This window comes from Cupressus sempervirens, chromosome 11, assembly GCF_028749045.1.
Source record: "Cupressus sempervirens isolate cs-2001-9-10 chromosome 11, ASM2874904v1, whole genome shotgun sequence".
Taxonomy (NCBI): Eukaryota; Viridiplantae; Streptophyta; class Pinopsida; order Cupressales; family Cupressaceae; genus Cupressus; species Cupressus sempervirens.
Window position 1 is genome coordinate 711,598,912 of NC_143128.1, and position 144,179 is coordinate 711,743,090.

A 144,179-nucleotide genomic window follows, 5' to 3' on the forward strand; every position below is an offset into this window, starting at 1 on the left:
TGAGGCCTTCTATAGGATGGAAGAAAAGGTGCTATAATTAGACAACAAGGTTAATGACATTGAGAATGCTTTTGAAATAATTTCTAATCAAAGTTATAAGATTCTCAAGGCTTTGAATGAGCCCATTAAGATTTTGATAAACAAAGTAGAAATATATGCTAGTGGGAAGGCTATTATAGCTGAACTTGAGGATCATGATGTTTCTACTAAGAAAAAAGAGGGGACTAGGAGATCTAGAGCTAATCTATTTTTTGTTCTATTTTGTCTTATGGGTATAATGTATAATCCTTAGAATCTCTTATACATGGCTTCAAGGGCCCTTCAAAACTTTTTTTATTAATGAAAAACATTCATCACCTTTTTAACTTTCTAAAATTAAATTCCTACTCCAACCTTGAAATGTTATCTGTAACTTGATCTTAATTCTTCCCTTTCCAACATTCTAACAAGGTTCATTATCTCCCAAATAAGCTAGCTCAAAATAGTCTTTTACATAATTAAGAAAATAAATTCTATTGGATGTACTATGAAATAAGGCCCTTGAATATAAAACCCATGAATCATCAAAATTATCATGATAAAAAAGCAAAACATTATGTTCAAATTTATTTCTTTCCAAAATTGTCTCTTTATTTCCTTCTTGTATGTTTACATCTTTATTCTTCCAAGATAGTAAATCTTTCTTTAGATGATCTATTTTTATTATAGTACCAATAATCTCTCTATCATCTAGATTGAGATCTCTTGCTCTTTAATTTTCCTCGTGATTTCCCATATATTTTAGATTTTTTTTGATGTAATCAATCACATGTTTCTAAAATGGATGTGATCCAAACCATGCAACATGAGTAAAAAAAATGGATATTATAACCTTAAATACAAGAATAGATAATCAAACAATATAATAGATCCTTGCATTTTGACATAGTCAAAGATTTAAACCAAGTTGACATGTAACATCCATATTACATTTAAGACATACATGTCTGATCACAATAGAAATTCAAATCCTAATCCTTGACCTAACCTTAGAGACATTATTATTTTTCTTCACTCCTTTGTGCCCCTAAACAAAGATGAAATGCTTAAATATATAAAGACTTCACAATATCTAGGTCTACCTAGATCAATTACATTGCCAATAATACGAAAATGTATTACCAATAAAGGTTAGGACCCAAATCATATGGATCTTTCATAATTTAATGAAATAAGAATAAAAATCTAAGAGAGATTTCAACCAAGCACCAAGTGATCTTGAGATGTTGAAATTGAGCTTAATTGGTGGAGAAATACTCAAAAAGATTTTTAAAAACATGAATTAGGCACAAAATATGTAGAATAGATAGGTCATGCCAAGAATCCTTTGAATATGTTCAAAAAAATATTAATTTCATGGTTTATCATGAAGCCATCAATTTTTAATAAAGTTCACAAAAAACAATTATCCAACTCAAAGGATTACTACCAAAAACACAAAAACTAGAAAATGTAGACACAATTAAAATGGAATATTCTTAGGTGATGCACGATTGCCAATAACCCAAGGATTCTATTGCATGCACTATCCATTGTAAGAATAATTTTTTACATTGGAGAAAACTATAATTATCTTATAGGAGTCAAGACATAAATCTTATATTTTTTTTCAATCCAAATATTCTCCTTATCCTCAATTGTCACTATCTACAATTGTACTTTATCGTCTATTAGATCTATTAACTTCCTCTTCTTTACACTTTCTTTGTCAAGCCTCACATCAAAATTTGATAGTAAATGACCTTTTTTTTCATCTACCCTATTTTTCTTATATGATTTTCCTCTTCTACAAGATCTTATCCAATCTAAAGGACTTTTCTACTCAATGTTACTTATGTCAACTTTCATCACCTTTGTGTATTTAGACCTAAGATCCTCCTTTAGATCCAAGTAATCCCTTATCTTAACCTCTTCATTTTGATTCTTAGAAGAGTAACTCTTCAAAAATCTCAAATTCCTAGTATTTCTCCCTTTATCCTCCTACAAAGGGGTAGAAGTAAACTTTCTGTAATCCTATTCTAATATGACCAAGTTTCTTGTATAAGCATAGATAACTTATCATTATTGCAATAATTCCTTCATATTATCTCCCTTTTTAGCTTTGCATTTTGTTAGATAATTGGGCGGTTGGGGAGGGAGGGTGGGGGGGGGAAGGGCTTGAATCATTTATGTCTAGTTGTACTACAAGCCTTCCAAAACTTTAGTACCAATTCAACTTCATAAACATCAATAGAAATAACTTTTTGATTTCATTAAACTTAAAAATTAAATTTTATAATCAATTTGCTTCAAACTATTATGTTACTATTTCTATTATTACTGAGTATTAGAAATATAATTTAATGTTTACCTAATTTTTATCTAGATTTTGCTAAGTTGCAATATTAGTTTAATACCATGAAAATAAACTTGCAACATGAAAACATTCACACAATTGACTCCATGATTTAATGTGGAAACCGTATAAAGCAAAAAACCACCTGGGACTAACAACCCAAATGATTTCACTCTTCTAAAGTGATCTCTAATAAGAGCCAACCTTGTTAAAGGTTACATGCACATTTTTAGTGTGACCTAGTTAGAGGGTTTGAACATAAAGATCATCTAGAACTTATCACTCCTTGATCCTATCTAAAGAGTGACCTTCTCTAAAGGACTTACAAACATCACTAATCAATATTACCATATAGGATTGTATAGACTTGTAAAGTCCACTTGGTTAAGATATTTTTTTGCTACAATAATAAGAAAGTAATATTTAAATGATTTATATTATTTAGCTTTACTTGTTTAGATATTTTTTCTACTTTATCTTCTTCTTTCTCTAATCTCTACTTAATCTTTGTTTGGATGATTTAATTCTTCACACTTTCACTTTTCTATTGTTATGTTTGATCTTCCTTTTTATCTATTTAGTTCATCTTGTTTCTTTCTTTCTTTTAACTTCTAGCAGTAATTAGTATTGATTCGGGGGATACTTTCATCAAAATTGAAGTATCTCCAAAACTCCAACAATCAACATCAGATTAAACTCCTTGAAATTCTAGACCCAATGCAATTTGAACAGACAAAAACGGAGTCCATATGCAAAAGTTATGGTCAGTCAAAAGGATGGTCAAACCGAGAATGAAGGTCATCAAAAAGGTGAAAAAATAATCATCTCCAAAGTGGTCAACAATGGATTTCAAAATAAAGAGCTCATCGAGAGCTTTTTGACGGTGTTTGTTTCATCAAAAACAGAGCCCGTACGTGAAAGTTATGACATTTTAAAGTTCGGCATAAGGGATGAATATTGATGACATCATCATGATGTTAGTAAAGTGGGAAATAAAAAAGTTTATTGTCAGATTTGAACCCATTTCCATTTATTCCCAAAACTCATACTTCCTCCACTATGCCACGCATGGATTTCAAAAGATATTGGCGGCAATATATTTTTAAACATTGGCTAGTGCCAATTTTAAACAAAGGAGGTCGTCGGTGGGGTTGGAACCCCCGACTGGCGGCTGCCCCAAAACAATTTTTGCGGTTGCGCTATTTTAGCGCTTTAAGATATATATGGCGTAGTTTAAATTTATCCTTTAAACCGACGGCCTAACCTTAGTAAAATAAGGTTATTATCTATTTTGACCCCAAAATTAACATAAGCCAAATCTTTCAAATATGGCTAAAGGTTAATTCGAAGGGAGGAATTTATTGAAGGGTCTAATCTTATATCATTTTTTTATAGTCTTATTTTGGCTAATTTTTTGTATATAAAGGGGGTTAGGAGGCTCTTATAGGCATTCACAAAAAGGAGAGAACGTCCAAGTGCTAAGTATAAGGGAGATTTTTGTAGTGCTCATTCTTGTACTTTGAAACAACATGATGTTGTTGTACTTCAAAGGAATGACTTTGTAAACATTTGTACATGATTTTTTGGAGATAATCGGATCGGTCCCCCTATTGGAGCTGGACCCGGAGACATAGTCCATACGGATGAACTCTAAGATCAAATTGTTTGTGTCTTCTTTCTCTCATTGTCTCTTTTATCAGCTTAATCTTGTTGTTCTCTTATTTCATTTACGTTAATTTGATTTGTTAAAAGTTTTAAATTAATTCTATGTAATAAATTAGCATTCTTCTATAATAGTCCTAGATCCTAATCAGATCAAATTTGGTATCAGAGCTTTTGTTGGACTAGTATTGCAGATTTGAATGCTAACAAGATCCAGGATTGAGAAAGGTGAAGGAAAGCTTGAGGAATACAATCCTGAGATTGGAAAACAAAGGACTAAGACATCATCACAAATGGTAGATGAAGGTGGACAAGCTTTTCAAGATAAGAGTATTCAGAAGACTCTTCAAAATTTGCAGACAATGGTAGAAGTTTTGGTAGGAGAAAGAGAAGAGAAGATGCAAAGACGTGTAGCTTGAAAGGACAAAGGGAAAAAGAAAGGTGCTAATCATGATCCACCAAAGACACCTCCTTCTTCTCCTTCTTCTCCCTCTTCTCCTTCTTCCCCCTCTTCTCCTTCTTCTACCCATTCCGAGTCTTCTAATATTTTCAAAGGAGGACATAAGCCTCGAATTAAGTTGGATGTAAAGTTTGACTTACCAAAATATTGTGGGGAGTTAAATGTCGAGAAACTAGATGACTGGATTCAGCAAGTAGAAGTCTACTGTAGAGTTCAAAACCTTGTAGATGATGTTGACAGAATTCAGTTAGCCACTTTTCATTTAGGTGGTGTAGCCCTAACTTGGTGGGAGAGTAGGTCTCGGGATGAAACTTCACAACATGGTAAGTTTACTTTGTCTTGGTCAGAATTTGTTACTGCTTTAAAAAAGAAATTCTACCCCCTAGGCCATATGCAACAGTAAATGATGAACTAGCAACATTTTAGGCAAGGGAAAGGTCAGTCTGTCCAAGATTACACCCATGAATTTTGCAAAAAAGGCTATTTCATTAAATGTCCCATTGTATACCCAGGATACCTTACTCAAGTATATAGGTGGTCTTCATTCTTACCTAAGGCATTCTATTCTTGTCCTGAATCCTTGTAATTTGGATGAAGTATGTGTCCAGGCAACACATTTAGAATCAAGGGGTAAGGGTACTTTCATTGATAAGTCTGATAAAAAGCCATCTAAGTCCAAGGAAAAGTCCAAAGGAAAAGGAAAGGGTAAAAAGACAGCAATAGTAAAGAAAGAGGGTGAGAAACCCACATGCTCACATTGCAAGAAAGAAGGGCATGATGATTCTAACTGCTGGAAGCTACATCCTAAAAAGAGGCCAAAGCGATATGGTGGAAACAAAGGTAAACAGAAAATTGCTGCTGTAATTCAACAAGATCTTGGATTTGACTCCAGAGATGAGACAAAGATTGTTGCTACTGGGATCCAAGGTAAAGGAAAAGTTATATCTCTTTCATCAGCTATAAATTCTTCTAGCATAAGTGCAAGTACAAGTAAAGAATCTTCTCCTAAGGATGATAAACTAAGGAATGAATTATTTCACATCCGAATTGTTGTCAAGCATACTAAGGTTGATACATTATTTGATACGGGTTCTCAAGTTAATTTGATATCTGAAGAAGTTGTTAAAAAGCTTAATTTGACTACAACGCCTCATCCGAAACCATACCCTCTTGGATGGGTTTGCGATGATGCACAGTTACAAGTAACTAAACAATGCAAGTTAAGATTTGCTATCACTACAAACTTTGTGGATGAGGTAGAAGCTGATGTAGTCCCTTTAGATATTTGTGGTCTTGTACTTGGGAGTCCCTATTTGTATGATTGATAGGCTATCTTCTATAGGGGGGAAAATAAGTATCATCTGTTTAAAGATAAAATTGAATACATTGTACGGGCACATAAGGTTAAGACTAATTTGGCATTAGTCAATGCTGGTCAAATGAAAAGGTTAGTCAACTCTAGTAAGAATTTTGTATTGATAATTGTAAAAGCCAAAGAGGACGAAACATCTGAGGCATTTAAGGGATGTGATCCAAAACATAAATTTGAAATGGTCAAAGTTGTTTATGCTTACAATGACTTGTTTCAGGAACCGAAAGGATTGCCTTCTAAGAGAGAGATACAACATGAGATTCAGTTGCAGCAAGATGCATCACTTCCTAATATCGGCATGTACCGTTTATCAGTGTTGCAGAATGAAGAAATCAAAAAGCAAGTTCAAGAGTTGGTCGAGAAAGGAGTTATCTGTCCTAGTACTTCTCCTTGTGGTTCTCCTATTGTATTGGTTCCAAAGAAAGATGGGACTTGGAGAATGTGTATTGACTACAGGGCTCTGAACAAGATAACGGTAAAGAACAGGTACCCTCTTCCTAGAATTGATGATTTACTTGATCAGTTGAAACATGCAATTTATTTCGCTAAGCTAGACTTATGTAGTGGATATCATCAAATAAGAATTGCAAAAAGTGATATTTGGAAAACAGCTTTTAAGACAAAACAGGGACTTTTTGAGTGGTTGGTCATGCCATTTGGGCTTTGTAATGCACCAGCTACATTCATGAGAGTCATGAATGATGTCTTCCGTCCCTTTATTGATAATTTTTTCATAGTCTATTTAGATGATATTCTTGTATTTAGTAAGTCTTGGGATGATCATGTAATTCATGTAAAGAAAGTATTTGAAATACTGAGAAAAGAAATTTTTTTTGTAAAGATGTCTAAATGTGAATTTGCAAAGACATCCTTAGTGTACTTAGGCTATGTCGTAGGGAATGGTCAATTGAAAGTAGACCCTGCAAAGGTTGAATGTATTGTAAAATGGCCTAAGCCAAGTACAGTTACAGAAATTAGGATTTGTTTAGGTGCAGTTCAGTACTGGAGGAAGTTCATTGCAAATTTCTCTTTCATTGCATCACCGTTGCATGCATTAACCAGTACCAAGGCAACTTTTCAGTGGGGAGGTCCACAACAAAAGGTTTTCAACACTTTGAAGGAAAATTTGAGCACCGCACCAGTTCTAGCTCTACCTAATTTACATCAACCATTTGAGATTGAGACAGATGCGAGCGGGTTTTCCATGGGAGTTGTACTCATGCAAGTAGGTAAACCAGTTTGCTACCACTCTGAAACATTTTCAGGAGCAGTAAGTAACTATCCTACATATGATAAAGAACTTTATGCTTTAGTTCAGAGCGTTAAAAAATGGAAACATTACTTAATGGGAAAGGAAACTGTAATCCATACTAATCACCAGCCACTACAATATTTGCACTCACAATCTAAGTTGCAATAAAGTAGGCACTTTAGGTGGATGGGTTTTCTACAACAGTTTCATTTGGTAATTAAGTATAAGAAGGGTTCCCATAACAAAGTAGCAAATATGCTATCTAGACCTCCTATTCAGAATGCTTTGATAATCCTTCAAAATAGTTCTATGGCTAATGAAAGTTTTCAAGAACAATATGCTAATGATGCGAACTTTAAGGATATCTATGCAGCTTTAATCCAGGGTAAACATGTAGAAGAGAAAGATTACTATGTGCAGGATAATTTGTTGTACCACTTGGGAAAACTATGCATTCCTAAAGATGAACATGCACATGTAATCCGTGAAGCACACACCTCTTTGATTGCAAGACATTTCAGGGTAAGTAAGACATTAGCTCAATTGCAGAAATATTATTACTAGCCTCGTATGCAGGAAACTGTCACTAAGTATATAAAAGGATGTGTAATGTGTGCAACTAGCAAACCAAGTAATAGGAAACTGGGTTTGTACATGCCATTACCGGTACCATCTTGTCCATGAGAAAGTGTGTCTATGGACTTTGTGGGAGGTTTACCTATGTCTAGGAAGGGTCATGATTATTTGTATGTAGTAGTTGATCGGTTCAGCAAAATGTGTATTTTAATGCCTTGTAAAAAGAAAGTTACTACTGAACTGACTGCTCATTTGTACTTTTAAAATGTATGGGTTCATTTTGAGTTACCCACTTCTATTGTATTGGATCGAGATTCTCAATTCTTAGGGGAATTTTGGTCATCTTTGTGGGGACTCATGGATACCAAGTTGAAGAAGAGTACAACCTTCCATCCATAGACTGACGGACAGACAGAGGTAGTGAATAGGAAAATTGTGCACCTACTTAGAGGCTACTGCAGAAAACATCCTAAGTTGTGGGATGAAAGTCTTCATTATGTGCAACATGCTTACAACCCTGCGGCACACTCTTCTACAAAGAGTTCTCCTTTTGAGACTTGCTTCGGTTACTTGCCTAAGACACCAATGGATTTTTCTTTTGGGAAGAACAATGTTGTAGATGGATGCCATGATGCAAAAAAGGCTTTAAAGTTCATCCAAAAGGTCCAAGCAATCCATCAGGCAGTAGAAGCACAATTAGAGCAGAGCCAAGAAAAATACAAGGCTCGCCATGATAAGCATCGCAGTGTTCACCAATTCCAAGTTGGTGATAGAGTTTGGTTACATATTAGCAAGGAAAGAATGCAAGGTGAAGGAAAGAAGCTCAAGCCTATCAGGTATGGTCCTTTTGATATCTTGGAAAAGATTGGTACCAATGCTTTTCGCCTTAATCTTCCTCCATACATGCAAATTTACTCAGTTGTCAATGTTCAGAATTTGAAGTTGTATGAGCCTCCAATGATTTTGGATGAAGACATTAGTGTGCAAGTTCCATCAGTTGATGATCTGTCACCAGAGTATATGTCAGAATTGCCAGAAGATGTTATCCTAGACAAGAATGTCAGAACTTCAAGAAGAGGACCAGTTGAATAACTCTGAGTGGGATTGAAGGGGATGCATCCAAGCAAGGCAAGATGGATGGAGATTGGTAAAGTGAGGGAACTATACCCTCACCTTCTTTCTGAGTAATCCAAACTTTCGGTGGTCTGAAAGCTTCTTAGTGGGGAGGCTTGATCCGGGGGATACTTTCATCAAAATTGAAGTATCTCCAAAACTCCAACAATCAACATCAGATTAAACTCCTTGAGATTCTAGACCCAATGTAGTTTGAATGGACAAAAATGGAGTCCATATGCAAAAGTTATGGTTAGTCAAAGGTTGGTCAAACTAAGAACAAAGGTCATCAAAAAGGTGAAAAAATAATCATCTCCAAAGTGGTCAACAATGGATTTCAAAATAAAGAGCTCGTTGAGAGCTTTCCGATGGTGTTTGTTTCATCAAAAATGGAGCTCGTACGTGAAAGTTATGACATTTTAAAGTTTGGCATAAGAGATGAATATTGATGACATCATCATGATGTCAACAAAGTGGGAAATAAAAAATTTTATGGTCGGATTTGAACCCATTTCCATTTATTCCCAAAACTCATACTGCCTCCACTATGCCACGCATGGATTTCAAAAGATATTGGCGGCAATATATTTTTAAACATTTGCTAGCACCAATTTTAAACAAAGGAGGCCATCGGTGGGGTTGGAACCCCTGATCGGCAGCTGCCCCAAAATGATTTTTGTCGTTGCGCTATTTTAGCGCTTTAAGATATATATGGCGCAGTTTAAATTTATCCTTTAAACCGACGACCTAACCTTAGTAAAATAAGGTTATTATCTATTTTGACCCCAAAATTAACATAAGCCAAATCTTTCAAATATGGCTAAAGGTTAATTCGAAGGGAGGAATTTATTGAAGGGTCTAATCTTATATCATTTTGTTACAGCCTTATTTTGGCTAATTTTTTGTATATAAAGGGGGTTAGGAGGCTCTTATAGGTATTCAGAAAAAGGAGAGAATGTCCAAGTGCTGAGTATAAGGGAGATTTTTGAAGTGCTCATTCCTGTACTTTGAAACAGCGTGATGTTGTTGTACTTCAAAGGAATGACTTTGTAAACATTTGTACATGATCTTTTAGAGATAATCGGATCGACCCCCCTATTGGAGCTGGACCCGGAGACATAGTCCATACGGATGAACTCCGAGATCAAATTGTTTGCATCTTCTTTCTCTCATTGTCTCTTTTATCAGCTTAATCTTGTTGTTCTCTTATTTCATTTACGTTAATTTGATTCGTTAAAAGTTTTAAATTAATTCTATGTAATAAATTAGCATTCCTCTGTAATAGTCCTAGATCCTAATCAGATCAAGTATCCATTCAACATTCAACCAACATATCATCAATAATCAATAGTCAAAATTTTTGTTCCAACTTGATCTTAAATAGTGATCTCTATACTTCTAAATTCTTCTAGGTTTTTTTTCTTAACCACATCCATATATCTCAAACTTAATGTATTTAGTCACTTAGAAATATAACTTTCCTTTAACATTGTGCTCATCCTTATCTTTTTAAAATATCTGTCATCATATATTCATTGTATTTTTCAAACTATAAATCTTATAACAAAATTTTAGTTTATCTTTTAAACTTATCAAACATTCTTTATTTTCACCATAAGTCGGTCTCAGATTCCACATTTCTTAAATTTTTCTTCCATCTCATACTTGGTGAATATTACATTTCACTTTCCTAATACATTACTTAGTTAAAATATGAATTTCTTGGTTAATACTATAGTAGCTCAATAAATATTGTACTCATTCTTTCACCTTGCTACTTGGTTTAGCTTGTATAGTTTGATGAATACATAGACTTCATCATTACATTAAAAAATTACATGACTGTAAAATAATCAGTTCATCCCTATATTATCACTTTCAAACTCATTCAAGTGCCCATTGAATACCATACTTATCAACTCTATCATCAACATACTTTCTTTAAATCCTCTTCATCACTCAAATCCTCTTCATAAATCAAATGATATGGAACTCTACTGAATTAGCATAATATCTATCCAACTAAGAATTTGACATCAATGATAACATAAAAACTAATATGACTCTTTCATATACATTCATATCACTCTTAGTTACATCCTTAGTTGGGGCTAATAATCTCCCCCTTTGGAATTAGTAGAAATGTTAACATGAATATTTATGATATTCCTATTGGGGAGTATACTAGAGCATTGCTGGAGAATTGTGGAGATTGACATCATGGATGTATGTTGCATTTATGACTAATTTTTTCATTGATGTCAACATACTGAGAAGATTGACATAGTAGTAGATAGCGATTAAGGAAATATGACTGAGTATTGAGTATGAGGTCAAGTGTAGTTTAGGTCATGTTCTAAAGTATGTCCTGATGACATGGCTAAGAGCACATATAGAAAGTAGAAGACTTGTAAGAGTTATTTATGACTTATAGAAGACAATTTGTAGATAGAGTTCTTGAGAAGTAGTTTCTAGTGTTCAAATTATATCTCCTAATAGTTGTATATGAGAAAATGTTAGTATGCTAATAGAAACCAAATTTAAATAAAGCTTCTACAAACTAAACAAAATTCATAAACTTCAAGATAGACTAAGATGAGCTCTTAATTGAGAATATGAGCCATTAATGGGCTCTCTCAATAAGAAGCTCTCTTGTTGAGTGGCTTTGCCTAAATAGATAGGATGTATGCTCAATATGCTTCCAAAGGCTTCAATGGATGATTGTGGATTTTTAGTGTGGATAGATGGCTTTAGTATGGATTTGGCTCTCAAAATAGCATTATAACTTTACTTCATGGATTGTGTTATTTTGCAAAGGGGAAGGATCCAATTTATAGGCAAGAGGCTTGAGGGATTGAGGGCTAATATGCAAGGATGAGAAAAAGCTCATGGAGGGCTCAGATTGCATGAGAAGAGAGCACATGCATTGTGCTTCCTTATAGCCAATCAAGGAGTGACACATGTCACTGTTGGCATAAAGTTATTTGCCATTAGTGACAACACTTTTCTCACAGTATTAACCGAGTAAAGAAGAACTCAGTGTTAATCGAGTTCAGTCGGTTAACATAGAACTCAGTATTAACCGAGTTCAGTCGGTTAACATAGAACTCAGTATTAACCGAGTTCAGTCGGTTAACTAAGAACTTAGCATTAACCGAGTTCGGTCGGTTAATTAAGAACTCAATATTAACCGAGACGGATGCAGTGTTAACCAAGTTCGGTCGGTTAACATAGGACTCAGTGTTAACCGAGCTCAGTCGGTAAACAAAGAAGTTTGTTCTACCGAGTTTGTTTTGCTATTCGGCCGACTCAGTTAAATTTTGTCTACTTTTATTCAGCCGACCATTGCATGTAATTTTAACCAGGATGGTATATATATGTAATGTATTATATCATTCTAGTGGAATGGAAATATATGAAGTATGTGTGTATATGGGAAATATATGAAGTATATGAAGAATGTGTGCGAAAGCATGTAAGCTGAATTTTGAAGGTTTTCAGCAAAGTCAGCATTGGAGCAGAATTGTTTTATCAGTCATATCAAGGACAATCAGAGCATAGCGGATCTTATCAGCAATCAGTTGTATTCAGATCCACTGTTTCATTCTAACAGGTGAATCAATTTTTATAAATCCTTTAACAGGGTAGACTTAACAGTCTTCGTACTAAATCTCCTAACAGAGTGCATACTTATGAAGTATGTTTCAAATCCTTTAACAAGGTGGATATAACAATCCTTTATGCTCCTAACAGGGCAGATCACCAGAAGTGATCATTGTATGCCTTAACCGGCTAACTTCCTACTACAGTAAAGAAGATTTGTGGGTTTCATCCCCACCCCAGTTTTACTTTCTATTTTGGAAGGTTTCTGGGACACCAAAATCTCTGTGCTTATGTGTTATGAATATTTACATACTGCAGATTAGATGATTAAATATTTTACTGGTTAATATGAATTGATTTAAGATTTTATGTTTACTGATTCACCCCTCCCCTCTCAGTAAACTGTTATATCTTGAATATTTCCAACAATTGGTATCAGAGCTAACTTGGTTCTCAGGACATAGCTTGATAGCTTGAGCAAAGATCAAAGTCAATGGAGATATTCAGATTGGAGAAAGTTATAGAAAATGAAAAGTTAGATCTTGAAATGGCCATGGTTCAACTTAAAGAAGCAAAGGAACATCTTTCTCAATCCCTAAAAAGAAGAAAGGATCTTGCAAAACAAATGAATGATCATCAGTATGTTGAAGTGAAGATTGAAGACCTGTTACCGTCAAGCAATTCAGAAGAAGCTGACCAAGCAATCAAAGAACTTCTAGAAAAGAATGGATCTCTGCAAGAAGAGGTAAGAAAGCTTAAGAGAGAACAAGAAATACAGTCAATTAGGCTATGTGAAGCTTTGGATCAAAGAAACAAAGCACAAGAAGAACTGGAAAATAGAAGTCATGAAATCCACAATCAAACTCATCAGTATGAAGATCTCATAGACCAACTCACCAATGCAAATGAAGAGATCAGGATTCTCAGAGCACAAAATGAAAGAATAAGGAATGATTTGAATATTGAAAAGCAAATCAATGAAAGTCTACAGAATGACTTGAGATCAGAAAGACAAATCAATGAAAGCTTGGAAAATAACCTAATCTCTGAAAGACAAGTCAATGAAAGGATGATGAAATCTCAGGTAGACGTAAATCAATTGAATGAGAAGAATCTTCAAAGACAAACAAGCAAAGCTGGTCTTGGATACAAAGAAGCTGGTGAATCCTCCAAGCAAGGTGAACAAAGGAATAAAAGATCCACTTGTAATCATTGTGGCAAGATAGGTCATACATCAAACAAATGCTGGAGCAATGGGAAAGCAAAATTCAATGGTAAGTGCTTCAACTGCAATCAGCATGGTCACAAGGCAAATGAGTGTAAAGAAAAACCAAAATTTGAAGGCAATTGTTACAAATGCAAAAAGCATGGTCACAAGGCATTCCAGTGCAAATCCAAATCATTCAATCCAGTTGAACAACTTGTCAAAGCCATATTCGGATGGGACTACAACACCTGGTGCAGATGTCACTATTGTGGAGAGTATGGACATACTGGCATGAATTGTGCCAGACATCATCTAAGAAAAAAGGACACAACTGTAAGGTGCTATACATGTACAGAACTCGGTCATATAGCCAAAAATTGCATGAATATCAAAAGAATTGAAGATGAAAAGAAAATCAAAGCAGATAACATTCGAAAGCAAATGAAGCAGCAATGGATTCCAAAATCTACCGAACAAGATAAGTCAGATAGGAGTGTCACTCAAGAGATGGGTGACTCTACCATTTCCAATTAGTATTCATATAAGAAACATTGGAACTGCATCTTCCAAGATTTATCCTATGCAGCTCCAAAGGAAGAAGATGGATCAAATTAGTATTATAGATACACTCTGACTCTAGGACGGTTCAATACTTTACCAAGTTTGGTTGGATGTAACAAAACTTCATTAACCGAGTAGCAGTTACCGAGTTGAGTCGGTAAAAGACCTTGCCAAGTTCGATCGGTCACAACTAAGTTTCATTAACCATGTTGTATCAACCGAGCAAGGTCAGTTTGTGACCTAACCGAGTAAGGTTGGTACTTCAATATTTTCTTTCGATCGCCGAGTCGATAATATCTACCGAGCTAGTGGATGACAACCTGTCATTTCTTCTGCCATCGTACCAAAACATTTATGGCAAATTTGTTATCAAAAGGGGCAAAATTTGATCTAAATTTTTACTTCGAACAAAGAGCTAAGGTATTTTCTGCAATTTCAGAGCGAGCTTAAGACATTTCCGAGCAAATTTTTCAAAAGAGCGATAGAATCAATTCAGAATTTTTTTCTACACCTACCAAGTAACAATGGCATCCGGAAGTGGAAGCTCTAAGACTAAGAAAGGCTCAGAAATGCTGGTTAGAGGAGAGGAATGGAAGGCGCCGAACTTCAAATTAGCACTAGCTGTTGCAGAATCACTGGACCCTAATGGTGCCCAATCCCAAATTCCTTCAAAGGTACTTCTTGTCAATGATATAAGATCTCATTTTAAATGCTCTATTCAAGAACTTGGAAACCTAGAAATTGATAATTCCCTAGGTAAGATGAGCATAGATGGAAACCTAAAACCCGAACATAAGCATCTTGAAACAAAAGGGTTAACCCACATTTCACACTTGCCAAGGAAATTTCAAGTTAAATGGGTTAGGTATGTACTCAGTTGAGTTCACAATGGCCAATTGTGGTTAGAGCAACCAGTGCTCATCACAAAGAAAATGATTAACAAAATTACTGGACTCCCCATGCTGAGCAAAGCCAAGGCTACCAAAACCCTAGGTCGGGAGGAATTCCAGAAACTGACCCAAGCAGAATGGGATGGTAGGGGACTTAAGCTGAATACTGTAGCTGACGTCGAATTGAGATTTGGCATTCACGTCATTGCTCACAAAATCTATAGTTCAAGCCGTCCAAACAGTGTACCCTGTGAAGCTGTGGATCTGGCGTACAAAATAGTGAAAAAGAATTTAGAATTTGATTTATCAGAATTACTTTTATCCCAATTCAATAAGAATATGGAAAGCATTAGAACCTCCAAGAACAATCCCTGAAAATTCGGTTCGCTTTTGATTTGTTTATTCTTCTATATTGAAAAATCTTTTCCATCAAAGGGATCAGTAGTATGGAGAAAAGATATACCAATTCTTTATCAGATAAACGAGTTCATTGCAGAACTAGGTGAAAATTTTGATATTATTTTGGATAACTATTTTGAAGAATTTAAGGAAAAGATGAATCATAGGTTCTGAATTCCACCCAAACTGGTTGAAGAATAGAAGGAAGACATATGCTTCATGGTAGATTGCGACAAGGTATACATTCAAGCAGCTAGGCCTCGAGTAGCATGGGTGAAACCTCTTCCCTATGAGGTAAAAATTGACGAAGCCAGGGATATCATAGAAGCACTGGTGAATGAACCAGTAGACCCAAGGCAACCAATTTTTGGAACATATGATCAAGCTAAGGCCAAAATTGAGCTCCAAATTAAAATCCCTCAGGCCATTAGCAAAGGAAAGAGAAGAATAACCCAACTGATAACAGAAGGCAAAGGAGAAGACAAAGAAGAAGAAGAGGAAACCAAGTCAGACAAGGAAAAGGAGCCTCAACAAAAGAAAGGCAAGGTGATCATCACCAAACCTAAAAGGCAAGCCTCTGCAGTCTTCTCCAGGAGAACAAGACAAGGAAAGAAAGAACTTGTGCTTGTTAAGCCTCCACCTACATTTGAGGATAGATTGAAGCAATTAGAAGCAGGTGCTAGCTTCACAAACTTCAAAGCATTGAAGTTTGAAACCAGAACAGAACAAGAAAAGATGCAGATTGAGGAACTGGTACTGAACAAGATGGGTAAATGGAAATACTCACCGGACCAGATAGCCTCCCAGATCTCCAAAGAACTATTGGAGAGGTTGCAAATCAGATGGGAAGCTGCAACCAAGACTATAAAAGACATCTATGAGCAGACACTGATGAATCTCCTGCCGAGTTTCACTAATGCTGAAGTGAAAGCATCACTGAAAGATCACGAAGGCAATATGATGATTAGATTCCACACCTGTTTGATACTTGTCAAAGACATTGAGCATGTGGTAAATGATGCAACAAACATGTGGAAAAACATCTATCATCTACACAAATCCAGTGATGATACTGTTGAAATCAAGGACACTGACAACAGTGATGATGATGAAGATGATAATGATATTGAAGATATTCCAGAAGATCTTCATTCAATCATGTTAGAAGTGGAAGAAGAGGCTAAGAAAGAATTAGAGGAAGAAGAAGCTGAAAGAGAAATGGAGGAGAAAGAACAAGCAATGGAAGAAGATCCAGTACAAATTGCAGCTGAACTCATTGCATCTCTTCCACACTCTCCATCCAAAACAATTACATCAAGTATGGAAATAGCTTCTATTGGTAAGTCCTCTCAGCTCCATGTACCATCTATGCAAGTGCCAATCACTTCATTAACCGAGCTGCAGCCACCTTCATTAACCGAGTCTCCATTAGTCTCTGCAGTAAGTTCATCATGCACATCAACCTCTACTGCAGAATGTATAATAAGTGTACCTACAGATACTAAAATTTTGACTTCTCTTAATCAAATTTTGGCAACTATTAGCTCTTCCACTCCATCCTGTACAGCAACATCAATTTTTGATACCATTTGCACATCTCTTAGTCTTCCTATACATAGTCCTATTCCAGTCTTATCAGCCAGCCCTGCCTCATCAACTATAGTCTCAGTTCACAAGGGTCAAGATAAAGTCTTTGCTGGAAAAGCAAAAGGATACATGTTTTCCAGCAAGACACTGGATGAGGAAATTGATTTGGATAAGGACATTATTCTTCCTAAAATAGATCTTGATATAGCATCAGTTGATGAAATGAGAATGCTCAGTCAGCTATTAGAGCAGAAGGCTAGGCAGAAACAGCTACGGCATGAAAGAGATCTGGAATATAGCATCATTGAGAGTGCTAAAAATATTATAACAGAGGCTATAGGTGTTGAAGTAGATTCTACTCAACACATTTTGATTCAGTTGGAAGAGGCTGTAAACAAATTCAATGAGGATACCTCCAGCCAAGAAAAGTTGATTGAAAAGGCAGAGAAGAAATTTGACAATAAGTTGCTTGAGCACATTGCTCAGCATATTGCATTAAATCAGGTAGAATTGTCTACAATTTTGAATAATTTTGAGAATTCTTTTAATAATGTAACTTCACTTTTTGGAAAACTCTGTGATGTTACTAAGTATATCAAGGATATAAAAGAGAAGTTGAATAAAATTGATGAGGATATGAGGGTCAGTGCCCAAGTGCTGCAATCTGACCTCAGTACAAGTTCATCCCATCATCATAAAATAAGATTTTTGTCAGAGAAACAGGCAGAATTGCTGAGAGAGGAAGCAAGAATCAGGTCTACTCTCATAGATATCCAGAATATGATTCTTCCTGTCATGACTTCAATGCAAAAGCATATTGCTCACTCCAGAACATTGATTCATGACAACAATTTCTCAGTTGCAGATCATATGATTGAACTTTCTACAAAAATTCAAATTGCACTCTCCTCCAGCAAAATTTTGCAAGAAAATTGGGATAAGACTTTGGCTCTTATTCTCAAGGTACATTCAGAATTTCTTTCTCATTTTGAAATCTCAGTGTAAATATATGTTATTTGGCATTATTGTCAAAAAGGGGGAGACAGAACTTCAGAACTTCAGAGCTATCCGTGCAAAGATATATGTATTGATCTGTAAATACTGTGCATATTGTATGGGGGAGACAAATAAGATCTACAATTTTGGAAACTTTTGAAATGTATGTCAATTTGTATGTCAATTTCTGTACATAAACTTTGATACATAATTGTTTTTGTCACTAATGCCAAAGGGGGAGATTGTTGGCATAAAGTTATTTGCCATTAGTGACAACACTTTTCTCACAGTATTAACCGAGTAAAGAAGAACTCAGTGTTAACCGAGTTCAGTCAGTTAACATAGAACTCAGTATTAATCGAGTTCAGTCGATTAACATAGAACTCAGTATTAACCAAGTTCAGTCGGTTAACTAAGAACTCAGCATTAACCAAGTTTGGTCGGTTAATTAAGAACTCAATATTAACCGAGACGGATGCAGTGTTAACCAAGTTCGGTCGGTTAACATAGGACTCAGTGTTAATCGAGCTCAGTCGGTAAACAAAGAAGTTTGTTCTACCGAGTTTGTTTTGCTATTCGGTCGACTCAGTTAAATTTTGTCTACTTTTATTCAGCCGACCATTGCATGTAATTTTAACCAGGATGGTATATATATGTAATGTATTATATCATTCTAGTGGAATGGAAATATATGAAGTATGTGTGTATATGGGAAATATATGAAGTATATGAAGAATGTGTGCGAAAGCATGTAAGCTGAATTTTGAAGGTTTTCAGCAAAGTCAACATTGGAGCAGAATTGTTTTATCAGTCATATCAAGGACAATCAGAGCATAGAGGATCTTATCAGCAATCAGTTGTATTCAGATCCACTGTTTCATTCTAACAGGTGAATTAGTTTTTATAAATCCTTTAACAGGGTAGACTTAACAGTCTTTGTACTAAATCTCCTAACAGAGTGCATACTTATGAAGTATGTTTCAAATCCTTTAACAAGGTGGATATAACAATCCTTTATGCTCCTAACAGGGCAAATCACCAGAAGTGATCATTGTATGCCTTAACCGGCTAACTTCCTACTGCAGTAAAGAAGATTTGTGGGTTTCATCCCCACCCCAGTTTTACTTTCTATTTTGGAAGGTTTCTGGGTCACCAAAATCTCTGTGCTTATGTGTTATGAATATTTACATACTGCAGATTAGATGATTAAATATTTTACTGGTTAATATGAATTGATATAAGATTTTATGTTTACTGATTCACCCATCCCCTCTCAGTAAACTGTTATATCTTGAATATTTCCAACAACATGAGAAGAGAGCACATGGATTGTGCTTCCTTATAGCCAATCAAGGAGTGACACATGTCACATGGTGAGAGGATGGAGGAAAGGGGAAGGAAGAGTCAACAAAGGAGGCTCAAGGGATAAAATCTTCATAAAGACCCTCATAATGACTTGTAAGAGCAATAAAAGAGCTTGTAAGAGTCATTTATGACCTAGTGGACTTCATAAAGTTTTATGGTTGAGATATTTTGAGAGTGATGAGAGCAATTTCGACTTGGACTTGATTAGGAAGGTTTTAAGCTTGTTTAGGCTTGTGCAAATGATTAGAGGATGGATTAGGATGGTTTAGGATTAGCTTAGGGATAGGCAAGTGGATGGCATTTAATGAGGGTGGGTGAAGGAGGAGATATTTGTTAACTTTGGCTTGAGTTAGTAAGTTTTAACCCATGTTTAGGAAATGTGACAAGGTTAGGAGGGGATTAGGATTAGGTTTAAAGACATCTTCTAGAAGAGTCTAGATTTTGGATGAGGATAAAGACTTTCTAGAATAGTCTAGAATTTCCTAGGATGAGGATGAAGACTTTCTAGAAGAGTCTAGAACTTCTTAGGATGAGGATAAATTAGATTTTTAGGAAATAAATAAAGTTTTATTTATTTCAAGGGTTTGGGTTGAGGAGATATTTATTAAAACTTTTTTAATAAACATGAGGATTAATATTTAATCTTAATTAAATATTTTGAGTGGCGATTAGGGGTAGGAAATGATGAGATTAGCCTTTAATCGAAATTAAAGAAGGATTAGAAGATTTTGGAAGAGGTTATTGGTCATAAGAAAATTGGCCAAGTTTTGGGCAAAAAATAAATTTTTTATTTATTTTAGGATTTTTGGTCAATTTATTAATTAAATAATTAATAAATAAGGAAATAATGTTTAAATAAGATTTAAACATTTTTGGGAGGGATTCCTTAATTAAATATTTTTAATTAAGATAAAGGGATTTAATGGCATAAAATTAATTAATTAATTAATTAAATAATTAATTAATTAATAAATGATGATGTCATCAGGAATTTTTCAGAAAATAAAAATACTTTATTTTCTAAAGGATTTTTAGGTGTCTACATTTTGCCCCTCTTTGATATGATGCCGCAAGTGGCATGACATCAAAGATAAGAAAATAAGATGCCCAAGGCTAGAGCAGAAGAGGAGAGAGTGGACTGTGAGATGCCCCCTCAAGAAGGTAGCAGGGAGAGAAACTGAGGCTTGGTGGCTTCTTGAAAAATACAAGAATCTGGGATGAGCAAGGAAACTCAGATTGGCAAAGAGAAGGGGCTGAATTAGCTCAAACTCTCACTATGGGAGAATGATAAAGGAGAATCAGATGCACAAGAGGAAGCAAGCTTAAGACTTTAGGGAAGGTGGAGGATGAAGGAGTAGAGCGCTACAAAAAGGAATCAGGATGGGGAGATGGATGAGGGGATTATAAAGCTAATGCAACAGGATTTCAAAGAGTCAGATTAGTGGAAGATGGGTTTCGGAGATCCCTAGGACTAGGATTGTGGATCTCGAAAGATGAGGCTTGGTGGATTGATTTGGATTGGTGGATCCCTAAGACTAGGATTGTGGATCCCTAAAGCTAAGAGTGATGAGTGATTCAAAGAGATACTGATGCATCAGCTGCGGTAGGAGAGACAAATGCTGGATATGGATGGGGGATAATGGAGATGAAGCAAAACCATTGAAGCTTTTTGAGCGGAGGGATACTTCAAAGAGAAGTACCACCATGTAGTTGAGCACTAGATTTGCTATAGGACTATTGGTTAATTGCCAAGGTTACCAAGACCATCAAGGCCTTTTCACCAACTGTCCAAAGGACTGACAAACTAACTCAAAACAAACACACAAGGATTGCCCCAGCATCACACATGAATCCTAGAGGAAGTAGCATGGAAACGACACTGGAGAACCCACAAGAAAAAAAGAAAAACAAACGAAAGACCTGATCAAGACCTTACGCTCTAATTGCCCCATTCGCAGCATACCATGATATGGAAGATCGTGGCAACCTTGAGGAGGGAACAAGGAGATTTCTTGGAAAAGATACTTCAAGACCCAAAAGGGAAGATCCCAAATCAAAAGAAAGTGAAAATCCAAAAGAGAGTCGTTTGCCAACGAGATGGGTAGGACAAGGTACTAACGGACCAAGATCAGACATGAGGAAAGCTATATCCTGCAAGGACCTATCAGAGAGCACCGAAGCTAGTGGATTTGGATGAGTGATGCGTTTGGAAAGCTGAACTAAGAAAGATAACACTTTGGTGACAGTAAATCTAGCTAAAGGATGCATTGGAATAGCTAACCAAGATGTGTGATGGGTGCAAGATGCTGATCAAGGACGAACTGACACGAACGCTGGATAGATACAATGGTACTAAGCTAAAGAGGATGTACATGCTGATAGACCAAGATATTTACAAGTGAGCTAATCAAGATACAGTACAAGCTAACGGACCAGGATAGTTACAAGCAGGCAAAAGCTCAGGATGATAGGATAGCGGAATGGTTCGATGTTGTGCAAGATGCGAAAGCTAAGGGTGGGGTGATAGTGAAAGATATGGATTTGGCAGGATGCATCCAATGATGATGAGAGATTTTGTGACCAAGGATAGCTAGAGGAGCAGGATGAGATGGCTGGATAGGATGGTAGATAGCTAGGATTATGATGGATATAAAAAGATGACATTGGGTTTGCATGAGGATAGCCTAGAGCTAGATACCAATGACAAGGGAGGATGGACAAGACAAGATCTCCAAGGAATATAGTGCCCCCAATCAAAAGATAACATGCAGAAGGAGGTCTTATGATGGATGTGATAGGATTGAAGCTAGGATGGAAAAAGCTAAAGGGGCTAGGGAGATGGATGATAGCTGAGATGATTGGCTGAAGCGCATAAGATTAGTGGATGGTGTGAGATGGAAGCTGGAGGATGGAGGATAGGTGGATAGATTGGAAGATGGAGGTGGATGTCAAGAGATGACCAAAAGCATGAGGGTGATAGGCTAAGCTGGGGATGGCAGGATTACGCATGACGCTTGTTTGCCAAGTTTTCATCATGGTACTTGTCCAAGGTGCTTGAATTGCCAAGTTTTCACCAGTGGACGCTTTATTTTTCTTTTCTTTTTTGACTTTTTGACTTTGGACTTAGCTGGAATGATTTTGGCTTTCTTCAGCTATTTTGGCTTTTTTGGGATTTTTCACTGGCTATTGGAATGTTCAATTTTGTTGCTAGCTGTTGGTACACCGAATGTGTGATTTATGCAATAGATCGGATTAGATGGGATTGATGGTAGGAGATGGAGGGATGAAAATGTTGGAAAGGAGCATGAGATGGGGATGCTTGCAAGAACAACATTGGCACATGTTGGAACGGGTGTGAAAAGAGCATATGGGGGATAGATGGTAGATGCAAGCGTGATGGAGGATTTGTGGAAGCATGCTTGGGGATATAGGCACCCAAGATGGAGTTAGGAGATGGGGGACATGAGTCACTAGATGGGGGATTAGAATTGGTGGATTCCATTATGCATTGGGTTTCAACTTTTTTCTTGGGGATCCACATGGTTTTGGATTTTCTTTTCATAGGCTTTTGCATTGTTTTGCATTCTTTGATTGGATTTTGCCTTTTTGGAGTATGTCTTTTAGAATAGACATATGATTTCCTAGGATGTGGATTTTTAGCTTTATGCATTTTGAAGTTGGCATTCACATTGCTGTGGTAAGCTTTGGGAAGATGGTTAGGAGAAGCTTTGTGAGATGGAGAGGATATGAAAGAGCATGTAGGGGGATGATGATGGATGATGTGCCCTGATATGTGCCTTTGTTGATCTTGCATAGAAATGGATGGAATAGGATTTTTATGATGGCTGATAGGAGGATGGAGGATGGTAGATTTTGGGACATAGGGACCCAACATGGATTTAGCGGATGAAGGGGGGATATGGTAGGTTGTTTTGGGTTGCAAAGATGGTGGAGGGGGGATGACATAAGATTTCTTGAAGGAGTGATGGGAGGCTGACATGGTGGGCTTGGAGATAGGCTTTGTTTGGGGGTGTGGTGTACCAACACCTTTAGATGGTGAGCCTTTGGATACATATCCAAGACCATGAAATCCTAGATTTTTTTGTGCAATAATAGGCTCTCTGATTCCTTGCTCTTGTGGTCCTAAACCTTGACCTTGATAATTCCATCGATTGAGCATTTGAACAAGCTGAGGAAACTTTTTGCTAGCAAAAAATGGTAGAAGTGATTTATTAGGTGTATTGCAATGGGGAGATACTGTTCTTAATTCTTCTGCTGAGAGAGGGCCATCGTGGATGAATGTAAGTGAACCAAGAGGGTAGATTATAGATGGTGGAATAGCTTGGATAGGTGGTAAGATGGAAGCATGGAGCGGGGGAGATGGAAGGATAGGATAGTGATGTAGCTGGTGGGATGACAAGATATCTTGTAGTGGAGGAGATATGGCTTGAGGTTTTGGAGATGGAGGAGATGGTGATTGCACTATGGATGGAAGACATGGTACGATGATATCTTCATTTATGCTTTGGGGGATGTCAACATGCTTTTGGGCAGGATCTTGATAGGATTGGTTTGGAGTGGATGGTGCAATAGGAGGTGAAGGGATGGATTCTTCAAAGGCAGCAGATGGATAGATGGGAGATTCAGTAGTGGAGATGGGTGAGTAGAAGATGGATGCATAAGGGTTATTATGAGAGATTTGGGAAACGCTTGGAGGCGATGTGGATAGGATTTGGAGGGATTTGATAGGTGGTGGGATTTTGATGCTTGCGGGAAGTGGAAGGATTTTAAGCAATTTGATGGATGGTATGGGGATGATAGCTATGGGAGATGGAGGTGATATTATAGATGGGGAAGCTTCATCACTGACTACTTCACATGGTTGGATTAGATGACATGGCGTATCGACTGTTGGAGGTGACTTTTCTTGTATTTCCTCTAGGAGATTCCTTAGAGACTCGTGTGTCGAAGGTGGAGGTGGATTGACAGGAGTAGCTAGTGTGATGGGGGTGGAAGATTGGAAGCTTGGTTGATGGGGTGATGGAGGGGAAGCTGGGATATCAGATGGCATGACTAGATAGTTTGGAATAACTCTTGGATTTTAGGGGATGCTTGGGGGAATGTTTCTAAGGCTTTCAATATACCCGTCATAGTCAACAAGATTTTCATCATCATTGGAATAGGAGGTGGTAGGAGCAAGGACAATGCGACAAAACACATCATGATAGGATTGGTACTTCATGCTTTGATGATGAGTTTGATGGGGATGGGGTCTTGCGTATGGATGAACACGAAAGCTCATGGTTGGATTTGGGTTAAGCACAGATTTTGGATTGGCTGATAAAAGATTTCCTAGGGAGAGTCAAAGCTGCATGACAGACCTAAGGAGGATTGGCTGGAGATTTTTGGATTTCCTGTGGATGGAAGACTTCAAGAGCATGTTATCAAAAAGTGAGAGTTTTGCTTTCCTATGCGCTGGATTGGTGGAGATTGTGTCAACCTAAGAATAGACTAATGATCCTATGGGCATGACACGAGATTGACCTCTTGTGGATCCCAACCTTTAGCTCAAGGTGATGAGGGATAACAAGTGACAAAGCTAGATTACCCTAGACAAAGCTCTATCAAAGGGATAAGCTTGGTGAGGTTGGTGGATTGGTTAGATTGATTGGATAGCAAATTCTAGCAGAATGAAAACAACTCTTTAAAGGCTTGGGTGATTTTGGATTGGGTTGCTAGCTGGCTAGGGGGATGATTTGGATGGACTTTGGATTTGGGATTGTTCTAAGGCAAAGAACTAGATAGATTTGGTTGCAACGGGGGAGCTTGGATGATTTTCTGATGAGGCAGTGACTACGCTAAGTATGCCTTGAGCTGGGAGATTTTTGCTTTTCTGGGATTTTGACCAAAATTGGCAAACATTCATTCAAAAGCTATGAAAAACAAGCAGACAAAATTTTGGAGCAAGCACGTCAAACACATCAACATCCTAGGAAGCTTTCTACAAGGATGAAATTTGTTATAGCTAGGGAGTCCTCGATATACGCAAGGTACGTGAGGCCCAAATCCGTAGATGAAACCAAAAAGATGTCACACAGCCGAGAGGAGCGGTAACCCACTTCTCCTCTTTCACTTCTCAAGGGTATAAAGTTCCTTGAGGCTTAGCCCGAGTGAAAAAATTTTGATTCCAAGAGAGGTGTCTTTGGATTCACCTCCCAATTTTTATACTCCGTCGGAATGCTGGAGTTGAGGTCGTCCCAAGGGGTGATGAAATCCCCAAGCAGGCCTCCTAAAAAGTGTAAAACAAGACCACATACATGATCTTGGGCTTTAAAAGACACGCGTTCATTCCAATTGATGATTTAAATTTTGTAAGCTATGATTGAAGACACTTGTGATTATCGCATACAATGTTCATTCCAATTTGACAACGTCATTAGCATAATGAAAGTCAAGAGATCGTCAACATAAGAAATGTGAGCGCCATTGAAAATGCGTCAAAACCATGCGATGTTCATTGATTTTTAGACATTCAAGATTGAGTGTGAGTTTATTTTAAGCCCAAAACAAAGATGTGTGAAACTCGATTGCCAAGCGTGCGCCCGGAGGCCCTCCACGTCAAGATTTGTCCAATTTTTATGCCCAAATGAAGTGTGAGCGAGATTAATGTGCATTCAAGGAATTTTCTAACTTAGAAAAACCACTAAGGACCCAAGTGAGTGGAGTTTGATCTTTGTGGAGCACTTAACACCCTCTTAGGTAGACCCATCCCCATAGATGGCGCTGAGATTGCAACCAATGGTTAAATTGATGGGTGATTAAAGAGGGTGAGTCCAACTACAAACTTACTCAAAGCGTCTTTATTAGCTTTTATAACTTAGAAGATTTCAAAAATGTGGATTCTTTTTATGCCCCAAAAGATGATTATTTAATCTATGGAATTCAAGATTGGATTTGTTGTTTTAATCATGCATTCAAGGAAAATTTGATTTTAATCCATGGCATTCAAGAGTGATTTTAGCAACATGCATTCAAAGACAAGTGGTTAAATATTCAAGTGTTTTCTTTTGAGCATTCAAGATTGAGATTTTGTGTGTTGTTTTAAGAACTTTGAAGTGCTTTGTTTTAACCTTAGATCATTCAAGATTGTTTTGGACTCAAAAGTGAAAATGACTCTTTGGACTTTGGATTTCATTCAAGATTTTGTGTTCTAGTTTGCATATTTTAAGCCCAAAAATGATATTCCTAGATTGTTTTGATGCATGAAAAACTTAAGAAACATTCAAGATTTTGCAATAAGACATTTGTTTGGAACAAATAACAAAGCTTTTAGGACAATTTTTGGCAACCATTTAGGACTCTTAGTTTTCATGAGATTTTTTAAAAGAACTTTAGTGTGCACTTAGTGTTGATTTTGAACCTTTTGAAATGGAAACTTGAAGTTCTTTTTAAATTCCCAAAAATGAAGCGTTCCTAATTTTGCATGAATGCATCTAAAACCTTGATGTTGCAAGGATGCAAATGATTAGATTGGTTTAGTTTCACTTGTTAAAAGATTTTTTCTTTTTTGCAAATTTTTAATTTTTCAATGGATTTAAGTATGATTTGGGGGTTCATTTTAAGCACTAAAAAGAAGTGTGTATGATTTTGCTTCCTTAAAAAAAAAATGGCCAAGATCTCCCACAAGAAGAAGAAGAAGAAGTAGATGGAATAAGAAGAATATAGACAAGAAGAGGAAGAAGAATTCCAAGTTCTTTGTCCACCTATAAGCTTGAAAAATCTGCAAACACTATGAGATATACTATGAGTTCCTTTGTCTTCTTCATGCTCATGTGGACCTACAAAACCAATTTATACAATCTTACCAATCACAAAAACAAGAAAAATTAGCCAAAACTAGCAAATGACATATAAAACTTGACTAAGAAAGCTAATGAAGATGACCCATGCGGGGTCCCACCGGGCGTGCCAAAATGTATACGAGAAAATGTTAGTATGCTAATAGAAACCAAATTTAAATAAAGCTTCTACAAACTAAAAAAAATTCATAAACTTCAAGATAGACTAAGATGAGCTCTTAATTGAGAATATGAGCCATTAATGGGCTCTCTCAATAAGAAGCTCTCTTGTTGAGTGGCTTTGTCTAAATAGATAGGATGTATGCTCAATATGCTTCCAAAGGCTTCAATGGATGATTGTGGATTTTTAGTGTGGATAGATGGCTTTAGTATGGATTTGGCTCTCAAAATAGCATTATAACTTTAATTCATGGATTGTTTTATTTTGCAAAGGGGAAGGATCCAATTTATAGGCAAGAGGCTTGAGGGATTGAGGACTAAGATGCAAGGATGAGAAAAAGCTCATGGAGGGCTCAGATTGCATGAGAAGAGAGCACATGGATTGTGCTTCCTTATAGCCAATCAAGGAGTGACACATGTCACATGGTGAGAGGATGGAGGAAAGGGGAAGGAAGAGTCAACAAAGGAGGCTCAAGGGATAAAATCTTCATAAAGACCCTCATAATGACTTGTAAGAGCAATAAAAGAGCTTGTAAGAGTCATTTATGACCTAGTGGACTTCATAAAGTTTTATGGTTGAGATATTTTGAGAGTGATGAGAGAAATTTCGACTTGGACTTGATTAGGAAGGTTTTAAGCTTGTTTAGGCTTGTGCAAATGATTAGAGGATGGATTAGGATGGTTTAGGATTAGCTTAGGGATAGGCATGTGGATGGCATTTAATGAGGGTGGGTGAAGGAGGAGATATTTGTTAACTTTGGCTTGAGTTAGTAAGTTTTAACCCATGTTTAGGAAATGTGACAAGGTTAGGAGGGGATTAGGATTAGGTTTAAAGACATCTTCTAGAAGAGTCTAGATTTTGGATGAGGATAAAGACTTTCTAGAATAGTCTAGAATTTCCTAGGATGAGGATGAAGACTTTCTAGAAGAGTCTAGAACTTCTTAGGATGAGGATAAATTAGATTTTTAGGAAATAAATAAAGTTTTATTTATTTCAAGGGTTTGGGTTAAGGAGATATTTATTAAAACTTTTTTAATAAACATGAGGATTAATATTTAATCTTAATTAAATATTTTGAGTGGGGATTAGGGGTAGGAAATGATGAGATTAGCCTTTAATCGAAATTAAAGAAGGATTAGAAAATTTTGAAAGAGGTTATTGGTCATAAGGAAATTGGCCAAGTTTTGGGCAAAAAATAAATTTTTTCTGTATTTTAGGATTTTTGGTCAATTTATTAATTAAATATTTAATAAATAAGGAAATAATGTTTAAATAAGATTTAAACATTTTTGGGAGGGATTCCTTAATTAAATATTTTTAATTAAGATAAAGGGATTTAATGGCATAAAAATTAATTAATTAATAAATGATGATGTCATCAGGAATTTTTCAGAAAATAAAAATACTTTATTTTCTAAAGGATTTTTAGGTGTCTACAATAGTGATAGAATCTTGATAAGTGAAGTTAAATAGAGATAGAATTAGACAATTTGATGATGTTCTCAATGAGTGCACCAAATATGAGGTTACATGTGTGAAAAGTTGTGAAGACTGTGAGCCGACAGGTTATGATGTAATTGTAAAAAGATGTAATGTATTCGATTATCTTATTAAGGTCCTATATTGATTAATTTGGAAAGCCTCAAGGTAGACTCAATAAATTATTTTGAGGACATGGTATAAAGGAAATTTATTTTCCTTGTAATGAAAAGAGTATTTTATTCAATGTGTAAGTGAATGTGATAAGTGAAGAAGATTGGTAAATGCAAGTAAGTGATCATTATGATGTGAAGTTGGAGATCTAGTATTGAGGTCTAAGAAGCATTTTGGTGTGGTAGTGGCATGGTAAGAGGACAAAGAAATTATTGAGATATTGATATCAGTTGCATTTCTATTATTATGAAAGGAATTATACAGAGGCTAGTTGGACAATGAACTCTACTATCTTTACCTTGAAGGTGTTTGGATAGTGGGTCCTACTACCTTCTACAAATCCTAATAGGGTTGGTGATGAGTATTAGTTAATACATCTTTTTTTTTAATGATCCAAAAGACATCTTTTGAGTGATAATATATGTAGTTGATAGACTTGTATGCACATATACATAGATCATTGAAATTTTAAGTTGATTTTGAAGGATTTGAGTAATACACAATACAAAACCACAAAGCTCAAAGAATACTTGCATGTAAAAACCTATCATAGAGAAGAAAAATATAAGAAGAGGCAAGGGTTTTCTCCAAAAATATGGAAATTTTATTCTCAAAAATGAAAAAGATGAGAGATAATTACAAAAGATCTATCCTTATAGAAGGAGATCAAAACCTGAAAAAGGGTAACCTAAAAGGGAAAAGCCATTTAATAATTACTAATTAATTATTAAATGTGAATGCATAAGTGTATAAAGTGAAATCTTGAGAAGGAAGAATATGTAATTTAATAAATAAAATTAAATGAACCTTTTTGTCTAACAACCCCCCTTAAGATGATCAACAATGTAGAAAGAGCAAGGAAACTACAATACAATGTGGAAAGCAAACTTGGGTCCTAGCAGTAAGGCATGATAAGGTACACAATCACAACCAAATATATATGAAATGACGAAATAGAGTAAACCCAAAGAGAAAAAATCTACTCCAAAAAGAGATAGAAAAAGGATGCACAAATGAAACATCTCAAGAGAGTCTCTCAAGACAATAATTACAATGAAAGCCTCCATGATAGAAGGTTGAGACTCCATAGCTCCCCCAAAATAGTAGAATTCTTGTGTTAATGAATATACCAATGTGGCTCCAATCTAAAGGAAATAAAGGTAGTGGATAAGGATGACAAAATCCATGTATGTAATGTACAGTTGGAAGTCCTAGTTGATGCTCAAAGGAGAAATCATGAGAATCTTGAAATGGAATTTCCAATGAAGGTGAGATAATAGGTGTGATGAATTTTTCATATGAGAGGAGATGTGTGTCTTCTAATATATCCTCAAAAATTGTAGTAGATGGCTCGATGACAGGAGCTACAATAGTAGGCAATGCTAAAGAGTAATCTTATGCAAGAGATAGAATTTGAATAGGAAGTGGAGGTGTAGATGTCATTGTTGGAAAAATAAAAGAGTAACAGAGAGGGGAGGGGTAAGTCGACTACCACCAAAATAAATTCTAGATCCCTTAGATGTCAATACATAACATAAACTTCACTAAAAATAATGATGCTTGGTTAGTACATAGGCACTCGATTTACACTAGAAAATGTTGTAACTCGACAAACACTAATATAGAAATAGTAACTTGACAAATGAAAATTTTAAGATATTTTATGTGATTAGCCTTATTCAACTTAGTTTCATACACATAAAAGAAATAGCATGAACACAAGTGACACCAAGATTTAACATGGAAACCTAATTTGGGAAAAACCACCAAGTGCAACTAGTTACTAATTTTCACTCTTCTAAAGTGAGCCCTACTAGGAACCAACCCTATTAAAGGTTACAATACACACTGTTAGGTGTGACCCTATTAGAGGATTTAATCACCCTATTAGGAGAGGCCTTTTTAGAGGTCTTAGACACTTTAATCTAGAAATGCCACCTTGTTAGAGGATTTACAAATATATGTTAAGACAACTCTATTAAGATATTTAGATCACTGCTACAATGGTTAGAGAGTATTAATGAGATGACCTAATTTCTAATGAAACTGAATCGTTGATTACATATCTCAATTTTGGCTTGTATACTTGAATGTTTCTAATCAGCTCAACAAGGATATTCTACTGATTTTTCTAATTTTCTTCCTTTAAGAATTTTCAAATCTTCTATTACTTGTACACATTAAATCCTTAACTTGACCTTATATTTATATTTTACACATTTTCAATTCAGCTTGAATACAAATTATAATACTTAAAATTCATCTCCTTAGTTGGTTAGAACCAACAAACAAATCAATTGAACTCAATATGCCAAAAAAGAAAATCCTTTGTTAGTCACCCTTGCTTGATAGGCACTAACTCATAAATGATTTTCCTATGTTAATCAAGTGAAATCGGTTAACACTACATATTTACAAAGTTTCTTTGGTAACTGAGTGACCTCAATTAACACTAGTTCCATTCAAATTTTCCTTGATTAACTGTGTGAGCTTAGTTAACACTCAACGTCAACGATCTTCCCTTTGTTGCCCAAGTAAACTCAATAGACATTATCTTCTGAACTTGGAAAACTTTAGAATGCTCAGAAGACATAGGAAATTATCTTCATCACTAGAGTGAGCTTGGTATACACTAACTGGAAACGATATGACATTTTGTGTAACATCAAAGATAATACACAATTAACCAATTATTTTCAATAGTCATAATAGTAGTCTCAAGAACAACATATAAGTTCAAGTGACCTAAATTCACCTCAGTAGACTCTCATGAAAAAAGAGCATGTCTCCAATAGTGGAGATGGTGGCATAAAATGTGAGAAGGAATATAGGCAAGAAGCATGATAAATAGTCCCTATAGAAATAATATTCCCTATCTCACTATCTTGAATGCACACTAAATCTTGTGCAAACTCAACTGTCTTCCTTGTCTCACTATTTGTAATATGATAAATAGAGATAATGTTAGAGGGAAAAGATGGAACACAAAAGGCATCATGAAATGTACCATCATCAATGTTAATAGAACCTTTCCGACATATAGTCATAATAATGTTGATCCCCATCAAAATGTGTGGAGTAGGAGAAGCCTCAAAAGAAGAGAACAAATTCTAAGAAGATGCCATATGGTGTGAAGCACCTGAATCTAGTAACCATATAGAAGAATGAGGAATAGTAGTTACACATAGTGCATGACCCTTTCCTATATCTTTACCATCTAATTGAAATGATGATGATGAAGAAGATCCATGAGAAGTAGAAGGAATATAAATGTTGCTATTCTGAAGGAGAGTTGTCAAATCTGAAACTTGTTTAGCATAGCCAACTTCTCATACAAATGTGACTCATCATGATTAGGTTTATTATAATAAGTAGACTTTGATCTTTTTGGCTTTGGTTTACCCCCTTTAGGAGGAGGTGGACCTAATGAACTATGAGTGCTAGAATTAATCTAAGACTCTATAGAATGAGATTTATGTGTCTTTTCCTTTGTCCTTGAAGATGGTCAATCTACCAATGCATAAGTTTGTGAGCCTATGAAATAATCCAACTAAGAGAACTTAGCTTGCTCTCTAGTCAAATGATCACAAAAAACCTTAAAGGATGGCATGGTAAATCTATTACCCAAAGAATCTTTGGTGGAATAGAAGGTAGAAGTAAAAATATAAAAGTTTCCATTAAACTTAGAAAGAATCAAGTAGATGCACTCAATATCAATCTTGGTCTTTCCACGACCCTGTAATAAAAATCTCTATTGATTGAGCTTCATCAAGAAGTTCTTAGTGGAAGGAAAAGAATTTGGTGCAAAAGCGATAAGCTTTGCCTCAATTTGAAGTGCCTTGATTCACTATACCAAACAAGCCTTCAAGCTTGGTACACATAGCTAGAGGGGTGTTGCACCCATCAAGATGAAACTATAGGCTATCAGAGACCTATAAAGAAATCAATCCTATTCCCTCATCCATCTTGTTCCTGTGCTGCATGACCTCAAAAGACCTCTATAAAAATGGCTTCACTAAATCTAAACAAGATCACAACCCTTTTGACCGGACAAATCATGTCATAAAGGTCTTCCATGTGTAAAAGTTATGACCAAAAATGGATATTACTCCAAACTGATACTAGATCTTGAAAGTAGAAAAAATAAATTATGCACTTAAAAAAAAATAGCACTTGAATATGTGTCCATATGAGCCCAAACAAAGCAATGAAGTTGAAAAAAATAGAATTTGCAATTTTTTAAGAAAACTTAGGAAAATAGATTACAAACAACTTGCAGCAATGTGTAGATCAAAAAATTCTACCCCAAAACAAAAATAATTGCTCGAAAAAAGGAGTCTGTATGAGTGAGATATTTTTGTTTGAAAGTCACCTATGTAATTATTATTTTTGAATCACCACCATCACACCTCCAAAAATTGAAGATAATGCTCAAAAAATGTTAAATATGTTTTGTCAAACCCTCGTTCTCCTTTCTCTCAAAATACCAAACAAGCTATAGCAGATCTAGCTTTGATACCATGAAGGATTTGAGAAATATTCAATACAAATCTATAAAGCCTAAAGAATACCCACATATAAAAACCTATCACAGAGAAGAAAAAGACAAGAAAAGGCAAGGGTTTGCTCTAAAAATATACAAATTGTATTCTCAAAAATGGAAAAGATGAGAGATAATTACAAAATATCTATCTTTATAGAAGGAGATCAAAATCCAAAAAAAGGGTAACCTAAAATGGAAAAACCATTTAATAATTACTAATTAATTATTAAATGTCAATTCATAAGTACATAAAGTGAAATCTTAAGAAGGGAGAAAAGGTAATTTAATAAATGAAATGAAATTAACCTTTTTCTCTAATAGATTTTGAACGAATGAACTAATGTTGATATTCAAATAGTAATGCATGTTTTCCCTTATCTATTATTGAATAAATATTATGAATCTATGTCATTATTATGCATATTTCATGTTTCATCATTTATGAGGTGATTCCAAATTTGAAGAAAATTATTTTTGAAAATGCCAACCTTTGTGGATATGAAGTTCAATTTAGTGCAACACAAATTTTAATATTGAAGGGCACAAATCAATCGATTGAATGAAAATATTTAATCCACCTATTTCTTTAACTTTACTATTGTAATGAAAAAACTTCTAGTTCTATCCTACTTTCTAGTCATCAATCCTAAACATTCTTATCATTAGTTTTTGAATTTCAAATAAGGAATATTCACTATAAATATTCCAGTGCTACTCTATTTTAGACAGTGACTATTGTAGTTTTTTTTAGCAGTAGGAAGATGGTTAATAATTTAATTTTAGGAAGTTATTTTGCAAATCTTTGTCATCTATTTTTTAGTTAGGAAATTGTTGTTTTAACTTCAAGATTGAAGCCTGGATAATTGAAGGAATCATTTGGATCTTATTCATGTTCTACATTCATTTGCAATTGGAAATATTGCGCACACATTTGGATCTAGATACTAAGGTAGTTTCTATGCCTATATTCCTTGAAGTTTATTATTCCCAATTTAATATCATAGGAATTATTATAATTATTGTTAATTATAAATGGATTAAGGTAGGAATAGTTTTTTTTCCTAGAATTTATAGAGTTTGAATTGTAGTTAAGAATTGAATTTCAGATGTTAGCTTATTTAGATTAAATTACCATTCTGAATTTGTTAAGAATTAGAAGCACTTATCTTTTTTGACATGTCAAATTAGAAAGTTTTAAGTAACTGTTGTTTCATGTAGGATAATTTAGACATAGTCTGAAGAAACCTTACTATTTTTCTTAAATTATTGAAACTAAAGGGGATGTATGTACAATACCATTCTAGGTTCAGAGTTGAGAATAAGCAAAAACATTTAGAAATTTTGTTACAATTAGGCTAGGTCAGGAAAACATCATATTGCTCTAGATAACTTCAAAGTACCAAGCCAATCACTAATTTAAGTGCATAACCCCCCAATCATTGGGTCTTGTCAAATGATACTTATAGAAGATAGCCTTGTACACACCCTTGTTGACATTGCAATTAAAACTAAGTAATGCAATTTAACAAAGCAATGACATTGCACATAATTTTTGGTGCTATTTTTAGAGACACATATAATTTAAGGAACTTGTTTCATAAAAAGTGTTTGTGTTTATAAGGATCTTATGTTTAAATTTTTTGATGAGGCAAAATAAATGGCCTAGAGACTAATTTGGATGATATTTTCCCCTTAGACATAATCCTAAGGAAGAAAATAACCAAACTTTGAACACAAAACATCAGGAAGATAATATCTTCAATAATAATATTAAAGAGGAGTTTACAAAGAAAAGAAATAACAACTTGAAATTAAGTACGAAGGAAATATGAGTGTTCATAATGGAAATTATCAAATACTTGACATATAATTTCAATATCCTATAGACATAAATAGGGGGGATGATGATCCCCCTATGAAAAATATTTGACCAGCCAAATTTCTATATTTTAATGGGAAAAATTCAAAGGATCCTGATCAATTCCTCTTTGAATTTAAAGTTCTCTACGAAACTTATGATTACACTAATGATAATAAGAAGTTGAAATTTTTTCCTTCAACTTTGAAGGAATATTCTCTAAGATGGTTTATGGGATTCGTCCTAAATCTATCACAACTTGGGATGAAATGGAAAGTGTATTTCAGGAGATATATCAAGACTACTATCCACTTAGAGGTATAAAAGAGGAAATTTTTAGAAAGTGTCAGATATAGGATGAAATTTTGGAAGATTATGCTTATTGGTACTAGTTTGTTCATAAGAGATGTGGAAATAGGTTAACAAAGGATATCACAAAGACCATCTTTTTGAAAGATATAGATGAGGATTCAAGAGATCCCTTATATCTTATGGGAAAAGGGGATATCACAAAAGTTGAATTTAGAAGAGGTTATTGATATTTGTCAAAATTGTTCTCATACTAGGCATTGCACAAGAGATTCCAGAAGAAATGGAGCCCAACTTGATGTAACCAAGGTAATGGAGGAGATTTCAAATATTAAAATAGATATTCTTATACATTTGAATAGTTAGAAAAACAAGAAAAATTCTAAAACATTGGCCATTTATTGTTCAAAAACTAGAGGGAAACATCCATTGAGAGAATGTCCATTTAATACCATTGAAATTTATGTTATATGTGATAGTTCACATAATATGAATGCCTAGAAAATTTTATCTGACATAAAAGGACAATTAAACAAAATGATGGAAACAAGGCAATATTTGAACTAAGTTGGACAAAGGGGCTAGAACGAAGGATAGTATGGAGGGAGAAATAATTGGAGTAACCCAAATCTAATGGATAACTTGAATCCATGGAATAGTAATAAAAATACACCTCCTAATATGCCTTGGTAGAACCAAAACAATCAATGACATCCTAGTCAAAATCAAAATCCATAATAGAAATATAATTAAAATTTCAACAAGCAATGGGCACTAAGTCCAAATACTATGATTAAAAAAATCAAATGAATAGGTGGATCAACCCCAATGTTTGCCCAACCAATACCTAATCAAAAGAATAAAAAAACAAATACTATTGATAATAATCCTCTTGTTCTTAAATTCATTAAGGTTATTTACATTCATTTAAGGAAAATGAATATCTTGAATCAACTCATGTCAAACCTTAGGAAGGGGAGAGACCTAAGGTAGTGAACAAGCCTATAATGATTAAACCTAAAATAGATCAAACTAAGTAAAAAAAGGTGTCATACCTTGAGATATTTATGAAAGATCAAGAGGAGCTAGATAGTTCTAAGGACAATCATTATGATATATTGGATTCTCATCATTCGAAGGAGTTGAAAAAGATCAATATTGAAATTCCACATTTACAAGCTATCAAGAATATTCCCAAAATAAACAATTTGACCAAAACACTACATATTAAAACCCCTAGGAGGAAGAATAAAATGCCTCTTGTTATTCAATTGGGAGTTAAGAGTAGGGATGTGTTGGCTAGAAGCTTGTTACCAAAAAAGTATAGTGATCGAGAAACCCTTGTTATCACTTTAAAGATTGGGTAGGTGGAAATTCCTAGTATTATGATTGATCTTGGAGCTACTATCAATGTTATTACAATAGGTATTATAGAATCCTTAGGTATTTTAACGATGCAACCAACATCAACTATGTTAATGTTGGTTGATAATTATATTATGAAAGCAAAAGGAATCCTAGAAGATGTAACTGTGACCATAGAGACTTGTGATTACCATGTTGAATTTTTAGGTCTGAAGGCTAGAAAGAGATATTTGGGATATCCCATAATCTTGATATGGCCTTGGATTACAACCACAATATCCTTGATTAATTTTTGATCAGGTATCATGAAAATATCAAATAGGTTTAAACAAAAGAAATTGTCACTATTTCTAGCAGCAAAACCTATGTTAACAAAAAATTCACCTTTCCAGGTGGATAATGAAATAGAAAATATGGGAGATGGAGTAGTTCATTTAGCAATAATAACATGAAGGAAAATTTCAAAAAACTTGAATTTTTTTATTTAGAATGATTTAAGGACAAGCAAGAGAAAAGGATAATAACCAATAATGTAAAGGGACTAAACAAAAAAATATGTTTTTACATCACTCTCATGGTGACATATGTGTTGGTATCTCTAACCATTATTGTCTATTAGTTTCAATCTCTTATTCATTTACAAGTTAGAGTCAGTCATCATTGTGACTGAGCTACTCTATATAGGTCATGCCATGTATGTAAGTAAGTATGTACCTAGTTCTATAGGAGTTGAGTACATTTTTGGGTCATAGAGTATTTTTGTATATGAGATGAGCTCATTAGAAACTAAGAAATTTTTTGAGAATATATGTGCCAAGTTACTTAGTATGTACTGGGTAATAATGAATGCCAAGTAGTAGTAATGTCAAGCATCAAGAAATAGTAAATGCCAAGCTACATAGAGTTTACATGAAAGTCAAGAATGGAACAAAGTTTTAGGCAAAATAATTATCAGGCCAACTTGGAAGGGATATTTAATTTTTGAAGATGTTGGTGTACAACATTTAATACTTTTAGAGGTTGTTAAAAAACATTTACACATTCTAGATCACAAATGCCTATGTTTTGTGTTCAACAACCAGTATGAAGAGGCAAAACATAGAATCATCTAGAAAACTCTTTACAGAAATATTTATATAGTGATGATCTTATCTTGAATCATATACATACCAATAGAGAAGGAGATGAAAGAGTTTATGTGCAAAAAGGATTGAGATTAGATAAGATGTCATTGAATGGTTTTGCTATCATCTAACAAACTAGGTCACCTAGTCATTGTAGTTAAGTGAAAGGGAAAGAAAAACATATTAGATCAAAGGAGAGGATCAATTAGTAAGGAGAAGACTCAAAATCAGCTTACAGAGAAAACTGAGAGTGAGGTACTGAATCAATTTTAATAGACTTGAATCAAGGTAAATCTATTAACTGAGTGGTCTTAGCAAATCTTTGTAAATATCCTAACAGAGTCCTTACTTTTTTGTAAGTGTTAAAACCTCAAAAAAGGTGAGACCTAGCAGTCTATTAAGCTTTTAATAGGGAAGACCCCTTACAGGGTAGATCATATTTTATGGTAAAAAATTGTAACCTTGACTGGTTAACTTTATTACTACAGTAGTGAAGATTTGTGGGTGTCATCCCCACCCCAATTTTACCTTCACCTTAGAGGGTTTCTATGTAACAAATACTATGTTATGTGTTTTACTTTAATGCATGCGATTTATTGGACTTATATGTTATAGTAGATTTACATTAGAAGTTCTATATGGACAAGTTATTGATAAATTTTGATGAATTTTTGAAAATTGAAAAGTGTTTTAGATTTTGATTCACCCCCCTCTCAGTATTAGTCTATCCTATTTATTCCTCCATCAATCAAAAATTTGTATCAGAGCATTGGTTTTTTGGAAGAAGCCTAAAGGCTTGGAGATTAGATATTCAAGATGGATGCTTTCAAACTAGACAAGACTATTGACAATCATGTGATTGAATTTCAACTCACACTACATAAACTTGAGAAGGAAAGACAAGATTTGAAGGACTCTCTAAAAAGGAGAAAGGAAATTGCCATCTAGATAAAGCAATAATGTTATGAAGAAGTTGAAACTAATGGACTATTTGAATCAATCAATCCAAATGATAAAGCATATGCTTATCTACTTGATACAAAAAAATCTTGAATGAAGAAATAAGAGAACTGAAAAAAGAACATGAAATCAAATCAATAAGTATAAGACTATGTGAAGTGATTGAACATAAGAAGAAAGCTGAAGAAGACATGACTATGGCTAGAGAAGAAAAAAGGGTAATGGCTACCACACTTGAAGAAAGGATATCATATGTATTAAAGCTCACAAATACTCAACTGGACATGATGAATCATCTCATGCTTGCAAATTGGGAATTGACTCACAAGGATGTGGAAATTGTAACTGTGAAACTAGAGAATGACATATTGAAGAATGAATTTAGAAATGAGAAAGAATCCATGGAGAGATTAAATGAAAAAAAGAAGAAATGAAGTACCTTAAAGAACTAATGAATTCATCAAGCTATTATGATGGGTCAGGACATTCTTGCACCGAGAAAGGAGAATCATCCAAGAATGTAGAAATGAGAAATGCAAAGAAAAAGGTCAAGACAACATGCTTTCACTATGGAAAAATTAATCATACTGCAAATATTTGTAGAAGGAAACATGGTATGAAAATTTTTAAACCTAATTTTATTGGTTACTTCTTTTAGTGCAAGAAAAAAGGACATTAGGTACAAGAATGTAGGTCAAGATTAAGGAATATACCTACTACACCTAGATTTGAAGGTTACTGCTACAACTGTTAGAAATATGGGCATAGATCATATGAATGAAGATCATAAAAAAAACCCTACTGGTCAAATCAAAGGGAGAATAATACATGTTACAAGTGTCACAAGTTTTCATATCAAAGAAATAATTGTAGGACTCAAGTACATTCAAAAAATTAGAAAAAGAATAAAGGCAAAGGCAAAGTGGACATTGAGAAAGTGAGGAATGAAATGAATTAGAAATGGAAAATGAAAAAGAAAGATGGAAATACTGGAGCTAATGGAGTTGAGATTACCCAATATAATGGAGAAGGTGATCATTCCATCTCAAACTAAGCAAGAAAGGTATGTATGGAATTGCATACTTAATTGATATATCATACATAAGTTCCTTACATAAAGTATGCCAAAAGTTCATATCTGCAAGATGCATAAGAAAAAATTTGTGAAAGGTTGCTAAGTGTAATGAAATTGTCTATTTTGATGAAGAATTGAAACATGGACCAAGAATTTCAAGAATGATGGAGATTGACTGACATGGAAGAGACCAAGCTATAGACCTAGTTGAAAGGCATCAATATTGACTAAGACAACTTGCTTCCACTCATCTAAGTATGCAACATTAATGGAGACCATAATTGATTAGGAAAAAGGTATATAATAAATTTTGAAGACATTATTTCATACCTTGCATTCAAATTTTTGAGAGCATAGAGGGATTATCCATCAAAATTTTGAAAATATAAAGAATGTGAATGAGTTTTGAGTATTCAAAGAAGAAAGAACTTAAAACCTTATCTACTATCATGGAAACTTCATTAACTACTGGAATAAGTCAAAAGGTTAGTAAAATCCAACTGATGAAGAATGATGCCTATCCTCCACCTAAGTTTTGTGCTATTCCAGAGATTGTTATTAGAGGAGACTCTATGCATGCGCTATCTTTGATACCACCTAAGGTCATTATGATTGATGATGTTAGAAGCTATTATATGTGCAAAATTGGAGAAGTAGGAGATTATGAAATCTAAGAAGCTTATGAGAAGCTATGTAATGAAAGAATATTGAAGGACAAATTTCAAATTATTGAGAGGAAAGGGTTAACTTGTGCCCTAGAATTCCCATAAAATCTCAATGTAGAATGGATAAAAGTTGTTTTGAGAAGAATTCATGACTTGACGTATTGTTTACAAAATGGACTAGTGGAAATAATGAAGAAAATGATACATAGGGTTATAGGTTATCCAACCCTAGACAAGATGAAAACCTTGCGATGTTTGTGTTGTGAAGAAGTTGAGGTTAACACTAGAGCTAAGTAGAATGGACATGGTCTATAAATTAAAAAATAATTTGATCCACTAATTGAATTTTCAATGAGAACCATTGCTCACAAATTCTATCAATAGAGTAGGTTGAATAGTGTACCTTGTATGGCTATGGACCAAGTGTGAAGATTGTGATGAAATATCATGAGTATGATCTTGCCAAACTACAAAAGTTACAACTTGTAGAGAATCTATTATCAATAAGAAAAGTGAAGAATTCAATGTGAAAGTTTAGATCCCTAATTGTTTGTATTTTATTTTATTTCCAAAAGTATTTTCTAGGTATTGGAAATGTTTTATGGGAGCAAGACAAACCAGTGACAAGGAAAATCAATGAGTATATTACTCAATTGAGAGAAAACTTTGAAAATGCAATGAATGCTTATTTTGATGAATTTAAGAAAAGAATGAAAAGGAGAATGAGAGTTCTAGAAGAATTGGTCACAACGTATTATAGTGACATATGTTTTCTTGTTGAAACATACAAAAGTTTTGTACATGTAGTTAAACTAAGGAAGAATTGGTTACAAAAGTTTTGAATATGAGATAGAAAGTGATGTTCTAAGTGCAAACATTAATGCACTACTCAAGGAAGAGATAGATGTCGAGGCTAAACCTTTTGAAATATATGAGGAAGCCAAAGAAAGGATACCTATGAACATCAAGGTAGCTTCCAAGGAAAATAAAAGGAAGAAAATGATTGAATACCTAGAAGCTAAGATGGGTACATTAGGCAAGGAAAAAGAAACACTAGAATTAACACAAGGTCTTGGTGAAGATAAAGAATAATGATAGGGAGAGGGGATGAACTAATCACTAGTTCATGATTCTATTCTACCAATAAGACCTAAGGTGACTTCCAAGTCCATCAAATGGATCAATAGGATCCCTCTTATGTAGAGATCCCCTAATCCCAAACCCCACTCTTCTGTCTTGAATAAAATCCTTCTCTTGCCCCTTCCTAGGTTCTCATGCTAGATGTAGAACACTCAAGGTTTCTAAATTTTTCTAGGTCTTTCTATACTAATATTTAGACACATCTTTTAGGGTCATGGAGATGCTTTAAGACCTCTCAACACACTTCTTTCATTGCCTAAGGAAACTCTAGCTAATTATCATCCTTACTGATTCTGTTGGCATTTTGAGACAGCACAATTTCAAATTACCTCGATGAGATCAAGATACATCTAGGGGAAGCTACTTCCCATCTTCAACATGCCATTTTAGACACTGGGCCAACTATAAGGCTTGACCCTTCTTCTACTTCAAGCTCTACAAAACCTAGGTAGGTGGACCTATAGATTCTTTATATGGTACTAGTTGTCAAAGCATACACTGAATCTAAACAAAGCAGATAAAACCCTTATTTCTCCTATACTCATGCAATGCCAAAGATATGTAGTAGAAAATTTCAACTCTATGAAATCCACAAGCTGATTGAGGGAATCCTTTTCAGTTCATTCAACATTTATATTTGATTAATGATGTTGATTTCAGCACAAACCCCAAATATATAACAATAAGAACAAGTCGATCCTATAGTTGATCAGTGCATTATCTGTTGGGAAACTCATTGAATCAAAGATATACATCTTTAATACTAGTGACATATTCCATACATCAAGATAGTAGATCTATCTTATCACTTTGTGAATCTGACATCGGTGTTCATAAAGACTATTGGAATAATCAAATGGGAAGAATACTTTTGAGAAGGGGGGTAAATCAAAAGTATCACGCTTTAACCTTAAAAACTTTTAACTAAAAATAAACTTCATGCATGTGAACATATCAAATAAGCATAAAGTAAAAATATGCATCAAAAACACATAACTCTAGAATTTGGTAACCCAGAAACCCTCCAAAATGAGAAGGTTAAACTGGGGTGGGGATGATACCCACAAAATCAATGTAGCAATAATGTTTGACCACTTCTAATGGTCTACCCTATTAAAGGCCTACCTTGTTAAAGACTTTACACTGTATCAATAGTGACCTATTTAAAGGATTTACAAACACTTTACATGAAGTTTCACCCTATTAAAAGATTTTATCACCTTTTCAAAAGATCTACAACCTAGCTGTTAAGACCTATCAACATAGGATTTTTCCTTCTAATATAATTGCTAGAGAGTATTAGATTAATAAACCTAATAGCTTACAATATTTGATTACTGAATTTAGGCACTTGATCTACTCTCTCTAATCTTGATCCTCTGAGATCTTATATCTATTTGATGACCTTGCTCTGTTATGATTAATTGGATACTGCAATGCTGCTTTGTTCCTCTAAGTCTTTTCACTCTTCCTACTAAATTTCACTATTGTTTACCCATACACTTCATTCATCCACAAATACAATTGGGTTTCATCCTTCTTTTAAAGATTTCAAAGACTTAGGGTTAGGTATGGATCTATGATCCATATTGAAACATTATTTCTTGCTCATTCCTTGCTCTTTTCTTATTGGTTACATGCCTTCCCCATTTTTCTTATCGACTGCATGTTGATTGCATAGGAAATATAAAAGATTCATTCTTATCCTTAATATCCCTCAAGATCCTTCTATGTTAGCTCAAAAAATGGTTTACATCTGAGTTTGTGAAGGCACAAACTCATATGTTGATTCTGTGTTACTCGACACATACTAGATTACTGGTGCTCAACACATGTATGATTCTAGTTTTTTTGGCACCTATTTCATTCTAGCTTGCTTGGCACATAAAGTATACTTAGCTTCTATATGAAAATTGGTTTAAGTGTGTTGACACTCAATTGTCAAAACCATTCTGAGACCAACAATATCCCCCTTTGACATGATTGTCAAAAACACTTAACTAAGCATTATTTATCTTACCTTATGAGTACATCATCCAATCTATTCGGTATATATACAAAATTTCAAAAAACTTGTTCAAAATTTCGTAAGGAACAATATACCTTAAAATTCTTAGAACTCCCCCTGAGTTGATTGTGCCATTTCATTCTTGTAACCAAAATTCTCATGCTGATGTATCTGATACTCTTTGTGATGGGGACATAACCCAAGCACAAAATGGACACAACAAGAAAGGGAAAATTTTATTAACTATGAAAATATACTAGTACACTTGGTGTAGAGAAATATATTCCAAAAAATTCCCTATGGGCTTACAATAGCATAAATCTGGAGATAATTTCTTCTCCCAGCACCTTCTCTCAAACTCCACTCTGAACTGTCTTTTACAATGCCAGAAATGTCCTTAAATAGACCCCAAAGGGTTAAGGATTAGGAATACATTCTATAAAGTGCTAGTTGACATCCACCAACCAAATAGAAGGCTCCAAAAGTCACATTAGAAGTAAGTGAAAAACTAGAAGAATCCAAAAATAGTAACCAAACTTCCAGGAGGCATAACTTTTGAACCGTAGCTCCGATTGATGAACCGTTTACATTTTTGAAAAGCTCTTGAAGCGCTCTATAGCCCTATGGACAAGCCTCACTCATCCCCCATTTTTTGGCCATGTAAAAGGTTATTTAATTCCCTGAACCTGAATTTGAAGCATTCTTAGGAGGTCTCCATAAACTAAAAAACTGTGATAACCTTCAAACCGTGCAGCCTTTTGACCTGATTCTTTTTTTGGAATATTCTAAATTAAAATTTTAATCCTCCCTCCAATTTACACCTTCTAATCCACCATAATTTTGGCTCAATTACATAGTCCTATTTTTTTGGCATTTACACGTATCCCAAGGTGCTCAAATACTCTAACTTAGAACACTGATAGTGGAACTGTGAGAGTTGGAACCTTTATTTGACCCAAATGGGTATCCAAAAATGAAAACACATGAAATAGAAACTAAGTCTAAGTACATTTTTTTGGGTGACACAGGATTGCCCTTATACCTCTGGATGCTCCTGCATCACTTTGCCTTTGCCCTATTTATGTACTCTATACCTGTGTTACCTTGCATACAATTCCCAAAACATTGTATCTCCCCCACACTATGTCTTATCTCTTATCTCCCCCTTTTTCGCTATCTAAAATCTTTCCCCTTTATTCTCCAAAAGAATGAATGAAATACTTAGTATTCTTCCCCTTTATTATATCTCCCTTATTATATCTCCCCTGTTATTTTATTTCTCCCCCTTTTTGACACTTATGTCAAAGGGTGCTAAGGAGTAATACCATATTTCACCAAAAATGTATTGTTGACTTGCATTATCATCTTAAGAGCTACATCCCAATTCTCTAAAGCAATTTCTAGTGACTTATGTTGGATGGAAATCTCTGTAGCAAGATGTACAAGTCCATCTAATGTAGAAATATTAGGATCTTTCTTTAAAATAGTTTCACCATAGACTTGCTCTTTATGGAGTACTTCCAAATGTGGGGTTATGGAAGATTGAATCTGCATTAATTTTACCTTTATATTGGCCTCTTCACTTGTGAGTGCAGCTAACTCCTTTTGGGTGTGAAGTGATTGGGAAAATGTTTCTCACTCTGAGCTGGGTCTTTTGGTAGCTGCATGCTACAAAATCTTTATATTTCTCTCCAACCTTAGTTTCTTTGGCCTATCTCTTGTGTGAAATTGGAAAATTCACACAGCTTGTTGTATAATGAGAAGATATTCTCAAGTATAGTTTTGACCTTTTCAATCTTCTTGGCCAATTCAACTTGTTGAAGTGCTATGCTAATGGATATTTTCTCATTTACTTTTCCTTGAAACTTCATTTCAGACCATTCCATGAGTTTCACATTAGTCTCCTGATCTTAACTTGTCACCTAGTCAACAATATCTGAAAATTGTTCCATTATAGGCTTTGTCTCATCTAGTGACTACAAGTTGAAGACATCCATAAAGATGTCCTTAATCTCATGCAATGCTTGCTTATGTTTATACTCCTTCTTGAGTATTTCTTGTCTCTTTCTCCCATTCAATGCATCCTGCATCTCTGTGATATGCTCAATGCTAATTGTCTTGGAGTCATAGGTAGGTATGACAATTACTTCATCTAACTTAGGGTCTCCATATTGAAATACCCTGGTCACTTTAGTTGAGCTTGAGCCTTGTGTAGAGATTTGCAAAGGTATGGCATCAGTTCTTGACTTCTGAAGAGATTTTGTAGGAGTGCCTATTTTTGGTAACTCTACCAATGTTTGTAATGTCGCATGCTCCTCTTCTTTTGATTTGTCCTCCTTTTCCTCATTTGTTCTCTCATGATCAATCACAATAATCTAAGGTGTACCTATTGACTATATTGTAGGATCAGATGTAGCAATATGTCCTATTTGCTCTCTGTGTTTCACTGCCTCTACACTTAGCTTATGTACTATGGTATCAACTGTTATAGATGTATCAACTATTGCAATTGGTGGTGGAAGCATTAAAATTTGATTACTAATAGTTGTAGAGGTAGAAGGTGGTTCTTGTGGATTCACCTTGTCTCTAATTGGCTCTACTACTACCTTTTTCAACTCATCCACACTCACCAATATAGGATTTATGCATAACTATGCTTGCAACATTGATTTGTGAAGGATCTTCTTGAGATCCTCTATAGTCAGTGGATTGATGTTCTGACAAGTTTTGTTAGTAATATCCTTCATAGTTATAGTGTTTGTAGGTGTGATATTTACATGAGGAGGGCTAGGAGGTGGCAATTGTCTATCTTGCACACTCTAGTCTTATTGCTGCTCTTGCTCAGCTATTTCCATTTGATATCCTTTTTGTGTCTCCTCCTCCTGACCTTTTTCTTCCTCCTCTTCATTTTCTTCTCTTCTTCTTTCTTCTCTTCTTCTTTCTTTTCTTCTTCTCTCTTCTGTTCTTCTCCTTTTCTTGCTTCCTCTACTTCTATTTTGTATTCTTTCTCCTCCTCACTAGCCTTAGCCTTATTTGCTTCTACATTCTCCTCTTCATCCTTTTCATCTGTTATTTTGTATATTGACTTTCACAATTTTATGGACTTGTTGAAAACTTCTTCAATTTTGTTTTATAGGATGCTAAAGGTTCTATACTTTGGTGCAAATTTGTCACCATGTTTCTTGTTAGCCTTAGTTATTTGACCTCTACTCAAATTAGGCATCACTTGTGCCATTGTTGATTCTCTTAGTTCCTTCTCCATTTTCAAACAATAATGCCACTTATTTTCAATAATTTCATATAGTTCCTTGGGCATAGTATTGTCTAATTCAAGAGGTGTATTCTTAAATTTTTCCATGATGGCATACACTGACTCTTCTATCTTGTTTTGATCCTCTCTACTTAACTTATTGAAAGCAATATTTTTCAAATTAGTAAAATCTACATTCTTAATATTTTCACAAATTTTAGCTATGTGTGACTTAGGAGGATGTCTTACCACTTTGTACCAGCTGATGTCCTCTAATTCAATCTTCTCCTCATCATTAGAATCTAGTTGTGCTACATACTTTCTCCCTTTCTTTTGCACTTCACCAGTCTTCTCAATGGCCTTCTTTTTTTTTTTACTTACTCCTTGGCCTTTTGAGTAGAGGCCCTTGTGGTAGCTCTTGTTACTGGTGCTGGCTTGGGTTGAGTTGCCTCTGTGGCCTTCTTTGCTTTAGGTTGGGCTATAGGCTGAGTTTTAGCATTCAGCTTGAGATGGTGCTTCCTTGGCTTCTTCTTCCTCTACACCTTCATCCTTATCTTCACCTAAGCCTTGAGTCAATTCCATTGGGCCTTGCCCTTATTCATATTCTTCATCATCTACGTCCTCTACACCTATTGCCCCTTCAATTTTTGCACCAAATTTCTTCTTTATCTTCTTCACTAGTTTATCTTTCCTCTTAATTATAGAGGCTATCTTCAACTCTATTTCAACTTTAGACTTTACCACATCATATGTGCTGAAAGGTTTGGCAGTCTTGTCTATTTCCTCTACAAGAAATGTAGTTATTATTGTTGATGTTTCATCCACATCTAGTTCATAACCCAATGGCCTTAGCCATCTCACCCTTGGAACTATTGCTCGGATGTAGGTGTAATCAATATCAACTAATAAGTAGATGTCATTGAAATGTTTTTCTACTAAGGAAACTAGTATTCTCAATCTTTGTTTCATGGATTTCTTAAAATCCTTAAAGTAGCTTGTCATTTGTTCTTCAAAGTTGTCACCCATTTGTACAATATACTCATTGATTTGAGTAATTGTAGATTTTTTTGAATTCTAGTTCACTTTCCCAATTAAAGGAAATTCTTCCAAAACATAGAAGAATATGCAAACAAGAATTGGACCAAACTTGCACTGAGCACCTTTGGATCTTCTTATTGCTCCAAGATTCTCCATGATTTGCTGCAACATCAATTCTGATAGATCATATGTATGATCTTTCTTGACAAGTTTGTCTGCCACATCCACATCAATATATGGTACACTATTCAATCTTCTAGATTGATAGAAGTTGTGAGAAATCACTCTTACTACAAAATCCAAAAGGGGATCTATGATTGTGTCAATAGTCATGCCCTTTTTATTCCATTTAGCCCTGATGTTCTTTTGAATGGCCTCTTTTGAGTCACTTCTCAGGGTCTTATTATGATCTAGGGTTGGAAAGCTCGTAACCCTATTCACGATCCTCTTTGTTATTTTGATGGTTCCTCCTTCTGACAACCATTGTGTATTCTACTAAGAACAATTCTTATCCATTTACTTTTAAAACCTATGGGGTAAACTAGGGCATGGGTTAAACCCTTCTTCTCAACTATTTGAAATTCATCCTTCACTATTTTGTTATCACACAGTTTATCATATGCTTGAAAAATTTCCAAGTCTCCTACTACACCTATCTTACAATTGTAACACTTCTTGACATCTTGTACCATGACAAATTTGGGTGGAATAATGGAGAGTGTTCTGGTAGGGTCATTTTTATAGGCGACTTCTAGTATTGCCCTAAACTTGGGTTGTTTGAACTCATTACTAACCAATTAGACCTCATGACCTTCCTTATCCTTTTTGTTCTTAGAACTAGAAGCCATTTCACTGATCTAGGGTTTTAAAAGATTTAAACTTGAACACTGTGCAACTCGACACTTGAAGAATACCTTAGATCGATAAAATTTGTGCTTGATTGCTATTTAAATCCATGCAAATCACTTCAATGTTGTTCTTTGATCTCTTTTGTACTCTTCTCATCTTTGCTATCTATTCAAATGACTAGAAATGATAAAAAATTGACCTTATACCTTTCAAAACCTAGTATTAAATGCTTAGTGCATATAGCTTTTTACTTGGCTCCTTAAGATTTCATCATGATTCAACTTCCATTGGTTTTCCATTACTTGACACTAACTAGATTTCTACTTCACTCGGCTTCCATTGTCATTTCTCAACTCAACACTAACTATCAACTCGGTTGCTACTGCAAACTTGGCATCTAAGGACAACTTGGCAGTACTTGCAATTTTTTTTAAAAAATTAGCTTGGCATCTTTTCTCATGTTGTTTTCTCTTTTGCAATGCTTGTTTTTCTTGAGACTGATGTTTGATATAGCTTTGTATAGTAGTCTCATACACCTTTCATGCTTAGTTAGTTAAAGTGTGACCACTTGACCTATTAGGTGAAGTGATCCCTCCATTTGATGAGGTACACTCATCTTTCTTCTTCCAAGTCTTGTTAATTTTCCCTATGACGTGTTCAACATCTACCTTCTATTTTCCTTTGTTGACTTCTAACTTGGGTGCCTTTGACTTTGGTTGGAAATTCTTACTGATATGACCAGTCTTCAAGCAACTAAAACATGTAGTTTTACTTAACCATCTACTATAGTTCCCTCTAAAATGTGTCCATATTCCTGAAAATAATGATAGTTATACCTAGTGTTATAGTCCCAATTGTGATGATGACCATGGTTACCTTCTCTTGTTGATTGATTTGATGTTCACATAGGCTTTGATCTACACTCAAAACCTCTATGTCCATCCTTCTTGCAATTATAATAGGGACCTTCAAATTTTGTGTCCCTATAATCTTAGTCTTGCATTGATGTGCTTGATGTCCTTGCTTTTTGCACTTGTGACAATAGCTTGCATTCTTAGGCTTATCATGCTAATTGTTCTTCTTACTCCTACATACATTAGCAGTGTGTCCCTTTTTACCACAGAAATGACAAGTAGGTTTAATGTTCTTACCTTTGTTACCTCTTTCTTTTGTAGTCTTGGATAAGTCTCCTTGTTCAATGTTGGTGTAACCAAGTCTTGAAGTATCATTACTAGCCCTTAGTGATTTCAATAGCTACTCAAATTACTTGATAGCCTCATTGGGTTTGTTGAAAATTTCTACAACTTCCTTCTCTCTTTTCAAATCATTTTGATATTGTTCATTCTGTGTCTTTAGCACAAAGATCTCAATGTCCTTCATATTTAGCTCATGATGTGCATTCATCATCTAGCTTAGGGTGTCAAGCTGCATGTTTGAGATTCTTTCAAACTCAATTGTCTTTTCCTCCAGTCTACTGGTAAGATTTCTCTTTTCATCTTCTAGCATAACCTTTCCTTTCATGGCTCTCTTCTTCTATTTAGTTACTTCACAAAGCATTATGGCTTGTGATTCTTGTTCAAACTTGAGTATTCTAATTTCTTCTACTTGAGTTCTATTCTTTTCCATCAATTCTACTATTATTGCATCAAACTCTTTGAAATATCCATTGGAAAACACTTTTGTGGTATCAATCTCCTTGTAGTGTGTGTCATTTTTAGCTATGGCTATATCCTTACTTCTTTTAAAGGATTTTCTTAATTCTTCTCTGGCTTCCTCCAAGTTGTGTAGAGCAAGGTGCACATCAATCAGCTGATTCTCTATGATCTTCCCAAGTTTGAAGACTTCCATTTTCAGATCTTTTTTCTAAGCTATTAGGCTTCTCCTTGTGAGAACCTTGACTCTAATACCAATTGTTGGAATAATCAAATGGGAAGAATACTCCTAAGAGGGGGTTGAATTAGAAGTATCACACTTTAACCTTAAAATTTTTAACTAAAAATAAACTTCATGCATGTAAACATATCAAATAAGCATAAATTAAACAAATGCATCAACAACACATAACACTAGAATTTGGTAACCTAGAAACCCTCCAAAATGAGAAAGTAAAACTAGGGTGGGGATGATACCCACAAAATCACTGCAATAATAATGTTTGACCACTATTGATAGTCTACTCTGTTAAAGGCTTTACACTGTATCAATAGTGATCTATTTAAAGGATTTACAAACACTTTACATGAAGTGTCACCCTGTAAAAGGATTTTATCACCTTTTCAAAGGATCTACAACCTAACTATTAAGCTAACCTTCAAAATAGGATTTTTCCTTCTAGTACAATTGCTAGAGAGTATTAGACTAATAAACCTGATAGCTTACAATCCTTGATTTCTGAATTTAGGCACTTGATTTTCTCCCTCTAATCTTGACCCTCTGAGATCTAATATTTGTTTGATGACCTTATTCTTTTCTGATCAACTGGATACTGCAATGTTTCTTGATTCTTCTAAGTCTTTTCACCCTTCCCATTGAATTTTGTTATAGTTTACCCATACACTTCATTAATCCATGCATACAATGGAGTTTCATCTTTCTTTTAAAGATTTTAAAGACTTAGGGTTAGGTATAGATCTACGATCCATATTGAATCTTTATTTCCCACTCATTCCTCGCACTTTTCTTATTGGTTGCATTCCTTCTCCATTTTTCTTATTGCTTGCATGCTAATTGCATAAGAAATATAAAAGATTTGCTCTTATCTTTAATGCCCCTCGAGATCTTTCTATGTCAGCTCAAAAAATGGTTTACATCTAAGTTTGTGAAGGCACAAACTCATATGCTAATGCTATGTTACTTGACACATACTAGATTACTGGTGCTTGACACATGTATGATTCTAGTTTTCTCAACACCTATTTCATTCTGGCTTGCTCGTCATCAATTATGACTCGACATCTATCTATCACTTAGCTCATATGGTTTACTCGACACCTGAAGTCACTCAACACTTGTATCATGCTTGGCACTTGATCTTTACTCGGCACTTGAAGATTGCTCGGCACCTAATGATCACTCGACACCTATTGTAGTTCTGTCTGGCTCGGCACATAAAGTGTACTAGACTTATATATGAAAATTGGTTAAGTGTGTTGACACTCAATTGTCAAAACCATTCTGAGACCAACAAAAGACCTCATTCTTATGAAGTATCCTTCTCAAATAACCAACAACCCTGTCAAACACATCAAGCATTTACTTGGCCATTTGTTCCAACAACAAAACATATCAGACATACAACTTTAAGGGGATGCAAATGGGTCTTAGTTATTTGTCCTTAAATCACATAGGATTGCAAATTCAAGAGATATGAGATGAGAATCAGAATGAGACTAAATAGATTCTACTCATTTGTATTCATTTCCTTGAAACCATACATTCAAATGCATGAAATTAAAACATAGAAATGCCTAATAGACCAGAACTATCTATATTATCTTCACTATTACTATTCATACAAGAGAAAATATGTTGAAGAATGTGGTATCAAAGTGATGAGAACATATCAAACTTGGAACCCTAGTTTCACAAATATGAGAAAACTCAAGATTAAAAAACACATGGTATCACGACAGTGAGTCTTTTTTCTCCAAAATTGAAACCAACCCCATAATGAAAGAGAGAAAGAAAGATATAGAAGGAGAGAATTCCCAGATCTACACTATAACCACCATGTGTCCACTTGGAAAACTTTCTCAAGAAGTTAAAACCATCACACTAATCTCTCCCCTCAACTAGTAAATCAAATCTTCACTTATTTTGCCTCCTAGAATCATAAAATATCTTAGATATTTGATGGAACAACATAACTAATTTGGCAGGAAATAACAATCTCTAAAAAGTTCCATAAAAGAGCATGCAAATTGTGAAATACTAGAGGCAAAATATATCATTAGTTATCAAATTTTGAATATACTAAGCCAACCAAGCATATCAAGTGTATCACAATTGAATTCGGCAACTGAAAACATGAAACACCTGTCAAAAACTATGGATTCAAAAGAATTACAAATCCCCTTGTAGCATGCACCAGTGACCACCTGTGTAAAAAATAACTACATAAATGGATAGCTCATCTCTTACTAGTTCTGTCAGTATATTGGAGTCCATATTTTAGGCAAAAATTGTGCCTCTGGCAGCCATTTGAAGAACTAGTCTAGCATTATGTGTTGCACATAGAAATGCAAAATATTTTTAAAAATTTAAAAACTCTATAGTATGAACTATAGGTTTTAAATTTATAGCCTTGAATTTTTTTGCAGTTAACATGAACATCCTTTCCAAAAAATTTGAATAAAATATTAAAAATAATATTTTATTACCTATTAGTCCTCTCCTAAGTCCACCTGGGCACTAGATGTATGCCACATGGCACCATACTGGTTTGACCTCAACACCTCATCACCACTTGTCCTCACCTAATTCACCCATGCCACCATGTTAGCACCCAAAAACTACCACCTCACCATGCTGACTAGATTTCCACAACACCTCTAACCTACCACATGCTAGCTAGGCACATTATCACATACACACTCAATATGCTGTAGAGCCTGCCCCTAGTCTACATTTTCGAGTTACATTTTTGATATCATTGCCAAACTCTTTTAGGAAAATTTATGTTTGATGATTAGTATTATTATTTTAGAGATTATCAGATGATGTTTACACTCAGTTTATTATATGATGAGATTAGTTGGTACTCTATATTTCATGCATGTATGATAATTATTCAATGGTTTCAGTTATCGATGATGATTAGTTAGATGGCTTATTATTCCATGTGCTTCTTATGGATACTTACCCCATACTGCATGTGTATGGTGTGCATATTTTTTTATTTATGTATGGTGTTTCTGATATGGTTAAGGAAGGGAGTCGTAGTCATCTCTAGTCGGGATCTACACGATGCACCACTTCCTGCCATTGTCTGTTTAGCTTAGAATATTGTGTTTGTACATGCGTGAATTTTATGCAGGTTGCAGGTACCAGGTATCAACTTCCCTAAATTGTCAGGATGAGCGTACCCTATTGCACTATCTCAATGGTAAGAGAGGGGAGATAAACTCTTAAGTCCAATTCCTAAACCCTTTAGCCAATTGTCCTAATTGATAATTAGGACAAGAATCTGAGTTAAGTACCCTCTGAATGCATCAAATAATGTAATTTCAGGATTATAACCTTTTTGTTTTGATTTAGTATATGCTTTTCTATGTAGGGTTTTCGTATGTTGTTATATGAGTCCTTGATGTGTTTTCTATTAATTAAGTCTAATTAAAAAGATTAATTAATAATTTAATTTAATAGAAAATTATTATGATATCTTTAATATTTAATTAATTGAGAAATTAATTAAATAAAAGAACTAAATTTGGAGATTAAAGTTCAAAGATAAATTTAGAACAGGATAATATTTATTTAATTTAATAATAATATAATTGGAGTTCATTTTTAAATAAATGCTAAATATTATTGTTAATTAAATTAATTAAATATGTTATCAATTAAGTTTCTAAAATTAATTTAAAAAGTTGAAAGACATTAAATTATTAAAGGATTTTAGATCGCATGATCTAAGCATGAGTTTAAATTTGAGTAATAAATTAAAAGATTAAATTATAGAAATTAAAAATGTTATTTTAATTTCTTAAAAGTGCTCATGAGATTAAAGTAATAAATTAATTTAAAATAGAAGTCAAGTAGAATATTAAATAAAAGTTATTTAATAAATCAACTTAATGTGCATGAAAGTTGAATGCAAAATAAAAGAAAAGATAATAAATGTTAATTTGGAGTTAACTGAGTTGTGCAAAGAGTCTTCTCGGGTAAACGCACAATTAGTGCCCCGATTTGAAGAGAAATTTCTTATCACAACTTTGGGGGTTCTTTTTTTTGGGATATATGAAGTTGGACGGGACTTTTTGGGAGACTACTTTTGGAAGCGAATTTCAGAAGGCTGATATCAAGAAAGTTTTCCAGAAGAAGGTTACTGAGAGGAGCGAATTCTCTTACTATTCCTAGAGATTGCATATTAGCATCAGGACTAGGTAGGGTCTTGTGCTTTGACCACTGGTTAAATTATGCAATTTGAGATTCCTGTCTTCTTCGTGAGTGTTAAAATCAAGTCTATGGGTTTCATTGCATGAATCTCTTGTTCTTTGGTTCTGTATCTACGATAGGGTATTGTTAAATTATGTTTAGAAGAAAAATAAAATTTAATTAGGAACCCTCATCTTCTAGCTTAAAGAAGACACGATTGAATTGGGAAGGGTTCGAATTTAAAAATGAAATTCTAAATTGAAAATTTGGATAGTTGGAAATAGTTTCTCTATCAAAGTAATGTGGTGATTAAATCAATATATATATATATAGTTTAAATGAAATTATAAATTCTTAACAATTTCATAAAATAAATAAATTTATATTTAAAAAAGAAATTGTTTAAAATAAAATAAAAACAAATTTTGATATTTCTTTTTGTAAGAAAAAAATATAATGTAATTGTGTGTGGGGGGAGGGGTTTACCTCGTGCCCACCCCACTGTCTGCATACCGACAGTACCTGCGTCGTAGGTACTGCGATAGTAGGTACAACGTACCTGCTGCCGCAGGCCTTGCGTCTGCAGGACTGCGGCAGGCTATCGGCTTATATAAGCCGACGATTATGTATTAAATGATTTTTTTTTTTTTAAAAACATGTTTTGTTAATTTGTTTTTCTTTTTTTTTTTAAAGTATATTATTTACAAAAAAAATGTTATTATTATTTAGAATTTTAAATTAGTAAAATTTTAATATATTTTAATTAATAATAGTTTTATTTTTATTAATATTTAATAAATAAATATTAAATGCATTTAACATAGTTTGTAAATATTAATTTATTAATAATTTTGGTTTAATATTAATAAATTAATAATTAATGAATAGATTAAGATAGGTAATTAGAACAAGTAATTATTGATTAATTTAATTAAAATTAATTTAATTAAAGTTAATTATTAATGAATATCAAATGATTAAATGGCAGATTTGGAATATTGACTTAATGGAAGTTAATTATAGAAATGGGTTAATCGTAAGGGGTAGTTATGAAAACTGAGTTACTTGAAATTCGACATCAAACTGAAACATAAACCTTACCTTAACTCAATAATATACTTTCAAATCCAATCTCTGAGACTTTGATGTTTTATTTGTGCTTTGAGTGTTATGGGGTTGGTTTAGCGTTGACTAGTATAGGTTGTTACCAGAGGCTCGGGGTTGTGAATGTGATGTCACGATGATTTGGTCTCGATCTTTCTTAACCCGACCATGGTAATGTGATGAAGTGCTCTATGACATGATTGTGTTTACTGTTTGTTATTGGTTTCCAGTTTCCTTGTGTGAAACTGAGATGTATGTATTTGAGATACCTAACTTAACCATTTTTGAGTCTCGATTAGTTATATTTGATAACCATTTCCGAGTCTCGATCAGTTATACTTGTATTACCTTCTGGTTGCTTTGACTGAAGTGTTTTTTATGTTCTTGATGATGTCATGTGTTGACTTGACCATTTTGGAGTCTTCGATTAGTATTGTAATTTACTATTGGGATACTTTCTAGTTGCTCATTAGAGAACCATTGGATTTTGTGACTTATCATTGATGCCTTCAGTTGCTGATAGAGAACTGTCATGATCATATGATTACTAATTGATATTATCTGTTGCTCATGAAGAACTGATATAATTTTGCGGCTTATCTTTTATGATGTCTTTTCAGTTGCTTGTATAGGACTGAGGTGGTTTTATTATGATTCTTTGATTTATGATTTCATAAGCCTAGGGTAGGTTATCTATGTGTAGAGTCGGGAAGTGGCTTGCAATGGGGGTCGGAGCCCTAAGAGGCTGCCTTGAGAAACCCATTGTAAGTCATTTTTTAATAAGTGAAAACATTTACACGAAATGAGAGAAAATGAACCTAACAAGATAATTGTATGTTCTCTCCCATGCCTTGAGTGCTAGTATAGACTAGGATGGGGTAGAGAGGATGCTTGGTTATGACCTTGCATTCCATAGTAGGCCTCGTCAGTATGAGAGGATACTAGTGGCCGCAGGATCAGTAGGGACCCGAGATTCCTAAGGGATTGGTCGGGTAACTTCTACGTGAATTTTGCGATGACACTTTCTCGCTTGCATATTAGGTTTCCTACGTGTCTTGTGGTACCTCTGGGTCTAGATGTCGATCATTTTAGGAACCCTTGAGTTAGCATACTTATAGGATTTCCTGGACTTAGAGAGTATTTATGATTATAGGTTTTGTTATCCTATTTGGGACTTGAGACTATCTCCTCACCGCGGTGGGAGTGGACCATTTAGGTTCCACGCAGTCGGGTGGTAGTGCTTTTAGTCTTACCATTGAGATCCGTTCCGTGGTCACCGTCGCTGGAGTTTTTGTGATTGGCATTTACCTTCACTATGTTCTTGGATTATTATGATGGATGGCTAGATTTTATAATAGATGTTTTATCATTATGGATGTATGGATGTATCATGTATGGGGAATAGTTTCATATATTTTTACTGTACTTTGTATCATGGATTTGAGGATGTTGTATCTTTATCTTTACATATGTATATTCTTTTAAGCCTTTCATACCCTGTGACTTGTACAGTGGATGATTGAGCATTCCGAATTAATTTGCCGAGAGGCATTCGGAACAAATGTATATTATGGACATGGGACTTTCTGATTATTCTTTCATATGTATGTGATAGTTGTTAGACTTAGAATTAATTAAATTTAAACATGACTCAACGTCTTGGGATCTTTAAGAAATGTAACTTACAATGTATGTTGTCGATGATTACATGTTATTGCTTCTGCTACTATGTGTTTGATGTGTATGTTATACTTTCTTACTTTAAAAAAAAAAAATGTTTAGCAAACTTAGTGAAACTTTAGGTTAATTCTTTTGGATCCCTTGGCGGGGCGTTACATATGCTAACTGTGCAAGTGATAATGTGCACTTGCAACACATGGCACCCTATGCCACATGTCACCTAGGAATTCATGCCAGCTTTGGGTTTCTCTCAACACATGAGAATCTCTAATTCATTAGCTAGATGTCTAAGTATATGACACATCATCAATTTTGTCTATGTGTTCAAGTGTTCAAAATTTTGGTCTTCATTCGACTAGGTGGGCCCCACACAAAGAGTCTCTTCGTCTATAAGGGAGAACCTTAAGATAGTTAACATTCCAACATTTATGTATAAAAACACCACAAGATAATATTTTTCCATCAATGTGGGATTAAATGATTTGAACTATTTTTCCTTCTTCCTATGGGTTTATGCTATTGGCGGACTAGATCAAACTAAATAGGTGTGGAGCAGCAATGACAAAACACTTCTAATGCATGGCGGCTCCTCATACATGGTTTTCCTCTTACAAACTTGGTAGTTTTACCCAATTCAACTAGTCCATGGATTCTTTTTTCTAACAACTTAGACACAATTGCATTCCATTTCCACTACCATGGAATTTGTTCTAAACCAATAATGGATGCCTCCTGCTTAGACTCATGACCTTTAGTTTTTTGCACCTTTGTTTTTCAAATTTCCTTTTACCTTGTGTCTTTTACCCACTAGACCTATTGCTTTGCCTCTTATGTGTCTTCCTTTAACCACTTCCCTACTTGCATCCCCTTCCTCAATCACAAAGTTTCATCATGGTGTCATATTTTGACCAAAAGTTGAGCAACCAATAAACAACTTCAAGATTGCAATCATCCACATGCAAAAAAATGTGACCCATTTTCCCAACTTGCTAAGATTAACATCATTGTATGATAAAAAAAAAAAAAAGTCTCTTTAGGAAAGGGTTGATTTCATACACTTCAATGCAAAGTTAATGAAGTGGAGCTGCAAAGAGTTTGAAATACTTTCTTGAAAGCTTGAGCAAAACTACCTTCTAAGAACATGTGTTTGAAATGAGGGAAGGCTAGTCCTCCAACTTTGGATGGGCTGCCCCTTTTTTCTTGTAGATCATCTCCATGGATAACTTCAATCACGTGTTCTTCTCTTCATTCAAAACTATGTGCCCCTACGGTTGCCATTTCCCCTTTCAATGCATCTATATTGACCACATGCCAGAAAAGGCATGGCTTTCTAGTGGTTTCTTCAAGAAAGTGATGCCACCTTCCCCACTATGACTTTCATATATCTTATGGCTACCTTTGAGAGGAAGACACTATCGTGTAAAGAGCCACCAAGTTAGAAAATCTATTGTAGACTTTTTTTTTTATATTAATATTGAAATATTATGAGAGAGTTTGGATGAGTTTGGCAAAATATTTTAGGAAAGTTTTTGGATGAGTTTGATGAGTGAGAGATTCCCTTTCTATATCTTTTGAATTGATTTGATGAATCATATATGACATACATTAATTCCATCACAAGTCTCACCCAGACTTAGCTTGAAATAGAAGGAATACTCATCTGGAAGGACCATGATGTATATATACATGTATATAGATAAATGTATGTCTATATACATGTATGTATACATACATGTATATATACATATATATATACATGTATATATATATGTATATATACATGTATATATATGTATATATATATGTATATGTATATATACATGTATATATATGTATATATATATGTATATGTATATATACATGTATATATATATGTATATGTATACACACACACACACACATATATATATATGTGTATATATATACATATACGTATATATGTATATATGTGCATACATATATACATGTATACATGTATATATACATCTATATATATAAAGAGGAAAGCCTTTCAAGGCTCCACCATACTCATTAATTTACTTCCATTTCACTTTGATTGGTATCACTGATAAAGGTTTATAGTGAGACCTTGAGAGACATTATGAAGGAGCATCTTATCATCAGATCTTGAAACTTAAATGCTAATAAGTTTCCAGCCCATATCCTACAAAGATCTTGGACTTGCTAGGTAAATCATCATTTATTTTATTATACTCTTTGCACAACTCCTCATTTTGTCTTCTTTTATACTTTATCACATCAATTTGATAGAATTAGTCAAGCCCCAAAGTGGGTTTGGCTAAAACAAAAATCATTTTCAAAAACTTGAGATCTCAAATTGATCTATTGAATACTTGAATCTTATTTAAAACCTCTTGAATCACTGAACCATCCACTAAAATTTATTATATAATTTCTCTTGCAAACTGTCAACTTTGTGTCAAAGGGTCCTTTGGCTAGCTTTAAAAATTCAGACAAACACTTGACCAAACCTTGGGATCTAACACGCTAATTCTTTGTTCCATATAGTTTAACCTTGTTGAATCTCATCTCATGAAAAATTCTCAGTCAAAAGATATTGACTATCAAATTTTCCCTCTGAGAACTGCCTGCAAGAAAACATGTTAGAAAACAATAAATTGCATTCAGACTTGGCTTTGAATACATGTCAAGCTGACACTTGGGGGCATGAAAGCTAGGCAATTGGTTCATTGTCATGAGGACAATATAAATTTGTGATTTGGGATCATAAAAAATAACTAGAAAATTTGGTGAGTGGTCAAAGTGGGCTACTCAAAATTTGCAGACTAGAAGCGCTAGTAGAAAATCATTTTTTTTTCAAATAGAATGGATCTAGGAAAGTGTGCATACAGATTTGTCAAGGTTTAAAAAGTGACACACAAAAATTATTTTTAGAGTAGAACATAGTGGTAAAATTCATTCAATCATACCTATCACAAATTTAGAGATATGAAATCACAAACTGGGGTACTGACCAATCTGTAATTTATGACACCAGTAAAACTTTACAAATTGCTTTTGGAATCGCATTCGAAAATTGATCAAACAAATTTTTCATAAGCTCAAAATTGAAACATAGAAGGTCTCTAACCTCTAGAAAGAAATACAAAAGGAATATTCACATTTTGGTCAACTGGGTCAAAAGTATAACTGGTCAAATAAGGCCTCCCAAAATTTTGAACAATTTGCATCTGCATGACAATAATAAATGACCAACTTTGAGGGATTCAAAACCTAGTCAGAACATATCAAAATGACTCAAAATCTGAAACATAGGTTCTCTAGTATAGAAAATAAATATTCCCAAAGTGGCAAGTCATGAAGCATTATTGGCTGCAAGATATTCAGATGCAAACAAGGCCTCCTATCGCTATTTGACACGAGCAAAAATGCAGATTAGACATTGCTCAAAATGAAAGTTCATAGAATGGCTTAGAATGGCAATTTATCTTCATGGCATGAGTAGACATACTGAATGCAAGGTGTTAGAAACATTAAACACCTCTTTGGCCTCAAAAGGACAACTAGGTACATATGGATCAAAAAATGCTTAAGGGCTTGCTTTTTTTAATGGTACTCAAAATTAGGGCTTCAATTTTGAGTGCCAACAGATTCCACACTTTTCCACCAAAATATGGCTACTAGAAAAGAGCCTCAATTAGCACTCTCACTCTAAAAGGATTTACTCAAATTTCCTCCACTAAACAACACAAAATTCCTTCATATACTTCCATTCATTTCACTAGTGCTCACATTTTTCTAGGTTTTGGGTCTCAAAAAGGTCATACAACACCTCTGCACAAATTGAGGGTTTTTGAGGGTTTCTTGGCCTTTCTAGGTCTATCTACTTCATGGGCTGGTTTGGTGCCTTGCAAGATTGCCACCAATCTCTCCTTCTTCCCAAGGAGTCTTAACTCACTTACCTATCTACTCCATGCTTTTTTTGCTACTAATCTTCGCAACCCCGCTTTCTATAACCACTGTAACATTACTCTTTCTTAGTTGGGCATGCATAGGCTCACCTAGGGAAAGAGCTTAAAAATGCTTCCATGGATTTTGAGGACCCTTAATTCTTCAAGAAAGTACATGGAGAACACTCACTATCCCCAAGAGGTCATATTGTTTCTACGGTGGGATAGTGAGTTAATTGTCTATAAACTGCTTGGTTTAGGACAATGAACTAGAAAAATGGAAAGATTTACAAACTTGAAAAGAAACACATAGACACCTACTTTATTGAATTAAAAATACTCTAAAAAAACCAAAATACAATGCCAATATGTTACAACAACTAATTCAGCATAGAAAAGCTTCCATTAGCTCTCTATTTTTTTCTTTTTGCATACAAATTCCATTCTATAGCATATTGTCCATACATTGACACCCACACATGAGCAACACTAGGGTTTTTTAGGCTTATATACTACCTCTTAGGTCTTTTCCATCATAACTAGGGTTGACATTGGTCTTCACCATGTTTAGAAGGGGTTGTGCAATGTTGTCAGGAAACATTTGTAAAGTTGCAACTTTTACATCTTTTTGCCAAATTGGCTAGCTCTTAGCTTTTCAAGGCTAGAGAACTATCCTAAGACTTCATGACAAGGAGTACCAAACCCCTCCTAGGACCATTATGACTTCCTATCCCCTAAATAACATTTCCAAAACCCACAACTAGGTCATCAAACCTTTATTCTATTTACAAAGCTCTCTTAGAGTACACCACAACAAAATTTCTATTAGTGAGGGCCCTATTGGAAATATTCAAGATATGATAGGTTATTGAGAGGGGAGGGGTGAATCAATAACTTTAAAACTTTAAACAATTCAGCACTTTAACTATTCATCATTCATTCATCTAATCTATTGCATATATGAGAAATCATACATCCATAACACATGTACACAGTGATTTGGTGACCTAGAAACCTTCCAAATAGAAAGTAAAACTGGGGTGGGGATGATACCCAAAAAAATTTATTACTACAGTATGAAGTTGGCATGTTAAGGCTTACATTGACCACTTTTGGTGATCTGCCCTGTTAGGAGCATAAAGGACTACTAGGTCCACCTTGTTATAGGATTTACAAACATACACTGAAGTATGCACTCTATTAGGAGATTTGTACAAAGACTGTTAAGTCTACCCTGTTAAAGGATTTACAAAATTGATTTACCTGTTAGGATGAAATAGTGGATCTACTTACAAACTTGATTTTCTAATTAGATCCTTGATGTATAGATCACCTCTTGTGACTGATAAATCTTTACTGCTCCTTGTAGACCTTGCTGAATATTCTACTCTACTACTGATTCACATTTATACTTCTCAAAACATTACATATCTCTCTTGATACTCTAATCATCATATATCATATATCTCCTCCAAATGATATAATACATTACATATATATACCATTCCAATAATTATAATTTCAAGGTCAGCTAAAACACAAGTGAACAAAACATTATTGAGTCGGCCCAATAGTAAATAACTTGAGTTCACTAAACTGACTTGGTGACCTTCTGATACTTGGCATCCACTACATTACTCAGCATTTTCATGCACTTGGTAGAAGTGAAGGCTCAGTCCATACTAATCACCTGATGTAGTTCTGAACTCGGTAACCATTGAAGACTCAGTGGATATAGTATCACTCAGTAAAAATTGAATCATTCATTTACCTTGCTTTCACTCAATAAACATTATACTTTCATTACTCGATAAGCACTGCACTTGCATCACTCGATAGACATTGTGCTTCCATCAATCAATAGACATTGTGCTTTCATCACTCGGTAGGCATTGTACTTTCATTACTTGGTAGCTGTACTTAGCTTGATTAAAATTAGAATACTCGGTGTAAACTGTGAAGCTCGGTGTAAACTACTTAAGCGATGAATGTACAAGGTAACCATTGAATGCTCGGTATACATTGTAGACTGAGTGATGAGCTTGGTAGTTATACTAATATAGATAAGTGTTTTCACTAATGGCAATAATAACTTAATGCCAACAATCTCCCCCTTTAGCATTAGTGACAAAACACTTATAAGTCAAAACATATGTACACAGCCTGACTGAATTTGTAGAACTGTTGCATATACAAATATACTTATGTACACATGCAAACTTTATTGTGTGCTAACTCCCCCTATCACTTATAGTGATACCTCTCCTTATTTATTATACTAAATCTTTGAATCTCTCCCCCTTTTTGACAATAATACCAAAGGACTGCATATATACAATTTATATGGTTACACCAAAGTGAGATAGAAATTCTTGATGTACCTTAAGAATGGTTGCAAAAGTACTATCCCAAGACTGCTATAAAATTTGACAGATGGAGAGAGCAATTTGAACTTCTACTAATAATTAGATCAAGTGATTAGCCACTAAGAAGTTCTGATCTTGGACCAATATTTTGCAATGAGCAAGATGTTTCTGCATTGTGTCCATGATAGGAAGGATCATGTTCTGGATGTCTATGAGTTGTGACCGGATCCTAGCTTCCTCTTTCAATAATTTTGCCTGAACATTTGCCAAATATATGATCTTGGTGTGATGGGAGGTTGTGGAGGATTCCACCTTTAGGTTGGAGGTACTTGATTGCATATCAATGTCAATCTTATTTAACTTATCCTTTGTTTCTTTGGTAAAACTATAAACATCACAAAGTTTAGCAAAAAGTGATGCTGCATTATTAAAAGAATTTTCAAAATTTCCCAAAAATGTTGACAATTCAACTTGCTTTATTGCTATCTTTTGAGCAATGTGCTCTAGTACCTTATTATCAAATTTCTTTTCAGCTTTCTCAATAACCTTTTCTTGTCCAAAAGAATCCTAATTAAATTTTTGTATAGCCTCTTCTAACTGAATCAAAATGTGTTGAGTAGAATCTACTTCAACACCTATAGCATCAATAATTATGTTCTTGGCATTCTCAATTATTCTATATTCCTTATCCCTTTCAGACCTTAACTACTTCTGCGTAGCTTTCATCTCTATTAGTTGACTAGGTAACCTCATCTCTTCAATGGTAGCAATTTCATAGTCAATCTTTGGAATTACTATCTTTGTGTCTAAGTCAATATCTTCTACAATTTCCTTTCCAATGATCAGAAGTCTTAATGGATGCTTTTGTTTGACTTATGTGATGACTGGTTTGACCTTAGGAATAGATACAATAGTGGAGATGCAAGGGCTAGTAGTAAAAACTAGGATAGGACTTTAGGATTGAATGCCAATAGGAGTATTAACTAGATCAAAAATTGAAACACTTCCCAAAAATGGTATCATACTCGGTAGAGTACCCATAGTAGAACTGATTGGAGTGGAAGTGGATATAGATGATGCTAATGGAAACAAAACTATAGAACTTGTTGGAATTAATGAAAACAAAATTATGGAACTTACTAGTACACTTGTTGTTGATGAAGGAGAAAAGGAGGTTGACTCAATGGTTGAAGATGTGACAGACAGCTTGGTAGATGAAGTGCTTGGCACCTCTATTTTAGATAACTGGAGTTGGGAGGTGGCTAGTGAAGATTGAGTAGTTGATGTGACTATTGTGCTCATAATCTCACTTGCAAAAGTTGTCTCCATAGTGGATGTAACAGTCTTTGGTGGAGAGTGAGGAAGAGATGCAATCACTTCTACTACAATTTTAACTGGATCTTCTTCTTCCTCATTTTCTTCTTCCTCCTTGTCTTCTTCCTCTTTTTCTTCCACGAGTGCATGTATCTCTTTTGGAGTAACTTTGATGGATGGAGTGGTATCAAAATCATCATCGTCACTACTATCATCATCCTTGATCTCAACTGGATCTTCACTGGGCTTTTACAGATGATAGATGTTCTTGCACATGTTTGTTGCATCATTTACAACATGCTCAATGTCTTTAATTAAGATCAAACATGTGTGTAATCTAATCATCATTTTACCTTCATGGTTCTTCATTGTTGCCTTTATTTCTGCTCTAGTGAGACTCAGTAGAAGATTCTTCAGAGATTACTCATATATGTCTTTAACCATTTGGGTGGCTGACTCCCATCTCGGTTGTAATCTCTCCAACAATTCTTTGGACATTTTGGAGGGAAGCTAGTCTAGGGAGTATTTCCATTTACCCATCTTATTGAGTACCAGTTCCTCAATCTACATTTTATTAGCATCAGTTCTTGTTTCAAATTTCAATGCCTTAAAATTTGTGATGTCAGCTCCTTCTTCCAATTGTTTAAGCCTTTCCTTGAATGTGGGTGGAGGCTTGACCAATTTGGGTTCCTGCTTGCCTTTTCTGGTTCTTCTAGAGAATACTGCAGTGGGTTTTTTCTTAGGTTTGATAATAGTTACCTTACCTTTCTTCTTAGGTTGTTCCTCTTTAGATTCATGTTCTTCTTTTTCTTCTTCTCCTTCTTCTTCTTTATCATCTTCTTCATCCTCACCTTTTCCCTTGGTAATCATAAGAGGACTAGTAGTAGTTTTCAATTATGCTATCTTCCTCTTGCCTTTGCTTATGGCCTGGGGTAGCTTGATTTCAAGCTCAATTTTGGCCTTTGCTTCATCATATGTTCCAAAGATTAGTTGCCTTGGGTCTACTGGATCATTCACCAGTGCTTCAATAATATCCCTAACCTCATCAATATTTACCTCATAAGGAAGAGGTTTTACCCATGCAGCTTGAGGTCTGACTGCCTGGATGTATACCTTATCATAGTCAACCATAAAGCATACATCATCTTTGTAGTCTTCAACCAATTTTGGTGGAATTTGGAACCTATTATTCATTCTCTCCTTGAAATCTTCAAAGTAATTTTCCATGATGCTATCAAAATTTTCATCCATTTCTGCTACAAACTCATTAATCTAATAAAGAATGGGAATGTCTTTTCTCCATACAACTGTTCCTTTTGATGGAAACAATTTTTGAACATATAAAAAAGAATAGATCAATAGAGAGCCGAATTTGCAAGGATTATTCATTGAAGTCCTTATACTCTCCATATTTTTGTTTAATTATTTCAACAGTAATTCAGATAGATCAAATTCAAGGTTCTTCTTTACAATTTTGAAGGCCAAATCCATAGCCTCACAAGGTGCACTGTTTAGTTCACTAGAGCTATAGATTTTTTAGGGAATGACATGAATGCAAAATCTTAGTTCGATATCTGATACAGTGTTAACCTTCAAACCTCTATTGTCCCACTCGGCTAGGGTTTTCTTTTGTAACTCCTCTCAACCTAGGGTTTTGGTGGTTTTTTCTTTACTGAGCATAGGGAGACCCGTGATTTTATTAATCATCTTTTTTGTAATTAGCATTGGTTTCTCTAACCATAGTTTCCCATTGTGCACTGACTCAAAATATACCTAATCTATTTAGTTTGGAAGCTTCTAGGCATATGTGAGATATGAGTCAAACCTTTGGTTTCAAGATGCTTGTATTCGGGTTTCAAAGAGCCATCTACACTCATTTCTCATAGGGCATTGTCCATCTCTAGGTTTCCAATTTCTTAAATAGAACATTTGAAATGAGTACAAATATCATTGATAAGAACTACCTTAGGTGGAATTTGTGATTGAGCTCCATTCGGGTCGAGTGATTCTGCAATGGCTAGAACAATTTTGAAGTTGGGCGCTTTCCATTCTATACCCTTTACCAACATTTATGAACCTCTTTTTGCCTTGGTGCCACTGCTACTCCTAGATGCCATTGCTACTTGATAAGTGTAAGAAAATTTTGAAAAAATTTTCCACTTTAAAATTTCTTGAAATCACTTGGAATTTCTTAGCTTTGAAATCACAATGAAGAATGAAATCAAATTCTGCTCTTTTGACAAAAAAATTTCCATAAATGCTTGGTACGAAGGTAGGTAAGATGACATAGTGTTTGATAGGCTATCATTCATTTTCTCAGTTAGAAGCTTGCAACTCGGTGATCGAAAAAAACTTTTAGTTGTTACTGACTTAGCTCGATAAGGTCTTCAACCGACTTTCCTCGGTAGATGCAACTCGGCAAAAGATATTCTTTCATTGATCTTTGTGTATTTGGAATACTAATTTAATCATTTTACTTTCTTGCATTCATAACTACTCTAGATATAGCATGATGATACAGTTCCAAATCCTTTATGAATCTTAATTGGAAATGATGGAGTCACCCACTTCTTGAGTGACATTGCCATCACTTGAACTATTTTTCTTGGTAGATTTTGGAATCCACTATTGCCTCATTTGTTTTCGAATGTTTTGAGCTTTAACTTTCTTTTTATCTTCAACTCTTCCTATATTCATGCAGTTTTTAGCTATATGACCGAGTTTAGTGCATGTGTAACATTTTACTATTGTGTCTCTTTTCCTCAAGTGATGCCTTGAGAAATCTTTGCCAATGTGTCCATATTCTCCACAATAATGACATCTACACCAGGTATTGTAATCCCATCCAAAGATTTCTTTAACAAGTTGTTCAGCTAGATTGAATGATTTGGATCTACATTGGAATGCCTTGTGACCATGCTTCTTGCACTTGTGACAATTACCTTCAAATTTTGGTTTTTCCTTGCATTCATTAGCTTTATGACCATGCTGACTACAATTGTAGCATTTACCATTGAATTTACCTTTTCCATTGCTCCAATACTTGTTTGATGTGTGACCTAGCTTACCACAGTGATTGCAAGTAGGTCTTTGATTCCTTTGGGCACCTTGTTTGGAAGTTTCACCTTCTCCCTTGTAACCAAGTCCAGCTTTGCCTTTTTTTCTATGAATATTCTGCTCACTTTGCTGATTTAATTGAGTCATGTCTACTTGATATTTCATCATTCTCTCATTAATTTTCTTTTCAGTGATTAGGTCATTTTCCAAACTTTCATTGATTTGTCTTTCAGATCTCAAGTCATTTTTTAAGCTTTCATTGATTTGTCTTTCAGTGATCAGATCATTCCTCAGGCTTTCATTTTCAGATCTTAGATTCATAATTTCTTCATTTGCATTAGATAGTTGATTTACAAGATTTTCATGCTGAAGGGATTCATTATTTCTTGCCTCTAAGTCTTCATTTTCCTTGTCTTTCTGTTCCAAGACTTCACATAGCCTGATTGATTGGATTTCTTGTTCTCTTTTAAGCTTTCTTACTTCTTCCTAAAGAGAACCATTCTTTGCTAGGAGTTTTTTAATAGCCTCATTAGCTTCATCTAAACTGCTTGATGGTAAAAGGTCTTCAATCTCTTCTTCAATATATTGATGATCATTCATTTGTCTTGCAAGTTCCTTCCTTCTTTTCAGGGATTGAGAAAGATGCTCCTTAGCTTCTTTCAGTTGAGCCATGGCCATTTCCAGATCTAGCTTTTCATTTTCAATAGCTTTGTCAAGTTTGAATATCTCCATTGTCCTTGATCTTTGCTCAAGTTGTCAAGCTTTGTCCTAAGAACTAGAATGCTCTTATACCAATTGTTGGAAATATTCAAGATATAATAGGTTACTGAGAGGGGAAATGTGAATCAGTAACTTCAAAACTTTAAATAATTCAACACTTTAACTATTCATCATTCATTCATCTAATCTATTTCATATATGAGAAATCATACATCCATAACACATGCACACAGTGATTTGGTGACCTAGAAACCTTCCAAATAGAAAGTAAAACTGGGGTGGGGATGATACCCACAAAACTTCATTACTGCAGTATGAAGTTGGCCTATTAAGGCTTACATTGACCACTTCTGGTGATCTACCCTATTAGGAGCATAAAGGACTACTAGGTCCACCTTGTTAGAGGATTTACAAACATACACTGAAGTATGCACTTTGTTAGGAGATTTGTACAAAGACTGTTAAGTCTACCCTGTTAAAGGATTTACAAAACTGATTCACCTGTTAGGATGAAATAGTGGATCTAATTACAAACTTTATTTGCTAATTATATCCTTGATGTATAGATAACCTCTTGTGACTGATAAATCTTTACTGCTCCTTGTAGACCTTGCTGAATATTCTACTCTACTACTGATTTGCATTTATACTTCTCAAAACATTACATATCTCTCTTGATACTCTAATCATCATATATCATATATCTCTTCCAAATGATATAATACATTACATATTTATACCATTCCAATAATTATAATTGCAAGGTCGGCTAAAACACAAGTGAACAAAACATTACTGAGTTGGCCCAATAGTAAATAACTCGGGTTCACTAAACTGACTCGGTGACCTTCTGATACTTAGCATCCACTACATTACTCGGCATCATCATGCACTCGGTAGAAGTGAAGGCTCAGTCCAAACTAATCATGTGACATAGTTTTGAACTTGGTAACCATTGAAGACTCAGTGGATATAGTATCACTCGGTAAAAAGTAAATCCTTCATTTACCTTGCTTTCACTTGGTAAACATTATACTTTCATTACTCAAAAGTACTGTGCTTGCATCACTCGGTAGACACTATGCTTCCATCACCTGGTAGGCACTATGCTTTCATCACTCAATAGGCACTGTACTTTCATCACTCGGTAGCTATACTTAGCTCAGTTAACATTAGAATGTTTGGTGTAAACTGCGAAGCTCAGTGTAAACTTCTTAAGTGATGAATGTACAAGGTAACCACTGAATGCTCGATATACATTGTAGACTAAGTGATAAGCTCGGTAGTTATACTGATATAGATAAATTTTGTCACTAATGACAATAATAACTTAATGGCAATAGGCCCTATTTCTCAAGGTTCCCTTACACCAAAAAAGATAGTGGTGATGATGAAGATTAAGTAAAAGAAGGTGACAAGGGTGGAGCCCTAGTTGTTGTCATGCCATTGAGCAAAAGGACTCTAGGAACAAAGAATAAGCAAGAATTGATACCTCCACCACCAAATAAGCTAAGGACTAGGGTAACTTCTATTATTGAGAAGGTTGAAAAGAAGAGAGTAGAAGAGTCTACTCACCTACTTTCCCCTAAATCAAAAGAATGAAATTGGTCAGAGGACCACCTCAAAGGAAAAAAAAAATTCTATTGATGAGGTATGTTTAGACATAAAGAGTTCCCCAGGATTATCTAGTTTTAAATTTGTGAAATATGATATACTAGATAATCACGACAAGAATAGAATTAATGAGGCTATGCTAGAAATGATGTCAAATTTCAAGCTAGCTCCTAATGAAATAGAGAGAAAGATACCCAAATATCTGTATGAGAAATTGAAATAAAGATGGGAATAAGCAGAGAAGGTAGAGAAAATGATAAGGACTAATGTATTAGTTAGTGTTATGCCTAACTTATCCCAAGAGAAACAACACACATTTTTGGAGCAGCATAGGGAAAAATTTATTCCAAAATACAAAACATTGTTGATATTGATAAATAAGGAGGAAGATGTATAACAACAAAGTGAGTTGCCATGGAATAGAATTTTTGGACTAACCACAAATAAGGTAGAGACTATAAACATTGATGATAAATATAGTAGTGGAGAAAGCTCAGGTGTGCCAAGTCTATAAGGCAACATGTCCCCTATACATGCCAAAACCCCTAACACTTTAGAAGTTGAGCAGTCAAGGCTTACAAATGAAGAGGAAGATGGTGAAGATAGAGAAACAAATAAAAATGATAAAATTGTTTTAGCACTTCATATTGAGGAAGACAAAGAATCAAATAAAGCTGAAAAGAGTGTAACTATTGTTGTCTCAAGCATAGATGCACAAGCAAGATTGAGTGGTGACACCCTTCACCAAATTACATGATAGTTCTGAGCAAAAACACTTCTACATGTAGGAGAAAAAGGAAAGAAATAAAAGATGTTTCACCTGATATTGAGGTTAGTTTGGATGAAATCATTGAGATTCCATGATTGGATCTAGAAAATATCACATTGGAGAAAACTATTTTTCCACAACAAGTTTTGGCAAAGAAGAAGAGACAAGAAGAGCTTAGGAGGGAAGAAAAATAGAAACATGTATTATATAATGTAAATCATATTTTTTTAATGATTTTGAGATTCCAAATTTTGAAGAAGATGCACCAATCATAAAACATAATATAAATATAATTGATCAAGTGAATGTTGGAGATATGGAATCAAATGTGAAGTTAATGGATTCGTTGACAAGAAGATTTGAAGCCAAGGTTGTGGAAAAGTTTCCATAACTATTTCCAAATAGAAAGTACAATTACAAGAGAAATCATAGATTATGATTGAGTTTATATAGAAGGTACAAAATTTGTACACAATTTTATCAAATGTGTGAAGATTTACATATGCTATTCAAGCACAAATAAATGAGACTCAAGCTAAGATGAGGGCATCCATCAACATTATTTTGGATTCATTAGGATCAAGCATTGACCATTATAATAATCTAAAAAGGAACACTCAATATGTGAAGGAACACTCAGCCAATACTGGATAACTTGACACAGATTGGATAACTCAACAACAATTGGAACTCAAGAGTAACTAGAAATTGGAACACAATAGCAACTGGAACTTGGTAGAAGTTGGTAGAGACTAAGTACTAGTAGAAATTGAAAACTTGTTGAATGTGTATAAAGAGATTTTTGCAGAGGATATACTTGATGGTTTACCTCCAGTAAGAAGTATGAGTCATTGTATGAATATGATTCTTGGAGCCAATTTTTCAAATAAAGAACCATATAGATTGACACCTACAAAGAATGATGAACTTAACAGGCAAGTGCATGAGTTATTGCAAAAAGGTTTGATTAGATAAAGTTTGAGTCCATATTTATACCTATTATATTAGCACCTAAAAAGAATGGAGAATGGAGATTGTGTACTAATTCTAGAGCTATTAACAATATCACAGGGAAATATAGGTTTCCTATGTTAATGATGGATGACAGAATGGATTGTTTGAGTGGAGAAAAGTATTTTACCAAGATTGATTTAAAGAGTGGCTAGAATCAGAGAAGGTGATGAGTGGAAGACTACTTTAAAGACAAAAGACAATTTGTATGAATGGTTGGTTATGCCTTTTGGGCAACTACTACTTTCATGAGGTTGAAGAGTGAGGTTCTAAAAAGATTCTTGGGTAAGTTTGTGATTATTTATTTGGATGACATTTTGATATTTAGTAAGGCTAAGGAAGAACATATTGAGCATGTTAGACAAGTATTACAGAGATTGAAAGAAGAGAAGTTGATGATTAATTTGGAGAATTTTTCTTTTATGGAAGAGGAGATTGTGTATTTAGGATTTTTGATTTTAGTTAATGGTTTGAAGATGGCTCTTGAGAAGGTTAAATTAATTTTGGAATATCCTATGCCTGAGAATGTGGGCAAGGTAAGATCATTTCATGGTTTGGCTAGTTTTCACTAGAATTTTATAAGGAATTTTAGTTTTGTTTGTAATGCTATGACTGAGACAATGAGAGGAGATACAAAAGAATTCAAATGGACACATGGAGATGACAACTATTTTGAGACTTTGAAACTTAAGGTTGTTGAGTTGCCTATATTGGCTTTTCTTGGTTTTGATAAGGTATTTCAAGTTGAATGTGATCCAAGGGGTAGTGTAATAGGAGTTGTATTGAATCAAGTGTTGGAAATATAGGAGTAACTAAGAGGGGGGGTGAATCAGTTACCACTAAAATAAATCCCAGATCCTTTAGATGTCAACAATGAAAGTTAAACTGAGAAAAATAATTGTTGCTATTACTTGGTAAACACACATAATATGTTTTAACTTGGTAAATGCAGAGTGTGAATTACTTTTAATAGATCTTAAGATATTAATAGTAATTAATTTTCAAGCTCAAGAGAGATAACATGAACACATGAGACACCAAGATTTAACGTGGAAACCCAATATGGTAAAAACCACCAATGTAACTAGTTACTATTGTTCACTCTTCTAAAGTGAACCCTATTAAGAACCAACCCGATTAAAGGTTACAAAACACAATATTAGGTGTGACCTTGTTAGAGGATTTAACCATCTTGTTAGGAGTGGACTTGCAAGAGTTCTTAAAACAATTCAATGGAATTGTCACCTTGTTAGAGGATTTACAACTAGTTGTTAAACCAACTCTTTTAAGAGATTTTAGATCACTGCTACAATGGTTAGAGAGTAACAATGAAATGACCTGATTGTGATGCAACTAAATTATTGATTATAGATCTCTATTCTACTTCATACTTGATCCTTTCTAATCGAATAACACTTTTCTGCTCTACAAGGATACCTACTTATCCTTCAAGTTTTCTCTTACTCTTTCCTTCTTAATTCAATCAACACACTTGCACACACTCTGGAAATCTAAACTTGATCTTTCATTTATACCATCTAGATTATCAAGTCAGCCCAAATTCAAATTACAATAACCAATAATCATCACCATAGTTAGCTAGAAATAATACTTAAAATAATTAAGCTTCTTATGTCAAAACCACAAGATCCTTCATTAGTTGACCCTACTCAATAAACATTAGTTTTGAGATGATTTCCTATGTTAACCAATAGAACTTGGTTAACACTATGAACTTACAAAAAAAAAATCCTTTGGTAATCGAGTGAACTTGGTTAGCACTAACTCTGTTCAACTTTCCTTCATTAACCATGAGAACTCAGTTAACACTACTTTTTGCTAAAATTCCTTCACTGCTTGAGTGAGCTCGGTAGATACTGTCTTCACAAAGTAAACTTCAGGAATGCTCGGTAGACAAGAAAAACTATCTTCCTGACCAAGTGAGCTCGGTAAGCATTATCTGACAATTGATATGACATTTGTGTAACATCAAAGAAAACACAAAATTAGACAATTGTATCCAACAATCTCTCTCTTTGGAATTGATGGCAACACAACATGTCATAGCATAACAAAATTTGAGAATAAGATTTTTCTTGATAGAAATTTTCTCCCTCTTAGATTTTTCACCAAAAGCTTCTTCTTCTATTATGCAGTAATCTCCCTCTGTGAAGGGATTACATAACTTTTATGATAGTATACTTCTCCCTTAGAAAGATATGACAATAACCTTCTCTCTCTTTGAAAACACATGCCAAAGGCAACACATACTAAATTAGTATCAATGTATCTTGAGTACTGATTCATATGCAATATTCTCTTGACTATGTTACATTAGTTGATTGATCTTCAACTTGGTTCCTGTTGATGCATCACTAAAACTTTATTTAGTAAGCTTCAGATATGGGAATGACCCCTAGCTTACCTCTTAGATATAGGAATGCATCCTTAGGTAATGGCTTGGTCAATATGTTTGCAATCGATTCTTTTGTATGAACATATTTCAATCTGATTTCTTTATCCTGCACCAATTATTTGACAAAATGATATTTTATAGCAATGTTCTTAGTTTTGGAATGCATCATTGGGTTCTTTGATATGTTAATTGTGCTGGTGTTATCACAAAACATGACAACTAGTTCTTTGATCTCAACCTTCATGCCTTTCAACAACTCTTTAAATCAAACAATATTAAAACAATTCACTGCTGTTGCTACATACTTTGTTTCTACTATAGATTGAGATGTGCAGTTTTGCTTCTTGCTTGTCCAAGATACCAACCTTTTACCAAGAAAGAATGCTCCACCACTTGTACTTTTTCTATCAACAAGATTTCCTACCCAATCAGCATCAGTGAATACCTTTAGGTCTAAATTTCCACTAAGTTTGTACCATAAACCATAGTCTTTAGTACCTTTCAAATATCTCAAAATTCTTTTGATTGCCATCATATGATTTTCTCTAGATTTAGCTAAGAATCTTGCCACTATTTGTAATTTTTCTATCATCAAGATTTCCTACCCAATCAGCATCAATGAATACCTTTGGGTCTAAATTTCCACTAAGTTTGTACCATAAACCATAGTCTTTAGTACCTTTTGAATATCTCAAAATTCTTTTGATTGCCATCATATGATTTTCTCTAGATTTAGCTAAGAATCTGGCCACTATCCCAACTGCCAAAGAAATATCAAGCCTTGTATGAACTACATACTGTAATTTTCCAATCATTGATCTATATAAGGTCTAATCTACCTTTTTTGAATCATCATCTTTGGTAAGCTTTAGTCTAGTACACATACGAGTACCAACTAGTTTTGAATCTTCCATACCAAACTTCTTGAGTATATCTTTGCTATACTTAGATTGAGTAATGTAGATACCATTCTTGTTCTATTGTATCTATAATCCAACAAAGAATTTTATCTCACCAAACATGGACATTTCAAACTCTTTGTTCATTTGTTCTAAAAAATCTTCACATAGATCATCATTCCATATAAATAGAGTGTCATCCACAAATATCTCTACCAATAAAATCTTGTTATTTGGTCCTTCCTTGAGATATAATTTACTATTATCATTGGTTCTCTAAAAACTAGTCTATAAAAGGTAGTTATGTAACCTCCCATACCATGCTCTAGGAGCTTGTTTTAGACCATATAGTGCTTTGTGTAATTTGCAGACCATGTCCATTTTTTTTGGATCAACAAAACCTTCTAGTTGTTCAATGTAGACTTCTTCATCAAGAATAGCATTGAGAAATGAAAATTTAACATCCATCTGATATACTTTGAATCCTCTATGAGTAGCATATATAAGTAGGGTCCTACCACCTTCTAATCTTGCAATAGGAGCAAAACTCTCACCATAATCAATACCTTCTTCTTGAGAATAGCCTTTACATACCGGTCTTGCTTTGTTTCTTGATACTTGTCCATCTTCATTCAACTTATTTCTAAATACCCATTTTGTTCCAATTGCATTTTTATCTTTAGGCCTAGGAACAAGAGTCTAAGTTTTGTTCTTCTCTATTTTTTCTATTTCTTCATTCATAGCCTTAATCTAACTTTCATTTTTCAATGCATCTTTAACACTTCTAGGTTCAAAATTAGTATGTAAATATGTACCTTTTAATTTTCTTCTTTTCATAGTACCTTTTGATTTATCTACAATAATATGATCAAGTGCATGATGCCTTCTGACATACTTGGCCAGTACAAGTTCTTTTCCTTTTTAATTAGTTGCATTGTCTTCATTTTTAATCTCAACTTCCGGCTCAAGTTGTTCAAATTTGGTAGGCATTGGCTTGGTAGCTTCAGAGTGTGACTCAGGTCCTTGTGACTCAATTTGTACTTCTTGCAACTTGGTAGCTGAGGAAGACTCAAGAGGTGAAGTCTCCTTATTATTAGATGTGTTTGGTAATGTATCAAGTTTGAAGTAAACAAATCTTCTATAATCTTTTGGTTTCCTTTTGCTTTCTTCTTCAATCTTTTGTACAAACTCATCAATTCTCACATGTGCACTTTCTATGATTTTATGAGTAGAAAAATTCAAACATCTATATGCCTTACTTCTGCAAGAATATCCTAAGAATATACCTTCATCACCTTTCACATCAAACTTGCCTTTTCTAGACTCTTTCAAGATATAACATTTACTGCCAAATACCTTTAGGTAACTTACATTGGGTTTGTATCCATACCATAATTCATAGGGAGTTTTATGTGAGTCCTTCAACTTAGTTCAAAGTATGAACTACAGTGCTAATGGCTTCCTTCTAGTATTTGATAGCAACATTCTTTTCAATCATTAGAGTCCTTGCACAATCCATGATGAATCTGTTTCTTCTTTCAACTATTCCATTATGCTCAGGAGTGCCAAGGGCTGATACCTATCTTTTAATTCCTCTTTCAATGCAAAAGCTATTGAATTCATTGGAGATGAATTCACCACCTCTGTTTGATCTCAAGCATTTCAATAATTTCCATGTTTCCTTCTCTATTCTTGCTAGATACTATTTGAATTTCTCAAATGCTTTTAATTTTTCTCTAAGATACATAATAGTCATTATTCTAGAATAGTCATCAACAAAAAGAATAAAGAACTTTTCTCCACTATAACTTTCTATTCCAATGGGTCCACATAGGTTAGTATGCACAATTTCCAAGACATCTTCAAATTGATAGTTTTTGCTCTTAAAACTACTCTTTCCCATTTTGCCTATCTTACAATTTTTGTGTAATACAACATCTAGTTTCTTCAAACTAGGAATACCTCTTACTTTTCTAAATTTTCTTATCTTGACCATATTATCAAAGTTTATATGACAAAGTCTTTTGTGCCATAACCAACTTTCTTCCATTTGAGCAATAAAACATGAGCAATCACCTAGATCAAGATAAAATAGGTTACCTCTTGTTTGTTTTCCTAATCCAATTAAATTCCCTTTGTCATCCATCAATCTTGTCTTGCCATGCATGAATTCTACCTTGAATCCAATGTTGATTAGCTATGCCACACTCAGCAGATTATGCTTTAGTCCTTCAACCTAATAGGCATTGTCACATACAAGTTCTTTGGTTAATGAGATTTGGCCTTTCACTTATATGCAACAAGGTTCATTGTTTCCAAAACTTACACTACCTCCACCATAGTGTTCAAAGTGTTCAAATTTTGTTTTGTCTCTAGTCATATAATGTGAACATCCACTATATATGATCCATGTGTCATTTTTATTGATATGAGGGATAAGTTCCATCTTATCTTCTTCATCAGATTCATCTCTTATAGCAATGTATACTATCTCATCTTCACTATTATTAGAATCTTTAGCCATAAAACAAGTTTTCTTACCTTTGTCCTTGTATGATTTGTGATTTTTGAAATCCTTTTTGCCTTTTTATTTATGACTCTTCTTCTCATCCTTAGTTTCTTTTTTTGGGCACCTGGTAGCAATTAGACCAATTTCTCCACATGAAAAATAGATTAGGGGAACTTTACCTTTGTATTTTCCTCTACTTCTAGAATATTTCTTTGCAAGTAAAGCTTCAACAACTTCAAGATCACTATAGAAATTTCTTTTGTTTCCTCTTCACTTTCTAACTGAATGTCCTTTATTTTCTTGCCTTTCTCTTTGAGTGAAAGTTTGGCCTCAAATGTAGATTCAATATTTTGAGAAGCTGGAGCATAATTATCAAAGTTGTCTAGCTCAAAGGCTATCAATCTTCCTACTAAGGCCTCCAAACTTAACTTTTGATTTGGCTCAGACATATTTTCTTGAATAGTAGATAATCTAATTGCATAGATAGGAATCAATGTTTTGAGAATTTTACTTACAATGGTTTCATCCTTGATTTCTCCTCCAGAAGCTCTGATTGCATTGACACTAGCTTTGCTTGTTTCCACATATTTGGCAACCTTTTCATCTTCTTTCATTCTCATATGATCAAACTATCCTCTAAGGCTTTCTGCTTTGGCTATCCTTGCATTATCATCACCACCATATATGTCCTTTAGCTTATTCCACATATTAAAATTAGTTTTACAATCTTTGAGATCATCAAATTCATCATAGCTAAGAGCAGATGCAATATCAATCATCATGATGTTATGGTTCTTTTTCTCAACAATATCTCCAATAGATAATGTACTAGTAGGGGTTGTGTATTCTTCATCAAGGTATTTCAATTTTGAATCACTAATGGTGGCTAGATGAAGTCTCATGAGCCCCTACCATGCTAAAAAGTTGCCTCTTTTTAGCTTTGGAATCTCTCTCTTGTAAGACATTTTAATCTTTAGCTTAGGTCCTCGAAACCTTTCTTGTAAGCACCAAAAGCTTTGATACCAATTGTTGGAAATACAAAAGGAGTAACTGGGGGGGGGGAATGGGGTGAATCAGTTACCACTAAAATAAATCTCAGATCCCTTAGATGTCAACAATGAAATTTAAATTGAAAAACTTAATTGTTGTTGTTACTCAGTAAACAAACAGAAAATGTTGTAACTCGATAAATGTAGAGTGTGAATTACTTTTAACAGATCATAAGATGTTATCAGTAATTAATTTGCAAGCATAAGAGACATAACATGAACACATGAGACACCAGAATTTAATGTGGAAACCCAATATAAAAAAAACCACCAATGTAACGAGTTACTATTTTTCACTCTTCTAAAGTGAGCCTTGTTAGAAGCCAACCTAGTTAAAGGTTACAAAACACACTATTAGGTGTGACCCTATTAGAAAATTTAATCACCCTATTAGGAGTGGCCTTGCAAGAGGTCTAAAAAAAATTCGATGGAACTATCACCTTGTTAGAGGATTTACAACTGGTTGTTAAACCAACTCTGTTAAGAAATTTTAGATCACTGCTACAATGGTTAGAGAGTCATAATGAAATGACTTGATTGTTGATGTAACTAAATTGCTTATTACAGATCTCTATTCTGCTTCATACTTGATTCTTTCTGATCAAATAACATTTTTCTACTCCAAAAGGATACCTGCTTATCCTTCAAGTTCACTCTCACTCTTTCCTTCTTAATTCAATCAACACACTTGAACACACACTAGAAATCTCAACTTGATCTTTCATTTACACCATCTAGATTGTCAAGTCAACTGAAATTCAAATTACAATAACCAATAATCATTACCATAGTTGGTTGGAAATAATACTTAAAATAATTAAGCTTCTTATGCCAAAAAAAAAAAGTCAACCTTTCTCAATAAATACTGGTTTTGAGATGATTTCATATGTTAACCAATAGAAGCTTGGTTAACACTACGAACTTGCAAAAAAAATCCTTTCGTAACCAAGTGAACTCAGTTAGCACTAACTCTGTTCAACTTTCCTTTGTTAACCATGAGAACTTGGTTAACACTACTTTCTACGTGAATTCCTTTGATGTCCCAGTGAGCTTGGTAGATATTGTCTTCATAGAGTAAACTTTAGGAATTCTTGGTAGACAAGGAAAACTATATTGCTGACCAAGAGAGCTCGGTAAGCACTAACTGACAATTGATATGACATTTGTGTAACATCAAAGACAACACACAATTAGACAATTGTATCCAACATCAAGAAGGTAAACCTATTGATTTATTTAGTTTAATGATGATAAAAGGAAATATTTTGTGTATGATCAAGAGTTTTATGTTATTACTCAAGCCTTGAAGAATTGGAGACATTATTTGATTCCTAAGGAGTTTGTGTTGTATACTGATCATAATGCTTTACAATACTTGGGAAATCAACATAAATTGAATTAGAAACATATGAAGTGGGTTGAGTACTTATAGATTTTTAAATTTTTTATTAAGAATAAGAGTGGAGTTACTAATAGATTTGTTGATGTATTGAGTAGAAGATGTTCTTTATTGATTGAGATGAAGGTTGAAAATTCTTGGTTTTGATGAAATGAAAGAGTTGCATGATACTAATCCTATTTTTTTTGAGGCATGGAGAGAGTACAAAGCACCAAATATAATATATGAAGTTGGGTTACCTAATGACATGGATATATCTCCTATATTCAATGTTGCTAATTTGTATAAGTATCATTGATGATGAAGTTATTGTATCAAATTATTATCCTAAGAAAAAAATTGAAGATGTTGAACATGTATTGGATTAAAAATTTGGTAAAAACACAAAAGGAAAAGATTACTATGAGTATTTGGTGAAGTGGAAGAATAGATCAATTGAAGATGCTACATGGATTATTCAATCTTAGTTACATTCAAATTAGGTTGTGACACTTGCATGATTCAAGAGAATCATTTCTTCCAACCCTAGTTGTCTAATATAGGAACATCGTAGGTTGACTTGTAACTCTACACTTTTTTATTCAATTTATAGTTACTACTAAGTTCCAATTGTTGTCAATTTCTAGTTGCTATTGAGTTCCAGTTTCTAGTTACTATCGAGTTCTAGTTGCTGCCAAGTTCTAGTTTCTAGTTAATGTTGAGTTCTAGTTGCTATCGAGTTATTTATTGTGTGTTGAGTTATCTAGTATTGGCTGAGTGTTCCTTCATGTCTTAAGTGAGCCTATTATTTGCTGATGCTTGGTTCCTTCTTTAGCCAAGTTGTCTATGTTTTGGTTCTTAGTGTAGCTAACTTACGTATTTAATTTTGATCATGAATTTAATGATAAGATCTTGTTTAGGGATGAGTGTTGACCATTTTGGGGTCAACCTTTCTATTATGTAATGTTCTAGAACCTTTTATAAGCCATTTTGGCAAGTAAAAATAGAGTTCTTAGGCTTAGGTTAAAGGAAGAATTTAGAGGGTTTTGAAAGTGGAAAGCATATGTCTCTAGAAATGCAAATTTGAAGCTAGATTGTGGATCTTTAATGTATTTTATATTTAGCTGTAACCCATAAGGCATTATAGCTGGGCATCTATGATGATTACTTCATGAATAAAAATGGTATTTTATTCTCTCTCTCTCTCTCTCTCTCTCTCTCTCTCTCTCTCTCTCTCTCTATCGTTCTCTCTCTCTCTCCCCTTAGTGTTGTTCTCTATTATTTTCTTTTGTTGTGTTAACTCTACAAGGTGGTTTGGATAGTTGGGTATACCCTTTGGTCTAGTTATTTCTTTCCTCCTTGCATCATCATTAGTGTCCAAGCAAGTTTTTGAGAATACATGTATCGAGTTATTTCTAAGGAAAATCATTATTATATATTGGATTCTTAGCTTTTGAAGGAGTTGAAAAAGATTAATATTGAAATTCCACTTTTACAAGCTATCAAGGATATTCCCAAAATAAACAATTTGATCAACACATTATGTATTAAAACCCCTAGGATGAAGAAGAAAATGCCTCCTATTATTCAGGTGGGAGATAAGAGTAGGGATGTGTTGGATAGAAGGTTGTTACCAAAAAAGTATAGTGATCCAGAAACCCCTATTATCACTTTAAAGATTGGGTGGGTAGAAATCCCTAGTATTCTAATTGATCTTGGAGCTACTATCAATATTATTACAATAGATACTATAGAAGCCTCGGGTATCACAAATATACAACCAAAATAAACTATGTTAATGTTGTTAGATAATTCTACCACAAAAGAAAAAGGAAGCCTAGAAGATGTATCTATGACCATAGAGACTTGTGATTACCATGTTGACTTTTTAATTCTGAAGGCTAGAAAGAGAGACTTGGGATGACCTTGGATTGCAACTAAAGTATCCTTCATTGATTTAGAATTAGGTAGCATGAAAATATTAAACAAGTTTAAACAAAAGAAATTGTCATTATTTCTAGTAGCAAAACCTATGTTAACAAAAAATTCACATTTTTGAGTGGATAATGAAATGGAAACTATGGGAGATGGAGTAGTTCATTTGGAAATGATAACACTAAAGGGACATTCCAACAAATTTGAAGAACTTTTTTAGAATGATTTAAGGAAAAGCAAGAGAAAATGATAACAACCAAAAATGTAAAGAGACTAAACAAAAAAAATGTTTTTACATCACTCTCATGATGACATATGTGTTGGTATCTATAACCATTGTTCTTTATTTGTGTCAATCACTTAGTCCTTTACAATGCATAGTTAAATGGTCATCATTGTGATTGAGCTACTCTATATAGGCTGAGTCATGTACATAAGTAATTATGTACCTATCTCTATAGGAGCCAAGTAAGTTTTCAGGTCATAAACATTTTTTTGTATATGAGATGAGCTCATCAACAACTGAGCAAGTGTTTGAGAAGACATGTGTCAAGTTATTTAGTATGTACTAAGCATAATGAATGCCAAGGAATAGTAATTTCAAGCATCAAGAAATAGTAAAGGCGGAGAAATACAGAGTTTACATGAAAGTTAGGAATGAAACAAAGCTTTAGGAAAAATGATTATCAAGCCAACCTGGAAGGGATATTTAATTTTTGAAGAGGTTGTTATAGAACATTTACAACATTGTGGATCATAGATCCCTATGTTGTGTCTTTGACAATTAGGTTGAAGAGGAAAAATGTGGAATCATCTAGAAAACTCTTTACAAAAATCATTATAGAAATGATCTTAACCTAGATCTTATACATACCAATAGAGAAGGAGATAAAGAGTTTATGTGCAAAAATGATTGAGATCAAATAAGAAGTCATTGAAGGGTTCTATTATAATCTAATAGACTAAGTGACCTAGTCATTGTAGTGAATTGAAAGGGAAAGAAAGCATATCAGATCAAAGGAGAGGATCAGTTAACAAGGAGAAGACTCAAAATTAGCTTACAAAGAAAACCAAGAGTTAGGTACTAAATTAGTTTTAACACACTTTAATCAGGCTAAATCTCTTAATGGAGTGGTCCTAACAAATCTCCTAACAAAGTCCTTACTTTGTTGTAAGTGTTAAATCCTCTAACAAGGTGAGACCTAGTAGTTTCTTAAGCTTTTAACAGGGCATACCCCTCATAGAGTAGATCATATTTTATGGTTAAACTTTGTAACCTTGAATGGTTAACTTTATTATTGTAGTAGTGAAGACTTGTGGGTGTCATCCCCAACCCATTTTTAATTTCACCTTGAAGGGTTTTTAGGAAAAAAATATTGTGTTATGTGTTTTACTTTAATGCACGCAATTGATCAGACTTATATATAACAATATATTTACATTACTAGTTTTACATGTACAAGTTATTGATAGACGTGTATGGTTCTGTGAAAAGTGAAAAGCATTTTAGATTTTTTATTCCTCTATCAATCAACAACATGCCCTTTAGAATCATTAATGAAAGATGTTCAGGACGAAAATGAATGAGCAAAAAAAAATTTAATACAAAAGACAAACTTCTCATTGGAAATTCATAGTTGACATGGACTCAAAATGAAAAGATTAAACAAGTGCTAACAAAGCATATTCAAGCATTTTCTTGGAATTATCAAGATATGCATGACATATATCCTAAATTTTTTATGAATCATATTTATATTGAGGATATTATACCAATAAGAAAAGGAAAATGAAGGATAAATCCAATTTTGAGGAAATTAGTTAAGAAAAAAATTGAGAAATTATTGAGAGTAGTATTTATTTATCCAATATCAGATAGCCGATGGGTTTCCTCATTGGTTATTGGTGCTAAAAAGAATGGAACATGGATTTTCTATGTTGATTATAGAGAGATTAAAAGACTACTTTCTAATAACTTTCATTGATTAAGTTTTGGATAATCTTATTGGCACTAATTACTTTTCATTTTTGGATGGGTTTAGTGGCTATAATTAGATATAGGTCGCTCTTTAGGATCACAATAAAACTACATTAAAAAATTCTTGGGGTACTTATGCTTACAAATTTTTACCATTTGGGTTATGCAGTGCCCAAACTACATTTCAAAGGATACTTCTTACAATTATTATAGATCTTACAACTTCTTGTGTAGAAATTTACATGGATGATTTCGTAGTCCATGGTAAGAATTTCGAGGAAGATTTGGAAAGTTTGGAAAAAGTATTAAAAATATGTGAAGATCATAAATTATTGCTTAACCATGAGATATGCTCTTTAATAATGTAGGAGGATATTGTGCTAGGTCATCACATTTCAAAGGAAGGAATAAAAGTTGATTTTAGTAAGATAGAGATAATCCAAAAAAATTTCATACCTTCAAATTAGATTGATGTCTCGAGTTTCTTAGGACATGCAGGATACTATAGATAGTTTATAGAAAGATTTAGAAAAAAGGCTAGCCCTCTATTTAATTTGTTGAAAAAATATTTATTTTTTGAATGGATAAATGCTTGTCAAACTGCTTTTGAGAAAGTTAAATAATCTTTAACAACAACCCTAATTATTAAAAGACCAAATTGGAATGAATCATTTCATATCCATATAGATGCATCAAATTATGAAATAGGAGCTATTTTGGGATAAAAGTATGAAGAAAATAATATGAATGTGATATTTTACATTAGAAAAAAACTTAAGTCCTAAAAAAACCACACCACAACTGAAAAATAACTTATTGCTATAGTATATGCCATAGATAAGTTCAAGCATTATATAATAGGATATAAAGTCTTTGTTTACATTGACCATTATGCTATAGGATATTTGATGAAAAATGAAATTGTGGGAAGTAGGATTATTAGATAGCTTTTGTTATAGTAGGAATTTTATATAACTATCATTCATAAGAAAAAAGAAAGGATAATGTTGTTGCAGTTTTCCCATCATGAATGGTTTTATAGTGGAAACAAGAACCAATTAATTGTGCATTTTCTGATGAATGTTTATTCACCATTTCTATGCACTCACCATGGTTCACCAATCTTGCAAATAATTTGGTAGCAAGGAGATGTCAAGACTATTTTACTCCACTATAGAAAAAAGGTTAAATTGAGAAAGCTCTAGCTATGTATGGGTGGATGGAATTTTATTTAAACATTATCCTAATCATATGCATCATTGATGTGTGTAGAATAATGAATATTACAATATTTATTTATGATTGTCACAATGCTCCAAAGATAGGCCATAATTTAGTGGTTAAGAGAGTTCAAAAGATTTAAGGATTGGGTTATTTCTAGCCTACTTTGACTAGGGATGTCTCATCCTATGTAAAGCATTATGTTGAATGTCAGTGGATAGGGAGATGTATTTCAACAATGAAGATGTCATTCTAGGCTTAGATGGCTTTGGATCCATTTGAGAAATGGGGTATTGAATTCATTTGACTGATATATCCAACTTCTAGATAAAAACATCATATTTTGGTGATTATAGACTATGTGACCAAGTGATCAGAAGCCAAAGCACTTCCAATGGTGTGAGAGGATAAAGTTCTAGATTTTCTTTATAAAAAACATATTCTAGAGATTTTGAACATCCATAATTATTTTCATTGACCAATAGCTTCAATTTATATTTAATATGATGGGTTTATTTATGGTAATAATATTACATAAATGACATAAAATCATCTCCCTGCCATCCTCAAGCTAATGGTCAGGTAGATGTGACAAACTAAGAACTTGAAAACATCTTGACCAAGTCAGTATCATCAAACATGAAGGATTGGTTAGATTTATTAGATTAAGAAATGTGGGCCTATAACACAACATGATAAACAACTACTAGGTTTTCTCCATATGAATTGGTTTATGTGAAATCACTAGTCATGTCCATAGATTTCCAATATTAGACTTTGAATATGGAAAAGGACATTCAAATTACATTCTCTTGAGTAGAGGAAGAAAAAATTCAATAATTGAATAGATCTAATGAAATTAGAATAGAGGCATTACTCGATACATAAATGATTTAGCAATAGAGAAAAATATGACATGATAAGAACATCAAAACTAGAAGTTTCAAACAAGGAGATTGGGCATTGTTATATGATACAAAATTTTAGTAATTTAATGGAAAATTTCATATATAGTGGTTAGGACCTTACCAAGTTGAAACAATATACTCCAATAGTGTCATAGAACTAACCCCTATACGTGGGAAAAAAAATTATGCTAGTAAATGACCACTGGTTGAAACTCTATCATAAACTAGCAACAAAGGAAGAATTCTTGACTAAATTGCAATCTTATATAGAATTTCTCACCATGGAAGATGTTTTTTGCATGTTGATAACTTCAACATTAAACAGAGAGGAAAAGAAATAAATATAACTAGTTGAAAACTCAAAATGGTGGTCTTTTCTTTCAAAAATGAAGTGAATTAAAAATCAGATATGACGATTCATGGCCCTAGGAAATCAAAAACCAGAAATGACAATTCATACCCATAGGAAATTGAAGACTAGAAATGATAAATTCCTATAAGAACCAAGTCACTCTCGATGGCTTTAGATTGATGAAGGGGAAACTAAGTCTTAAAGTTTGCTCCACATTAAATTGATCAGCTCCTAATGACATGTATCATTATTTCTTTCCAAGTGGAACACATGTGAAGATAATCTAGAAATTCATAAGAGATTTGGCAAGGTATGCATTTATTACATCCAAGTATTCATTATTAATTAATTGTTATTAGCTTTTATGTCACTAATATAAGGAATGTGTATATTTGTATGATTATCTATAGAAATCTAATCATTAAAAGATATGTTTTAAGGAAACTAAAATGGAAATAAAGTGTAATTAATGCTCAAGTACTATGGAAAGATGTTGGGAAAAATAAATGTCGCATCAGATCATACTTCCATCATTTAATCACCATAAAATCTAAGAAAGAAATATTTATTGGTGCATTTTTAGAACTTACCTTGTACAAATTAAAAAGGAAATGCTCTAACTAATTAATGTGATCATTATGACAAGTACTAGATATTAAACTCAAAACAACAAGCTCTCGAGATGCTAAACTTCCATATTCAATTTTTTTTTGTTTCTTTCTGCTTTTGTTGTATTTTTGGAATTACTTGTTGTGAGAGATAATGAATGGGTAAGAAGAGGAAATCAGAGTTGGAAAGATAAAAAATGGATATGGAGTTAGAATAGTGGTAATAGTGAGTTGATTAGTTATATTTCCTCAAGATGAATGAGGGTTTTGATGAAGAATTAGTGAATGAATTTGTTCAAAAATTTCATGTGAATGTTTCTTGATTTTGTGGGAGGGTTATTCATGTCACAAAAAAGTTATGAGCTATCTCTTAGGTATCCCAATTGAAGGAGAGACAATTACTAGGCAAATAACCAATTTGGAAGAATTGATTCAACAATTTTACTATGCCCAAGAAGATGAAAAAAGACCAAAAATGGTTTAAAGTAATGGTAGTACCAAAGGAATCAACTAGGTTTCATTGTTTAAGACATTGATGTAGAGTTCATATAGAAGAACTAGGGTGACCTTGGTATTTCTTCCCGCATGCACTTGTATGCTCTACAAATGTTGATTCAAACTTCCTCTCTTCCCTTTGCTAAGTTTGCTCCTTGTTTCTATGGTCTATCTTTCTTGGAAGAAACAAAAACTTACAAAGTGGTGATCCAAGTCCTAAGGAACTCCATACTTTTTCGTATAATGGATTTATCCTAAACATCAACAATAAAAAACTACTTATTTGGTTTGGGCATACAAACAACAATTTTGTGGCTTTTAGCCCTCTTGGTAACTAGGTCTCTCCTAGTGATTTCATCTAATAGCAAGGTAAGGATATAGGCTTAGGAACTCCTTAGATAGATTTAATCTACTGACATGTAATAGATTCAATTTCCAAACACCAAGAAACAATCCCACTTCTACAACACAAAACACTTGCAAACAACACTTTAGTCTAATTGATCAAGTTAGACTAGGGCTTGATAGAAATTCTTCAAGTTGGGTGCATGAAACTGGTTTAATGTTTTTTTGGTCTTCTATAGACTTATTTTGATCAAATACATTAAAATATTAGTGCCCACAACTTCCCTTTGTTGCTACCACTCTCACACAATTCATTCTTAGGCTAAATACATGGGCTTATTTAGCCCGGGGCATAAAATTACAATTGATAGACCAATTTACCCTACTCTCACATATTGAAATCATACAATGGAATGTCTCAACTTTCATTTCACCAAGTGGCATCAAATTCCAATGGTGAATTTGCAAGTTAGGGCTATATCTTTGCTCAAGACCCTTGGTTTGATGGTTTTAGACCAACACCTAAAGAAATTGATGTAACTTGCTTCAAACACAACAAAAATGATTCAAAATAGTTTCCAATGAAAGTTAAATTGAATATACAACCTTACATGTACCTTATTGGTCCTTGCTAATCCATACAAATCTGTGTAGAACATAATTGCTCTAGAAAATAGGTTTTTTATTCATGAAATATAGTCACTGTCCATTCAACTTGATGATATCCTTATGAGAAGATGTATTATACCTTAAATAATATCAAAAAAATTGATTCAAACCAAATATTGATGTTTATTAATGTTGGGAGGTTAAATGTCTTTTCATGAAAACTTTTTAAAAAGCTGCATTTAGCAATTTTGTTATTTTTTTACAAAATATGACAACTTTTTGTATTTTTACTCCTAGTTGATACTAAATGATATCAAACCTTTGGGAATGGTGGGAAATACATATCTAAGGTTTAAAAAAACTTTTTTTCAGTTATTAGACTCCAAGACACACAAAATCAACAAAACTTAACCTAGTGGACTAAGAACTCTCTTGGTTTATAAGATGACCACAAAGATTCTTGTCCACACAAAAGGTTAAAAAAAACATACAATGGATGGTGTCAACACATAAAATCCATATTACATCACTAGAAAAATAAAAGACAACTTTTCAAGAAGGAGAGAGGTATAGGTTCCCTACACCATGCTACCAAGCTTGAAAGAAACTCAAGTCCCTTTGAGTGGAGTGGTAGAAAAAGTGAATCCAACTTTCCAATGGATTCTTTAGTCATCCATGAAGAATTTTCCAAAGGCTTTCCTTTTAATTGAACCAAATACTCATAGTAAGTGCTCCTTATTACTTTTAGTAACCTTTTATCCAAAATGCATTCAATCTCCAGTGTAGGTGGCGTGAGAAGATCTTTCAACAACTCTTCTTGTTGGGAACTAGTTTCACTTGCAACAAAATGATCACCTATAGTACCTTTGTAAGCATAGAGGTCAAAAATTTTTAAAATAGGTGACAAATGAATAAGAAGAGGAATATCAATATGACAAGCATTGCAACCACATTTCTTGAGGATCTTGTAGGGTCCAATCTTTTTCAGCATCAATTTGGTATGACTCCCGCTTGGCATTCTTGGACCATTACTAGATCACCAATCTGAAAATACAGTTTCCTCCTTTTCTTGTCACCATACTCTTTATATTTCTTTGCCGAGTGTTGCAACTCATCTTGAACTTGTTCATGGATGTCCTTCGTGACTATCACAAAGTCATCAACCAACGCACTAGGTTTCTCCATGTTTGTAACACTTATGAGCTCCAAGACTTCCCTTAGATGAACACCATACACAATTTGAAAAGGATTTCTTCCTATACTTCTATTGACTTAATAATTTTAGGTAGATTTAGCTTGGGCAAGAATGGAATCCCAACTTGACCCATGTTTCTGGGTTAAACATCTCAATAAGTTGTGAAGTGTTGTATTGATCACCTTAGTCTGTCCATCAGATTGAGGATGATATTCTGATGAAAGACATAGTTTTTGTTGGAAATACAATATGGAAATTAAACTTTGAGATGGGGGTGGGGGTGACTCAACACTTAAAACTTCAACCTTAAAATCATTCACCACATATCCATCTCATAATTTATATAAGTAAACTAAAATACCAAATTAACCATATACAGCCATAGCATGAAAGTAAAAATATTCAACACATGTATGATACAATATATTTAGTTACCTAGAAACCCTCCAAGGAGAAGGTAAAATTGGGGTGGGGATGACACCCACAAATCTCTACTACTATAGTAATAAAGTGTATCCAATGAAGGTTACAATGTTTTGATCATGAAACATTATCTACTTTGTGAAAGGTCTACACTATTAAAGGCTTACAAGATTGTTAGATCTTACCTTGTTAAAGGATTTCAAAACCCTATTACAAGTGTTCCTAGTAAAAGGAATTTAACTTACAATGAAGTAATCATCTTGTTAAAGGATTTGCAATAGCCTATGAAGACTATTCTATTAAGAGATTTAACTAATTCACCTATTAGAATGTCTCAGTAATGATCCTTTAGTTATAACTCTATTGCTTGATGATTGATCACCTCTTTCATAATATTTACTTGATCCTTTCTAATCATATGTATTTCTTATGTCTTCTAATTCCTTTCCTCTATTCTCCTCTAATTTATTCTACTATTTATTACAACTCCTTAGTCACCATGAATGCTCGGTTTGCACATGAAAACTTATATTTTTTCTCCTTCCATATTCTTAAAAAATTTAGGGTTTTTCCTCCTTAAGAAGACCTAGGTGACTTAGGGTTAGGTATGAATCAATGATTGTGATTTACCCATATTGCTTCTTAATCCTTCCCTTTTTTGGATTTTCTACATGTAATGCATAGGGATCAACAATAAATATTTGTTCTTCTCATCTAATATTGAAAAATAATCCTCACGTCGGCTCAAAAATTGTTTACATAGAAGTTTGTGCCATTACAAACAACTATGTCAAAATTCTAATACTCAACAGTTGAAGTCTCTAATGCTCTACATCAACTACAACTTCAATGTTGTAGCTTAGCCTCTAAATGACTCAACATCCATTTATCACTCAACATCTAAATAACTCGGCATATACTATCTGCTTGACACTTGAGTGACTCAACATTTACTAAATATCTCTCACTCGACATACACTATATGACAACTTATGCTCAACGTGTATTACTTGTTTGAAATAATCTAAGTAAATGAATTAGGTATATTGTCACTCAAATGTGAAAACCAATCTTGACATTTACTAAATATCTCTTGCTCAACATATACTATCTGACAACTTATGCTCAACATGTATTACTTGTTTGACATAAACTAAGTAAATGAATTAAGTATATTGTCACTCAAATGTGAAAACCAATCTGAGATGAACAATCTCCCCTTTGACATGAGTGGAAAAATACTCTGTCATGCATGAATAAACTTACATAAATTCAAAACTCAAATAATACTCTGAGTTATGCCTTTCAAGCATAACTCAAACAATATCCACCAAAACTTCAAAATTTTGCAAAAAAGAAAAAGAAAACTTATGACTCATCAGTCATACGTCAAAATTCTATAACTCACCCTAAGTTAATTATGTTGTTCTATATCTGAACCAAAATCATTCCTCCTAATGAGTAGATTTGCATAAGCTGATCTATGTACTCTATTTTTGTCATTGACACCCCCTTTCTCTAAAATAGTAGCTCCCCCTAAAATATTATCTCCTTCATTATCTCTCCCATATTCTTTTTCTCTTATTTCTCCCCCTTTTTTATACTAATTTCAAAGGGTTATACACTTATAGTGTGTTTTTCCAAAAATGTTTTATTGACCTCAAGCATAATTTTCAAAGCAACATCCCAATTGTCATAAGATACCTTTGATGATTTGATTTGGATGGCTAGCTTAGCAACAACGTGTACTAAGCCTTCATGAGTAGAAATATGTGGATCTTTTTTCATAAGTTTTTTAGCAAAGGCTAGTTCCTTGTGCAATATCTCCATATGTGGAGTCAATATAGACTGAATATTGATCAGTTTAGCCTTTATGTTTTCTTCATTTGCATGTAGCACTACCAATTGACTTTGGGAGTTCAAGAGATTCCTAAAATGTTTCTCACTCTGGGTTGGATACCTTGGTAGAGTTATGTCAGTAGACTACATATGAGTCTCTAAATTTATTATGTGGCTCCTAACTTGCTGTGTGAAAAGTGTTGGATTCCATAATTTGGTGTATAAAGAGAAAATTTTCTCTAGTGCCTTCTTTACATTGTCAACTTTGGTTTCTAGTTTAGCTCATGATAATGCGATAGCATTTGATATCTTTTTGTTAACCTTATTTTGAAAATTTCTTTTAGACCATTCAAGTAATTTCACATTTTAATCTAGGTCTATGTCATTAACCTTCTCAACTAAGTTGGTTAACTACTCTATGGTAGGCTTTGTTTCATCTAGTGCTGGCAAGCTAAATGCATCAAGCAAATTTTCTTTGATATCTAGAAAACCTTTCTTTTGCCTATGCTCTCTTCTAATTTTTTCTTAGTTTTTCTTCTTTGCAAGATAATCCTGTCATATGCTCATCTTTTTAATAGTGATGGTTGCAAGATCAAACTTTCGCAACTCAATCACTTTATCAAAGTTTACATCACCAAATTATGTAATTTCATCTACCTTGGATATTCTTGGACTCAACCTTGATAATTGTAAAGGTATAGCTTCTATACTTATCCTATAAAGAGCTTGACTTGGAGGAGTACCAGTTTCTAGAAAAGTCACCAATGTTTGTATTGTTAGTTGCTCCTCAAGTTTTTTAGTCAAACCTAGCTCTTTAGTCTTATCCTTTGGTTGATCTACATTCTTAGTTGCACCTTAATATTGTACTATAGGTGTAGGAGTAACATATTGTCTTGTTTGTGCTTGTATTCCTTCATTCTCTTATTTTTCATCCTTTTTCTCTCCATTTGTCTCATCCTTTTCATTCTCTTTTTCCTTTTCATTGCCTTAGACTAGAGCACTTTGTATCAATGTACTAATAGTAGAAGTTGTTGTCTCCTTCCTTTGATATACTACAATAGGTAATGTAACTTTTATCATGGTGTATTAAGGAGGGGCTATAGATGTCTCTTATGTCTAAATTTCCTCCCCTACAAATGCCTTGTCTGCCTTCTCAATCTCATCAACTCTTACATATATAGGATTTTCACAAAGTTTTTCCTGGGTAGTGGATTCTATCAATATCTTCTTCAAGTCTTCCTTTGCAAGGTGATTGATGTTCAGTGTGATAGTATCAAAAGCATCCTTAATATTTATAGTATTAGTGTTTATATTCGACTCATGTTGAGGAATAACACTCAGCACTAGTGTATCTAGTACAATCTATTCTATCTATTGCCCAACCTTAGCTAGTGCCCATGTGTCTATGTTCATTTGAGTGCCTTCCACAACTATATATTTTTCAATGTCTTCTTTGGTAACCTCAGTTACTTGTTTTTGTTCATTTTTTTCCTCACCTACCTCAATAGGTGTCTACCCTATTGCCATGGGTGCTCTCGAGCCATATAATGACTTCCACAACTAGGTGGTCTTCTGTACAACATCCTCAATATTATTCTGCAATATGTTGAATGCTTTGTATTTAGGTGCAAATTTCCTTACATGCTTCTTTATTTCCTTTGTAAGTGTTTCCTTATCCAATTCTAACATCACTTGTGCAAGTGTAGTCTCTCTAATTTATCTTTTTGTATTGAGACTATATTGCCACCTTTGCTCAACTCTGTCATATAGATCTTTTGGTAATGAGTTGGAAATCTTAATCAGAGTTTGTTTGAATGTTTCCATCATGGCATATATTGACTCCTCTACTTGGTTCATCTCAATTTGTCCAAGTTTACCAAACTCAATATGTGTAAAACCAGATAAGTTAGCATGACTCTTTATGTTTTCACACATATTATCTAAATTTGAGGAAGGAAAATGACTTACCACTTCAAATTGGTTGTTGTCATCAGATTATATTGTCTCTTCATTAGATTTAGGTGGAGCTATATACTTTCTCCTCAATCTCTTTTCAGAATCTTCTTCTTTACTAGCTAATCTAGCCCTATTCTCTTTTCGCTTTTCTACTTCTTGGCCCTTTTTAGTAGTAGCTCTTGTGTTTCTCCTAGTAGTAGGAACTGTAGGCTTAGGTTTTGTGGGTTTTGCAACCTTCTTTTGCTTGCTCATTGCTAGAGTCTTAACTTTTCTCTACTTTTTCTTAGTGGCTATAGGTTCTTTACTATCTTCTTCTCCCTTAACACCTTTTCCAATTTCTACCTCTTCTTCTTGGTCTTCACATGGGCCTTGAGTGATGGAAAATGGTGCTTGGGTGGGTACATTTTCACCTTCTTCATAATCATCTTCTTCTTCTTCTTTTATCCCCTCATCAAATTTCTCCTTGAATTTCTTGACCATTTTATTCTTCTTTCTCATAACTAAGGCAATCTTTAAATCTATTGTAATTTTAGATTTAGCCACATCATAATTACTAAAGGTTGTATCCTTCTTATCTATTTCTTCTACAACTAATGTTGTAATAGCTACAGAGGCTCCACATTAATCTCATAGCCTAGTGGTCTTGGCCATCGTACTCTTGGGATTGTAGCCTATACATATGTGAAATCAGTGTCAACTAGAAAATAAATATCATTGAAATTTTTCTCAACTAGTGAAACTAGTATCCTTAGTCTTTTCTTCATTGACTACTCAAAATATTCAAAGTAGCTAGTCATTACAAACTCAAAATTTCCTCCAAGTTTCCCAATAAATTCACCTATTTGCACTGCAATAGATCTATTTGTCTTCCATGCAACTTTACCAAAAGTAGGGAATCTATTCTGTACATAGATGAATATACATATAATAATTGAACCAAATTTGTATTGTGCACTCTAGGTCTTCCTTATTTATCCTAAATTTCTATCAATTGTTGCAAATACAACTTGGTAAGGTCATAAATATGATCCTTCTTCACTACCTTGCAACCTACATCAACATCAATATAAGGTACACTATTGATCTTGCTATATTGCTAGAATTTGTGTGCTATAATCCTTACTACAAAAGCAATTAGGGGATCTGAGATAGTTTCACTTATCATTCCTCTTTTGTTCCACACTGCCCTTGTATTTTTCTCAATAACTTCTTTTGCTTCATTCCTCATGGTTTTAGGTTGGTCTAGGGTTAGATACCCTATTTCTCTGTGTAAAATATTCTTAGTGATCTTCACTAGTCTATTTTCCAACCTTATAGAATTATCATGAGTTTTGCTCATAACTATCTTTATCCATTCTATTCTGAAGATGTTGGGAAAATCTAGGGCATGGGTTATCCCTTTTCTCTCTACAATTTTAAATTCATCTTTCAATACTCCATTTTTGCATAGTTTCCCATAGGTTTCTCTAATCTCCATGTCACCTATGCTACCCACCATGCATGTGTAGAAACATCTCACATCTTGAATCATTAAAACTCGTGGTGGTATCATCGATAACACACTAAATGGATCTTGTTTGTAAGAAATGTCTGGAATAAATCTAAAGTTTGGTTATTTGATCTCATGTCTTATCAATTGTACATTCAATAATTCATTACCCTTTTTAACCTTTCTAGTTGAAGAACTAGATATTACAAAGATCTAAGGTACGCAAAAATTAAAACTACATAGTGCAACAAACGATAAATACTTTTGTAAATATGCTAAGATTGGTGTCAAAAAATTGTTTTATCCTATTTACAAATGATTGGAATGATCTCTTCAATTTTCTTTTAGCTCTTCATGCTCTTCTTCAAATTAGAATGATTTCAAATGAGCAGAATTCGATTATATAGTGCTTAAAAAGTTGCATTTAATGTTAAATGCTTACACAACTATAAGCTTGGCTTCAATAGAAATTCTAACTCACTTGAATTCCATGTGATTTTCCTTACACTTAGAAATTACTATGGTCTTAGTCAACACTACCACCTTTGATAACTCAACATCAACTAAAATTTCACTTGGCAACTAAAGTGAAAGTCTTCAATAGTAACATGAAAACTGACAAAATTTAAAGATTTCTTCCATATTCTTAACAAAACTTTGCATATTTCTCCATGAAAATATAATATTTTCATAACCACATCCTTGGAACTGATGTATAGTATGTCTTTTAAATATCAATCTCACACATACCTCTTGATTGCTTAATTTGAGGTGGTGTGATCACCTAAACCATTGGGTGAAGTGATCCCTTATGAACTTGATGTGCTCCAATCTTCCTTTCTCTTCCATGTCTTGTTCATCTCATCTCTAACATTTTCAACATATTCCTTTCCTTTTCCTTTGTTGAACTCATTGCTCAGTGCCTTTAACCTAGTTGGACAATTCCTACTTTTGTGACCAATCTTTAAACAACTAAATCATGTAGTTTGACTCAACCATATTCTGTAGTCACTTTTGAAATGTGTTCTTATGCCATTTTCAACATGTCCATACTCTTGACAATAGTGACAACTTTACCTAGTATTATAATCCCAATTATAAGAGTTTCCATTGTGTTTTACCTTTGTCTACTTGTTTGATGAGCATTTAAGCTTGGATCTACACCCAGATGCTCTATGTCCATACTTTTGATAGTTATAGCAATATCCTTCAAATATTTGTGTACTTATGGTCTTGGTTCTGCATTTATGTGCCTCATGTCCTTGTTTATTTCATTTGTGGCAATGACCCATGAACTTCTACTTAAGATTATAATTTTTAGTCTTGCTCCTACAAACATTGATAGTATGACCTATCTTACCACAATTATGAAGAGTAGGTTTGGAGTTCTTATCTTTCTTACTTCTTTCTTCACCACTTTTGGATGGTTCTCCTTCTTTAGTACTAGTGTAACCCAATCCAAAAGTATCACTATTGGTTCTAGGAGATCTCATCAATTTCTCAAAGTACTTGATAGTTTAACTAGGTCTATTGAAGCTTTCAGAAAACTCTTTTTCTCTTTTTAGGTCATTTCTTAGTTGTTCATTCTCCAACTTTAGTGGTGTGATCTCAATATCTTTTCCATTTAGTTTAGTATTTGCAATCATCAATTGATTCAATGTTTCCAATTGTATGTGAGAAATCCTATTTATCTTTGATGTTTTCTCTTCTAATCTATTGGTCAATATCCTTTTGCCATCTTCAATAATGACATTGTCCTCTTCAAATTTCTTCTTTTGCTTAGTCACCTCACAAAAAAATACTGATTGAACCTCTTATTCTATCTTGAGATTTCTGACATCTTCAGTTAGGGTTCCATTCTTTTTTATTAGATCTACAACTGCTACATCAAATTCACTTGTGTTTCCATCTACAAATAATTTAGTAGTGTCAATCTCTTAGTAATGTGTTTCATTCTCTTCAATATATATTTCCATCCTTCTCTTCAATGATCACTTTAAATCATTTCTTGTTTTATTCAACTGATGTAGGGCAAGTTGTATTTCAATCTTCCTTTTCTCAATAGTCTTTCCCAACTTATAGACTTCCATCTCCTTGATCTTTCCTCAAAGCTAAAAAGCTTTACTTTCAAGTAACCTTGTCTTTGATACCAATTGTTCAAAATACAATAGGGAAAGTAAACTCTAAGAAGAGGGGGGGTGAATCAGCACTTAAAACTTCAACCTTAAAATCATTCACAACACCTCCATCTCACAATTTATATAAGTAAACTGAAATACCAAATTAACCATATACATCCATAACATGAAAGAAAAAATATTCAACACATGTATGACACAAGATATTTTGCTATCCAAAAATCCTCCAAGGAGAAGATAAAACTAGGGTGGGGATGACACTAACAAATCTCCACTACTGCAGTAATAAAGTGTATCCAATGAAGGTTACAATGTTTTGATCATGAAACATGATCTACCCTGTGAAAGTTCTACCCTATTAAAGGCTTATAAGATTGTTAGATCTTACCCTATTAAAGGATTTAAACACCCTATTAGAAGTGTTTTTGGTAAAAGGAATTTAACTTACAATGAAGTGAACACCCTAATAAAGGATTTACAATAGCCTGTTATGACTACTATGTTAAGAGATTTAACTGATTCACTTGTTAGAATGTCTTAGCAATGATCCTTCAGTTAACACTATGTTTCTTGATGATAGATTAGCTTTTTCCTTATGTGTACTTAATCCTTTCTGATCAGATGTATCTTTTTTGTCTTCAAATTCCTTTCCTCTGTTCTCCTCTAATTGATTCTTCTATGTATCACAACTCCTTACTCACCATGAATTCTTAGTTTATGCATGCAGATTTCTCTTTTTTCTCCTTTCACATTCCTAAAATTTTTAGGGTTTGTCCTCCTTAAGATGACCTAGGTGACTTAGGGTTAGGTATGAATCAATGATTTTGATTCACCCATATTACCACTTAATCCTTCCTTTTTTTTGATTTGTTGCATGTAATGCATATGGATTCACAATAAAGATTCATTTTGATCATCTAAGATCACAAACCAATCCTTAAGTTAGCTCAAAAATGTTTTACATAGAGGTTTATACCATTACAAACAACTATGTCAAAATTGTATTACTCAGCACTTGAAGTCTCTAATGCTTGGCATCAACTACAACTTCAATGTTGTAACTCAGCCTCTAAATGATTTGACATCCATTGATCACTCGACGTCTAAAAAACTTGACACATACTATCTCCTTGGCACTTGAGTGACTTGACACTTACTGTAGACACCTAATTCTAATTACACCATTAGGTAACCTTATTTAGTCATCTTTTAGGACATTATTAATTAAATATTTATTATTTAATTAATTAATCATCATCCCCAAGTTTATTTATTTATTTAATTAAGTATAGTCTGATCGATGAAATCAAATGATAACCAAATATAAATTTATCAATTAAATCCCTATTTCTTTATTAAATTAAATAAATTCCAAAATCTTTTTCAACCACCTTTTATTAAATAAATCATTCTAAACCCCTAAACAATCTCTAAAATCTATCTTTACTCGTAATCCAACCCATACACCCATACTAACCTCACTTAGCCACCTAACTTACCAATCCCATCAAAGCTAAGCCACTTACCTCATAACCCATTTTCTAAGAAAAGCGTAATTCCCCCTCTGAAACATGTGCACAACTTTAAGCAAGGGTTAAGACTTGCTAACCCAAGCCAAAGTCAATGGCCTCCCTTATCCTCTTCAATCCCTATCCAAGAGAATTAATGATTCTTACATGCCATTAATGCCTCTTACATCCCTCTTACACACTCTTCCTCCCTAATTACTCCGCTTGACCCTCAATTTTGACCACCCAATCCCTTTGTGACACTTGTTGCAAGGCTAGAGCCCAGAAGTAGCACAATCCATGTGGTGTCCTCTCATTTCATTCTAGCCCTTCCTCAACTTCTCTCCATCCTAACATCTTGACCGTCCATGTCACTACTCCTTAGCCAATAAATTGAGCCCTTCCCCTCTCACAATCCATCATCTACCAATGCAAACTTATAATGCCCCACTAACCACTATAATATAGCCATTTTACACCATTGCCATGTCAAAACCCACGTATACATCCATTGTTAAATCCTCCACTCATCTCTATACTTGATAACAACCCATCACTTGAAGCATAAGCACAACTAAGAACACATCCCCTATCTATCTGGACATATCTATGTCATCATAGGTCACACCCAAGGAGCTTATCCTTCTTGGTTTGCCTTCCTTCATGGTTTTCACCTCATCTTATCATAAGTGTTGCTATTAGTTAGTATTGTAAATGTTAATTTTATTATTAATATTTGTAGTGTGCTAGGTTTTTAGCATTACAATTTGGCATGCCTAGTGGGACCTTGCATTTGGGTCATTCTAATCATGTTTTTGCACTTATTTTGTTAACTAACCAAATTGATATATTGTGCTTGCTTGTGTATGTAGTGGGATTCTTAACATTGTTTGCAGGTGATGAAATCTCCAACCAAGAAGCATGTTCCAGACCACCTAATTGGTTTCCTATTTAACCACCTTTGCAACACACATTATTCACAAACCTACAGCTATGAATTCACAAATAAAAACCTATGGGATTAAACACTCACACTGACATGAATGCATTTATCATCAATCCTCATTACCATGTGGCATGAAAAACATTCCCCAACATTCTCATTGATCAATCCTCCTATGGGAACATGATTTCTACTAGCGGGATCATTGTAAAAGCCTGTAGGAATGCTCTACAAAAATAGTCAATACACTAATCAGTGAGAATGTCATCCACAAACCTACGGGATTACTCTTTTGCAATATTGCATTGTGAATATTTTCCCATAGCCTACTTTTTATCTATTTTCACTAGTCTCTATACCATGATCTCACACAATTTTACTACATTCCTGTGCCGTAGGATTACGGTTTGACCCTTGCAGGTTCACTGGTTTAATTGACTAGTTTAGCTTTTTGATCTTTTTTAGGAAGGATGGGTCAAAGGAGTGGTTTATATTATTATATTTAACTGTGCATGTTTATAGTCTTAGATTTCTTTAAAAATCAAAAAAGAAAAAAGTAAAAATCAAAATTTGACTTTTAGTGGTTTCGTAGGATATGGACTATTCTGAGTTGTTTTATGCATATAAAAATAACTAATAAATTTAAAATAATTTTTTGCATAATTAAATATTCATTTTAGGGTTTTTGGATGACTAATCAAGTTGATTTTTTGTAGCATTGTAGATTAGAGCATCTAGAAACACCTAATCATGTTTTTTGCAGGTTTGTCTTAGGAATGAACTTGAATGTGCAAACATTTTCCTTTGACTGCATGTTGCACTTAATTGGATAAATCACACACATTCTTTAATGACTAAATTCAAAACAAACCAAGTTCAATCTTGAGTGCCTACATCAATTGAACAAATCTTTCATTGAATGAATGTTGCTAAAATCAATCTTGAATGCCATGGACTAAAATCTAAAGTCTTCATTGGAATGCATGATTAAAATAATAAACACAATCTTGAATGCCAAGGTTAAAAGAATCATTGTTATAACTCACACTTTGAATTTAGGTATAAAATAATTTAAATGCCTAAAAATCAATGAACATTGCAAATTGACACACTTCAACTTTGGGGCTCAAAAGGAATTCATTCAATCTCGAATTCTTTAAAAGTAAAATTTTCTTATTCCCTCCATTTGAAAAAATTTCACACACAATTTTCTTATGTTGATGTTAATCGATTTTTTTTTTTTGGAAAAGTCTTAGCTTATTATATTAACAATGTTTTCAAGTTGGAAATAACTTTGCATGCTAAACATGAGTGCCTTCAAGAGTAGACTACAAAACTTAAAGCTTCATTGGGAAAGAACAAAATCTCTTTTAAACCCAAGACCACTTACATATTCTCTCCTCTTGTGCCATTGGGTGATCTTGAGTGTGTAATAAATTAGTTATCTTGTTTTCTTATCTTTTTAGGAGGCCTTCTTGGGGATTTCATCACCCCTTAGGATGACCTCAACTCTAGCATTCTAGTGGAGTATAAATATTTAGAGGTGAATCAAAAAACACCTCTCTTTAAAGCATGATCTTGTCACTCTTGGCTAACCCCAAAGAAATTTATAGCTTTGGGAAGTGAAGATGGAGATTCTAGTTATCATCTCCTCCTAGATGTTTGGTATTATTTTCTTTCATCTATAGATTTGGACCTCGCATACATTGCGTATATTGAGGACACCCCTAGTTGAGCTTGTATATCCTAGTCAAAACCTTATAGGATTATTGGTGTGTTTGACATGCTTGAGTGTTAAAAATTCCTCCCATGTTTTAGAAGAATCCAAAAATATCATATAAATATACACATTGGTTACTATCAAATCCTTTTGCCAAAAAAATCACTTGTTTATCTCTCCTAAAGTTGCTTTGTCCTTTGAGAGATTGTTTTCTCACAATACACAATATCTATTTACAAAAGAGTTGTATCCTTGTTGTTTCCAAAATAATTTTTAGCAAGTCCATTCACAAAAACCCTCTATCTACTTTTTTCCACTTTATATTTTGTATTATCCATTGGTAAATCATTTAGGCCAAATGAAAAGGCATACTTAGCATAGTCACTGCCTCATGAGAGATTCATCCAAGCTTCCAAAAAATAGTCATTCTAATCACATCCTTTATTAAATAATTCTATTCGTCCATAAAGTCTCCCATATCCTAAGATAACTAAGTCTTTATAGTCATTCCTTACCCCATTTCCATATCCTTTGGAGTTAGTCTTTCATCCTTTCATGAGCTTTATAGAAATCCAAATCTAAGTTTACATACTTATCCTAATTTGAATTTTTTTATTCCTCTGTATTCATCCTTCATCTCCAAAACATAATGTCCCAATCTTTTTTTGATGAGTTTGATTATCCCACCTTTTTCCCACTCCATCCTATTCCAGTGATGATGAAGGTCTTGTCAACTATAATGGGTATATTGAAAGCCTTAGAGATATTTCTCCTAACAACCTCCAAAATCCAAACATTTCTCCAAACTACTCCATCATGCCTCCATGCATACCCATTAGTACTCCTTATCATACCTTTGACAAGGGAAATCCATTATTATCCTCATCCTTACCTCCTTTCTATATTGCACCCACATATTCCCCTTATACATTAGTCATGTCTCCATCTTCCCCCACCTTCATATCCCAATCTCCACCCTTCTAGAACAATGCTACTCATTACACCCCTAGTCCAAGCCCACCATCCCAATATCCTCCAAACCACTTTCCAAATCCTCCAACTAATCCTAGTTATACAATGCATCAACCTAATCCCCTTACTCTTCCCAGTCCAACACAAACATCTCTAAGGAGATTTACAAGGAAACCCAAAGAAAATCCATCTCCCACATCCATCATTCCTCTTACATCATCCTATCGCTATCATCCCTATTTCATCCACCCCACTTATCAAACCCCTTCCATCTCCTACCTTCCATCCATCAAACCCCTCCAAATCCCATCCACATCTCCTCCTCCTAGCATTACAAAAATTCCATGTAATGAACCTAATGAGTCCCTCCCCCATCAACTCATCCCCATTGAAGAATCTCCAACCCATCCATCTACCTCACTAAAAGAAACCATCGATGCATCTCCTATTGCATCATCCACTCAAATTCACTCTTGTCAAGCTCTTGTCCAAAATCATGTTGAAATATCCCATGACACAAAATAAGATCCCACCATCCCACTTATTCCGCTATTTGATCCACTTTTACCATTTATTCCATCCAAAGACCAATCACCATCTCCTCCATATCAAAATCCTACCCTTTCATCCACAACTTTTCTTAATCACCCTCTTATTCCCTTCATCCCCACATCTCAAGATCCATTCCCATCAGCCAATCTAAATCAAGATCCTATCCTTCCATCTCCTCTACTTTATGATTATGCATCTCCTATAATACATGATGATAGATCTATAGAAGAAGAATTGCTATCATATCCAAAGCTTCAACTCCTTCATCTACTGGTGGACTCACATCTTGTGTTCCAAATAATGAACATCATACTAAAAAAAGAAATAAATTATATCTCTAGATCTTGCTATCCCTCCTACACCTTCATGGTTCCAAATCCTTCTATCCTAACTCCAAAGTTCCCATCCATCTTATTCCACATCTATTTTGGGCCCTTATCCTAATACTTATTTCTAACCCTCCATTTTGTGTCCTTATATCCCTTATCTAAATCCTCTACCCTTTCCATCCATTTTGGGTCCTTATATACCTAATATTAATCCTTTATCTCCTCCATCTATCTTGGAACATACTCATTTCTCACTTCCATCTATTTTAGGTCCTTATCCTTCATTCCCTCCATCCATTTTGAGCAATTATTTGTATCCACATCCTTTATTCCAATCCATCACTCCATTCCCTCAAATCCAAAAGATAAATTATTAAAGGCACTCTCATCATTGAAACCCCTCCAACATTCAACCTCTATCATTCCATCCACAATCCCTCCATATTCTCCATGCTCTTGTTCCCATACATTGGCCAATAGGAGAAAATTGGATGCCAAAATCAAAAATCAAAATTCCAAGTATCGACATGTCCCTTCTAAAATACATGTTCCAAAAGAAAATCATTTGATCCAAACTGAAGAAAAAGTCAAGAGGCCACAAAGGCCCAAGATGAAAAAGTTAAAAATCATGTGGATACCCAAGATGCTCATTAAATAAATCCATCTCAAAGAAAAATCTCAATTGGCATCCATTCCTACTACTCAAAAAGTCTCATTCGTTTATACTTTATCCAAATTTCCATATATACATAATTCATCCCCGTAATCCACATTTAGTCCCTATGCTTCTTATCTTGCATTTCCAATACTCCATATTCCAAGTTTACTTTTGGTCCTTATATTTCTCCTATTTCATTTTCTCTTTAATCTTGTTCAAAATCATCTTTTCTGCTACTTCATCAACTCTCAAGGTGTGTGCCAATGATGATCTTTCAATTTTCCTCATCCATTTACCCACAAGTATTATGTCTTCTCATCCATTATATGCGAACTCCTGCCCTTCTTATCAAAATCTATGAGTAAAATTCAAAAAAAGAAGAAAAAAAAAATCCACTCGTGAAACATGGCAATTCAAGTGTTGTAGAGAAGTACTGTGATGGAAACTTGGAAAAAAAATGTCATGTGTAATCCCTCCATACAAATTCTCTACACACTTGGGGGAAAATTCAATCACCCCTCATACCTGTCTCATCCCACCATATTAACCACATCTTATCTTCCTCACCTTCCATCCTCCTTCAGATCTTGATAAAAATAAAAGCCACTAGTAGATGCATGTTTTTGGTCATCCTCTTGTTATAATCCTACCCATAAAATCCTACCCATAATTTATCCACCCATTCTTTCATCCATATAATCCCTCCAAGGCCTCATCGACCTATCATACTTCTAATCAGACAATTGTGGGTTCGAGTCCCATTAGGCATGCCAAAATGTAATGCTAAAGACCTAGCATGCTATAAATATTAATAACAAATTTAAAATTTACAATACTAACTAATAGCAATAATTATGATAAGATGACGTGAACACCATGAAGGAAGGAAAAACAAGAATGGTAAGCTCCTTGGGTGTGACCTGTGATGATGTAGATCTATCTAGATAGATAGGGAATGTGTGCTCGATTGTGCTTAAGCTTCAAGTGATGGGTTGTTGTCAAGCATAGAGACAAGTGTAGGATTCAACAATGGATGTGTAGGTGGGTTTTGACATGGAAATGGTGTAAAATGGCCATATCACAATGGTTAGTGGGGCATTATAAGTTTGCATTGGTTGATGATGAATTGTGAGAGGGTAAGAGCTCAATTTATAGGCTAAGGGGTAGTGAGATGGAGGGTCAGGATGTGAGGATGGAGAGAAGGTGAGGAAGGGCTAGGATGCAATGAGAGGAGAGCATATGGATTGTTCTTCTTCAATTCTCTAGCCTTGTGACAAGTACCACAAGGGGATTGGGTGGTCAAAATGGATGGTCAAGGGGAGTGATGAGGGAGGAAGAGTGTGTAAGGGGGATGTAAGAGACATTAATGGAATGTAAGGGCCATTAATGCTCTTGGATAGGGATGGAAGAGGAAAAGAGAGAACATTGACTATGGATTGGGTTAGCAATTCTTAACCCTTGCTTAAATTTGAGCACATGTTAAGGAGAGGGATTAGGCTTAGCTTAGAACGGGGGTTAGGAGGTAAGTGGCTTAGCTTTGATGGGATGGGTTAGTTAGTTGGCTAAGTGAGGTTAGTACAGGTGGATGGGTTAGATTAGGGGTAAAGATAGATTTTAGGGATGGTTTAGGGATTTAGGATGATTTAATAAATGATTTAGAAATTAAATCAAATAAGTTTTAACATTTATTTGATTTAATAGAATAGGGATTTAATTGTTAAATTGATTTTGGGTTATCATTTGATTTCATCAATTAGACTATAATTAATTAAACTAATTAATTAACTAGGGGATGAAAATTAACTAATTAAAATAATAAATATTTAATCAATAATGTCCTAGAATATGACTAAATAAGATTACCTAATGTCATAATCAGATTTAGGTGTCTACACTTACTAGTTACTCAACATTTACTAAATATCTCTCACTTGGCATATGTTATCTGCCAACTTATTCTCGACATGTATTACTTGTTCAAAATTAACTAAGTAAATGAATTAATTATATTGTCACTTATATGCCAAAACCAATATGAGACTAACACATTTGTGTCTAGTTTCTCCCACAATGTCCTCCAAAAGTGGCCTAGAAACTTAAGTCTATGCAACCTAACAATTTCTTTGAAAAACAACCCAAAAATATGTGAAGCATGATGTGTGGTTCTACAAGGAATGAAGTGTGCCATTTTAGAAAACCTATTAAATAACACAAACACACTATCATGACCTATTTTTGTCTTGGGCATACCTAGTACAAAATCCGTACTAATGGAATTCCAAGGTTTGGGTGGGATGGAGTTGGAGTATAAAGTCTTGAATTAGATGTATGACCCTTAGATTTTGACAAACTACACAAGTCTCCATACAGTTTCATACATCAATCTGTAACTTAGGCCAAAAATAGAATCTCCTAACAAATCCCAAGGTCTTATCCATTCCAAAATGTCCTACTAGGCTGCCACAATGTTTCTCCTTTATGATATCCTCCCCGATGGAGCTTCTTGGCATGCAAAGTATCCACCCTTAAACAAGTAACCATCTTGAATCAAAAAATCAGAAAACTCAGTATGATACTTTTCTATCATGTCCATACATACCTTATAGGTATTCTTGAAGTCCTCATCTTCTTCATACATTCTCTTGATAGCTGAAATTCCTTCACTTTCCAAAGTAATATTCTAAACTGTCAAGTTTCTCATACTAAGAGAATCAACAACCTTATTAGAAATACCTTTTATTTATGTTTGATTATGAAGGTATAATATTGTAAAAAAATCCATCCACTTCACATTCCTATGCTGAATTTTTTCTTGCTTGATCAAAAAACTAAGAGCATGATTATTAGTGAAGACAATGAATTCTTTTGTTAGAAGGTAGTGTCTCTATTTTCTAAGTGATTGCACCATAGTATAGAGTTCTAGGTCATAGGTAGAGTGCTTTTTTTTGGCTTCATTTATATTTTCACAAAAGAAAGAAAATGGCCTTCCATCTTGACTGAGGACACAATTGATGGCCTTGTTACTTGCATCACATTCTACCACAAATACCTTATGAAAATCAAGTAGTACTAGGACTGGTTGTTTGCAATTTTCTTCTTCAAGAATTCAAATGAATCATTTTCCTTTACTAGTCCATTAAAAAATACATTTTCTTCCCCCCTTAATGGTGTTGATGATAGGTGTGTATATACCACTAAAGTTCCTTATAAGATTTCTATAAAAACTACACAAATCATGATTTTTTTACCCCAAGTGCCGAAGTAGGAGGAGGCCAATTTAGTATGGCTTGTATCTTGGTGGAATCCATCCTCAAACTATCCTTAGAGATCACAAAACCCAAAAATATCAACTCGTCCTATAAAAAAAAGTACATTTTTCCAAGTTTATCTTCAAATCCTCTTCATGAAGCCTTCGTAAAACCAAGTCAATATGATGAAGGTTCTCTACCCTATTACTTCTAAAATTAGGATATCATCCCAATAGACCAAAATTAATTTGTTAAGAAAAGGTTTCAAAACTTCATTCATTAACCTCATAAAGGTACTAGGGGCATTTGACAATCCAAAAGGCATAACTAGCCATTCAAACAAGCCTTTACTGGTCTTAAAGGCATACTTCCATTCACCCCCTTCTTTGATCCTTATTTGGTGATAGCCACTTTTAAGGTCAATTTTGGAATAGAATTTGACATCTCCTAAATAATCCATGAGGTCTTCCATTCTTGGCATTGGGAAACGATATCTGATAGTTATCCTATTGATTTCTCTTGAATCAATGCATAATCTCCATGTCCCATCTTTCTTAGGTACAAGGACTATAGGGACATCACATGGACTAATACATTTTCTTATGATTTCCTTGTCTAGTAGCCCTTGGAGTTGTTTACAGTTGCTATTGAACATCTCATATAGATAACAATGTTCATCAAGCTCTTCAGTATCTACCAAGTTTATCAATACAAATCATGGAGAAAGTTGTGTTAACTGAGATCTATAGTGTTAATTGATCTTATTAGTTTCTACCAAGATTGCATTGTTAACAAAGTAGAGTGAAGGTAGTGTTGACCAAGCTTCAACATCAATCAAGTCTATCAAGTTCTTTAGTATTCATTGAGTCACCCAATGCTAATCAAGTTCTTGCTACTCTAGGGTGATCAATGTGGATTGAGCATCAGTGTCAAACAAATGCTAGAGTTCACCAAGTTGACAGTGTTTCCATGTGTTAGAATATCACCCAATTGGTCTTTGGAACTTGGGTTACAACAATAAGCTAACTTAGTGAAGATTGTTTGAATTAGATATGTAGCCAACTCTAGAAGATAATTTATTGGATTAGTATATATGTAATACATCTTATCATATCCAATGTATCAAATTAAATTAAGTAATAATTAGTATGAGTGTGATTTAAGAAGGCTACAAGAAATATGAGGAAAAGCAGAGTCTTATCTATCATAGAAAGGTGATCATTTTATTTCAAAGGAATCTCATTCTGAGTTGCAGATCATAGATCAAACACTGATTCATCCTAACATGTGCATCAGTAAAATTCTCTAACAAGGTGGACTTAAAAGTGTTTTCCAATCTCCTGACCAAGTGCATACTTCATTGTATGTTGTAAATCCTTTCACAAGGTGGATCTAATAGTCCTTATTTCTCCTAGTAGGACAGACCACCAAAAGTGATCAATTGTAAGTTTTGACATGATAACATTATATTTCAATAATAAAGCTTTTGGCTATCATCCCCACCTTGGTTTTACTTTCTATTTGGGAAGTTTTTGGGTTACCAAATATTGTATCAAGTGTTATGAATGTTTAATTTCTTTCATTTTTTCATGCATGCAATCAAATTAGATTATATTGTAAAGGTTTAGTTAGTGAATTAAAGTACAAGTATTATTGGTTCTTGATTCACCCCTCCCCCTCTTAGTCACCCAGTCTATACTATATTTCCAACAATTTCTTATGTTCACAAAAACTCCTTTGGGAAATTTAATTTTTTGAATGGCATCCTTTAAGGCATCACTTTATTGTTCCATTAATGACCAAGGAAGGGCTATATTTTTGATCTCCTTTGCTATTTGTGTGAATGAAATTCTTTAGTGTTACAAATTTTGACTATTTTTTCTTCGTTGCACCTTCTATCCAATATTTTCCATAATACCTCTATTATATTTTTTCCAATATGTATAGTATCAAAAAAATACACAATTTGTAGCTACTCATAGTAGGGAAACCTACTAAATTGTCTAGGATGGCTTCTTAGTCCCTTAGAAGGTGGCTGGTAATGGGTTGATGACTTCCAAGATCATCAATTACATAATTAGTAAACAAAACACATTACAAAAAATAAAAATTCCAAACTTAAACCATTTGGTGGAGTGAGATTACCTTGACAATTTATTCTATTATACTCCAAAAACTTTCTTTCCTAAAGTTTTTGAATGATGAGACTTCATCTGTGGTCCACAAACTAGACATATAAAATTTCCCTTTATTTGATGACCTATAAGATAATAATATAATTGGATTATCATATATGTTAATTTTAATAATAAGAAGTATCATGCACAAATTGAATTCACTATAACATACCACAAAAATGTTCTAGCCCTAGGAAATCATGTATTGTCCATACAAGTATTGCATAGGATTGAAATTTTCTTTGTCCTATTGGTCTAGAGATGTCATACATAGTGACACTATTCTATAACTCCAACAACTGATTGATAAGAGACTCAATCTATACATTTATATCTTTAACTTGGTACATAAACAACAACATAAGTTAACTTTATTAGAGTAATCATTTTACAACAAGATTTATAAGTACATGCAGATAATTTTAAATGATAAAATACCTAGAATAATCATTGTCAACATAATGTTCTCCCTCTTTATTATCATTCATGGTGGAATATTATTGTTGATTAAAAAAATAGGCCACACTAAGTAAATAGATCTCATATCTCTGGATGAATTGACACTATCCATTATCAATGAAAGTTTGAGATTTTGCGGTTCTTATTTGAAGTGTGGCCACTTTTCTTCTATGTGCATAAATGTCAACCCATCTATAGGTATTTGAATAACATAATATTGACTTCTATTGCATGTATGGTAATCCATAAGTTGCGCCAAGCTACTACACTTGATTAACTATTGCATACATGGAATAATGGGCATGTAATGAAGAACGTTGTGAGGTACCTTTTTAATTATTAAATTTGTTTGATATTTACTTGTATGAAATATAGGGAATTTTGTAGCAAATTTATATTTTATTATAATATATAATATGATTGTTGGGACAATAATCTTTTTCTTGATACTCCATTCCAATATATTTCACATGGACAAATAATTCTTGATATGAGCGAGGTAGAATATTCAATGGTGGTAACATAAAATCACCTATCAATCTACCCAAAAAGTATAGATATTTAATATAAACAATATTAATGGTACACAATTCACACTTTTTAACTATAATAATAAATAATATGACATACCTTAACATACATGGCATTATTATGTTGGATAAACCATTCATAACTTTTCACAACAAAACAATAGAGAGAAGAGTTGTCATCAACATTATTAGCTACGCTTGGACTAAATGTGCCATGGATCAATGTATTTGTACCATCATTTTTAATTATGTTTTTTGGTGCATAATTATCATCATATTCTATTGGATCATTATCTTCTATTGGGTCATTATCTTCACCTTGGATATTACATGAAACATAATAGATTCAATAAGACATTTGACATAATGATTTCATGTCAAAACCCAATTTTGGAAAGACCATCAGTAACATGCTACTAATTCTCACTCTTCTGAAGTGATGTCCTATGAAAGGCCAACCCTATTAAAGGTTAAAATACATGCTATTAAATACATGACCTAGTTAAAGGATTTCAATCACCCTATTAGGAGTGAGCCTTGTTAGAGGACTTTAGATCATTCACTTGGTGTTGGCATTAAGTCAAGTTTGTTATTAGTGAAAGCACTTATTCAGATTTTGTATGGTTACCAAGCTTTATAGTTCCTACCAAGCATTCCAGTTGTAACCAAGTGAATTCAGGTAGTGTTAAGTCCAATAGTTCCTACCGAGTAGTTCAGTGGTTACCAAGCATCATAGTGTCTGTTAAGTCATCAGTTCTTGTGAAGTGAAGTTAGTGTTAACTGAGGGATGAGATGATTAGTGTTTATTGAGTGTAGGGATGGTAAACATGGAATTTAGTTTCTACTAAGTGACACAATATCTACCGAGTCACTAGTTTATACCAAGTTCAAAACTATGTTGAAGTGATCAATATGGATTGAGCCTCTACTTCTACCAAGTGCATGACGATGCTAAGTAATGATGATGGACACCGTGTATCAAAAATTCATCAAGTCAATTTTTAGAACCTGAGTATCTACATTTGGGCCAACTCCGTAATATTGGTGTTAACCTATGTATTGGCAAACCTTGTAATTATGTGAATTGAGTTGGTATATATGTAATATATTGTATCATACCCAAGTGTAGTACTTTTGATATAAGGAGAATGCAATTGAAATGAAAAGCATGTGAATGTGAATTAGTAGTAGAAAAAAGCATAGTGGAAGGCCATATTAGGAGTAGCCAACTTACATCTATCACATAGAGGTGATCAATATTTCAAGGATCTTAATCAACAATTCAATTGTAAGTGAGATCTACGATTTCATCCTAACAGGTGAATTAGCTTCAAATCCTTTAATAGGTTATACTTAATAGTCTTTTCTTTAAATGTCTTTACCGAGTGCATACTTCATTATATGTTTGTAAAATCTCTAACAAGGTGCACCTAACAATCCTAATTGCTCCTAATAGGTTAGATCATCAAAAGTGATTATTGTAAGCCTTAACAGGCCAACTTGATACTGCAGTATTAAAGTTTTGTGGGTATCATCCCCACCCCAATTTTACTTTCTATTTGGAAGGTTTTTGGGTCACCAAATATTGTGTTCAAAAAAATTTATGCTTTCATTTTCTCATGCATGCAATAGATTAGATATATAAATGGTAATTGGATTATGTTATTAAGTTCTGAATTTATGTTTGAGGTTATTGATTCACCCCTCCCCTCTCAGTAACCTAGCTAGTCTTTAATATTTCCAACAATTGGTATCAGAGCTTTGTGGTTCTTAGGATAAAGTTTGATAGCTTGAGCAAAGATCAAGGACAATGGAGATATATAGACTTGACAAAGCTATTGACAATGAAAAGCTAGATCTAGAGATGGCCATAGCTCAACTCAAGAAAGAAAAAGAGCATCTTCCCCAATCCCTCAAAAGAAGAAAGGAACTTGTAAATTAGATGAATGACCACCAGTATGTTGAGAATATTTAAGAGTTTTTCCCCTCAAGCAGTTTAGATTAAGAAAATGATGCAATCAAAGAACTCCTAGAAAAGAATGGCTCCCTGCAAGAAGTAAGAAAATTGAAAAGAGAACAAGAAATTCAATCAATAAGATTGTGTGAAATCTCAAAATAGAGAAACAAGGAAAAAGAAGACTTGGAGGTAAGGAAAAATGAAATTCACAATCAATCCCTTCAGCAAGAAAGTCTTATCAATCAGATCTCTAATACAAATGAAGAAATCATGAGTCTAAGATCTAAAAATGAGAGGTTAAGGAATGGCTTAAACACTAAAAAAAAAATCACTGAAAGGATGAAAGTTTATCTAAATTCTGAAAAGAAACTCAAAAAAAGAATAATGAAATCCCAAGCAGACATGGATCAATTGAATCAACAAAATGAGAAAAATCTTTATAGGCAAAATGGTAAGGCATGACTTGGATACAAAGAAGAAGGTGAATCCTCCAAACAAGGTGCTCAAAGGAATCAAAGACCTGCTTGAAATTATTGTGGTAAGATAGGTCATACATCAAACAAATGTTGGAGTAATGGAAAGAAAAAATTCAATGGAAAATACTACAATTGTTGTCAGCATGGTCATAAAGCTAATGAATGCAAAAAAAAACCAAAATTTGAGGGCAAGTGTCATAAATGCAAGAAACAAGGTCACAAGGCATCTAAATGCAGATCTAAACCATTCAATCCAGTTGAACAATTTGTAAAGGCAATATTTGGTTGGGACTACAACTCTTTGTGTAGATGTCATTACTATGGAGAATATAGATACATTGTCATAAATTGTGTTAGACATCACATGAGAAGAAAGGATACCACTATAAGATGTTACACATGTATTGAACTTGGTCATATAGCTAAGAATTGCATGAATACATATAGAATTGAATTTGAAAAGAAGGAAAAAGCTACTAGCACCAAGAAGTAGATGAGATAGTAGTGGATTGCTAAATCTACTGAGCAAGCTATTTCAAGCAATGATAGTCATGTCACTCAAGAAGTGGGTGACTCCACCATTTCTATTTAAGTTCTTAAGGAAGAACTAGAACTATGTTTTCAAAGTCACATCTTAAATAGTTCCAATTGAAAGGAAGGAAAGATTCATATTGATATTCAAGATACAAAAGAATCATCAGCAAGGTTGGGTCATGGCCTCTACTGAGCGAAGTCGAGAGTAACATGGTCATGTTTGCTTGCCGAGTTACAAGCTTTCATCGAGTGATCTATATAGATATTGGATGGTAGGTTGTCACACACTATGTCAATATGGCTCTCATTATATCGAGGATTAATGGGAAGTTTTTATCAAAAGGTAGAAAATTGACTTCATTTTCAATGTGAATTTAGTATATTTATAATAGGGTGATTTGCAAAACATCCCAGTAATCTTGAGCATAATTTGTAGCAAAAGTTTTTTCAAAGATTTTTTAGCTTATTGAGTTATCATGGCATCTAGTAGAAGCACCAAGGAAAAGAAAGGATCTAAAATGTTGGTGCAAGGTGTTGAGTGGAAAGATCCTAACTTTAAATTAGTGCCAACAATCACAGAAACCCTCGACCCAAATGGAGCTCAGTCACAAATACCACCTAAGGTACTTCTCATAAATGACATTCAAACTCATTTTAAATGTATAGTTCAGGAGATAAGAACCCTTAAAATGGATAATGATCTAAGTGAACTCTATGTGGATGGAATTCTCAAACTCGAGTACAAACATTTAGAAGAAAAAGGCTTAACCCATATTCCTCACTTACCATGAAAATTTCAAATCAAATGGATTAGGTATATCTTAAGCCGAGTTCATAATGGTCAACTATGGTTAGAGAAGCCAATTTTAATTACAAATAAAATGTTACATCACATTACTGGTCTCCCTATGCTTACCAAAGCTAAAGTCACAAAAACCCTAGGTCGAGATGAGTTACAAAAGAAAATCCTAGTCAAGTGGGATGGTAGAGGAATAATAATTAGTAGTGTATCTGATACATAACTCAAATTTGCATCCATGTGATAGCACATAAGATTGATAGCTCAAGTCAACTCAATAGTGTGTCATGTGAAGCAATTGACTTAGCTTATAAGGTTGTAAAGAAGAATTTCTCATATGACCTAGCAAATTTGATGTTGAAGTAGCTGAACAAAAATATGGAAAGCATTAGAACCTCTAAGAATAACCCATGCAAATTTGGTTCATTGTTGACATGCTTGTTTTTCTATGTTCAAATTTTTCCCCCCTCTAAAGGCATAGTTGTATGGAGAAAAGACACACTAGTTTTATATTAGGTAAATGAGTATATAGCTGAAATGGGTGAAATTTTTGATAGCATCATGGATAATTATTGTGAAAATTTCAAAGAAAAGATGAAAAATAGGTTTAGGATACCAAAGAAGTTGATTGAATATTATAAGGATGATGTTTGTTTTATGGTTGATAGTGATAGAGTATACATTTAGGCAGTAAGGCCTAGAATTGTGTGGGTAAAACCTCTTCCATATGAGGTTAACATTGATGAGGCAAAGGAAATCATTGGAGCCCTAGTAAATGAGCTTGTAGATCTAAAGGTACCTCTCTTTGGAACCTATGATGCGGCTAAAGCAAGAATAGAACTTGAGATCAAGCTTCCATAGGTGGTGAACAAAGGAAAGAGGAGGATATCAAAGTTGAAAACAACAAGCACCCCTCTTATGATTACCGAGGGAAAGGGAGAATATGTGGAGGAATCTGAAAATGAAGAGGAATTAGAAAAGGAAGAAGAACTAGCAAGGAAGAAAGGTAAGGTGATTATCACCAAGCCACCCAAGCCTTCCACTATTTTCACAAGAAGATCCAAGAAGAAAGTAGGAAAATGTGGTATTGAAGTTGTGTTTAGTAAGTCTCATCTCACCTTCTTGGAAAGACTAAAGCAAATGGAAGAAGGTGCAAGTGAAACCAATTTCAAAGCATTAAAGTATGAGACTAGAACAGAGGTTGAGAAGATGCAGATTGAGGAATTGGTACTAACCAAGATGGGAAAATGGAAGTATTCCCCTAATCAAATAGCACCTCAAATTTCTAATGAGCTATTACAAAGATTGAAGGCAAGATGTGACTCAGTCATGCAGACAACAAAATATATATATGAACAAACTCTGAGATAGTTGTTACCGAGCATTACCAATGCTAAGGCAAAAGAAGCTATGAAGGAAAACGAAGACAAGATGACTATTAGATTTCATACTTGTTTAATTTTGGTAAAAGACATAGATCATGTAGTCAAAGATGCAACATCTATATGGAAGAATATTTATCACCTACATAAACCAAGTGAAAATCACATTGAAATCAAAGATGATGATGATGATGATAGTGACAAGGATGAAGAAAATGAAGAAGACAATACTCCTTTTTTCACCATTGATGTTGAAGAATATCAAGAGTTGATGAAGGATGATGAAGAAGAAAAAGAGGAAGAAGATAAAGAGGAAGCCAAGCAAGAAGAATAAGAGAGTGATCCAATTAAGATAGTTGTAACTATCATAGCCTCCCTTCCTCGCCCTCCAGCAAAAACAACATCATCATCAAGCATGGAGACAACTTTAGCAACTTTGATTGTGAAAACCATTGATACATCAAATGTCTAATCACTCCCTGCTACCTCTCATCTCAGCATATCACAGATAAAAGTGTCTACCACTTCATTCACTAAGTTGTAGAATCCTTCAGTTACCAAACCAATCTCAATAATGGATACAACATGTTCCACAATTTTGAGTTTTTTAGCAGTAAGTACAGTTTTGAATTCTTCAATTTTGGCTACTTTAGTTGTAGATGCTCCATTAAGTACTTCAATTGCAAATACTTATGTCAGTACTTCACTTTTAAATACCTCAATTTTGGGAAGTTTGGCAAATACATCAATTTTGGATTTTTTAAGTATTCTAGTAATTATTCCACTAGTAGGCATTGTACAAGTTTTCACTGCTAGCCCTATTGTTTCCATTCCAAAATCTAAAGCATTAATTTTAGAAGTTGAACCAAAGACTCAACCAAGATTTTTAATTAGAGGAAAAGAAATAGAGGAAGATAGATATTTGGATGAGGATATTAAAATCCCCAAAATTGGATTTTGACAATGCTACTATAGATCAAATGAGATTAGTCAGTTAGCTCCTCCAAAAGAAAGCCAAGTAGAAGCAATTAAAAGAAGAGAGAGGTAGAGAATTTAGGATTATTGAAAGCGCTAAAAATATTTTGATAGAAGCTATAGGTGTTGATGTTGATTCTTCTCAACACATTTTGTTGCAATTAGAAGAGGTGGTTAGCAAATTCAATGAAGATTCTAGTGTTCAAGATAAGATGATGGAGAAAGGAGAGAAGAAGTTTGATAACAAAGTGCCTAAGCACATTTCTCATCAAATAGCTATTCAACAAGTAGAGATTTCTTCAATTTTGGCAAATCTTGAATCTTCTTACACAAATGTAACATCTCTTTTTGCAAAGTTATGTGATGCTACTGAGCATACTAAGGAAATAAAGAGAAAATTGAATAAAATTGATGAAGATCTGAAGGCTAGTGGACAAAAGTTGTAGCTTGTCCCTAGTTCAAGCTCTCCACATCATATGAAGATCAAATTCTTATTAGATATGTAGACAAAGTTATTCAGAGAGGAAGCAAGGATTCAGTCTACACTCATAGACATCCAGAACATGATCCTTCTGTTGGAATAATAGATGGAGTAACTAAGAGGGGGGGTGAATCAGTTACCACAAAATAATTCACAGATCCCTTAGATGTCTTAAATACCTATTTACTGCTGATACTCGATAAACACTATAAGATTACTAAAACTCAATAGATTAACTAGTTATTGATCATCTAGCATTCATAATTATTAATATGCATGTGAAGGTTAAATAAAATGAACACAAGAGACACCAAATTTAACGTGGAAACCCAATATGGGAAAAACCACCAAGTAACTAGCTACTAATTTTTCACTCTTCTGAAGTGAGCCCTGTTAGGAGCCAACCCTATTAAAGGTTACAATACACACTATTACGTGTGACCCTGTTAGAGGATGTAATCACCCTATTAGGAGTGGCCTTGTTAGAGGTCTTTAGAACAATTCAACTAAACTGTCACCTTGTTAAAGGATTTACAAAATGGTTGTTAAACCAACTATGTTAAGAGATTTGAAATCACTACTACAATTCTTAAAAAGAAAAAATGAATTGACTTGAACAAGATGCAACTAAATTTTCTAATTACAAGTCTCTATTCTGCATCATTGGATTCTCCTTGATCAAATATGGCTTTGTTGCTCCTCAATGATCTTTGATCATCCTTCAAATTTTCTTCCACAATAATATGTCCTCATATCACATCAAATCTACTTCCACACTTATAATTGACAACTTGACCTCTTATTTATACCATTCAAATTATCAAGTCAGCTCATTCTCATGTTACATTTACCAATAATCCATACATCAGCCAGCTACAAATATTACTTTAAAAAAATAAATGTTATTTCACAAAACAATGAAATCCTTCACTGGCCGACCCTACTTGGTAAATACTGCTTCTAGAAATTTTCTAAGTTAACCATCTTGACTGGGTTAACATTGCATAATCTGCAAAATCCTTTGGCTACCGAGTTTACTTAGTAAGAACTAAATTCCTTCTCTATCCATGAGAGCTCAGTAAGAACTATTTCTTCCATATTTTCCTTTGATGACTGAGTGAGCTTGGTAACAACTAAATTTCTTTGTTTAACCTTGAAAGCTCGGTAACAACTGTCTACTTGGTAGACACTGCAAATTTTCTTTACTAACCTTCTGGGCTTGGTAGACACTATCTTTTGCCTTGCTGACCATCTGAGCTTGATAGACTTTGTCTTCTACTTTGCTAACCATCTGAGCTCGGTAGACTCTGTCTTTTTCCTTGCTGACCATCTAAGTTTGGTAGACTTTGTTCTTTTCCTTGCTGACCATCTGAGCTCGGTAGACTCTTTCTTTTACCTTGCTGACCATCTAAGCTCTATAAACTCTATCTGATGACTAATATGACATTTGTGTGACATCAAAGACAACACACAATTGAAAAATTGTATCCAACAATCTTCCTCTTTTGCATTGATAGAAACACAACATGTCATAGCACAATGAAATTTGAAAAATAGTCTTTACTAATAGAATACTTCACTTTCTTCTTCAAACATAGCAAACTCCCTCCTTCATAATAATCTCTCTCTCTTACACAAACTCTTATTATTTTGCAAATTTCAAAAAGATATGACAGTATACTCTCCCTCTTTGAAAACACATGCCAAAGAAAACACAAATCAACTAAATAGTATTGTACCTGATGTACTGATTCATATGCAATGTCTTCATTGGTTTGCTTGCATCAGCTGATAGATCTTCAATTCTATTCCTATTGATGCATCACTAAAACTATATTTTAGTGAGCTAAAGATAGAGGAATGACCCCTAACTTACCTTTAAGATACAAGAATGCATCCTTAGGTAAAGGCTTTGTGAATATGTCAGCAATTTGTTCTTTTGTATGGACATATTCCAATTTGATTTCCTTTTCTTATACCAATTCTCTAACAAAGTGATACTTTATAGCAATATGTTTGGTCTTTGAATGCATCATTGGATTCTTGGATACGTTAATTGCACTTATGTTGTCACAAAAGATAACAACGGGTTCTTTGATTTCTTGCTTCATACCTTCCAATAATTGTTTGAACCACACAATTTTTGAGTAGTTTATTACTACTACAACATATTCAGACCCTATTGTGGATTGGGATGTACAATTCTACTTTTTACTTGTCCAAGAAACCAACCTTTTTCCAAGAAAGAAAACACCTCCACTTGTACTTTTTATATCATCAACATTCCCTACCCAATCTACATTAGTGAACACTTTTAAATCCAAATTTCCTCCAAGTTTATACCATAATCCATAATCTTTAGTTCCTTTTACATATCTCATGATCCTTTTGATTTCCATCATGTGATTTTCTTTTGGTTTTGTTGAGAATCTTGCTACAATTCCTACTGCAAGGGAAATGTCTGGTCTTGTATGCACTACATACTGCAACTTTCCAATCATGGATCTATACAATGTCTAATCCACTTCCTTTGATTCATCATCTTTGGTAAGTTTCAATCCAGTACACATAGGAGTCCCAATTGGTTTGCAGTCTTCCATACCAAACTTTTTTAGTATCTTCTTGATGTATTTAGATGGAGTAATGTAGATACCATTCTTACTCTATTGAATTTGAAGACCAACAAAGAATTTGATTTCACCAAACATTGACATTTCAAATTCCTTGTTCATTTTTTCTAAAAATTCTTTGCAAAGATCATCATTTCCTGTGAACAACATATCATCTACAAATATCTCTATTAAAAAAATCTTATTATCTGGTCCTTCCTTTATGTATAAACTACTATTGTCATTAGTTCTTTGAAAACCAATCTGAATAAGATAGTTATGCAATATTTCATACCATGCTCTAGGGGCTTGTTTTAGACCATATAATGCTTTATGCAATTTGTAGACCATGTCCTTCTTGTTTGGATCAACAAAACCTTCAGGCTGTTCAATGTAAACCTCTTCATCCAATATGCCATTGAGAAGTGCTAACTTGACATCCATCTGATAAACTTTGAATCCTTCGTATGCAACATATGCAAGTAAAGTTCTAACACCTTCCAATCTTGCAACAGGAGAAAAATTTTCTTCGTAGTCAACACCTTCTTCTTTAGAGTATCATTTGCATACTAGTCTAGCTTTGTTCCTTGATACCTTACCATCTTCATTTAGTTTGTTTCTAAATACCCACTTAGTTCCAATCACATTCTTTTCTTTAGGTCTAGGTACAAGAGTCCATGTTTTGTTTTTCTCTATCTATTCTATCTCTTCATTCATTGCATCAATCCAACTTTCATTGCCTAGTGCATCTTTGACATTTCTAGGTTCAAAATCAACAAGTAAACAAGTGCCTTTTAACTTACTTCTTGTCATTGTTCCTTCTAATTTATCTCCAATGATCTGATCTGGTGCATGATGTTTCCTGACATACTTGGCTAACATAGGATCCTTGCCTTTTGGGTGACTTGCTTTGTTATCCTTATGTGCTTCAACTTCTAGTTTTGATTCTGGTTGCTCGGGCTTGGTAGATGCTAACTTGGTAGCTTCTGTTTGCAACTTAGGTTCTTGCATCTTGGTAGGTATTAGCTTAGTTTGAACTTCCCGTGACTCAGTTACTGAAGACTCAAGAGTTGAAGATTCCTGATTGACAAGTGTATTTGACATTGTATCAAGTTCAATGTAAACAAATCTCCTATAGTCTTCAGGTTCCCTTTTGCTTTCTTCTTTTGTTCTTTCTGCAAACTCATCAACTTTCACATGTGCACTTTCTATGACTTTGTGAGTAGATAAATTCAAACATCTATATGCTTTACTTTTGCAAGAGTATCCCAAAAATATTCCTTCATCACCTTTTACATCAAATTTACCTTTTCTAGATTCTTTCAGAATGTAACATTTTCTTCCAAATACTTTTAGGTAACTTACATTGGGTTTGTAGCCATACCATAACTCATAGGGGGTTTTGAATGAATTCTTTTTCAGCTGTACTCAGTTCAAGGTATGAGCTGCAATGTTGATGGCTTCCTTCTAGTATTTGATAGCAATGTTTTTCTCAATCATTACGGTTCTTGCACAATTCGTGATAGATATGTTCCTTCTTTCTGCTATTCCATTTTGTTCTAGAGTTCTAGGTGCTGAAACCTATCTTTTGATTCCCCTTTCAAAGAAATTTTTTTTGAATTCATGTGAAATAAATTCACCACCTCTATCAGACCTTAAGCATTTCAATCTTTTGCCTATTTCCTTTTCTATTTTAGCCAAATACCACTTCAACTTTTCAAATGCTTATGATTTCTCTCTTAGGTACATCACAGTCATCATTCTTGAATAATCATCAACAACAAGAATGAAAAATTTCTCACCAGTATAAATTTCAATGCTAATAGGTCCACACAAATCAATATGAAAAATTTCTAGAACTTCTTTAGTCTGATAGTTCTTTCTTTTAAAGCTAGTCTTTCCCATTTTACCAATTTGACAATTCTTGCATAGACCAACCTCAGGTTTCTTTATGTTAAGAATGCCTCTTACTTTCCTAAATTTACTAATTTTTATCAAGTTGTCAAAGTTTACATGACATAACCTCCTATGCCATAACTAACTCTCTTCAATTTGAGCAATAAAACATGAACATTCACCAACTTCAAGATAAAATAAGTTACCTTTTGTTTGAGTGCCTGATCCAATCAACTTACATTTTTCATTTAGCAATATTACTTTTCCATGCATAAATTCCACTTTGAATCCATTATTGAGTAGTTGTGCCACACTCAACAGATTGTGCTTTATTCCTTCTACCCAATATGCATTATCACATAGGAGTTCCTTGGTTAGAGAGATTCTTCCTTTTCCTTTTATACAACAAGGTTCACTATTACCAAATCTTACACTGCCACCATCATAGTCTTCAAAGTGTTCAAACTTAGTTTTATCACCAGTCATGTGATGAGAACAACCACTATCTATAATCCATGTATCATTTCTACTCATATGAGAAATAAGTGTCATTTCTTCATCATTATCAGATTCATCTTTCACAGCAATGTAGACAATTTCATCTTCTTCTTCATCATCAAAATCATTAGAATCTTTAGCCATGAAACATGTTTTCTTACCTTTGTCCTTGAATTATTTGAAGTCTTTCTTCCTATTGTACTTATGACCTTTCTTCTCATCCTTGTTCTACTTATTTTGGCACCTAGCAGTAATATGTCCAATTTCTTCACAAGAAAAATATATTAGAGGAACCTTACCTTTGTATTTTCCTTTGCCTCTTGAATATTTCCTTGCTAGTAGAGCTTCAACCACCTCAAGATCACTGTCTGAACACTATTCTGATTCTTCATCACTATCTGATTGAGGATCTTTTAAATTTTTTCCTTTTTCTTTGAGTGAAAGCTTGGCTTCAAATGTTGATTCAATGTTCTTGGTAGCTGGAACATAATTATCATAGTTGTTTAGCTCAAATGCAGTCAATCTTCCAACTATGACCTCTAAATTTATTTTATGATTTTTTTCACATCTTCTTTCTTGAATTGCAGAGACTCTGATTGCATAAATGGGAAGTAGAGTTCTAAGAACTTTACTTATAATTGTCTTCTCCTTGATATCTCCTCCAAATGCTTTGATTGCACTAACACATGCTTTAACTCTTTCAACATGTTTTGCAATGTTTTCATCCTCTCTCATCTTCATTTGATCAAATTGTCCTCTCAAAATTTCTACTTTGGCTCTTCTTACATTATCATCTTCTCCATAGATCTCTTTCATCTTGTTCCACATTTCAAAGGCAGTTTTGCAATCTTTGATGTCATCAAATTCTTCATAACTCAGAGTAGATGTTATATCTATCATCATGTTGTTGTGAGTCTTCTTTTCAGAAATATCATTGACAGATAGTGTACCAGTAGGTTCTGCATATTTTTCAGCAAGATACTTTAGTCCTAAATCACCAATAGAAGCCAGATGAAGTCTCATCAATCCTTGCCATGCTGAGAAGTTGTCCCTGTTAAGTCTTGAAATTTCCATCTTGTAAGACATCCTCATCTTTAGCTTAGATCCTTGAAATCTTTTCCTGCAAGCACCAAAAGCTTTGATACCAATTTTTAGAATAATAGATGGAGTAACTAAGGGGGGGGGGGGGGGGGGGGTGAATAAATTACAACAAAATAATTCACAGATCCCTTAGATGTCTTAAATACCTATTTACTGCCAATACTTAGTAAAACCCAAAAAGATTGTTGAAACTCAGTAGATTAACTAGTTACTGATCATCTAGCATTCATAATTATTAATATGCATGCAAAGGTTAAATAAAATGAACACAAGAGACAGCAAATTTAACGTGGAAACCCAATATCAGAAAAACCACCAAGTAACTAGCTACCAATTTTTCACTCTTCTGAAGTGAGCCCTGTTAAAGGTTACAATACACACTATTAGGTGTAACCCTATTAGAGGATTTAATCACCCTATTAGTAGTGGCCTTCCTAGAGGTCTTTAGAACAATTCAACTAAACTGTCACCTTGTTAGAGGATTTTAAAAATGGCAATTAAACCAACTCTGTTAAGAGATTTGAAATCACTACTACAATTGTTAGAAAGAAACAATGAATTGACCTAAACAAGATGCAACTCAATTTGTTGATTACAGGTCTCTGTTTTGCATCATTAGATCCTCCTTGATCAAATATGGCTTTTCTGCTCCTCAATGATCTCTGATCATCCTTCAAATTTTCTTAGACAATAATTAGTCCTCATATCACATCAATTCTACTTCCACACTTAGAATTTGCAACTTGACCTCTTATTTATACCATTCAAATTATCAAGTCAGCTCATTCTCATGTTACATTTACCAATAATCCAAACATCAGTCAACTACAAATATTACTTTAAACAAATAAACATTATTTCACAAAATAATAAAATCCTCTTTGGCCAACCCTACTTGGTAAATACTGCTTCTAGAAATTTCTTGAGTTAACCGTCTTGACTCGGTTAACATTGCATCATCTACATAATCCTTTGGCTATTGAGTTTACTCAGTAATAACTAAATTCCTTCTTTGTCTGTGAGAGTGAGCAATAAGAACTGTTTCTTCCATATTTCCCTTTGATGACCGAGTGAGCTCGGTAACAACTAAATTTCTTTTTTTAACCTTGAAAGCTCGGCAACAACTGTCTACTTGGTAGACATTGTAAATTTTCTTTACTAACTTTCTGGGCTCAGTAGATGCTATCTTTTGCCTTGCTGACCATCTAAGCTCGATAGACTCTATCTTTTGCCTTGCTGACCATCTGAGCTTGGTAGAGTTTTTCTTTTGCCTTGCTGACCATCTGAGCTCGGTAGACTCTGTCTTTTGCCTTGCTGACCATCTGAACTCGGTAGACTTTTTCTGATGATTGATATGACATTTGTGTGACATCAAAGACAACACACAATTGACCAATTGTATCCAACACCTTCCTATCATGGATACAATGTAGAAGCACATTTCTTATTCTAAAACATTGATCCATGACAATAATTGTTCGATTGCAGATCATATGATTGAGCTCTCTGCAAAAATAATAGTTGCTCTTCAAACATGTAAAATTTTGCAAGAAAACTGGGACAAGACCTTAACTCTTATTCTTAAGAGACATGTATATATTTAAGGAGGATAGATATTTGTATATATCATGAGAGAAAGATTCCATAGGTCAGGAGATACACTTAGTATGATACAATATGTATATTGTATGGAGGAGATATATGCAAAATTTATATACAATAGAGTTACAAAGACAAATTTTGAAAAATCTCAAAAAAAAAAATATCAGCATACCATATCAAGCCAGTATCACACTATGTTGTACATAAGTTTTGGCTGACAAGTGTTTTTGTCACTAATGCCAAAGGGGGAGATTGTTGGCATTAAGTCAAATTTATTATTAGTGACAACACTTATTCAAATTTTGTATGGTTACTGAGCTCTTTGATCAATTTTCAGTGTTTTCCATGTAATTCAATGGTTACCAAGATTTACAGTTCCTACTGAGCATTCTAGTGGTTACCAAGTGAATTCAGAAAGTGTGAAATCCAATAGTTCTTACCAAGTAGTTCAATGGTTACCAAGCTTTGTAGTGTCTACTGAGTCATTATTTCTAGTGAAGCAAAGTTAGTGTTAACCGAGTGATGGTATGATTAGTGTTTATCGAGTGTAGGCATGGAAAACATAGAATTAAGTTTTTACCGAGTGACACAATATCTACTGAGTCACTAGTTTATACCGAGTTCAAAACTACATTGAAGTGATTAGTATGGATCAAGCCTCTACTTCTACTAAGTGCATGACAATGTCGAGTAATGATAGTGGACACCTATATCAGAAATTCACCAAGTCAATTTTTAGAACCAGAGTATCTACATTTGGGCTAACTCTATAATATTGGTGTTAACTTGTACATTGGATGACCTTTTAATTATGTGAATCAGGTTGGTATATATGCAATGTATTATACCATACCTAAGTGCAGTAATTTTGAATGAAGGAGAATGAGAATGAAATGAAAAGCATGTGAATGTGAATTAGTAGCAAAACAAAGTGTATTGGAAGGCCATATCAGGAGCAACCAAGTTACATCTATCACATAGAGGTGATCAGTATTTCAAGGATCTCAATCAAAAATTTAGTTGTAAGTGAGAGATCTACTATTTCATCCTAATAAGTGAATTATCTTCAAATTCTTTAACATGGTAGACTTAATAGTCTTTTCTTTAAATCTCTTTACTAAGTGCATACTTCATTGTATGTTTGTAAAACCTCTAACAAGGTGGACCTAGTAGTCCTAATTGCTCCTAATAGGGAAAATCATCATAAGTGATCATTGTAAGCCTTAACAAGCCAACTTTATACTACAATATTGAAGTTTTTTGGGTATCATCCCCACCCCAGTTTTACTTTCTATTTGGAAGGTTTCTGGGTCACCAAATATTGTGTTCAAAATGTTTTATGCTTTTAGTTTCTCATGCATGTAGTAGATTAGATATATTAATGGTAATTGGATTATGTTATTAAGTTCTAAATTATTTTTTGAGGTTATTGATTCACCCCTCCCCTCTCAATAACCTAGCTAGTCTTGAATATTTCCAACACTTGGAATGTCACCCCATTAAAGGATTTATAAATGATTGTTAGATCAAACTTAATCTAAAGGATTTACCCTAGTTTGATACAATTATTAGAGAGTTATAATAAGGCTTGATCTAATAACAACTTACAAATCCATTTGCAAGATATATATCTCTATTTTAGTCCTCCATTCTGCTTAGCTTTCCTACACTTCAACTCTGATAACTTGTTCACCCTTTAAGAATCCATGCCCTTAAGCCTTCTTTCTTTGTTTGTCAATGCAATCTCTTCTCTTAGGTCATTGAATGAAGCAATACCCTAGACTCCTTGACTTCCTTAGGTTCTCACACATGACAACCGTTTCTTCTAACCAACCATCTCTATAAATAGAGAATTAAGATATTTTTTCATTCATCCTCCATTGTCCATCTTAGGGTTAGGTTGGATTAGGTAGGATTCAATGAATCTACCCTTCATTTCATTACATTCCCTTCTTGAAACTTCTCCTTTCAATCCTCTTTGAATTTGCCTCAAAATAGTCCATCTTGAATTTTTTGCCACCAACTCATCAAGCTTATCTTCCACATAGTTCACACAATTCAAGAAATCAAACTTGTTAGCTCAGATTCATCAAAATGTCAATCATTCTCATAATGCTAACACTTGGCATTAATTGGCTTCTAATGCTCGGCACCAAGGTATTTTTTAGTGGTGAATATTAGTAATTTTGAAAATTTTAGAATTTTTTTGCTATTAATTTGGCTAATAATTTAAGAATTTTTTTGTTAAGATGATCGTATTGGTGGAATCTGTGATTATGATCAGTGATTTTTAGTACTTATCAGTTGCTTTTTAAAGAATTGATGTATGGTATGTGATCTTTTGTGATCTTTTGATTTTACTGAGCTTAGGGTAGGTTATCTATATGTCATGTTGGGAAGTGGCTTGCAATGAAGGTCAGAACCCTAAAGAGGTTGCCTAGGTAACCTATTGTAGGTTGTTTTCAAGGTATTTTTAGTGGCTAATATTCATAAATTAACTAATTTTAGAAAAAAATCTAGTAATTTAGATAATAATTTAAGATTTAATGTAACCTAAATCACCACATTTTTATTAAATTTAGTTTTGAAATGTTTAAATCACTCAATAATTTATTTTATTAAAAAAAATTAAACTCAAAGATTCACCATAATATTTGATACATGATTAGCTTTGATTCACCTATAGATGATATATTATCAAAGAAACTAAAATTAATTCACCAATAATTATCATAATTATTAGTTACTTTAGGGATATATTACCAATATTTAGTTTTCACTATTGATTTAAAATATAACATAATTATCCTAATCATTTTTGTGAGATAAAACATGTTCAATTTTGATTTGTAATATTCCATGATGTTTAGCAAACTTCCTATTATTATTGAGATTCACCAATATTTTCTACTCAAAAATTATGATTCCAAAATAATCCCCAATGTAAATAATATTTAAAATAATAAAAATTGAGAGATTCACCAATAAAAATAATTTGGCCTTTTAAAATAATTAAATATTCACCAATAATTTATATCTTTTTCTAGAGGGGGTTTTCTTAAAGTTTACCCTGCTAGGCACAAACTGCATTGCTTAGCATCCACTATCAAAACACTTAGCATGAACTAAAGTTTATTGGTGCATGGAATCAACTAAACTTTACTCGACTTACATTTAAATTGACTTTTCTTGACTCCAATAGATTTTTTGCTCAGCTTACACTATCTTTGCTTGACATATACTGTGTAGAATGTTAAGCTTGGTAGACAAACTTCATTTAACTTGTTCTTCTAAACTTAATTAGTATAACCATCCTTTTCTACCTTGAGTAGATTATAAATACACTATAATATCACTATCTTAACTGATCCTTGTACTCTTTTTCATATCATAACTCGACCTTTCCTCTAGGTGCTATTGTTACCTCATTTGATCAAATCATCTTCATCAATCAAAAAAATGATAGTACTTAGATCATATAAGCAATTGTCTTACTATCAAGTAGTGGGTTTGAAATTAGTGACAAAAAAATGATTGAAAATCATATTCACACTTGTGTCAATCTATTTTCAACACTTTAGTGAAGGAGAAAATGAGGATTTCTATAGTACAACTTCTTAATGCTCTTATCATAGTTGATTGGTGTATATCTACATTATCATAGGGGGGACTCTTGATTCAGTAGTGTGTAGGTTCTTTTGGTTGGTTAAGGTGGGATCCTTAGGTGATAGATTGGATTGTGCTATAGTCAAACATTATTCAAAGATGCATTCATTCCATAGCTCTAATTGTAGTACATGGACCATTTAGACATGACAACTAGCTTTCTTTTGTCATAGTTATTTTTAGTGTGATTGGGATTACTGTGAATTGAGTGAGTGGGCAGATACATGGGATCCACATTATCTTACTCCATTATCTCTCATATCATTTTTTAATAAATGATGACATGGACAGTCCTATTGACCATAACCATCTATCATATCTTCAGCCAGGACAAGTCTTTGCATTGGTTGCATCATGGGGGAATGATGAGAAATTAGATTATTGGTTAGCACACTATATAAGAGGTAAACAAAACCTTGCACAACTGATTATAGATGATGATGGATTCTCATATCCTACTCATTTAGTGTTTGTTGCGAGAACATGGTTGCAAACATACATGCTTAGAAAGAATGGAATTCCCATATTTAGAGACTATGAGAACCACAAAAAAATTCTCATATATTCACATCTTCTTATAGAAGAAAATGTGAAGTTGTTTGAAGCATCATGGAAGACCAAAAGTAATTGAACTTTTTGCTATTAGAAATGATGACCATAGAGCCCTATTGGAGATCCTCAAGCAGAGAGATGACCCTTTATGAACACTTCATTAGGTAATAATAACTCACAACAAGGTTTCATATGCTCATTATATGCTTTACATTTAGTTTCACATATTAATTATATGCCTATACTTGTACTTAATATTAAATGCCTACAATACTATAATTTACTACAATATTTAATTTTAGGTATCTTCAAAAGTAGTAGTACATAAAGATAGAAACAATTTTAAGGAGCAAAATAAAGACAATTCTTTCATAGTTTAGTCTCTAGGCTTTTTGGTAGTTTTGTACATATAATATGGTTCTATCAATGATATACATAAGGACTTTAGTATGCTCAATCATGTACATTGTGTACCTTTTTCTCCATACACATAACTTTGTATGGAAAACATATAATTATATTTTTATCATTTAGTTGTAATTATAATGAAACACTTGAAATATTGAAAATATGAACTAGTTGATTTATTATATCTTTTCATAAGGTTCACTAATTTGTGTTTTCATATTAAATAGGTTAATAGTAAATTATTATGGATATCTATAGTCAAAGTAGTCAAAGTCATTAAATAACATGGATATATCATTAAAAAAATATTTTAACTTCATCTAATTAATATTGGTCATGTTTAGAATGTTTGAGTGAACCCTAGTGACATCACTATTTCAACTATTGCGCAACTTTCAAACTATTTGGTGTGGCATCATTTTGTTGATATCATTAGTTCTGGCTGGGTGAACCCTAGTGACATGACTTTATTTTATTGACCATGGAGAGCCTACAACATTTGCTAGCACCCCAAACTAGAGCATCTCCAAGGTTCCCTATGCACATTTGGCCTGCAATATTCTAATGCTTGTAACTAGGAACTCATTAGGCATATTAAAGAACTGTTAAATATTAATGGACTGTGATATTGATTTCCACAATAAATTCTCATAGTTTTGGGATATTTTTTCTTTTTTGAAACTAGTACAATGATCTCGGTTGATGACAAACCTCATAGTGTTCCTTAGTAAATTGGTGCACTAGTTCTGAACCATTCATTGTGGCACAACTTTTGAACCATTCATTGTGACATCATTTTGTCAATGTTAGCTTTGGATTTTTGGGTGAACCCTAGTGACTCGACAATTTCAACCATGGAGATCCTAGAACATTTGTGAGAACCCCAAAGTAGAGTGTCTTTAAGGTGCCCTAAGCACATTTGGGCTATGGTCTTCTGATGATTGTAACTAGGAACTTGTAAGGCCTATTAAAAAACTATCAAATGTTAAAGGACCATGATATAGATTTCCACAATAGCCTCTCTTAGTGTTTGGAGATTCATTTTTGTTTGAAATTGGCAAAATGATCTTAGTTGATGCCAAACCTCGTAGTGTTCCTCAATGAATAGGTGCACCAATGCACAACTTTTCAACCATTTTTCATGGAATCATTTCATGGGGCCCATTAGCTCTGGATGTTTGGTTGAATCCCACTAACACCACCATTGTGACCATGAATAGCCTGGAAAGTTCATGACCACCCCAAATTGGAGTGTCTCCTACCCTAAGCACATTTGGGTTGCAATCTTCTGACACTTCTAACTTAGAACTCATGAGGCCTATTGAAGAACTATAAGATTTTAAAGGACTATGATATCAATGTCTATAATAACTTCTCTTAGTTAAGGGAGATTGAATTTCCTTAAAAATTATCACAATGATCTCAATCAATGCCAAACCTCACAATATTCCTTAGTGAATTATTGCACCAGTGCACAAATTTTGAACCATTCATCATGGCATCATTATTTTAGTGCTCTTATCTCTAAATGGTCATGTGAACCCTAGTTACACCACTATTTCAACCACAAAGATCATAGAACATTTGTGAGCACCCTGAACCTAAGTGTCTGCAAGGTACCCTAAAAAAATTTAGACTGCAATATTCTCATGCTTGTGACTTGGAACTCATGAGGCCTATTGAAGAATTGTTAGATGATACAAGACCATGATATTTATTTCCATAATAACCTATCTTGGCTATAGGATATTCAATATCATTTCAAATTGCCACAATGATCTCAGTCAATGTCAAACCTCATAGTAATCCTTAGTGAATTGGTGCACTAGTGCACAACTTTCAAATTGTTTATTGTGGCATCATTTTTTTAGTGTCATTAGCTCTAGATGGCCAAGTGAACCACATTGACACTATATTTTTAACTAGAGAGAGCTTAGAACATTCATGAGCGCCCCAAATCAGAGCATCTCCAAGGTGTCTTAAGTGTGTTTGGGTTATGATCTTCAGACACTTGTAACTTAAAACTCTTGAGGCATATCAAAGAAATGTTAGATGCTAAAGGAGCATGATATTTATTTCCACAATATCCTCTATCAATTCTGGGAGACTCAATTCTATTCAAAATTGGCACAACAATCTTAGTCAATGCCAAACCTCATAGTGTTCCTTAGTGAATTGGTGCACTAGTGTGCAAGTTTTTAACAATTCGTTGTGGCATCATTTTATTGGTGTTGTTAGGTTTGGATTGTTGAGTGAACCCTAGTGAAACCACTATTTTGACCACAAAGAGCCTATAATGTCTGCCAGCACCCCAAATCAGAGTGTCTCCAAGATACCTTAAGCACATTTAGGTTGTGATCTTTCGATACTTGTAACTAGGAATTCGTGAGGCCTACTAAAGAAATGTTAGATTTTAAAGGATTATGATATTAGTGACCACAATAACCTCTCTTAATTATTGGAGATTCAATTTAATTTGAAATTGGCATAGCGATCTCAGTTGATGCCAAACCTCATAATGTTCCTCAATGAATTGGTGCACTAGTATGTAACTTTTGAATTGTTCGTTGGACCATGGAATCATTTCATGGGCTTAACTATCTCTAGATGGCTAGGTGAACCCCACTTACACTACTATTTTGACCACAAAGATCCTAGAATGTTCATGAGCACCCTAAACAAGAGTGCCTCCAAGGTGCCCTAACCACATTTGGGTTGCAATTCTCTAACACTTGTAACTTAGAACTCATAAGGCCTATCAAAGAACTATCATATTTTAAAGGAATACAATATCAATGTCCACAATAACCTCTCTTAGTTTTGGGAGATTAATTTTTTTTAAAATTGGCACAATGATCTCATTCGATGCCAAACCTTAGAGTGTTCCTTAGTGAACATTTGAACCGTACATCATGGCATTGATTTGTTAGTTCCCTTATCTTTGAATGGTTGCATGAACCCTAGTGACACTATTGTTTCAACCATAGAAATCCTAGAACATTCATGAGTGCCCCAAACTGAAGTGTCTCCAAAGTGCCCTAAGCACGTTTGGATTGTGATCTTTATGATGCTTGTAACTCAGAACTAGTGAGACTTATTGAAGAACTATCATTTGCTAAAGTACCATAATATTTGTGACCATAATAACCTCTCTTAGTTCTAGGAGATTTAATTTTTTTTGAAATTTTTAGAATGATCTTGGTTGATGCCAAACCTCGTAATGTTCCCTAGTGAATTGGAGTGTTAGTATGCAACTTTCAAACTATTTGTTGTGGTATTTTTTTTCAAAATCATTAGCTTTAAATGGCCAAGCAAAGCCCAATAATTCCACTCTTTCAAGCATGGAGAACCTAGAAGATTCATGAGCACCCCAAGATGGAGCATCTCCAAGGTGTCCTAAGCATGTTTCAGTTGTGATCTTCTAATGCTTGTAACTTAGGAACTAAGGAGGCCTATCAAAGAACTATTAGATACTAAAGGACCATGATATTGATGTCCACAATGATCTCTCTTAGTTCTTGGAGACCCAATTTTATTTTAAATTGGCACAACAATCTCGGTTGATGCCAAACCTCATAGTGTTCCTTAGTGAATTGGTGCACTAGTGTGCAACTTTTGAACCATTAATCATGGAATCATTTCGTCAGAATTGTTAACTCTATATGGTTAAGTGAACCCTAGTGACACCATATTTTTTACCATGGAGAGCCTGGAATGTTCACGAGCATGCCAAACCAAAGCATCTCAAAGATTCCTAAGCATGTTTGGGTTGCGATCTTCTGATGCTTGTAACTCAAAACTCATGAGGCCTATCAAATAACTATCAGATGTTAAAGGACCATGATATTGATTTCCATAATAACCTCTCTTAGTTCTAAAATATTCAATTATTTTTGGAATTGGCACAACAATCTCAGTCGCTATCAAACCTTACAGTGTTCCTCCATGAATTATTGCACCATTGTACAACTTTATAACCATTTATTATGGTATCATTTTATTAGCACTGATAACTCCAAATGGCTAGGTAAACCCTACTAATAACATTATTTTGACCACAAAGAGCCTAGAACATTGATGAGCACCCTAAACTAGACTGTCTCCAATGTGCCCTAAGCATGTTTGGGTTGTGATCTTTTGATGCTTGTATCTCAAAAATTGTGAGAACTATTGAAGGACTACCAGATGCTAAAGAGACATGATATTGATATCCATAATAACATCTCTTAGTTCTAAGAGATTCAATTTCATTTGAAATTTTCATAGTAATCTCGGTCGATGCCAAACCTTACAATGTTCCTTAGTTAATTAGTGCACAAGTGCACAACTTTTCAACCATTTGTCATGGCATCGATTCATGACTAAAAATTTCTTGAACACCACACATCTAAGTTCCCACAAGGTGTATTAAGCACATTTGAGAAATGATCTTCTAGAGTTTTAACTCAAAGCTCAAGTTTTTTTTTTGTTCATTGTGTTCATGGTTAATTGGATGTTGAAAATTTTTAAGGGCTTGTCTTCACTTTTGGCTATTTTCCTTAAGAAGGGATTTTGGTTTTGGGGATGCTTAAATCTTTGGAGGAGTTCAATTATTTTCTATTAGTATGATATTGATTTCACAAAACATGAACAAGATTCTAGTGAACATTATTAAAATAAACAAGATTCTATATATTGTACAAATATACATGCAACAATTCACAATAATATAATATATCAAAATATATAAACATATATAATTTCAATGCAAATATATGTCAAAATGTACATCCATGTGTAAAATATGGCACATGCCATCAAAATATGTCTATGAAATCAAATTTTATACATCAAATATGGCATATTCCATCTAAAAATGTGCCCTAAGGAAACCCTAAACAAATATTATATCCTAGGCTATGAGAGGATAATCAAAATGGAGCCTCTTTGATGCACTCTTTGAACTCACTCTTTCAACCATGGTGAACCTAGAAGATTCACAAGCACCCCAAAATGGAACATCTCCAAGGTATCCTAAGCATTTTTGAGTTGCAATCTTCTAATGCTTGTAACTTGAGAACTCATGAGGCCTATCAAAGAACTATTAGATGCTAAAGGACCATGATATTGATGTCCATAATGAGCTCTCTCAGTTCTTGGAGATCCAATTTTATTTTAAATTGGCACAACAATCTCAGTTGGTGCCAAACCTCATAGTGTTCCTTAGTGAATTGGTACACCAGTGTGCAACTTTTGAACCATTTGTGATGGAATCATTTTGTTGACGTTGTTAACTCTAGATGGTCAGTGAATTCTAGTGACATCACACTTTTTTACCATGGAGAGCCTAGAATGTTCATGAGCACCCTGAACCAAAGCATCTCAAAGATTCCCTAAGCATGTTTGGGTTGCAATCTTTCGATGCTTGTAACTCAAAACTCATGAGGCCTATCAAATAACTATTAGATGTTAAAGGACCATGATATTGATTTCCATAATAACCTCTCTTGATTCTAAAAAGATTCAATTATTTTTGAAAGTGGCACAATGATCCCAGTCGATATCAAACCTTATAGTGTTCCTCCACAAATTACTGCAGTGGTGTGCAACTTTTAACCATTTATTATGGCATCATTTTATTAGCACTACTAGCTCCAGATGGCTAGGTAAACCCTAATGACAACATGATTTTGACCACAAAGAGCCTAGAAAATTTTCGAGCACCCTAAACTAGAGCATCTCCAATGTACCCTAAGCATGTTTGGGTTGTGATCTTCTAATGCTTGTATCTCAGAACTTGTGAGACCTATTGAAGGACTACCATATGTGAAAGAGACATGATATTGATATCCACAATAACCTCTTTTAGTTCTAAGAGATTCAATTTCATTTAAAAATTTTAAAACAATCTCAATTGATGCCAAACCTCATAGTATTCCTTAGTGAATTGGTGCACTAGTGCACAACTTTTGAACCATTTTTCATGACATCAATTCATGACTAGAAAGTTATTGAACACCACATGTCTAAGTTCCCACAGGGTTTATTAAGCACAGTTGAGAAATAATCCTCTAGAGTTGTAACTAAAATCCCAAGTGTTTTTTTTGTTCATTGTGTTCATGGTTAATTGGATGTTGAAAAAATTTAAGGGCTTGTCTTCGCTTTTGGCTATTTTTTCTTAAGAAGGGATTTTGGTTTTGGGGATGCTTAAATCTTTGGAGGAGTTCAACTCTTTTCTATTAGTATGATATTGATTTCACAAAACATGAACAAGATTCTAATGAACATTATTAAAATAAACAAGATTCCATACACTATACAAACACACATGTGCAACAATTCACAAGAATATAATATATCAACATATATAATCATATATAAATTCGATGCAAATGTATGTCAAAATGTACATCCATATAAAAATGGCACATGCCATCAAAATATGTCTATAAAATCAAATTTTATACATAAAATATGGCATATGCCATCTAAAAATGTGCCCTAAGGAAACCCTAAACAACTACTATATCCTAGGCTATGAGAAGGTCATCAAAATGGAGCCTCTTTGATGCGCTCTTTGAACTCACTAGATCCTATATGAAAAAATAAGATAAAATACAAGTTAGACTATTCAATTAAATTATTTGTACATATAAAATATAAATTTATTCAAATGCATATTGATCAATAATGAAGGAAACTTCATTTACCACTCTCCATGCTTTCCTCCACCACTCAAGAGTCCTCCCATAAGTCCTTGTCAAAGCATGCACCTTGCTAAGTTTAACCTAAACATGTATGTATGGTTGTTAGGTTGATCTAATACTTAAACTATAATATTACTAATGATAACATAATAAAAAATTCAAATAATAATTTACCTCAGGTGATCTATGATCAACAAATGTTGGTTGAGTGAAAAAGATAGAAAGCCCTGTTGATCTCCCTCCATCACATCAAGTGTTTACTACAAGAGTTAAAAATATAGTTTTTACAATGATGAAAATGATTTCTTTATAATTTAATAGCATTAAGATAAGTAACAAAAAAATGATAAATATACATACTATAAGACTCTTGCTACAAATAGAAATGTCTAAGGGTCTACGATGGTGAATATGGGTATATGCATAATTAGAGGCCATCCCCTATAGAATAAATAATGCAATAACATTTTATTAGTACAAACAACTAAAAAGTACATACCTATCTATATATGCATTTAATGACTTTAAAACATATAATTACCTTCCCCTTGTCAATGTTGGGTAGTGCAATCCCGTCACACTGTCCCCCATTGTTAGGTGAAACCTGCAAGAAAAAAGTAGATGAGAAATTATTTATAAAAAAAAATAATAATAAGTTAATGAGTAATCAAATAATACATGCCGTAGAGGTCTCAAGGCTAAATGAAATGGCTAAGAGTATGATAGCATCTAAGTCTCTCATCTCTTCCTTTGTCATCAGTTGGACATAAATGAATCACATAATGTACATAAGTATGAAATTATAATTTTTTAAAAATACAAATATTTATTTTAAATTAACAATGTTATGATAAACCAAATTTATAGACTTACTGTAACAAAAGGAGTCCATGTCTTTGCCTGCCCCTCCTCATCTCGCATAGGAGTTGTGGTTATCTATGCAGCCATGTTTGGTGTGTCATCATCCCCAACCTCAAACTGAAACTTAGAACTAGTAATAGGACCTAGACAAAGACTCTTACACATAAAACAAGTATGTAGAATACAAAAATGTGAGGAACTACCTGATGTACTAGCACCAGCATCATCAACATGAGGAGGCAACAATTACCTAGTGTGGATTTCTAGTAGATTGATGAAATGATGAATGGTTCTAATAGATGTTGAACTAGCCTCAATGATGACATCAAGATACTAGAATGCTTTGGAGTAGGGATATCAATGGGGAAAAATATGGTGGCTTTCTTTTGCTTTGCCTCTTGTCTATCCAATGGAGCTCCACCTCCTACACCCATATTCAATTTCATGCTCCAATAATTTATTTTAAGCCCTTTGAAAAAATCAACATATAATTTTCTCAAGAAATATATGAGAAACTCCAAATTTTTGTGTGGTGGTTTGTCAAAAATCATCCACCAGCGATCCCAAAAATGAGTTATAATAGCCTCATTAGTGCACCATTTGATTAACAATTTTGGTTTTTGAGGGTCAACTTATTCACCATTTTTGGGGTCAAAAAATAGGTAGCTTAATTTTTTTACTAATATTAAATACCACAACCCCATAATAATCCAAACCATCATCAAACTAGTGGTGCATCTCATCAAGCTAACAAAGGGTTGCATCATGTTGGCCAGTAAGGGTTTCAATATTAGCCACAATAGTATTAAGGGTGGCTAGCATGGGAGATAAAATAGGGTTAGTTTATATGTTTGTTACACAACCATCAATTGATTTAGATTTTCTTCAATTAGGTCTTGAATTCAAGGAGGACTTTGAGGGGGTAGCAGTGGTTTTAGATTTGATGAGGATCATTGTTTGGTGGGTGTTTGGAGGTTGGTTAAGGTCTTACATGCTTGCTTATAATGAAAATGAAGATATAATAAAAATTTGAATAAATAATTTATAAATCAAACTAAAAAAATTCCTTTTTAGTACAAAAATCTAAAATAAAATAAAATAATAAATCAATTAAAAATAATAAAAATTAAACTTACTTGTCTTTGGATGCAATGTGGAGTGAGAAAATGGTATGGAATTGTTGTATACCCTATTTAGAATCCTTACCCAATAGAAAAGCTTTTTAATGTTGAAAGAAAATGACAAAATAAGCCTTTAGATTTTTTTTAAATGAAGTGTAGGTATCAGGTATCTGATATATTGGATACCCAATATGCATTGGTAGCATTTTTTTTCTTTGGTATTAAGACTAGCGAAAAAAATTTAGAGTGAATTTCAAATTTCTTTTGGACATTTTTGGAGTAATATTTTATTCCACATCACTAGTTTTTGGTCCAACATGATCCTGCACATACCCAAAAGGACAAAATGATGGATAAATTCAATGAATCTAATCAAACCATAAGATCTACAATAATGTTTAAGTGGAAAAAGATCAACATTGCCTATTTAAGGAGACACAAGAGATGTTTATGTTGGTTGGTTCATTGTTGATTGGTGAATTTGTGAAGAACTTTTGAAGAAAAAAGTAGGAGAGAAAAAGCAAGAACATTGGTGAAGTGTAGTTTCTTGAAGGGTTGTCAAGAAGATTAGAGATGGAGAGTATAATGAGTCCAGTCAATGAACCAACAATTGAGCCAAATAGAGATCTAAATTTTCAACATGAGTTGTATCTTGATAGATCAAACCTAGCTATTACTTTTTAGCCATTGTGGCAATAAAATCCTTTAATCAAGGTTGACCTTAAAAAAAATTGTAAAAATTAGACTCGACAATAGAGGAAAGGATGGGTGAATTGGGAGGGGCCTTCGACTCATCCTCCCTATGGAGTTTTGAAAAGTAACACTGATGGTTCTTCCTAGGGGAATCCATGCCCTGCTGGTATTGGGGAAGTGGCTCATTTTAGTTCTAGTGAAGTTAAATTCTTTTTCTTAGTGCATAAGGGAGACTACACTAATAATCTCATGAAGGCTTAAGCTATTTTATATGCTACGGAAAATTGTTGTTTGTGGGGATGGCACAAGATGTCTGACTCCCAAGTGGAGGTGAACTTTCTTTCCTCATAGGAGCTTGAGGATGTTCATTGGCAGCTAGCCATTATTGTTAATTAGCCTCTTCTCTTTTGTACCTCTCTTGAGTTCATTAGGTTTACTTACATTCCTCATGAAAGGAATAGAGTTGCTGATTGTTTAACCAAATGGGCTTCTAGTCATGCCTCGAATTGGAATATTATGGATAGGGGGAAGTTTTCCTTTGAGCTGGTGCAAGAATTTGATGAACATGTTACTTAGGACAGAGCTCTTTGTTGATCTCTTTGTGTTGTAATCCTTTCTATCGTAATAAATTTTTACCTCGCTTTTTTCCAACAATAATTTATAAATCCTTTAATCCAGGTAAAATTATAATGGAATGATCCAAAGTCCTCTAACTAGGCCTCTCCTAAAAGGTGATTAAATCCTTTAATAGAGTCACACCTAACAGTGTATTTTGTAACCTTTAACAAGGTTGGCTCGTACCCAAGCTTACTTTAGAAGAGTGAAAAGTGGTAGCATGTTACTTGGTGGTTTTTCCAAAATTAGGTTTCTACATTAAATCCTAGTGTCATATATGTGTGAATGTTGTTTTGTGATGCATTCTATTTACTATTGTTTATTTATGTTGGTTAGCATATTCTGTAGTGCCTCTCATGTTTGCAGTCTGTACCTTGTCTATTTTGATTCGAGAGATACTTGATACTCTTATTATATGTACTTTGAGATGACCTAGGGGTGAAATGTTATACTTTGATTCAATCCCATAGATTCTTTACTGCTATGCTCTTCAATTTATCATATTTTCATGTTAATGCCATTTTTAGATGACAGTTGATCTATGAGGATGTCTGATTATCTAGTAGTTGGACATATTTTTTGATTATTTTATGTGATGGATTTTATGCTATGGTAATTTATGTCATTTTTGTCTCTTTATGCTTTATGCAAACATGAGTGATGTAAATGGATTAATCAAGAATTTAATTCATTTTTCTTTGGCTATGATTTTATATGCAATTGTAGTTGATCATATAGTTTAGTATGCAAGAATTATATCCCTGGTAGTGGGACATGGGGTTAGTGGTTCAACTATTCACCATTTACCATTGTTGTCCTTGTATGGTTGACACATCCTTATTTTAATTTATTAGATTAAAACCTTTCAGTGATCATTAAATCTGAACTCATCTGCATTATGTAATTAGACAAGTAAGTGTGTTTGTACATTTAGACGTTCACATTGTCTCAAAAATTATTTAGTGATTTTCTATGATTTTGGGTTTTCGAGCTTTAAATATTCTTGAAATTAATTTCTGGTAGCATTTCCTTAGGTGAATTCCCATTATGAGGAATAACCTATTTATGTTTGGGTTGATTTAGAGTCTAGCTAGTATAACTGGCTATTTTCTCTAATTGACTATTCACTTGAAAAGTGAATACATATTGAAAAAGGGATTTTATTATTCACTTCTCACTTTTTGAAATAGAAATCTAGAGAGCTTTTCTAAAATCCTCTTCTAAAGGATTTGATTTTTATCTATTCTATGAGCTGTAATTGTGGGATTTCCACGAGATTAGTCTTGTTGGATCTGGCTTAGTTGAGACCTTGCTTTGCCATGATTTTTTACAGTATCAGCAGGTTATTTATTTTATTGTGTCGGTTTCAGATTTTGCCCCTTTTGCTATCAAGTAGGGCCTTCCAATTTTATTGTTTCTACTCCATTTTAGGTTTTTTTTTGTAGTTGTTTGTTAGGAGGCTATGAAATAGTGTTCCCCTCCATTCCTATTTGTGGTTCTGCTCAGTTGGTTAGGTATGAACATTTTCCCTATTTTTGTGATGGGGGTTTGGGGTTTTGCACTATTATGCTAGCCATTTTTGCATACAGTGTTTGAACTCAATTATTTTTGGATTTTTGGGGGTTTTGTACCCAAAGGACAAATGGGTTTTAATTTTGAAGTTTTCCAAATTTTGGGGTTTTTACCTTGTTTTGCATACCAACCTGTTTTCTCAAGTTTTCTTGGCATGAGTTTATTTGTGGACCTAAATGTTCTGTTTGGATGTCAGTCAGACCATTGTTACACTTTTATTGTTTCATTGGGATGCATGTTGCATTCATCATCCTGATTCTCTTTTTGGTTGAGTGACTTTCTACTTTGTGTTCTCATCCAGTCCTTGTGTTATGATATTCATGATGGTGATGCACCACACATGAGTACATGCATGTACATTTGTCAAGTGACTTGCAAGGCTCAATATTCTATGGTACTTCTAGAATTTATGATCATTGGGGTTGGATTGGGAATTTTCATGCCTACAGGCACTCATCATTGGATAAGCATGGGTAGGATAGGGTAGCATATGGATGGGGGCTTCTATCTCGTAGCCTAGTGATCATTGCATCATGGGTTGGAAGAGGGGCTTTATATAAGTGATAACTAAATAAAATATTGGTTGGTAATAAAACTTAAGATAATGAACATTGTTCTGTGCTTGAGCCTTCCATTGAGGGAGTTGAATCTACACAATCCAAACTTGGGCTTGCTAATGCCAAACAACTCTCCATGATGTCAACCCCTACTTAGCATCCCATTGAGTGTCTAACCAAGACTTGTATTTTATGCATTGTCTATGTCTTGGTTTCAGTCATCATATTGTCTGGAATATGTGTTAGCCATGGATGTTTTTTTTGTGTGTGTCTGTGGTTGGATCATTATCTCCATTAGCATGATAGGAATGAGCCTGGGGGTTCCATGTGATTCGGAGGTGTAGCTACCTATACCACTACTAGGGAATGATGTACATATATAGTCTTTTGTCCTAGTGGGACCATTGTTGGATGTTTCCAATTGGTGCTTTGGGTTTTCAAGTATGTTTTCTTGTGATTTATGATTTCATTGGGATGCTTGTATATCATGTTTAGGTGATGTTACTTATTGATGCATTTCCTTATTTTCATGATTAGCAGATGATAGATGATGTTATCTATATTCGTAGGATTATCTTATGCTTTACTTTTAGCATGTTATAGATTCCTTACATGTATGTTGTAGTATGTTTTAGTAGTGATGTCTTTTTATGATAGTACCGACAATCTGGTTAGTAGCTTAAGATGTTATGCATGGCAGATGGCTAGGGTCTACAATGGCCTTATGATGCTCTTATGGTTGGGAGGAACTGGATACTTAGTTTGGTTGTTTTACTCATTGCAATGTTGTTTCAGTATATTGTGATGTTTCCTTTTCTACTTTCCCTTTACTAGTTGTTAGATGGTGAGATGTAGTTTTTATCTTTTAGTAGTGTGTTTGAGTGTTCATACCTCGAATTATGAATCTGGTACTTCCTAGTGTGGATATTTTGAACTCTATTTCACCCTTTTTTTTATCCTTAGGATTTTTCTTGCTTTTCCTGGGTGACCATGTGTCAGCATGGGGTGATACAATATTGTTTCACATGCCCATTAGGATTCTATCATGCATTCCTTGATTGTGTTGCACACCTCTTTGAGTTTTGTCGTGTGATATTTTCTAGTATCGCACCCCCTTTGAAGAAGTTTTGTATGATACTTGAAAATTATTACACACCCTTGAGAGAAGTATCACCCTATCCTTGAAAGTGTCACACTGCTTATTTATAAATATCGCACAATACTGGAAAGCATCACCCAATGCTGATCTAAAGTATCACCTGGTATTTGCAAAAACCTATCTAGGTGGATAATGGGAACTTTTTAGTAAGGTTCAAACTTTTTAGGAAGTGTTTAGGGTACCTTCTTAAGTGTTCTTCAATCCT